The sequence below is a fragment of the Lepisosteus oculatus genome, chromosome 4 (genome assembly GCF_040954835.1).
Source record: "Lepisosteus oculatus isolate fLepOcu1 chromosome 4, fLepOcu1.hap2, whole genome shotgun sequence".
NCBI classification, from domain to species: Eukaryota; Metazoa; Chordata; class Actinopteri; order Semionotiformes; family Lepisosteidae; genus Lepisosteus; species Lepisosteus oculatus.
Window position 1 is genome coordinate 7,334,835 of NC_090699.1, and position 144,179 is coordinate 7,479,013.

Sequence of the window (144,179 nt, forward strand, 5' to 3'; positions counted from 1 at the left end):
CCCAAGCACCACCGCCGCTTCCACATCCAGACCTTCCAGTTCCTGGACAGCACCTCCTACTCCTACATCAATGAGGAGGTGAGGCTTTTTGTGGTTGCAGACTCTATAGATCCCTGTAAAACAACCATGACAACTTGGCATGTAATCCCTCTTCCAGATCTACTTCATGTGCTCCACAGAGCTGTGCCTACCGTCTGAGCGGCAGTGTGTGGAGGGCTGCTTTGATGGCCGCAGTGAGTCTCTATTTAAGCTCTTCTCCGTGTGTTCCTTCTGTCCATACACATCTGATGCTTTGCAATAGTATCTTTACCTCGGGAGCCCACTATCTGATCTTCTCTTGCAGAAATCCCAGTGCTGGAGAACCCAGATGCTGACAGGCGCTGTGTCAGGACCCCCTGCCCAGGAAAGGATGAGGGCCCTAGGGACTGAGGGGTAGGTTGGTGGGGTATGAGTGTCACTAAATTGCTATGGGACCCCTTTGCATGGAGGTATTTTTTTGTTTTCAGGGCTTCCAAGGCCTGATTCCTTTCTGTAATTTCTCTCCCATTGTACTCCAGAAAATCCTGTCTTTTTCCTGCACTTAATGGGGCTTCAACCATTTTTTTTTCAGGTTCTTGTCTGCTGCTTCAGGGACCAGCAACATGTGTCTGAAGAGCTGGTTCTGTTGGAGGAAGTTGGTCCTAATAAAGATGTTGAAAGTGACCCAGTGTTCTGTGTGCCCTAACTAGAGAGGGGGATGGTTGGGCTCTTGGGCAAGTAAAATGGGTGCAATTATCCATGGTCATGTTGCTAACCTGTAAGGGTCTAATGGTGTCCTTTGCCACTGAATTGTAGTTCCTGCAGGACTGGGTCTCTGTTGGTCAACTGAGGTTACTGCCATGGTCTCTGCCAGTCTGCTTCCATCATGAAGTGTCAACCTGACTTGGAAGTTGTTGTGGGGGGGGTTATAATTCACTTGGGTAATAGGTTTTGCAATTTTGTTTTATATACTGTATGTAGCATTACTTTCTCAAGCTTCACATCAGCTGAGGTTTTAGACCAGTTGCGTTAGAGAATGTTTGAAGCTCTACTCCATTGAGTGGGTTTTAGGCAGTGTAACCTTTTCAAATGGTGCTGCCTCTCTCCATCCAGATCTCATTCCTGCACCTGGAGCAGTTTTTATACCTAGGGCATTTAAAATATGCTGCTGTATACATGGGTGCAGTTGTACTATTATTAAGCATGAAAAGCTTCCCTGTTCAGAAATTTCGTTGCCATTTGGAATTGGTCTAGTTAAAGATTCACTCTCGGTTGAGTGAAAGATACTCAAACCCCTAATATTTAAGAATATATTTATGGGCTTTGCTACCCCAAAATAGTGACAGTAGCAGTTTTGTGGCGTTGGTATTTTCGTTTTTGAAACCCTCCAGTGGGAGGGTTGTGGGACTTTCTGGAAATTTGACCAGCACTACCCGTACTCCTCATGATGGCAGTTTCAAATAAGTGCAGGACACTATGTTCTAATGAACTTCAGATGGAACCTTTAAAAGTGGCTTCTCAAGTCACTTCACAGTAGTAAAAACCAAGCAAAGGAGGCAACAGAACTTGGGGAGGGGTTTGCAATAGAGTAGGACAATAAAATAGCATACACAGAACTAGTTCCATAAAAACCCTTCTAAAGAATGTTTGGATCACTTCCACAAGCCCTGGTCCTGATACTGGCTGCTGAGTTCTACACATACCCAGTTTTGTTCACTGTGAATGTAGGCACCCTGGTTAGCCAGGAGTTGTAGTCCTCAATTTCAAAGAGGATGAAAATGGTTACCAACTTTTTAGCTACTGTTAGGGGTAGTAGGTGATGGTCCTCTATTTGAGGAGGAAGAAGGATAATTTTATAACATTTGCACATCTAGTTGCCTGGATCTAATATGAGCGGTAGGTGCAGTGTCCTCCACAGTTAATGGGAGGAGCCCAGAAGCAAGACTTCAGTCCTGTTGCGGTTAAAAGAACATTTTTGTACTTGGCAATTGCTTTCATATAGAAAAGTGTCTAATTATGTATTGTCAGATCTCTGGTGCTAATCTACACATTTCTAGATTATTCCATCATATAATGCTAAAATATCCATAGACACCAGTGAAACAATCAATATTGTTTTATGAGTGTCTTGTCCTTCTATTCCTACTATACTGTATATGTATATTTGGTAACCATGTTGTGCCACTTTCTGGTCTCAATTCTTGCTCAGCTGTTTGTATTTTCCCCCTTATTAGCCTCCTCACCTACTGTATGCAATACCGATGAACCAGATCTCCACTGAAAACGCTAAAGTCATCAGTTTCTCATAGGGTCCTTCGTGTTTCGAGCCACATATTTTAAAAAAGTTAGGATTAGTAACTTCCCGTATTACAAGACCATTGTTTGCATACATTTAATTGTATTCGGCATACTGCACTACTTGGACATAATGTATTGCATACAGCCTGGACACATCGCAGCTCTATTTCTATTGAGCTCTGAGTTTATTTTATTCCATTTCTATTGCACTATTATCTATTATGTAACCTTATTTTGTAACTTGAATTTTGTGATTTTTAGCCCTGGTGAGCTCGCAGAAAAGACATTTCATTGCCAGCAACTACTGCTGCACGCTGTATTGTTGTGGATTTGATAAGTAAACTTTCAGCATTTACACACTACTTACAGAATTGTTAATTTCAGGATTGGATTTTTGGCCCAAGTCAAGTCATGCAGTAAACGTGTAACCTGAGTGTTACTCTAACCCAGGTCATGACTCTTAGTCATTACAGATCCCAGGACACTGACCGCGGTAAAGTTAGCTTGGAGTTTGAAAAGATTTTGGCATGTCTGCAACGTTTTCACGAAACCTATTAGGGTTACGAAAACACTTGCTTTGTGTAAAAAGTACATTTTGAATGTTTTCCCACCATTCATTTTGTCATTTTTCCTACATTTTTTTGACCACACACAAATATTTTCATGTCCATATCTTTGCAAGGGAAACACAGAAAGCCTTCAACCCAAACGCATTTTAAAGAGCTCGCCTTGTGAAAAGTTTCACAGCCTGTACATAGAACTATCAGTGAGCTAAGTCTCTTTTTGTAAACTTATCAATGCATAATTACGCACTAACTGGAACCCGGGGGGACCGCTGTGTACACACGTTCACAACACGAGAAATACTGCTCAATACGGCTTTGTGCGAAAAACCCGTATATCACCACAGGAAGCACAACAGTGCAGTCTCCAATTACCCAGACTGTAAGCACGGGAATAAAGCTTTGTCTGATTTCTGAAACTCTTTCTTTATGTCCTGTTTTCATTCAGATAAGGGTCAACTATATACACAATACTGCTGATAGCAGGAAAATTCATATTCTTTACTCAGCAGCTTATTAAAAACAGCACCCATGATGTTCAAACTGATTTTTTACACAGAAGGCTGACAGATTTGCATTCTGAATCTTTTTTTTCTCATGCTTTTATTTAACGTGGCACTATGCACTGGGATAGGGGGATGCTGTTCAAAAGCCATTAGCATTTAAACCACAGCACCCACAATGCTGCAAGTAAGCATTTTACACACTAAGCAGGTCCTCTGACCTTTTCAAGCCTTGCTTTGGGATGTGAAACCTCTTAGTTTTTTATGATTTTTTCAATATTTCAATATTCAATATGGGACCATTAGACATGCAATACACTGGGATAGTGGGGTCTTCTTCATGACTCAATAGCTTTTTGAACACAACACCCACAGTGCAGCAACCAAGTGTTTTACACTCTAGGCGGTCCCCCTCACCTTTCACAACCTTGCTTTGGGTCCATCAGGGCCATGTGGAAAGAGACACTACAGTGCAGACACACAGAGACACAGCACTTTCCTTTCAACACATTGATATCTGAAAGAGGGAGGCATGTAATAAGGCTAATCAAAAGTTCAAAAAGTCAAAGGAACCATAACCTATACAAATATGAATAAAAGCAATTAAAAGAATTTGATAAACCAGCCAAACAGCCATTTCATAAACAGCCAAACACTGAAATCAATGAACCCAGTACATGGAACACAATATGAAATTCAATGACTAAGAATATTCCGTTTGACATTTTTTTAAATATTCAAAAACTTAAAATATTCAAAAAAAGAAATATGAATGTACATATGTCTACATGTCTGAAATATTATTTTTCAAATGCAGTAATATAAATTAAGATATTTAATATATCAAGGCAGATCCACTAATCAAATCATGTCATGTATTAAATACTTATGCGGTTTCTTTAACCAGCTGCTTGTGGTTCCCGGAGTTCAGGCAGGACTAGCTTATCTAAACACAAAGGAATATAACTATTTTTTCAACCCCTAAATAGCAGCACCAAGTCAAAACTATCCCACCCCTTTGACACACACATGCAAATTGCTGGTGAGTCAAGACATATTTAACTTGATCAACTCAGAATTAATTCTAGCTTTTCCCCTTTAACTGAGGAACAGCAAGCTAAGTTGCAATGAAGATCTTACTCCTTCTTTCAACTGCAGTGGCCTGTTTAACATGTGAGTCTTTTCTTTTAATGCGATAATAACAAATGATCAAGCAAATTATAACAACTGGCCTCAATGTACGAAAGAGCTTAGGAACTTTAACGACTTTATTTTCTCCTTGTAGGTGTTCGATCACAAATCCTATTGACCGAGTCTGAGCCAGCAGTTAAAAAACCGGGAGAATCTCATATGCTGTCTTGTAAAACCTCGGGATTTACCTTTGGCGACTATTACATGCACTGGATTCGTCAGGCTCCTGGAAAGGGCTTGGAGTGGGTTGCACGCATCAGCTATTGGGCAGGCACCACTAAAAACTATGCCCAGTCTGTCCAGGGAAGATTCACCATCTCCAGAGACAATCCCAAAAGCACACTGAACCTACAGATGAACCAACTGAAGACTGAAGACACTGCTGTGTATTACTGCGCTAGAGACTCACAGTGAGAGAAGTGAAGCCAGAGCCCTGACAAAAACCCTTGAGTGCACAAACTGAAAGGGGACGTTAGAAAGAGGAATAATAAAACTCAACAGAAAGCACCGTGCATTCCTGCTTTAACCACTGAGTTGCAATAAAAATAATCCCATCAGGGAAGGGATTTACTGTACAGGAAACCTGAGAAAATAAGACCCTCAGATATAAAACACCTGTTAGGCAATCAGTGGTTCATAGTGTCTTATTAACACGGGATGTGTGTGTTTTTAATGGAGGTGTTACTGTACACATCTCTCCACTGGCAGGGTCTCCACACTAAGAACTAGAATGAATCTGAATTCAGTCAAGGGAGTTATTGAGCTTGAAAGAGATTGTTGCTTAATTTTAGTTTCACTGTTCTTCCTGCTGTATCCTCCTGAGGGCAGAAGAGACAATAAATGTACAGGGAATTTCTAGATGAAACACTGAGAATCTGTGTAGTTTTTAACAATGGTATTATATATATCATATATGAAATGCAGTAACGCATAACATAAGTTTTACTCTAACCCAGGTTCTGACTGTCTGATGGTCAGGACACTGTTCATACGAGTAGGGATGTACAGTCCAACCAGCCTCAAATTCCACTTTGATTTAATGGGTGAAGCAGATTCTGACTCTTCTCCCTTATGTGCAAGTCGGGCTGCTGGTGCAGAAAGGCTGTCACAGTGTCACCTTGATGAGGCTGGACATTTGTACTGGGTACAGCCAATCATTTCTAAAGCTTATTTTGTGACCAATACAAACACACAGACACAAACCTGGACCTGAAAACTGCTAATGGGTTTTTTGTTATGACATTGACCAGCAGGGGGAGCTGTGGGGGAGATGCCAGTTCATTACAGTGCACACACACTCACAGGGACACTGTTGAGACATGAGTTGACCAAGTCAGCAGGAAAGTGGTGCTCCCAGAGAAAACCCATGGGGAGAACATGGCAGGCTCCACAAAGACTGGCAGCCCAGTCCAAGGCATTATCTTAGACGTATCATAAGGTAGAAATAAAAACAAAACGCTCAATACAGCCATATCACACTGCAACTCACACCTGGCTGCCCACTGAAACTCAGTAGGTGTAAGCCTGGTCAGTACCTGGATGAGAGACTCCTGGGAAAAACTAAGGCTGCTGCTGGAAGAGGTGTTAGTGGGGCCAGCAGGGTGTGCTCACCCTGTTGTCTACATGGGTCCTGATGCCCCAGTATAGTGACGGAGACACTATAGTGTAAAAAGGTGGCGTCCTTCAAATGAGAAATAAAACCAATGTCCTAACTCTCTGTAGTCATTAACTGGCTTCATTACTCTTGTTTCTCATTTTTCTCCCCCCTTCCCTCTGGTAAGTGTTATAGGAGCATAAAGGCACGAACGTCCAGGTTCTGAGAAAGTTTCTTCCCACAAGCTGTCAGATTACTGAACTCTAACCCTACCACTGCCTCACACTGATGTGTTTTCATTTTCCCTGAGATGTACGTTAACTTATTGTTGTTGCTGCTGCTGTTCATGTCACGACCACCAACCAGCGGAGATCATCTCACAAAAGAACTAACCAGTACCAGCAGCGGTTTAATAATAATAACAAGCGCCACAGCACGTGTTAATCCATCAGCACACGCTCTACCGTGCGGCAGCACTATTTAAATCATCCTAACCTGCTTCTCTCTGCTCGGTATTGAGTCTATTCGGTGAGAGCTCTACCTGGCGTTTTCTGTACCTTATATTATTCTGGATTCTGGAATGCCCTTTAGCCTTTCGACTTTGGACCTCGCCTCTTGTCTCGCATTGTTTGCCACCAGAGTACTGGTATGTCGACCTACCTTACTCTTTTTGACCACGACCTCGCCTCTTGCTTCGGATTGTTTGCTTCAATCGTACCTCCTGGATACGTCCTTTGGATGAGACGTAAACCCAAGACCCTGACTCTCTGCAGTCATTAAAAAGTCAGGTTGTTCCTTGAAAAGAGTAAGGGTGTTACCCTAGTGTCCTGGCCAAGTTTCCTCCTAGCTTTTCCCAGTCCTGGCCTCCTAATAACCCCAATGTATGAACTGGCTTCATCTCTCTGTTCTCCTCCCCACTGAAAGCTGGTGTGTGGTGAGAGTACTAGAGCATCATCCAGGTGGGGCTGCACACTGGTGGTGAAGGGGATCCCCATTACCTGTAAAGTGCTTTGAGTGAACTGTCTAGAAAAGTGCTATATAAGTGTAAGCAATTATTATTATTATTATTTTAGTGCACACTGCAAGACCACAGGGGACGATGGGGGCACATTGGGTAGCACTGCTGCCTCACGTCGATGGCACCCTGGGTTCAATTCCAGGCTGGGAAACAATCTCTGAGGACTTTGAATGTTCTGTCCAAGTTTGTGTGGGTTTCCTCAAGTTTCCCATGTCCAAAGACATTAGGTTAACTAGTTAGTTAGGTTGACCATTAGGTTAGCTAGTTTCAGGGAAAAGTGGCCTAGGTTGTTGTGCGTGTTTGTGTCTGTGTGTGTCTGCAAACTGTGAGCATAAAAAAAACTCCAGCACTAGAAATAGCTACACACATTAGTTGGTTCTGGCAGGTGGCTGACAGCAGGTGCTGGTTTCTAAAATGTATGACAATCTCGGAGATCTTAGCCCTCTGTTAATTCATATCAGAGGGTTCGTCCATTTCAGCATTGCTCCATGTCAGCTATCTTTGCTGATTGTGGAATGCAAAACATAATTTGAGAATCTAAAATGTATGGTCAATGCTGTTACTTGAAACAAACCTCATAGTTTACAACTGGTGATCTCTGCTCTAAAAAATGATCAGTTATGAATGATATCACCTTTTCATCTGCCCAAACGGCAGCAGGAATATTGATCAATTTATGAATATTATTATGGTCATGTTCATACTGTACCTTTAGAGCTCTTGGTCAGATTGCCTCTCCTTTGAAATCAACAAATTAGTCAAATTTGTCATTATGAGTCTCAGATTGATGAAGGACTGCATAAGGTCATGCTGAATTGTAAGGTATTGAGAACAGAAGAAATGCAATATCAATGCTGAAAGAACTCCCATCTGATTATTTCAATGCTGTTAAATTAAACAGACATGAGATGTAATGAAGAATATTTCAACACTCTAGTTAACAATAAGAGCAGTATTAAATATTCAAACTTGTTTGCATTGCATGCAAATTCTTCACTTCTTCCTGTATATAAGAGACAGTCCTTTCACTGTCTGACAGTCAAGCTGCATCTCCTCAGCATAGTCAGTGAGCACCAGTACACCATGAATTATGTCAGCATGCTGGGATTTCTTCTGCTGGGACTTTCAGTTAAAATTGCTCCTTATTTGTGTCGCTTGCTGTATGAGCTTCGTTCACAATGGTTGAATCTGATCTGATGTCTGTTTGTTTCCACAGCTGTTACAGCCCAGTCCAGCATCACACTCACTCAGCCTGCCTCTGCAGAGGCGAAGAAGCCAGGAGAGTCTCTGAAACCGTCCTTCCAGGTGTCTGGATTCCAGATAGACAGCTATAGGAAAGGTTGGATCCGACAGGCTCCTGGGAAGGGGCTGGAGTGGTTGGCACTCTACTATGATGAGAGCAACACAAAGTACTATGCCTCTTCAGTCCAAGGACGTTTCACTGCCTCCATGGACACCTCCTCCAGCACCTTCTTCTTACAAATGAACAACCTGAGAGCTGAAGACACAGCCGTGTATTACTGTGCGAGAAACACAGTGACACGACTGAACCAAGAGGCCTTACAAAAACCTATCCTCAGCACTGAGCCCCTCTCCACACAACAGGAAACATCTGAGCCACATGTTAATGATCACGCTGTTAAAATAGAAGAAGCAGATAGCCTTTGGGTTCAAATATGTCTGAAGAAATTGATCAGATCACTATCTTTCTAAACATCTTCTTTATCACTGCTCTTACCTGTATACACACAACTTTTAACTAATCAAAATGTATGGACAGCCTAGATTAAGTATATAAATGCATGTGTGAAAGATTTGTCAGTGCTGCTGGAACATCAAAAGATTTTTACTACGTTTTTTGAGTAGAGAAACACTAGGTGGCAGCAGTCCACATGATTTTAAAGTATTTCAGTTGGATCCCTGGAGTTTACCTGGTACTTGAAAAAATCCAGTGTCCTCACAGGATGTACAGTTGTATAGCACTATTTGTTCTAGTATATAATATAGTAGTATTCATACTGTGATACTACCATATATTGAGATAATTGAAGGAAATACATTCAAACTGTATATCTGGTCTATATTAATTGCATTTAAACCTTGAAACAGCCCTTCTATTCCAAAGGATTATTTAAAATACATTCTATCACTTTGGCGAAAGTTCAGATCTTGTAGTAATCCAAATGTGCATCAATCTGAGACTCATATTCTACTATGAACAAAAGACACCCTCAGAAGCAACTTCTACTTCATCATGGAGTGTGGCCATTATTGCTATGAACTTGGAATCCTCTAGGGGGCGGCAAAAGCACAGGAAAATACCACTCTCTCCATCCATTTTCTGACCATGTTATACAACTCAGAGTCATGGAGGAGCCCGTCCTGGCACGCAACTGACGCAAGGCAGGATACACCATACATGTAACGCCAATCAATCTGCTGTGATACTAGTGCAGCGTCAAGGCAGGATACACCATACATGTAATGCCAATCAATCTGCTGTGATACTAGTGCAGCGTCAAGCCAGGATACACCATACATGTAACGCCAATCAATCTGCTGTGATACTAGTGCAGCGTCAAGGCAGGATACACCATACATGTAACGCCAATCAATCTGCTGTGATACTAGTGCAGCGTCAAGGCAGGATACACCATACATGTAACGTCAATCAATCTGCTGTGATACTAGTGCAGCGTCAAGGCAGGATACACCATACATGTAACGCCAATCAATCTGCTGTGATACTAGTGCAGCGTCAAGGCAGGATACACCATACATGTAACGCCAATCAATCTGCTGTGATACTAGTGCAGCGTCAAGGCAGGATACACCATACATGTAGCGTCAAACAATCTGCTGTGATATGAGTGCAGCGTTACCCAGCCTGCCTTTGCAGAGGTGAAGAAGCCAGGAGAGTCTCTGAAACTGTCCTGCCAGGTGTCTGGCTTTGCCACTGGTGACTGTTATAAAGGCTGGATCCATCAGACTCCTGGGAAGGGGCTGGAGTGGTTGGCACTCTACCATTATGAAGGCAACACTAAGTACTATGCCTCTTCAGTCCAAGGGCGTTTCACTGCCTCCATGGACACCTCCTCCAGCACCTTCTTCTTACAAATGAACAACCTAAAAGCTGAGGATACAGCTGTGTATTACTGTGCGAGAAACACAGTGACAAGACTGAGCTCAGGGGCCTAACAAAAACCAGCCCACAACACAAAGTCTCTCTGAAAGCAACAGGAAACATCTGAGTCGCATGTCAAAGGTGGTTCAGTTAATACAGAACAAACAGATATCCTTTGGGTTAAAAATGTCTAATGAAATTCATCAAATCATTGCTATCTTTCGGAAGATTTTCAAACTTACTGCATTTGTTTTACTTTAGCACTGAATTCTAATCAAAACTAATCAAAATGCATGTACAGCCTAGATGAACTATAATTATGTGCAAAATGATTTACAGTGCTGCTGGAACACCAACGTTGTTTTTATTGCTGTTTTTAAACAGAGAACCGCTAGGTGGCAGCAGATCACATGGTTTTAAGGTGTCGTTGTACGAACCCTGGAGTTTTACCCGCACTTGAGAGAAAATACACAGAACAGCTGCAGTACATCTGTTAAATGTGTTTATTCATTTTGAGACTTGGTTATTAAAGGGTACAGCCTGCCTAATCTCACCCACTTTTGGTGACTTACATATAAATTGTACACTTCTAGCTGACCCATTCCATTCTCATCCCTCCCTATGTCCCATCTTCGTCCTCATTGGGACCTCCATTACTGGAGGGGAGGATGGACAGTCCCGTGCTTTTCTCCAGGAAAGCACATTGCAAACACATTGGATTGACGATGGACCAGAACATAGAAACCACAAACTGGAGTGTGTACCTGCCATTGCACAAGAGACACACTGTGAGGGAGGTGAAGTCTGCACTTTGGGTGAAGTGTCAGGATTGCTCCACTGTGCTTGACCTGGTTTACTACTATTTAAGTGTAGAGACCAGCCCCTCCCACCAGCATATGCAAACTCACCAAGCTCAGACTCCACTTATTCTCTGTCAGTGAGGAGACCTGAGCAGAGAGACGGCTTTGACTGGTGAATTTGCTCAGTCTTGTTCTGATATAACAGAAGATATTACAATGATTTTGTTTTTTTCATCAGTATTCCTTTTAGGAGCTATAACAGGTGGGTCTTTAATATTCCATTGTGTGTAAAATTATTTTTGTTTACTGAATTAAAATGTGCATTAAAAATGTGTTAATTATATTTTACTTTTATTATTATTTCTTTTTTCTAAATGATTTACAATAACAATTCCTCAATTTGTGTCTGATTTACAGGTGTCCAGTCTCAAATAACATTGACTGAGTCTGAACCTGCAATCAAAAAGCCTGGAGAATCTCACAGACTCTCCTGTAAAGTGTCAGGATTCTCATTCAGCAGCTATGAGATGAGCTGGGTGAGACAGGCTCCTGGCAGGGGGCTGGAGTGGGTGGCTTACATTGGTACATATGGCACTCCAACCAGATATTCCCAGTCTGTTGAAGGCCGATTCACTATCTCTGAAGACAGTTCCAGCAGCACACTGTACTTACAGATGAACCAACTGAAGACTGAAGACACTGCTGTGTATTACTGTGCTAGACACTCACAGTGAAAGAAGAGAAGCCTGAGCCCTGACAAAAACCCACAAATCAGAAATCAGAAATCACTCAGTCATGACCAACAGTTAAATAGATTTAAGCTATAAAACAAGGATATTCTATAACACAGAAACAGATATCCCAACCATAATCAGTAGATAGAAGAAATTGTATTTCTTTTGCTAGGAATAAGATTAATATTTCTGCTTGCCACAATCTGAAGGTTAATTCTCTTCCTGCAACACAATTAAGAAATTAAGTATGGTACATCTGTGTCACATACACAGAAATTGTGTTACAAAGTACAAACCTGTAAAATATGCTGAAAAGAGAAGAAAGAAAACTCCATGGCCGAAACGGCCTGGAATAAACCTATTACTTGTTCCTTTGCAGCCTACGCATGCTGACACAGCTACCCACCTGGACTACTTGTAAAATATGTAACACAACTTATTAAATGACACAATACAAGTACACAAAAGAACATTTTGTTAGTCTGTATTTAGGGAGATGATATGTTTAAATTAATTTTAACAGTCATAATATTTACAAACGTTTTGAAAGCTTTTAAGATTCATAACATTGCATTCAGTAACAACGCCAAAGTAAAATAAATACAGGTATCACAAAGTCCTCTTACTAAACTTTCATGATTGTTTGGTGTTACGTCCCAGTGTGTGTTCTGTGTGTTTTATCTGTTATGTCCACACTGCTGACCCTTGATTGTTCTCCCTTCCCCATTGGCCAACCATCACACCACTGTTTCAATATGATGTCATCATTAATTAGCTCTCAGCCAATCAGAACAAATCTTATTCACTATTTAACATGGAGGCTTTCAGAAAGAAGAGGCCTTTTGTTTGACTTTGCTCCCGTTTGGTTTTGGTTATTGCTTCGCTCCTGGTTATTGCTTTGGCTTTGTTTGTTGGTTTGTTTTGCTTTGTGTTTGTGTATTTTCGTATAGCTTCGGCTTTGTTGTTTTGTTGGATTTACAGTAGTTTCTTTGTACTTTCGTTTGTTTGTGTGCTCATCCTTGTTTTGTCATTACCTTGCCCCAGTGTTACATGTTCAACTTTTGTGTTCTTTTGTACCCTGCTCCTGTTTATTACTCTTGTTTTCCCTTATTTGTCTTCCTGGTTCACTTGTGTTTTTGTGTGAACTTTTGTATCTAAGGTTAGTTTAGGTTGTTGGGTACACTTACACACTTAGTTGATTTTGTATTAGTACACTAGTTTAGAACGGGTGAGTGCCGTTTGTCTTGTATGGTTTTGGGTAGTCAGTGCAGGTTAGCTAGGGTGTTGAAGACGCCGAAGACCGTGTGTTTTGGGTTTTCTTTTGTAGTCAGATTAGCTTTCCCTCACTGTCCTAGCCAGCTCCATTTTGTTTATTTTCTTTTCTTTGGCACCACTCTAGTTCCTTACCCTTATCACGCTTCCTAGCCCCTCACCAAACCCCCCCTGCTTCCAAAAGAATTATCCTAAATGTTACACCCCTTTTCCCCTAGACACTTGGGGTCGTAACATTTGGTAATAGTTCTGCGCACTGTCCACACGAGGGCGAACTTGTACCCTGCATTGAGTAGAATCACTGTCAGCTTGTATGAGTGAGACCCACACACCTGGTCCAGGTAGTCCTGTTTCTGGTGGGATGGTGTTACTGTAGATTTACCAATTATCTTTAAAGCACCAGCAACTGAAGAACTATGAAAAGTTTGTCGATCGGTCTAATTAATCCAGTAACAAGGTAATTCAAATCATTAAAAACTCAACTGGACTGAAAACACACTGGCCTTCCAGGACCAGGATCACAGAGCTAAGCATTTGATATGGAAATTACTAATAGTTAATAATATCTCAAGATTTACTAACTCAAACTCAGCGGATCGTCGATGAACCGTGGGCTGACTCCAGTGTAATGTGGGCTAAGATCTCTGCTGACTGCTGTCAGTGCCTGTACTCATTTGGAGATGGTCTAAATCTCTAACACTGAGCTGCAGTTCTTCTGGCATTGTCCTGCTTGCAGCCAGTAGTAATGAAATTGATGGCTGGAATGGACACCATGTAAATCCTGCAAAGACAGGACTCTTGGATGTCGTGTGCTCTTACTGTAGCAGGGCATCTTTTCATGAGGCAAAGTGAACTGGAAAGGGCCATCAATGTAAGGATCTTCCAAAACGTCATCTTCCAGTGTTTATAGTTTAAAATCATTGGACATTTCAACAGTGCTCTTACCAATCATGAATGCCATTTAAAAAAACGGACTTTTGCCAGGGACTAAGGCGAAGTGGTATGGTCAATAGTAACTTAGAGGTGATAGACTGGAGAAGATAGAGAAAATGTGTGAGATGTCAAACTGAATACTGGATTAAAGATTCAATTCAGAAGATCCAATTCTGACTGCATTAGCAGACTCCCCCAGCTACAGCAATTATCTTTATAAGTGCTGTGGAAGAGGTCTTGCCCATGAAGAGGAGTCCATGCAAACACATCTCATCCTACTTCATTTAATGCCACTGCACTGGAAGACAACAGAGAGAGAGCAGGGCTGCGGTCACATTACAGACTGTAATCTCAGTATATTAACAATGTCTACTCTAGCTGGACTCCTTATAACAACTGTGTACTTAACAGGTGAGATACAGCCTTTGCTCATTGCAGTCTGTTGTCATGGAGAAAAGTTTAAATCCTGACTCTTGATTTTAAGGTATTACATTACAGGTTGGTGATTGGCTCAGATGCTATCAGTTTTAGTACTGGTACCAACCCTAGATGACTCATTAGTGGATCTTCCTTGAGGTGATGAATAGTGACCTTTGACCTGTGCTTTTTGGAATAAGGAAAGAAAATTATTAAAATCCAGTTATCTGAATTGAGGTGTTCAGTCCCCGACTGTGTTGACCAGCCTGAACCTGCAAATACAGAGCCTAGAGAATCCCTCATAATGACATTTACAGTCTCAGGGCTCACATTCAGTTCCAAGGAACTGGACTGGTTGGGTCATATTTGTAGTGTCAATAATCCTTTGAAATACTACAACCTGTCCAATGAAGATTCACCACCTCTAGACAGGATAACAGCACTGCACTGCTCTTCATATCTCCCACTGCTATCTTGAAGAAGGTATGTTTACTGTATATAATTGTTCCAACCATTTGAAGTTCTAAAGCTAAACTTTAAGATTGACAGAGTAGGATAGGAAAACTACATTTCTTAGAAAACAGTTTACAAATATTAAAGCAAAATCATTATTGGTGTCACAAAAAAGCACTTATCTAATATATAGTTCAGGTGGGTAGCTGCGTCAGCATGCGTAGGTTGGAAAAGAACAAGTAATAGGTTTATTCCATGCTGAAAAAAAGAAGAAAGAGAACACAACGTTTCGGCCGTGGAGCCTTCTTCAGGTGTTCTTCTTCACCTGAAGAAGGCTCCACGGCCGAAACGTTGTGTTCTCTTTCTTCTTTTTTTCAGCATGGAATAAACCTATTACTTGTTCCTATCTAATATATATGTAATTAAAGTATTGTTCCTAACCCTCGTGTTTTGTTGAGATTCCCTTTACTTCCTCATTGTTTGGGGTCCCAGAGACCCCCAGTGCTCTATGTGTAAAAATAATAATAATAATTTCGATTATTTTTCCCTTTTCCCTTCAAACATTTTTTCTTTCTTCTGACCTAATTAAAACCCAGTAGACAGAAAATGATTGAAGCCTTAACCCACCCTTTTGCCACAAAGTAGGCGTGCACATTTCAAAAAGGTGATGAAGTCTATAAATGACCAGAAAAGATTATTATTACACCAAATAATGAAATATTTAATGGCTTATATGTTATGTGGGCCATACATGAACAAATATATATTTCATTTGTTTGCCAAAAAGAAAAAATCACAGAAAAGTTTTCCAGGATAGTAACTGTCACAACCGCCAGCCAGCAGAGACCAATTCTAATCAAAGATCTAATCAGCACCAGCAGCGGGTTATTATTAACAAACACCGCGGCATGATTTAACCCACCTGCACACACTCTACCGTGCAGCACGCCGTGCTATTTATACCATCCTCACCTGCTTCCCGTTGCTCGGTATTGAGTCTACTCCTTGAGAGCTCTACCTGGTGTTTTTCCCCCGCACCTCGTTTATTCTGGATTCTGGACTCCCCTTCTGCCTTTACGACTTTGGACCTCTTGTCTCGGACGGTTTGCCTCCTGTGTTCTCTCCAGATTACAATTTACCCCTCCGGATGACGACTTACCCCTTTCGACCACGACCACGACCACGACCTTGCCTCTTGCTTCGGATTGTTCGCTTCTATCGTTCTTCCTGGTTACTGATACACCCTTTTCCTTTGGACCACGTACTCGCCTATCGTATTGAATTGTTCGCCTGCCTTGTCAACTACTCACTCCTGCGTCTGCACAGGATCCTCGTATCTATCCACCAGGGATTCCTAACAGTAACGCTATTTATGTTTGGGGTCAATTTGATGCCAGAGAGAACTCACTGTTAAAAAAGGCAACTAAATAAATCCAAATAGACAACTGATCTGTCTAAGGACTTGTCCAACAGGCAAACTAACTATGTACAAATTTGTATTATATAATACCCCCCCACCCCCCACCCCACCATCCCTCTGGTCAACAAGACTGCCAGGCACCAACCACTGTTCCCTAGAACCCAGGCATAAAACTCTACCAAAAGGTCCCTAGCCCTACAAGATGCTAAGGCAAACTAACTATGTACAAATGTACAATATATACACATCCCCAGGCCAACAGGACTGCCAGACACAGACCCCTTTTCCCTGGAACCCAGTCACAAGATGCTTCCAAAAAGTCCCTCGCCCTGCAAGACACGAAGGCTGGAGGGGAGGAGGCAAAAATGAAGCAAGACCCTACTTCAAGCAAGACGTGCTGTCGGTTTGTGTGTGTCACGATCGTCATCCCTCCTCTAGAGGGTGCTCCAACCCTTTTGTGTTAAGTTCATTATCGCATTCACCTGGCCCCTTGTTCTGTTCTTTATTTAAACCCGGTGCTCCGGAAGCTCGGGGCACTGCATTGGAAGACGGACGCCCGGAGGCCCGCCTAGCATCAAGTCGCCCTACAGCATAGGCCTCCAATCGGCATCCTGACCCTGCTGCGTCCGGGGTTCGAAGCGCCTGTCCTCGTCTCTCCATTTTAATCTCCTTGTTCCAAGTCCCTGTTCCTGTTTTTAATTGCTCTGTCTTGGCTGGATTCCCGGGTTTTGGATTTTGGTCTGCGTTCCAGATATTCTACATTGGACTTCTTTCTGGACTTGTTTGTCTGAGTTTCCCCCTTGCACTTGGATTCACTGTCGGCACCGTCCTCCGCTCGTCATCCCTTCCATTCCTGACTGTGTTTTCCCCGTAGCCCTTTTCCAGTCACTTCCAGGTTATACCGTCTGCACAGGGTCCTAAACTATGCATCGTTACAGCGTGTGTGCCCTACATATACTCGTGACATTTCGTACACGTTGTGCAAGTCTTGGAGTCATTTCTTTCTGTGCAGACCTGGCACCTGCCACGTTTCCTAGCTGCTGCTGGAGTGCTGGGGGGTTCGGGCTGATTTTGAATCTCCCTCACAGTGGATGCAGCTGGACGTGATCTGGGAAGGCGCTCCCTCCTCTCTATATGAGGCTTCACCAGGGCATGACCTAGCCGCTCCAAGAACACTCTCCTCCGGTTCAGTTTGCAACTGTACCAATCATTGTTGATTTCATTTCAAATGGCAAAAGCATTGTAAGTGCTAACATCAATGATGTTAAAAACTATGACCAAGGGCCGGTGGGCAGTCTCTCACCGGCTGCTATGTGTGGCAATGACTTGATACAAGCTGTCTACCCCACCTTTGGTTTCATTGTAGTCTAAAACCATTTCAGAGCTACTGGTGGGGGGGTTTTGCAAAGATTTGTGTTTGTGTGCATGCACATTTATCTGTGCACGTGAGCCAGTGTGTGTGTGTACAGATTTATTTGGGAGGGGTTGTATTGAACCAACTGTACCCTCAACACCAATTAGAGAATCAAAGCATATGAAAATTCCACTGCATTTAATCATGTTTTATAGCTGGGGTCTCTGAGACCCCAAACAGAACGTATATAGAATTTTACATAGAGGACTTGTGAAACATGTCATCAAGTCAAAATCATGTTCTCATAAAATTAGGAAAAGCCATGAAGTATCAAGCTGATAAAACAACGTTTGTATACTCAAAAGGATGTTTTCTGAGTTGTTAAAGACAGTCTGGGGTCTCCAGGACCCCAACAGAACAGAAGGGTTAATTGTCATTGCATGTCACAGTCCTAGTAGTTCTGGACTGAAGTGTCTCTACAGACCACGGTATCAACCAGCAACAATGGCCCTTCAACTCCACTGACTGTTGTATTAATCAAAGTGCTCCAGCAGGGGGCAGCTGCCACATGGAAATGTCTGAGGATACAGATTTCATGATCAGCTATGGCTTTACTGACTGTCAAACTCAGGAGACCGAAGCCAACTGCTCTATCAACCTGCCCAAGCCAAACAGACAATTTAATTCAGTTGATGACTGAAAATAAGTTATTACTTCATGTACTACAATAAAATAAGTATTTAAGAAACCATGCATACACAGACCAAAACCTAAATATTTATTAATATTTATAATAGTCATAACTTGGCTTTGTCCATCATGAAAACAGCAGGGCCTTTCATTGACTGATTTGTAGAAATACTGTAGGAGAGATGTTGTTTATTCATTGGTGTCAGTGGAGAAGTGACTGGACTGACCTGTACAAATTAAATATCCAGGACAAAGTAACTGTCACTCTCTACATCACTGAAGTTTATCACTCAGGTATGAAAGAAACAAAGTGATTCAATGATCTTTAAGAAAACAGGTCTCCTTCCCTAGTGTGTGATTTAAGCTGTGTGTCAAAGTGCCCATCCCATAAGGAGGAGTCCATGCAAACTCAGAGGGCTTCCTGCCTCATTTATCTCACTGCACTGGAGGACAAACAGCTGAGAGTGTTGACTGGACTTAAGTGTCTCTACAGATCACAGTCTCAACCAGCGACATGGCTTTTCTGACTGCAATACTCATAGCAAGCATGTATTTAACAGGTCAGAATTTTCACAAATGGTAGAAAGGATAGCAGTTTCTGCTAAGTTTTATAAAAGTCAAGCTAGTTTTTTCTTGCCACAGCTGTTCCTTTTTTATTCTCAGACACAAGTTAATATGAATTTACTATCCTGAACTAAACATCAAAGAAACATTTGGAATTACAGTTTGACTCTGGAAATTTCTAATGTGAATAAAGAAGTTTATACTAAAAAATTCCTTTGGCCAGACATCCCTGATGAGTTAAGCTATGTGCTGGCAAGACAGAGCAGGGCAGGATTGATTTGTGATCTGACGTAGGGTTTCCTGGTGCTTGGTGGGCCTCGTGACATCCTTACCCTAATGATGAGCCCCAAGGACTGGAGGAGCTTCTCTTTCCAGCAAGGAATAAACCTTTTCTTGTTCCTTTGCAGTCTACGCATGCTGACACAGCTACCTACTTGAAGATATTACCTCTGATTTGTCTCTTTCCAGGTGTCCAGTCTGACATTGTTCTGACCCAGTCCAGTCTTTGGGTTAAAAAGCCTGGAGAGTCTGTCAAACTGTCTTGTCAGGGATCTGGACAAGACAAGGATGGAGATATCAATACTGTTTATTATGTGAACTTGATCCAACAGATTCCTAGGACTGGACTGGTTAGGTGACATCAGTAATACTGTTGGAAGCACAGATTATATCCCATGTGCTTAGGACTAATCACCATCTCCAGAGACAATTCCAAAGATAGAGTGCATTTATAGAGAAAAGACAGAAGACACTGCAGTGTATTACTGTGCTATAGAGGCAGTAAAAGATGTTGATATACTGCTTGTACCAAAACTATTACTACAGTGTTCTAAGGTAGAATTTGAACAGTGTTAAGTTGAACTGATTCCAAAATTTTGTTTTGAAGGATTGTCCCATTGACACTGAATGTGAAGATGTAGATGTTACCCTTTGGGACATTGAAACAGTCATTTTAGTGTCCAAGAACATCACATATGCCAGTATGCAGATATTAACTGTTTTTTTTCTGATTTGTCTTAGAGGGTCTTTCTCATTTAGCAATATTTAAAGTGAAAGTTTTATCAATTAAGTTCAAATTTCAATACACTTCTCTCCATTCAAACTAGATTTTTAAAGATGTTTCCAAACAAGCAAGCGTACTCTGAGTGTGAACTGCTGCATTCCTGGCTACAGTGACTGTAGGCTTTGCTCTGCTTGTTGAAAGCAGTAATGCACATTAGTCAGTAGGGGGTACTGTGAGACAATGTAGTATATCTTTGTCAAATACATACATAATCACAGATACACAGAGAAATTAGAAATTCTTATTAACTTCCTTCACATGAAATTCAAGTCCTGTTCAGATGAGGATGGCAATTTTAAACACATTATAAAAACATAATAATAGATAATACTTCTTTTTATAATTTTATCCAGTGTCTCCTATATATTTGTCAATGACTCAAATTAAAAATCCAAGTTTTATAACCAACACCTTTAACCTTGTGATATACTCATGATTTAAAATTGAATGAATGAATCCAAAATATTTTTACTGAAAGAAATGCAATAAATCCTTCTTACATTACCACCCTGGGAATGAATAAAGTATTTTATTTTATAGTATAGTATTTGAGTTGAGTTGAACTGAATTGAATCAAATCAAGTTGAATCAAATTGAATCTAACTGAAATGGATCGAATCAAATCAACACTGTAAGAAAATCATCATATGCAATGAACAATATACAGCATTTACAAACCACTCTGATCCTCAGAGAGTCTGAACCTTCTTTGTCTATTTAAATTACTGACATACCAGAAGCAGCTGTATAAACTGTGCACAAATACACACAACAATACAGCATATTTCTATAAATATTTTGTCCTAGATGTTTATGCAAATCTACCAGTTCCTCTTGTTATTTAACCCTCTGACACAAGAGCCACACAAGAGAAGGAAGACAGCTAACACCGAAGTTCTCTTTCTTTGCATTGCTAACAGGTCACAATGCAGACATTGAGCTTTTTCCTCATGATAGTGTTGTGTTTGTCAGGTGAGTATCTGCTCGCAAGTAGAAAGACAGCCACTCCAGCAACAACCAGCAACTGTCTGACTTTGTTTTCTGTTTCCAGGTGTCCGATCTGACATTGTTCTGACCCAGTCAGATCCTCAGGTTAAAAAGCCAGGAGAGACTCACTGTCCTGTCAGGGCTCTGGGCAGGATGATGATGGAGATACGATTACCGATAAAACTTTGAGCTGGATCCGACAGCCTTCTGGGAAAGGACTGGAATGGTTGGCCTACATCAACTATGATGGTGATAGTACAATGTATGCTCAGTCTGTACAGGGACGATTCACCATCTCCAGAGACAATTCCAAAAGTACACTGTACTTACAGATGGGGAGCTTAAAGACTGAAGACTCTGCAGTGTATTACTGTGCTACAGACACAGTGATCAAGTCCAGTGAACAGATTGTCCAAAAACCACATACTGTACTGAATTCAAGGAACTACATGAAGTGATTATACTAGGGTGACTATGCAGTTTGTCTATTTCAGTATTTCTCTTTCATAATGATAATAAAAGCATCACATATAGAGATCTTTAAATATTTGGGTCCCAAAATCACATCAAATAAAGTTTTGATCCTCCGTGAACATCGTATACAACCTTTGCAATTGATGTTTAACTGTGCTCCCAAAGTATTCAAATGGTTGCAGGCCAAACTTATCCCAGTCTTCAGCAGGTTGGTTTCTAATTAAGGTCACGAACAGGGCCAAAGGAATTTGGGACTTCATTACAGGTTCCAATTGATTCCACTGATTTTTAATAACTTTGATAGCTGAGGATTGTTCACCCTACAAAATAAATAATGAGGTATTTAATTGAATTAGGATATGGAACATGAAAAGTCCATGACATGGGAAGTAGAGATTCAAATTCATTAGTGACACCAATAATTACTCCTAATTCGAGAATTTACTGTCAGTTTTGAACGGTTGCTACTGAGTCTATAACAGCTATAATAGAACTGATTCCTTATTTGAGTATTTGAGTTAATCAACGAAAAAACAACAAAACTATATGTGAATATATATGAATTTCTGAAAAAAAATCTGAAAAAAAATGTATAGGCTATCCTATTGCGTAATGTCTTCACACATTTTCACATGATGACCCTGTAATCAACATTCTCCAGCGACATCTAGAAATATGTTTTGTATTTTTACTTATTAAATTGTTAATAGAGATATCAATAAAATAAAATATTTAGACAAATCTATGTTTTTTAAGATGCAACATTCTAAGGTGTAAAAGAATTTATATAAGAAACCATACAGGATGTGTTGTGTAAAGCAATCAGTGTAAAATATTTCATTATGCTTTTCTATCAGGTATTAAACATTGAGATTCTTTCAAATGATGAAACGTGGAAAAGCAATCTGAAAAACATATCGCTTGTCACTGTGGGGAAGAAGTTCTTTCTAAAGGGAAATTGGTTCTGCAAATTGCAGAAAAGCCAGGTTTCATCTGGACTTGCAGTGCTCTGGTTCAGTATTGTCCTCCATTCCGATAATGTGCAGATATTGACCGACGATACTAATATAAATGTAGTATACATGAGGAATATGGTACTGGCAAAACAACTGACAGAACTTGTTAAAAAAACAGATGTTAGAAAAAATCTGTAATAAAATTTCTGTGCAGAAAGATCTTACACATATACACCCACCCATTCATGTACACATATCCAAACTTATACATTAAAGTGAGACATCGTAGATCATGTCTCTATAGCTCTGAATGATTTTATGGAAGAGAAAAGAGCTGAGCTTCCTGTTTCTCAAACTTCATGCAAATCCCTCATGCAAAGTGAGAGGCAGAGGCGTATTAAACACAGATGAACAGGGGATCCCTGAGGAAACCTGTACTGTCTGTCCAGGGTTCACAGTCACAGTCCTGAGACAAACATGAGTCTCTCAGCAGGAGTATTACTGGTCTTGATGTTTGTGCAACGTGAGTGTTTCCTGTTGGCTTTGTTTAAGTCTGCTGTATATATTGTGTCTCTGATGTCTAGTAAGAGATTGTTTTGTGTTTCCTGGTTTTGCAGATGCCAGTTGTGATGTGGTCTTGACCCAGTCCAGCTCGGAGATCGGAAAGCCAGGACAGAGCCTGCGGCTGTCCTGTGCAGTCAGTGGATATTCCCTGACGGATAGCAGCTATGCAACGGGCTGGATTCGTCAGCCCTCTGGAAAGGGACTGGAGTGGCTGGCACTCATTTACTACAATGCTAACACAAGATACGCAGACTCCATCAAGGGCCGGTTCACAATCTCCAAGTCTGGCAGCTCAGTCTACCTGCAGATGAACAGCCTGCAGTCTGACGACACAGCTGTGTATTACTGTGCCCGAGGACCACAGTGAGGAAGTTCCCTTCACTGCCTGTACAATAACTGTCACTGTTTACGAATACGCAGTAGTTACAAGACGTCACATACTCTAAGAACCACATATAAATCTATATTTCTCCTGCAATATCAAGAACTAGATTATTACTACAATTTTGCCCTTATTTACATTATACATTTCACCAATAACATGCAACAGTTTTACAAGAGCCAGAATTTTGAGCCGTATTTAATGGTACAAAGACAACAATTTATATTTCTCCAGCAATATCAATCGGCTCAGCACAGCAAATACATGTTTATAGATGCCCCCAAAAATCAGAAATTCTCTGGAAGTTTTAATGTTCACATTAGGATCTGAAAAGGTTCCTTTACAAGCTGTTTCAATTTAGGGCCTGACCTAAAAAATCCAAGATCAACTCTATCTTGTGACGTGATCATGGGTTAACGTTAAATACATTTTAACAAATACTCTACATCTCATCCATTAACCCCTTATCCACTGGGAAGCTCTATGAGAGAATTTGGAGGTATACTGTAGTTTGATTGTAACACATTATATGATCATGCAAACTCCAATTACTGGTTATTAATTACTTCAAATGCTAAATTCTTCCATAAGCAATGTATTTTCCAAAGTGTTATGCTAATGATTTAAAGATCAATTTACTCATTTTACAGATATTCAAAGATATCAAATAAATATTCCTCTTTATCAAATCACAACTTGTGCACACACCTCTCAATTTATCTTATAGGGGACAACAGTAGGGAGTGAATTAGAAGGCACTCAAATATGTCAAATGTACCGACCTGTGATCTCTTTAAGAATTTTAAATTTCCAACATGCAAAAACAAACTTTATAAATAGAGCCCAGACAGACAGTTCAAATTAGCATCAGGGGTCACTGCATCTTTAAATCTCCTCTCCTAGAGGTTTATGCCAATCTACCTGTTCCTCTTGATATCTAACCCTCTGACATAACAGCCACACAAGGGAAGAGAGACAGTTCACGCTGAAGTTCTCTTTCTGTGTCATTGCTAACAGGTGACAATGCAGACATTAAGCCTTTTCCTCATGATAGTCCTGTGTTTGATAAGTGAGTATTTTAATTACGTGTGAGAAATGCAGCTGCAGTAAAGTAGATAGAGTGTCACTCCAGCAACAATCAGTAACTTTATGACTTTGTTTTCTGTTTCCAGGTGTCCATTCTGACATGTTAATGACCCAGTCAGTTCCTCAGGTTAAGAAGCCAGGAGAGTCTTTCATACTGTCTTGTCAGGTCTTTCCTCCAGATGAGGATGGTAATACCATCCATCCTTGTATCTGGGTCCAACAGACTCCTGAGAAAGGTCTGGAATGATTGGCCTACATTGATTATGGTGGTGATAGAACTGTCACGGACGTCCAAAGGGACTAACCGTGGGGAGCAGGAGAGCGGAAAAAGACCCATATGCGTAGCGGCGGAACGGGAAAAAGGCCCGGGCTCAATAGTGCAAAGAGTTCAGGAGTGCCGTATAGAAACCAATGCCCTCAGGTAGCGGACGTGGGGTGACCTGGTGCTAGGCGGGTCTCAGGACATCGAACGTCAATCCTGAGCCCTGGCAGAGTGCAAGACCCGGAAATATATAGCCCAAGGGAAAGAGAGGGACAGGAAGGACAGCAGACTGGAAACTAGGGACAGGACAGAGAAGGAGCGCCCTCTGGCTACAGAGGGCGTGACAAGAACAAGCTATGCCCAGTCTGTTGAAAGAAGATTCACCATCCTCAGAGATTATCCCAACAATACAGTTTGTCTACAGATGAGCAGCCTGAAGATAGAAGACTCTCTGTGTAATACTGTGCAGCAGACACACTGATCAAGTTCAGCAAACAGATGATGCAAAAACGACAGAAGTAATACATTTAGGGAAATCCATAAACTTTTTAAGCCATGGGTTACTAGGCATTACATCCGTTCTTCTTTGCTTTGACATCACTTGAGCTGAAATGCAAAAAAAGTCACGACACCCGCTCTTCCAGCACTTGGTTCAGGCCCCTCGCTTAAAGTTACGGCGGGCTGTCCTAGAGAGAAGTCGGCGGAGCACGGAGATTTTTCACGAGAAGAAACAGAATTCCACAGTGAAACGATTGCAAGTACTGTACATTACGACATTAAGATGTCTTCTTCCTTTTGAGATTTAAACCACTTTGGGGGGAAATATCATTACGCTGAAGAGTGCGAAATGGGTCGCAAATGTGAATATATGAAGGCGACTTTCATCCTTTGGAAAACCGTGTTCACATCTGTCCCTCTCTCCTTTTTTTTTACAACGAGTACTGGCAAACAGCCAGCCCCACGTGTGCGAATGGCTCGTTGGTGTCGGGAAACCAAACCGGTCTCATTCGTTAGTGCTGCGTCTGTGTCGTTGAAAGTAAATTCCCAGCTCATGTCTTTTTACCGAGATATAGCGCCTTGTTTTTCGGGTGATCACGTGACCGTGCACGGGGACTTTGACCTCCAGTAACCCCGTCTGCCGAGTTGGTGTATTTTGCACTTAATTCCAGTATCCTCTGTGCGTTTGTGTGAACAGGAAAATTACATTTGTCACCAATATCATACCCTAAATCAGAAGAGTTGCGGATGTAGCCTTAAAAGGCGAGCATTAGCAAGCGACTGCATGTTCTTAAAATGAGGCTTTAACTAGCACGTCTTCGTAACTGTGTCCTTTTAAAAAAATCTAAAGAAGTCATCGGTTTCTCATTGTGTCCTTTTTAAATCAGTATGCAAATCAAGGGCCGTTTAAAAGATTTTTTTAAAAGTTAGGATTAGTAACTTCCTGTATCACAAGACCACTGTTTTCGTACATTTCATTGTATTCGGCATACTGCACTACTTGGACATACTGTATTGCATACACCCTGGACACATCGCAGCTCTATTTATATTGAGTTTATTTTATTCCATTTCGTTTGCACTATTATCTACTATTATGTAACCTTATTTTGTAACTTGGATTTTGTGATTTTTAGCCCCGGTGAGCTCGCAGAAAAGACATTTCATTGCCAGCAACTACTGCTGCACGCTGTATTGTTGTGGAATTGATATATCAATTTTAAATAAACTCTGTCCGTAGTAGGAATACAATTGAACGGAAATTAACTTATTAAATGTTCCCGTTATGAACACACTTCTCACCTTGAACAACACTTGTTGTCATCTGCCTTCGCTTTCAAACTTCCTGCCTAATATCAGCTCGTGAGAATGTATTGTAGTACGGAGGTGTTTTCTGGCGTTTCAATTTGCTCAGGTCATCAACACAGCGGGATCTTCGAACACAGTGAAAGTTACCGCGATCTGCATTACAGCTATAATGTTAATATCATGAAGAATCATTGTGCAATTCGATCAACGGCATTTCATCACGATGTAATACGATTGTTTACAAGTTCTATTTTTATTGTCTCAGTTTAGACTGATGATACAAGAACAAGCTGATCACGCAGCGTATCCGGGCAGTCAAGCTGTGTCACGTGATTTCACTCTCAACACCGCGTCCGAAACCTCAGCGCGTGGAAATGTTCTGGACTTCCTTACCTGCTCCTGATTGGCCCACAGGACAGCCCGCGCCTCACTGTGCGTGTATATAAACCCCAGCGGCAAGAGCGATAGCTATTCCTGCTCTTGAAGTGTTTTTGTATGAAAAAATGGGGAGACGAGTGGTTGTGATGGATTTCCTTTTGCCTGGATTGTTAGCATGGCTCTGTGTTGCAGTGGCCCAAGCCCAGCTCAAGGGTCCAGGTGCTGTTTTTGGTGAAGAGGAAGAGTATGATGGTTTTGAGCCCAATGTGGGTAGTCCTGTATTCCGGGAGACCCCACCAGATGGATATGATAGTTATTCTGCTGGAGAGATGAGAGGGGTACTAAATGGGGAAGAGCAGGACTTGATGGAAATGGACTCTGATGCTGAGGGGGAAGACCTGGATAAGGACTCTGGTGCTGATGTGCAGAGAGATGTGGCAGCAGTGACAACTGGTCCCTCTGAAGCAGATCCTCCCTCCTCTGACCCTGGTAGGGAGTTTCTGCAAGTCTGTGGACTGAATACAACTGCATGGTAGTAAAGTAGCTCTGCTGTATTTCCTCTAAAAGGAATTTTGGGTGCATAGGAATGGTCATGACCATTCCTATCTGCATGCGTGCTTTGCATAGGGCTGCTTCTTCTTTCCTTTCAGTAGGTTACAGCAGAAATTCCTTCTGAAGTAACTTTCATCTAGAGTGAAGTGCATTCTTACAGATCTTCACGGGGAACAAGTAAATCTACTTTCTGTACTGAAGAGAACAATTTTGGCTGTGGAGCCTTCACCTGAAGATGGCTCCACAGCTGGAACTGTTTTTCTTTTCTCTTCAGCATGGAATAAACCTTTACTTGTTCCTTTGCTGATGCAGCTACCAACTTGAAGGTTTTGTGCCCAGTAACATTTCCTCTCTTTCCTCCCAGAGTCTCAGGGTGACCCTGAGCAGCAGCAATCCCACAGCCGCCCCCTGCTGTCCTGTGGCAAGAGCAGCATGATGCTCAAGTTCTCTGTGAGGAGGTTCAGCCGAGTCTACCTGCTGAAGGGTGAGGTTCTACCCTGCATGTACCTGCACTAGCCCTATACATGGACAGGTTGTGCCACCCTCTGTTCAGGAGATCAAAACCCGTTCATGTGCCATCTGAGCTGTAAACCAAAGGATTGTGCTGCAGTGGTATCCCCCAATGTAGCAGGACAGCCTCTCTAAACAATTGTCCCTGTACCTCAGTGGGTAAATGCACCCCCAGAATGCTCTGCTCGTCTTTGAACATTGCACCATTTCATGGGAATGGATAGGGAGATCTTGTTCCATACAGTGTATGGGGTAAAGACTTCTGTGACTTTCCTAATTCTATGAAGTCTACAGTGTCTCCAAATGAATGTGCTTTTTTGCTCAATGGATTGTATCTCCCTAAATGGGTATGTCTCTGCATGAGATGCTTGAAACCACAGGGGGGATGTTCTTACCTCGCAGAGCACAATGCTTATTTGAGTTGTTGGGGGGGGGGTTTAAATGAAGATGCAGAGTGTGGACTATTGTGCCAAGCCTCCAGTTTCTATTGTAACCAAAGAGAACCTGCATGTATTCCAGTTCAGTACCCTTTGGTCAATTAAATTGAGAGAAGAGCAGGCAAGTGTGGAGGACCAGAATTAGGGGCATGATGCAGTAGATGTCCCTAGAAAGGGGAAGACCTCTTTCTTTTTTTTTTTTCTTGCTTTCTGGTGCTGTACAGAGCTGCTGTGAAAGCCCACTTACCTGTAAGCCTCTAACACTCCACCTTCTCCCAGGCAAAATGGCTCCTCTCTTGGTTACCAGACTCCCAGAGCACTGTGGGCACAAGGTGCGGACCACCAGGAGCTGGCTGGTGCTGGTGGCTTCCTACAAAGGGTGTTACATCAGGACCTGGGTAAGGGGAAGTTCTGGGTTTGGACTCCCTGGGAGCTTGTGCGAGAGCAATAGTGCCCTAGTTGCTCCAAATGGCTCTACATCAGTGCTTTTAACCTGCAACCCTGTTCCCCACCACAGAGGAAGAACCAGCGGCAACACTACTCCCTGACCGTGAGATACTATGACAAACAGCAGAGGAAATGGGTGACTGGCACGGTGTCCTGCCATGTTCCAGTTGCCCCTCCACCCCCACCTCCCAGAGGCCTGACCATCTCCTGCAGTGAGGTGTGCATGACTGTGACCCTGCCTGCTGGCCCCCTGGAGGAGATCAAGGTTCAGAGTGAGTGACTGGGGAAGGAGTTTTACTGCTGGTCCCTGGTAAGGCAGAAGGCTGTTGCCTAGCAAGACTGCTGCCGCTTGTTGGCCACTAATGGAACAGGGGGCTTACATGGCATTTTGAACAGTTCCAGTACCCCCTAAATGTGCCTTGACATTATGGGTTGCAGCATTACACTGTGCTGATTGCTGTTTGGAGATTCCCTATGATGCAAGATGCACCTTAAAATAATAGTTGCCTCTATCCAGTGTGCCATAATGGATACCATGTATGCATTCCTGATTGGCAGGATTTCATATTGCAGGTACAAAAAGAAACTTGGATTCTTGTGTACCCTGTACAGGTTCTTCTGGCAGTCTGGTGTCTGTGCTGGACACTCCATCCTGTGGATACTCTGTGACTGCAGGGCGGCACCTGAACACCCTGACCATCCTGTACACTGGCTGCCATGTCCGGCTTGTGGTGAGGCTGGGCTTGAGCTTTGTTTCCTGAGTATTATATACACTGGCCTGTACTATGAGCAATGAACATGCCTTCCATTTCCAATTCCACCATATGCCTGAAAGTAAGACCTTGTCTAAACAAATGGGTATTGGTCTAGAAGAAGTTGGTTCAGATGACCAGGGTTAATTTGGCCTATCAAGTCCCCAAGAGTCGGACTAAATTTAGAGGGTAACTAGAAAGTGACTGTTGAGCTCGATGTGCACTCATCTTCTTAGATGACTAAAAGTAAGGCTAGTTTTAGTCATTCTAGTCAAGCAGCTTAACTTGTGTAGCTGTTAAAAAGCACAAGCCTTTGTGTAATCCCCAGAAAGGGCAGATCAAATGCAAGACGTATGAACCCTTTGCTTCAGATATCTTCCTAATCTATTTTGTGACACATGTATGGAATTTTGTCAAGTTTCATTCCATTAGAAATTTGAGGCTCCTGGCAATCCAGAGTTTGCTAATAACTGTAGTAGAATGACTGCTTGAGTTGCTTAAACCTATTAAAAGTGGGCAGGTAACATCTGCATTCTTTACCTCACTGGGCTAGTTTTTCTGATGAATAACTAGCCCTTTTGACACCACCATAGTTTAGGTGTTAATGACTTTGTGCTCTTAATGGTGTCAGGGCTGAGCTTCAGGTGTCGCAGCTCTTTTTCTTAAATGGGTGAATGCCAGCATGCTCTGTAAAATGTTGGTGCCGTGATCCTATTTCTCGCATAGCTTCACACCCAGCCACACAAGTATGTTGACCTCTTTTCTAATGGTTATTTCATGCTGTGTGCACTCCACTTCTCTGAGCATATTATCAACTTGGTTAATCACTTCAAGATGAACAAAAACTGCTTTTTTGATGGTCCCATTACCAAGCTGAAATGCAGCACGTGTGGCATGTTCGACCAATATTCACTTTAAGCGGAGCTTCTTGCACTGATCTCCGGTCAAGACAAAAGAGTAATACTTGAACTGTAAAACTGTTTATTCTTGCTTAGTCTTCTGGTTTAACTTGTAGACTAGCTACAGTGCATAAAATGGATGTTTTAATACAAGTCTCTGCATGCTGTGACTCGACAAGCACTTCAGTATCTTACAGGAGCCTTTCCTGCTTGGCTTGTCCTATATAAAATACTGCCAGGCTCCAGATTGCTTCCTTCCTGCTGAAAGCATGGAGTGCCACGAGCATTGCTTCCTTCTGTGCCTTTTCATCTTGTAAAAAGACCAAGGTGCTCTAGTTCTTAATGCACAGCAATACAGCGTGAAATGTCTCCAGTGTACACGCCTATCTAGGTACCACTTAATTAAGAAACCATAAGAATTCATGACATGAGGTGTGAACGGTGAACTTGATGTGCCAAGACATTTCAGAAGGAGTTTTGGGTGGAATAACCTGTCAGATGAGTGTGGATTCACTCCAAGATGCTCATTGTGGAATATTTTTGTGGGTATTTAGTCCTTAAAATAGGATGGGGAGGGGGGAATTAACACTGCAGCTCATTCACCTTCAGGGTGTGGGCTGTAAACATGACTTCCACTGTTCTACAGAATAGCCCTTCTGGTGGTAGTTCCTGGGTACTTTCAGATCTGGAAGTGGGGTTGGCTATCTGCAGATGTCACCAGCACAACTGTCTTATCCCTTTTTTTTCTTCTTGCAGGATCTTCACTACACTGTGAAGGTGGTGTACATTCCCAATGTTGGCCCAAGAGGGGAGATTGTGGTGTCCTGTCCCTATCGCCCCTACAAACCAAGGGAGGGTGAGTGTATAGGTTGGAGAGCTGGTAACTGGCTACATAACTGTGTTGATGGATCCAATCTGGTCTCTCCAGGATGTCAACTACCCAGGAGCCATCGGGTGCCCTGTGGTCCAGGGAGGATTTCTCCAGCCCACTGCCTGGCCAAGGGATGCTGTGTGGACCCAGGAACATCCTCTTGCTACTATCCACTGGAGGGTAGACCTCTCCTTACTGATCCAGTCCCAGGCACCTTCCTGACCAGCATAATGAAGATCCTGACATGTTCCTCTCTCCCCAGAGTGCACTGCTGACAAGCACTTTGTCTTTGCTGTCCCTCGGACCATCTCTGTACCCCCTGTGGATCCTGCCAGCCTGGTGATTGCTGGCAACGCATCCTGCACCCCTGTCATCTGTACCTCGGAGTTTGCCATCTTCAAATTCCCTGTCACTGGCTGTGGGACCCATGCTTTTGTGAGTACACTGATCCCTTTAAAATCAGTTCTCCCAGTCATTTATATAGGAGTATAGAATTGCTTTATTAGAAGTAGAAGGAACCTGCTCAAGAGGCAGTTTTTGGTTACTGACCTTGCTCTCTGCTCAGGTGGTAGGACAGACCACCATCTACTTGGCTGAGGTGGAGACACGGGCAAGACGCAATATGCAGAGCTATGGAGTCATTACCAGGGACAGCCCCTTCAGGTGAGCAGGATTTTGATCTAGATCTATTGTGCTGGCCAGCTTACCACATGGAGGAATATGGCTTGCCTCCTGCTCTGCAGGCTGTTGGTGGAGTGCCGCTATGCTGAGGGGAACCTGGCCAGCACAGGCTACCTGGTGAAGAGCCCCTACCTGCCCTCTGCTGTCCTGTCCCAGGGAGTGTTTGGGGTGCAGCTCCGGATCGCCACAGGTGAGCGGTTGATTATCAAACGGCTCCTCACGAGGGGAGTATTCAATGCGACATGGCTTGAGGGGGGTAAGAGAAATGACTGGCTATACTAGACTCCACAATGCCGTGGCTTTATGATCTGGCCACAGCATACAGCTCCACCCATCCCTTCTCCATCTTCCTCTAGACGAGAGCTACTCCAGGTTCTACCCTCAGTACCACCGGCCTCTCCGGCTCCTGCTGGGGAACCCAGTCTACCTGGAGGTGCGACTGCTGAACTCTCCAGACCCCAACCTGGTGCTCCTGGTGCACTACTGTGTTGCCTACCCCCGCTCTGGCCAGGCTGTCTGGGTACTGCTCTATGATGGGTGAGGGGCTCCTGCTTGTGCAGCTCTAACCCTGGGCTGGTCAGTGGATTGCAGGCAGGGTACTGATCATGGTGCCTCTCTCTGCAGCTGCCCCAACCCTCTGGACTACGGCCACACGTCCACCCTGCACATCCACTCCAAGCTGCCTCTGCCCAAGCACCACCGCCGCTTCCACATCCAGACCTTCCAGTTCCTGGACAGCACCTCCTACTCCTACATCAATGAGGAGGTGAGGCTTTTTGTGGTTGTAGACTCTATAGATCCATGTAAAACAACCATGACAACTTGGCATGTAATCCCTCTTCCAGATCTACTTCATGTGCTCCACAGAGCTGTGCCTACCGTCTGAGCGGCAGTGTGTGGAGGGCTGCTTTGATGGCCGCAGTGAGTCTCTATTTAAGCTCTTCTCCGTGTGTTCCTTCTGTCCATGCACATCTGATGCTTTGCAATAGTATCTTTACCTCGGGAGCCCACTATGTGATCTTCTCTTGCAGAAATCCCAGTGCTGGCGAACCCAGATGCTGACAGGCGCTGTGTCAGGACCCCCTGCCCAGGAAAGGATGAGGGCCCTAGGGACTGAGGGGTAGGTTGGTGGGGTATGAGTGTCACTAAATTGCTATGGGACCCCTTTGCATGGAGGTATTTTTTTGTTTTCAGGGATTCCAAGGCCTGATTCCTTTCTGTAATTTCTCTCCCATTGTACTCCAGAAAATCCTGTCTTTTTCCTGCACTTAATGGGGCTTCAACCATTTTTTTTTTTTTCAGGTTCTTGCCTGCTGCTTCAGGGACCAGCAACCTGTCTGAAGAGATGGTTCTGTTGGAGGAAGTCTGTCCTAATAAAGATGTTGAAAGTGATTCTGTGTCCTGTGTACCCTAACTAGAGAGGGGGATGGTTGGGCTCTTGGGCAAGTAAAATGGGTGCAATTATCCATGGTCATGTTACCAACCTGTAAGGGTCTAATGGTGTCCTTTGCCACTGAATTGTAGTCCCTGCAGGACTGGGTCTTGCTGTTGGTCAATGGAGGTTACTGCCATGGTCTCTGCCAGTCTGCTTCCATAATGAAGTGTGAACCTGACTTGGATGTTGTTGTGGGGGGGGTTATAATTCACTTGGGTAATAACTTTTGCAATTTTGTTTTATATACTGTATGTAGCATTACTTTCTCAAGCTTCACATCAGCTGAGGTTTTAGACCAGTTGCGTTGGAGAATGTTTGAAGCTCTACTCCATTGAGTGGGTTTTAGGCAGTGTAACCTTTTCAAATGGTGCTGCCTCTCTCCATCCAGATCTACACATACCCAGTTTTGTTCACTGTGAATGTAGGCACCCTGGTTAGCAAGGAGTTGTCATCCTCAATTTCAAAGAGGATGAAAATGGTTACCAACTTTTTAGCTACTGTTAGGGGTAGTAGGCGATGGTCCTCTATTTGAGGAGGAGGAAGAAGGATAATTTTATAACATTTGCACATCTAGTTGCCTGGATCTAATACGAGCGGTAGGTGCAGTGTCCTCCACAGTTAATGGGAGGAGCCCAGAAGCAAGACTTCAGTCCTGTTGCGGTTAAAAGAACATTTTTGTACTTGGCAATTGACTTCATATAGAAAAGTGTCTAATTATGTATTGTCAGATCTCTGGTGCTAATCTACACATTTCTAGATTATTCTATCATACAATGCTAAACTATCCATAGACACCAGTGAAACAATCAATATTGTTTTATGAGTGTCTTGTCCTTCTATTCCTACTATACTGTATATGTATATTTGGTAACCATGTTGTGCCACTTTCTGGTCTCAATTCTTGCTCAGCTGTTTGTATTTTCCCCCTTATTAGCCTCCTCACCTACTGTATGCAATACCGATGAACCCGATCTCCACTGAAAACGCTAAAGTCATCAGTTTCTCATAGGGTCCTTCGTGTTTCGAGCCACATATTTTAAAAAAGTTAGTATTAGTAACTTCCCGTATTACAAGACCATTGTTTGCATACATTTAATTGTATTCGGCATACTGCACTACTTGGACATAATGTATTGCATACAGCCTGGACACATCGCAGCTCTATTTCTATTGAGCTCTGAGTTTATTTTATTCCATTTCTATTGCACTATTATCTATTATGTAACCTTATTTTGTAACTTGAATTTTGTGATTTTTAGCCCTGGTGAGCTCGCAGAAAAGACATTTCATTGCCAGCAACTACTGCTGCACGCTGTATTGTTGTGGATTTGATAAGTAAACTTTCAGCATTTATACACTACTTACAGAATTGTTAATTTCAGGATTGGATTTTTGGCCCAAGTCAAGTCATGCAGTAAACGTGTAACCTGAGTGTTACTCTAACCCAGGTCATGACTATTAGTCATTACAGATCCCAGAACACTGACCGCGGTAAAGTTAGCTTGCAGTTTGAAAAGATTTTGGCATGTCTGTAACGTTTTCACGAAACCTATTAGGGTTACGAAAACACTTGCTTTGTGTAAAAAGTACATTTTGAATGTTTTCCCACCATTCATTTTGTCATTTTTCCTACATTTTTTTTGACCACACACAAATATTTTCATGTCCATATCTTTGCAAGGTAAACACAGAAAGCCTTCAACCCAAACGCATTTTAAAGACCTCGACTTGTGAAAAGTTTCACAGCCTGTACATAGAACTATCAGTGAGCTAAGTCTCTTTTTGTAAACTTATCAATGCATAATTACGCACTAACTGGAACCCGGGGGGACCGCTGTGTACACACGTTCACAACACGAGAAATACTGCTCAATACGGCTTCATGCGAAAAACCCGTATATCACCACAGGAAGCACAACAGCGCAGTCTCCAATTACCCAGACTGTAAGCACGGGAATAAAGCTTTGTCTGATTTCTGAAACTCTTTCTTTATGTCCTGTTTTCATTCAGATAAGGGTCAACTATATACACAATACTGCTGACAGCAGGAAAATTCATATTCTTTACGCAGCAGCTTATTAAAAACAGCACCCATGATGTTCAAACTGATTTTTTACACAGAAGGCTGACAGATTTGCATTCTGAATCTTTTTTTTTCTCATGCTTTTATTTAACGTGGCACTATGCACTGGGATAGGGGGATGCTGTTCAAAAGCCATTAGCATTTAAACCACAGCACCCACAATGCTGCAAGTAAGCATTTTATACACTAAGCAGGTCCTCTGACCTTTTCAAGCCTTGCTTTGGGATGTGAAACCTCTTAGTTTTTTATGATTTTTTCAATATTTCTATATTCAATATGGGACCATTAGACATGCAATACACTGGGATAGTGGGGTCTTCTTCATGACTCAATAGCTTTTTGAGCACAACACCCACAGTGCAGCAACCAAGTGTTTTAAACTCTAGGCAGTCCCCCTCACCTTTCACAACCTTGCTTTGGGTCCATCAGGGCCATGTGGAAAGAGACACTACAGTGCAGACACACAGAGACACAGCACTTTCCTTTCAACACATTGATATCTGACAGAGGGAGGCATGTAATAAAGTTAATCAAAAGTTCAAAAAGTCAAAGGAACCATAACCTATACAAATATGAATAAAAGCAATCAAAAGAAGGCCTTTGATAAACCAGCCAAACAGCCATTTCATAAACAGCCAAACACTGAAATCAATGAACCCAGTACATGGAACACAATATGAAATTCAATGACTAAGAATATTCAGTTTGACATTTTTTTAAATATTCAAAAACTTAAAATATTCAAAAAAGAAATATGAATGTACATATGTCTACATGTCTGAAATATTATTTTTCAAATGCAGTAATATAAATTAAGATATTTAATATATCAAGGCAGATCCACTAATCAAATCATGTCATGTATTAAATACTTATGCGGTTTCTTTAACCAGCTGCTTGTGGTTCCCGGAGTTCAGGCAGGACTAGCTTATCTAAACACAAAGGAATATAACTATTTTTTCAACCCCTAAATAGCAGCACCAAGTCAAAACTATCCCACCCCTTTGACACACACATGCAAATTGCTGGTGAGTCAAGACATATTTAACTTGATCAACTCAGAATTAATTCTAGCTTTTCCCCTTTAACTGAGGAACAGCAAGCTAAGTTGCAATGAAGATCTTACTCCTTCTTTCAACTGCAGTGGCCTGTTTAACATGTGAGTCTTTTCTTTTAATGCGATAATAACAAATGATCAAGCAAATTATAACAACTGGCCTCAATGTACGAAAGAGCTTAGGAACTTTAACGACTTTATTTTCTCCTTGTAGGTGTTCGATCACAAATCCTATTGACCGAGTCTGAGCCAGCAGTTAAAAAACCGGGAGAATCTCATATGCTGTCTTGTAAAACCTCGGGATTTACCTTTGGCGACTATTACATGCACTGGATTCGTCAGGCTCCTGGAAAGGGCTTGGAGTGGGTTGCACGCATCAGCTATTGGGCAGGCACCACTAAAAACTATGCCCAGTCTGTCCAGGGAAGATTCACCATCTCCAGAGACAATCCCAAAAGCACACTGAACCTACAGATGAACCAACTGAAGACTGAAGACACTGCTGTGTATTACTGCGCTAGAGACTCACAGTGAGAGAAGTGAAGCCGGAGCCCTGACAAAAACCCTTGAGTGCACAAACTGAAAGGGGACGTTAGAAAGAGGAATAATAAAACTCAACAGAAAGCACCGTGCATTCCTGCTTTAACCACTGAGTTGCAATAAAAATAATCCCATCAGGGAAGGGATTTACTGTACAGGAAACCTGAGAAAATAAGACCCTCAGATATAAAACACCTGTTAGGCAATCAGTGGTTCATAGTGTCTTATTAACACGGGATGTGTGTGTTTTTAATGGAGGTGTTACTATACACATCTCTCCACTGGCAGGGTCTCCACACTAAGAACTAGAACGAATCTGAATTCAGTCAAGGGAGTTATTGAGCTTGAAAGAGATTGTTGCTTAATTTTAGTTTCACTGTTCTTCCTGCTGTATCCTTCTGAGGGCAGAAGAGACATTAAATGTACAGGGAATTTCTAGATGAAACACTGAGAATCTGTGTAGTTTTTAACAATGGTATTATATATATCATATATGAAATGCAGTAACGCATAACATAAGTTTTACTCTAACCCAGGTTCTGACTGTCTGATGGTCAGGACACTGTTCATACGAGTAGGGATGTACAGTCCAACCAGCCTCAAATTCCACTTTGATTTAATGGGTGAAGCAGATTCTGACTCTTCTCCCTTATGTGCAAGTCGGGCTGCTGGTGCAGAAAGGCTGTCACAGTGTCACCTTGATGAGGCTGGACATTTGTACTGGGTACAGCCAATCATCTCTAAAGCTTATTTTGTGACCAATACAAACACACAGACACAAACCTGGACCTGAAAACTGCTAATGGGTTTTTTGTTATGACATTGACCAGCAGGGGGAGCTGTGGGGGAGATGCCAGTTCATTACAGTGCACACACACTCACAGGGACACTGTTGAGACATGAGTTGACCAAGTCAGCAGGAAAGTGGTGCTCCCAGAGAAAACCCATGGGGAGAACATGGCAGGCTCCACAAAGACCGGCAGCCCAGTCCAAGGCATTATCTTAGACGTATCATAAGGTAGAAATAAAAACAAAACGCTCAATACAGCCATATCACACTGCAACTCACACCTGGCTGCCCACTGAAACTCAGTAGGTGTAAGCCTGGTCAGTACCTGGATGAGAGACTCCTGGGAAAAACTAAGGCTGCTGCTGGAAGAGGTGTTAGTGGGGCCAGCAGGGTGTGCTCACCCTGTTGTCTACATGGGTCCTGATGCCCCAGTATAGTGACGGAGACACTATAGTGTAAAAAGGTGGCGTCCTTCAAATGAGAAATAAAACCAATGTCCTAACTCTCTGTAGTCATTAACTGGCTTCATTACTCTTGTTTCTCATTTTTCTCCCCCCTTCCCTCTGGTAAGTGTTATAGGAGCATAAAGGCACGAACATCCAGGTTCTGAGAAAGTTTCTTCCCACAAGCTGTCAGATTACTGAACTCTAACCCTACCACTGCCTCACACTGATGTGTTTTCATTTTCCCTGAGATGTACGTTAACTTATTGTTGTTGCTGCTGCTGTTCATGTCACGACCACCAACCAGCGGAGATCATCTCACAAAAGAACTAACCAGTACCAGCAGCGGTTTAATAATAATAACAAGCGCCACCGCACGTGTTAATCCATCAGCACACGCTCTACCGTGCGGCAGCACTATTTAAATCATCCTAACCTGCTTCTCTCTGCTCGGTATTGAGTCTATTCGGTGAGAGCTCTACCTGGCGTTTTCTGTACCTTATATTATTCTGGATTCTGGAATGCCCTTTAGCCTTTCGACTTTGGACCTCGCCTCTTGTCTCGCATTGTTTGCCACCAGAGTACTGGTATGTCGACCTACCTTACTCTTTTTGACCACGACCTCGCCTCTTGCTTCGGATTGTTTGCTTCAATCGTACCTCCTGGATACGTCCTTTGGATGAGACGTAAACCCAAGACACTGACTCTCTGCAGTCATTAAAAAGTCAGGTTGTTCCTTGAAAAGAGTAAGGGTGTTACCCTAGTGTCCTGGCCAAGTTTCCTCCTAGCTTTTCCCAGTCCTGGCCTCCTAATAACCCCAATGTATGAACTGGCTTCATCTCTCTGTTCTCCTCCCCACTGAAAGCTGGTGTGTGGTGAGAGTACTGGAGCATCATCCAGGTGGGGCTGCACACTGGTGGTGGAGGGGATCCCCATTACCTGTAAAGTGCTTTGAGTGAACTGTCTAGAAAAGTGCTATATAAGTGTAAGCAATTATTATTATTATTATTTTAGTGCACACTGCAAGACCACAGGGGACGATGGGGGCACATTGGGTAGCACTGCTGCCTCACGTCGATGGCACCCTGGGTTCAATTCCAGGCTGGGAGACAATCTCTGAGGACTTTGAATGTTCTGTCCAAGTTTGTGTGGGTTTCCTCAAGTTTCCCATGTCCAAAGACATTAGGTTAACTAGTTAGTTAGGTTAACCATTAGGTTAGCTAGTTTCAGGGAAAAGTGGCCTAGGTTGTTGTGCGTGTTTGTGTCTGTGTGTGTCTGCAAACTGTGAGCATAAAAAAAACTCCAGCACTAGAAATAGCTACACACATTAGTTGGTTCTGGCAGGTGGCTGACAGCAGGTGCTGGTTTCTAAAATGTATGACAATCTCGGAGATCTTAGCCCTCTGTTAATTCATATCAGAGGGTTCGTCCATTTCAGCATTGCTCCATGTCAGCTATCTTTGCTGATTGTGGAATGCAAAACATAATTTGAGAATCTAAAATGTATGGTCAATGCTGTTACTTGAAACAAACCTCATAGTTTACAACTGGTGATCTCTGCTCTAAAAAATGATCAGTTATGAATGATATCACCTTTTCATCTGCCCAAACGGCAGCAGGAATATTGATCAATTTATGAATATTATTATGGTCATGTTCATACTGTACCTTTAGAGCTCTTGGTCAGATTGCCTCTCCTTTGAAATCAACAAATTAGTCAAATTTGTCATTATGAGTCTCAGATTGATGAAGGACTGCATAAGGTCATGCTGAATTGTAAGGTATTGAGAACAGAAGAAATGCAATATCAATGCTGAAAGAACTCCCATCTGATTATTTCAATGCTGTTAAATTAAACAGACATGAGATGTAATGAAGAATATTTCAACACTCTAGTTAACAATAAGAGCAGTATTAAATATTCAAACTTGTTTGCATTGCATGCAAATTCTTCACTTCTTCCTGTATATAAGAGACAGTCCTTTCACTGTCTGACAGTCAAGCTGCATCTCCTCAGCATAGTCAGTGAGCACCAGTACACCATGAATTATGTCAGCATGCTGGGATTTCTTCTGCTGGGACTTTCAGTTAAAATTGAAATAAAAATAAAGTTAAAATAAAATTGCTCCTTATTTGTGTCGCTTGCTGTATGAGCTTCGTTCACAATGGTTGAATCTGATCTGATGTCTGTTTGTTTCCACAGCTGTTACAGCCCAGTCCAGCATCACACTCACCCAGCCTGCCTCTGCAGAGGCGAAGAAGCCAGGAGAGTCTCTGAAACCGTCCTTCCAGGTGTCTGGATTCCAGATAGACAGCTATAGGAAAGGTTGGATCCGACAGGCTCCTGGGAAGGGGCTGGAGTGGTTGGCCAGCTACCTTAGTGAAAGTTACAGCAAGTACTATGCCTCTTCAGTCCAAGGACGTTTCACTGCCTCCATGGACACCTCCTCCAGCACCTTCTTCTTACAAATGAACAACCTGAGAGCTGAAGACACAGCCGTGTATTACTGTGCGAGAAACACAGTGACACGACTGAACCAAGAGGCCGTACAAAAACCTGTCCTCAGCACTGAGCCCCTCTCCACACAACAGGAAACATCTGAGCCACATGTTAATGATCACGCTGTTAAAATAGAAGAAGCAGATAGCCTTTGGGTTAAAATATGTCTGAAGAAATTGATCAAATCACTATCTTTCTAAACATCTTCTTTATCACTGCTCTTACCTGTATACACACAACTTTTAACTAATCAAAATGTATGGACAGCCTAGATTAAGTATATAAATGCATGTGTGAAAGATTTGTCAGTGCTGCTGGAACATCAAAAGATTTTTACTACGTTTTTTGAGTAGAGAAACACTAGGTGGCAGCAGTCCACATGATTTTAAAGTATTTCAGTTGGATCCCTGGAGTTTACCTGGTACTTGAAAAAATCCAGTGTCCTCACAGGATGTACAGTTGTATAGCACTATTTGTTCTAGTATATAATATAGTAGTATTCATACTGTGATACTACCATATATTGAGATAATTGAAGGAAATACATTCAAACTGTATATCTGGTCTATATTAATTGCATTTAAACCTTGAAACAGCCCTTCTATTCCAAAGGATTATTTAAAATACATTCTATCACTTTGGCGAAAGTTCAGATCTTGTAGTAATCCAAATGTGCATCAATCTGAGACTCATATTCTACTATGAACAAAAGACACCCTCAGAAGCAACTTCTACTTCATCATGGAGTGTGGCCATTATTGCTATGAACTTGGAATCCTCTAGGGGGCGGCAAAAGCACAGGAAAATACCACTCTCTCCATCCATTTTCTGACCATGTTATACAACTCAGAGTCATGGAGGAGCCCGTCCTGGCACGCAACTGACGCAAGGCAGGATACACCATACATGTAACGCCAATCAATCTGCTGTGATACTAGTGCAGCGTCAAGGCAGGATACACCATACATGTAATGCCAATCAATCTGCTGTGATACTAGTGCAGCGTCAAGCCAGGATACACCATACATGTAACGCCAATCAATCTGCTGTGATACTAGTGCAGCGTCAAGGCAGGATACACCATACATGTAACGCCAATCAATCTGCTGTGATACTAGTGCAGCGTCAAGGCAGGATACACCATACATGTAACGCCAATCAATCTGCTGTGATACTAGTGCAGCGTCAAGGCAGGATACACCATACATGTAACGCCAATCAATCTGCTGTGATACTAGTGCAGCGTCAAGGCAGGATACACCATACATGTAACGCCAATCAATCTGCTGTGATACTAGTGCAGCGTCAAGGCAGGATACACCATACATGTAGCGTCAAACAATCTGCTGTGATATGAGTGCAGCGTTACCCAGCCTGCCTTTGCAGAGGTGAAGAAGCCAGGAGAGTCTCTGAAACTGTCCTGCCAGGTGTCTGGCTTTGCCACTGGTGACTATTATAAAGGCTGGATCCATCAGACTCCTGGGAAGGGGCTGGAGTGGTTGGCACTCTACCATTATGAAGGCAACACTAAGTACTATGCCTCTTCAGTCCAAGGGCGTTTCACTGCCTCCATTGACACCTCCTCCAGCACCTTCTTCTTACAAATGAACAACCTAAAAGCTGAGGATACAGCTGTGTATTACTGTGCGAGAAACACAGTGACAAGACTGAGCTCAGGGGCCTAACAAAAACCAGCCCACAACACAAAGTCTCTCTGAAAGCAACAGGAAACATCTGAGTCGCATGTCAAAGGTGGTTCAGTTAATACAGAACAAACAGATATCCTTTGGGTTAAAAATGTCTAATGAAATTCATCAAATCATTGCTATCTTTCGGAAGATTTTCAAACTTACTGCATTTGTTTTACTTTAGCACTGAATTCTAATCAAAACTAATCAAAATGCATGTACAGCCTAGATGAACTATAATTATGTGCAAAATGATTTACAGTGCTGCTGGAACACCAACGTTGTTTTTTTTGCTGTTTTTAAACAGAGAACCGCTAGGTGGCAGCAGATCACATGGTTTTAAGGTGTCGTTGTACGAACCCTGGAGTTTAACCCGCACTTGAGAGAAAATACACAGAACAGCTGCAGTACATCTGTTAAATGTGTTTATTCATTTTGAGACTTGGTTATTAAAGGGTACAGCCTGCCTAATCTCACCCACTTTTGGTGACTTACATATAAATTGTACACTTCTAGCTGACCCATTCCATTCTCATCCCTCCCTATGTCCCATCTTCGTCCTCATTGGGACCTCCATTACTGGAGGGGAGGATGGACAGTCCCGTGCTTTTCTCCAGGAAAGCACATTGCAAACACATTGGATTGACGATGGACCAGAACATAGAAACCACAAACTGGAGTGTGTACCTGCCATTGCACAAGAGACACACTGTGAGGGAGGTGAAGTCTGCACTTTGGGTGAAGTGTCAGGATTGCTCCACTGTGCTTGACCTGGTTTACTACTATTTAAGTGTAGAGACCAGCCCCTCCCCTCCAGCATATGCAAACTCACCAAGCTCAGACTCCACTTATTCTCTGTCAGTGAGGAGACCTGAGCAGAGAGACGGCTTTGACTGGTGAATTTGCTCAGTCTTGTTCTGATATAACAGAAGATATTACAATGATTTTGTTTTTTTCATCAGTATTCCTTTTAGGAGCTATAACAGGTGGGTCTTTAATATTCCATTGTGTGTAAAATTATTTTTGTTTACTGAATTAAAATGTGCATTAAAAATGTGTTAATTATATTTTACTTTTATTATTATTTCTTTTTTCTAAATGATTTACAATAACAATTCCTCAATTTGTGTCTGATTTACAGGTGTCCAGTCTCAAATAACATTGACTGAGTCTGAACCTGCAATCAAAAAGCCTGGAGAATCTCACAGACTCTCCTGTAAAGTGTCAGGATTCTCATTCAGCAGCTATGAGATGAGCTGGGTGAGACAGGCTCCTGGCAGGGGGCTGGAGTGGGTGGCTTACATTGGTACATATGGCACTCCAACCAGATATTCCCAGTCTGTTGAAGGCCGATTCACTATCTCTGAAGACAGTTCCAGCAGCACACTGTACTTACAGATGAACCAACTGAAGACTGAAGACACTGCTGTGTATTACTGTGCTAGACACTCACAGTGAAAGAAGAGAAGCCTGAGCCCTGACAAAAACCCACAAATCAGAAATCAGAAATCACTCAGTCATGACCAACAGTTAAATAGATTTAAGCTATAAAACAAGGATATTCTATAACACAGAAACAGATATCCCAACCATAATCAGTAGATAGAAGAAATTGTATTTCTTTTGCTAGGAATAAGATTAATATTTCTGCTTGCCACAATCTGAAGGTTAATTCTCTTCCTGCAACACAATTAAGAAATTAAGTATGGTACATCTGTGTCACATACACAGAAATTGTGTTACAAAGTACAAACCTGTAAAATATGCTGAAAAGAGAAGAAAGAAAACTCCATGGCCGAAACGGCCTGGAATAAACCTATTACTTGTTCCTTTGCAGCCTACGCATGCTGACACAGCTACCCACCTGGACTACTTGTAAAATATGTAACACAACTTATTAAATGACACAATACAAGTACACAAAAGAACATTTTGTTAGTCTGTATTTAGGGAGATGATATGTTTAAATTAATTTTAACAGTCATAATATTTACAAACGTTTTGAAAGCTTTTAAGATTCATAACATTGCATTCAGTAACAACGCCAAAGTAAAATAAATACAGGTATCACAAAGTCCTCTTACTAAACTTTCATGATTGTTTGGTGTTACGTCCCAGTGTGTGTTCTGTGTGTTTTATCTGTTATGTCCACACTGCTGACCCTTGATTGTTCTCCCTTCCCCATTGGCCAACCATCACACCACTGTTTCAATATGATGTCATCATTAATTAGCTCTCAGCCAATCAGAACAAATCTTATTCACTATTTAACATGGAGGCTTTCAGAAAAAAGAGGCCTTTTGTTTGACTTTGCTCCCGTTTGGTTTTGGTTATTGCTTCGCTCCTGGTTATTGCTTTGGCTTTGTTTGTTGGTTTGTTTTGCTTTGTGTTTGTGTATTTTCGTATAGCTTCGGCTTTGTTGTTTTGTTGGATTTACAGTAGTTTCTTTGTACTTTCGTTTGTTTGTGTGCTCATCCTTGTTTTGTCATTACCTTGCCCCAGTGTTACATGTTCAACTTTTGTGTTCTTTTGTACCCTGCTCCTGTTTATTACTCTTGTTTTCCCTTATTTGTCTTCCTGGTTCACTTGTGTTTTTGTGTGAACTTTTGTATCTAAGGTTAGTTTAGGTTGTTGGGTACACTTACACACTTAGTTGATTTTGTATTAGTACACTAGTTTAGAACGGGTGAGTGCCGTTTGTCTTGTATGGTTTTGGGTAGTCAGTGCAGGTTAGCTAGGGTGTTGAAGACGCCGAAGACCGTGTGTTTTGGGTTTTCTTTTGTAGTCAGATTAGCTTTCCCTCACTGTCCTAGCCAGCTCCATTTTGTTTATTTTCTTTTCTTTGGCACCACTCTAGTTCCTTACCCTTATCACGCTTCCTAGCCCCTCACCAAACCCCCCCTGCTTCCAAAAGAATTATCCTAAATGTTACACCCCTTTTCCCCTAGACACTTGGGGTCGTAACATTTGGTAACAGTTCTGCGCACTGTCCACACGAGGGCGAACTTGTACCCTGCATTGAGTAGAATCACTGTCAGCTTGTATGAGTGAGACCCACACACCTGGTCCAGGTAGTCCTGTTTCTGGTGGGATGGTGTTACTGTAGATTTACCAATTATCTTTAAAGCACCAGCAACTGAAGAACTATGAAAAGTTTGTCGATCGGTCTAATTAATCCAGTAACAAGGTAATTCAAATCATTAAAAACTCAACTGGACTGAAAACACACTGGCCTTCCAGGACCAGGATCACAGAGCTAAGCATTTGATATGGAAATTACTAATAGTTAATAATATCTCAAGATTTACTAACTCAAACTCAGCGGATCGTCGATGAACCGTGGGCTGACTCCAGTGTAATGTGGGCTAAGATCTCTGCTGACTGCTGTCAGTGCCTGTACTCATTTGGAGATGGTCTAAATCTCTAACACTGAGCTGCAGTTCTTCTGGCATTGTCCTGCTTGCAGCCAGTAGTAATGAAATTGATGGCTGGAATGGACACCATGTAAATCCTGCAAAGACAGGACTCTTGGATGTCGTGTGCTCTTACTGTAGCAGGGCATCTTTTCATGAGGCAAAGTGAACTGGAAAGGGCCATCAATGTAAGGATCTTCCAAAACGTCATCTTCCAGTGTTTATAGTTTAAAATCATTGGACATTTCAACAGTGCTCTTACCAATCATGAATGCCATTTAAAAAAACGGACTTTTGCCAGGGACTAAGGCGAAGTGGTATGGTCAATAGTAACTTAGAGGTGATAGACTGGAGAAGATAGAGAAAATGTGTGAGATGTCAAACTGAATACTGGATTAAAGATTCAATTCAGAAGATCCAATTCTGACTGCATTAGCAGACTCCCCCAGCTACAGCAATTATCTTTATAAGTGCTGTGGAAGAGGTCTTGCCCATGAAGAGGAGTCCATGCAAACACATCTCATCCTACTTCATTTAATGCCACTGCACTGGAAGACAACAGAGAGAGAGCAGGGCTGCGGTCACATTACAGACTGTAATCTCAGTATATTAACAATGTCTACTCTAGCTGGACTCCTTATAACAACTGTGTACTTAACAGGTGAGATACAGCCTTTGCTCATTGCAGTCTGTTGTCATGGAGAAAAGTTTAAATCCTGACTCTTGATTTTAAGGTATTACATTACAGGTTGGTGATTGGCTCAGATGCTATCAGTTTTAGTACTGGTACCAACCCTAGATGACTCATTAGTGGATCTTCCTTGAGGTGATGAATAGTGACCTTTGACCTGTGCTTTTTGGAATAAGGAAAGAAAATTATTAAAATCCAGTTATCTGAATTGAGGTGTTCAGTCCCCGACTGTGTTGACCAGCCTGAACCTGCAAATACAGAGCCTAGAGAATCCCTCATAATGACATTTACAGTCTCAGGGCTCACATTCAGTTCCAAGGAACTGGACTGGTTGGGTCATATTTGTAGTGTCAATAATCCTTTGAAATACTACAACCTGTCCAATGAAGATTCACCACCTCTAGACAGGATAACAGCACTGCACTGCTCTTCATATCTCCCACTGCTATCTTGAAGAAGGTATGTTTACTGTATATAATTGTTCCAACCATTTGAAGTTCTAAAGCTAAACTTTAAGATTGACAGAGTAGGATAGGAAAACTACATTTCTTAGAAAACAGTTTACAAATATTAAAGCAAAATCATTATTGGTGTCACAAAAAAGCACTTATCTAATATATAGTTCAGGTGGGTAGCTGCGTCAGCATGCGTAGGTTGGAAAAGAACAAGTAATAGGTTTATTCCATGCTGAAAAAAAGAAGAAAGAGAACACAACGTTTCGGCCGTGGAGCCTTCTTCAGGTGTTCTTCTTCACCTGAAGAAGGCTCCACGGCCGAAACGTTGTGTTCTCTTTCTTCTTTTTTTCAGCATGGAATAAACCTATTACTTGTTCCTATCTAATATATATGTAATTAAAGTATTGTTCCTAACCCTCGTGTTTTGTTGAGATTCCCTTTACTTCCTCATTGTTTGGGGTCCCAGAGACCCCCAGTGCTCTATGTGTAAAAATAATAATAATAATTTCGATTATTTTTCCCTTTTCCCTTCAAACATTTTTTCTTTCTTCTGACCTAATTAAAACCCAGTAGACAGAAAATGATTGAAGCCTTAACCCACCCTTTTGCCACAAAGTAGGCGTGCACATTTCAAAAAGGTGATGAAGTCTATAAATGACCAGAAAAGATTATTATTACACCAAATAATGAAATATTTAATGGCTTATATGTTATGTGGGCCATACATGAACAAATATATATTTCATTTGTTTGCCAAAAAGAAAAAATCACAGAAAAGTTTTCCAGGATAGTAACTGTCACAACCGCCAGCCAGCAGAGACCAATTCTAATCAAAGATCTAATCAGCACCAGCAGCGGGTTATTATTAACAAACACCGCGGCATGATTTAACCCACCTGCACACACTCTACCGTGCAGCACGCCGTGCTATTTATACCATCCTCACCTGCTTCCCGTTGCTCGGTATTGAGTCTACTCCTTGAGAGCTCTACCTGGTGTTTTTCCCCCGCACCTCGTTTATTCTGGATTCTGGACTCCCCTTCTGCCTTTACGACTTTGGACCTCTTGTCTCGGACGGTTTGCCTCCTGTGTTCTCTCCAGATTACGATTTACCCCTCCGGATGACGACTTACCCCTTTCGACCACGACCACGACCACGACCTTGCCTCTTGCTTCGGATTGTTCGCTTCTATCGTTCTTCCTGGTTACTGATACACCCTTTTCCTTTGGACCACGTACTCGCCTATCGTATTGAATTGTTCGCCTGCCTTGTCAACTACTCACTCCTGCGTCTGCACAGGATCCTCGTATCTATCCACCAGGGATTCCTAACAGTAACGCTATTTATGTTTGGGGTCAATTTGATGCCAGAGAGAACTCACTGTTAAAAAAGGCAACTAAATAAATCCAAATAGACAACTGATCTGTCTAAGGACTTGTCCAACAGGCAAACTAACTATGTACAAATTTGTATTATATAATACCCCCCCACCCCCCACCCCACCATCCCTCTGGTCAACAAGACTGCCAGGCACCAACCACTGTTCCCTAGAACCCAGGCATAAAACTCTACCAAAAGGTCCCTAGCCCTACAAGATGCTAAGGCAAACTAACTATGTACAAATGTACAATATATACACATCCCCAGGCCAACAGGACTGCCAGACACAGACCCCTTTTCCCTGGAACCCAGTCACAAGATGCTTCCAAAAAGTCCCTCGCCCTGCAAGACACGAAGGCTGGAGGGGAGGAGGCAAAAATGAAGCAAGACCCTACTTCAAGCAAGACGTGCTGTCGGTTTGTGTGTGTCACGATCGTCATCCCTCCTCTAGAGGGTGCTCCAACCCTTTTGTGTTAAGTTCATTATCGCATTCACCTGGCCCCTTGTTCTGTTCTTTATTTAAACCCGGTGCTCCGGAAGCTCGGGGCACTGCATTGGAAGACGGACGCCCGGAGGCCCGCCTAGCATCAAGTCGCCCTACAGCATAGGCCTCCAATCGGCATCCTGACCCTGCTGCGTCCGGGGTTCGAAGCGCCTGTCCTCGTCTCTCCATTTTAATCTCCTTGTTCCAAGTCCCTGTTCCTGTTTTTAATTGCTCTGTCTTGGCTGGATTCCCGGGTTTTGGATTTTGGTCTGCGTTCCAGATATTCTACATTGGACTTCTTTCTGGACTTGTTTGTCTGAGTTTCCCCCTTGCACTTGGATTCACTGTCGGCACCGTCCTCCGCTCGTCATCCCTTCCATTCCTGACTGTGTTTTCCCCGTAGCCCTTTTCCAGTCACTTCCAGGTTATACCGTCTGCACAGGGTCCTAAACTATGCATCGTTACAGCGTGTGTGCCCTACATATACTCGTGACATTTCGTACACGTTGTGCAAGTCTTGGAGTCATTTCTTTCTGTGCAGACCTGGCACCTGCCACGTTTCCTAGCTGCTGCTGGAGTGCTGGGGGGTTCGGGCTGATTTTGAATCTCCCTCACAGTGGATGCAGCTGGACGTGATCTGGGAAGGCGCTCCCTCCTCTCTATATGAGGCTTCACCAGGGCATGACCTAGCCGCTCCAAGAACACTCTCCTCCGGTTCAGTTTGCAACTGTACCAATCATTGTTGATTTCATTTCAAATGGCAAAAGCATTGTAAGTGCTAACATCAATGATGTTAAAAACTATGACCAAGGGCCGGTGGGCAGTCTCTCACCGGCTGCTATGTGTGGCAATGACTTGATACAAGCTGTCTACCCCACCTTTGGTTTCATTGTAGTCTAAAACCATTTCAGAGCTACTGGTGGGGGGGTTTTGCAAAGATTTGTGTTTGTGTGCATGCACATTTATCTGTGCACGTGAGCCAGTGTGTGTGTGTACAGATTTATTTGGGAGGGGTTGTATTGAACCAACTGTACCCTCAACACCAATTAGAGAATCAAAGCATATGAAAATTCCACTGCATTTAATCATGTTTTATAGCTGGGGTCTCTGAGACCCCAAACAGAACGTATATAGAATTTTACATAGAGGACTTGTGAAACATGTCATCAAGTCAAAATCATGTTCTCATAAAATTAGGAAAAGCCATGAAGTATCAAGCTGATAAAACAACGTTTGTATACTCAAAAGGATGTTTTCTGAGTTGTTAAAGACAGTCTGGGGTCTCCAGGACCCCAACAGAACAGAAGGGTTAATTGTCATTGCATGTCACAGTCCTAGTAGTTCTGGACTGAAGTGTCTCTACAGACCACGGTATCAACCAGCAACAATGGCCCTTCAACTCCACTGACTGTTGTATTAATCAAAGTGCTCCAGCAGGGGGCAGCTGCCACATGGAAATGTCTGAGGATACAGATTTCATGATCAGCTATGGCTTTACTGACTGTCAAACTCAGGAGACCGAAGCCAACTGCTCTATCAACCTGCCCAAGCCAAACAGACAATTTAATTCAGTTGATGACTGAAAATAAGTTATTACTTCATGTACTACAATAAAATAAGTATTTAAGAAACCATGCATACACAGACCAAAACCTAAATATTTATTAATATTTATAATAGTCATAACTTGGCTTTGTCCATCATGAAAACAGCAGGGCCTTTCATTGACTGATTTGTAGAAATACTGTAGGAGAGATGTTGTTTATTCATTGGTGTCAGTGGAGAAGTGACTGGACTGACCTGTACAAATTAAATATCCAGGACAAAGTAACTGTCACTCTCTACATCACTGAAGTTTATCACTCAGGTATGAAAGAAACAAAGTGATTCAATGATCTTTAAGAAAACAGGTCTCCTTCCCTAGTGTGTGATTTAAGCTGTGTGTCAAAGTGCCCATCCCATAAGGAGGAGTCCATGCAAACTCAGAGGGCTTCCTGCCTCATTTATCTCACTGCACTGGAGGACAAACAGCTGAGAGTGTTGACTGGACTTAAGTGTCTCTACAGATCACAGTCTCAACCAGCGACATGGCTTTTCTGACTGCAATACTCATAGCAAGCATGTATTTAACAGGTCAGAATTTTCACAAATGGTAGAAAGGATAGCAGTTTCTGCTAAGTTTTATAAAAGTCAAGCTAGTTTTTTCTTGCCACAGCTGTTCCTTTTTTATTCTCAGACACAAGTTAATATGAATTTACTATCCTGAACTAAACATCAAAGAAACATTTGGAATTACAGTTTGACTCTGGAAATTTCTAATGTGAATAAAGAAGTTTATACTAAAAAATTCCTTTGGCCAGACATCCCTGATGAGTTAAGCTATGTGCTGGCAAGACAGAGCAGGGCAGGATTGATTTGTGATCTGACGTAGGGTTTCCTGGTGCTTGGTGGGCCTCGTGACATCCTTACCCTAATGATGAGCCCCAAGGACTGGAGGAGCTTCTCTTTCCAGCAAGGAATAAACCTTTTCTTGTTCCTTTGCAGTCTACGCATGCTGACACAGCTACCTACTTGAAGATATTACCTCTGATTTGTCTCTTTCCAGGTGTCCAGTCTGACATTGTTCTGACCCAGTCCAGTCTTTGGGTTAAAAAGCCTGGAGAGTCTGTCAAACTGTCTTGTCAGGGATCTGGACAAGACAAGGATGGAGATATCAATACTGTTTATTATGTGAACTTGATCCAACAGATTCCTAGGACTGGACTGGTTAGGTGACATCAGTAATACTGTTGGAAGCACAGATTATATCCCATGTGCTTAGGACTAATCACCATCTCCAGAGACAATTCCAAAGATAGAGTGCATTTATAGAGAAAAGACAGAAGACACTGCAGTGTATTACTGTGCTATAGAGGCAGTAAAAGATGTTGATATACTGCTTGTACCAAAACTATTACTACAGTGTTCTAAGGTAGAATTTGAACAGTGTTAAGTTGAACTGATTCCAAAATTTTGTTTTGAAGGATTGTCCCATTGACACTGAATGTGAAGATGTAGATGTTACCCTTTGGGACATTGAAACAGTCATTTTAGTGTCCAAGAACATCACATATGCCAGTATGCAGATATTAACTGTTTTTTTTCTGATTTGTCTTAGAGGGTCTTTCTCATTTAGCAATATTTAAAGTGAAAGTTTTATCAATTAAGTTCAAATTTCAATACACTTCTCTCCATTCAAACTAGATTTTTAAAGATGTTTCCAAACAAGCAAGCGTACTCTGAGTGTGAACTGCTGCATTCCTGGCTACAGTGACTGTAGGCTTTGCTCTGCTTGTTGAAAGCAGTAATGCACATTAGTCAGTAGGGGGTACTGTGAGACAATGTAGTATATCTTTGTCAAATACATACATAATCACAGATACACAGAGAAATTAGAAATTCTTATTAACTTCCTTCACATGAAATTCAAGTCCTGTTCAGATGAGGATGGCAATTTTAAACACATTATAAAAACATAATAATAGATAATACTTCTTTTTATAATTTTATCCAGTGTCTCCTATATATTTGTCAATGACTCAAATTAAAAATCCAAGTTTTATAACCAACACCTTTAACCTTGTGATATACTCATGATTTAAAATTGAATGAATGAATCCAAAATATTTTTACTGAAAGAAATGCAATAAATCCTTCTTACATTACCACCCTGGGAATGAATAAAGTATTTTATTTTATAGTATAGTATTTGAGTTGAGTTGAACTGAATTGAATCAAATCAAGTTGAATCAAATTGAATCTAACTGAAATGGATCGAATCAAATCAACACTGTAAGAAAATCATCATATGCAATGAACAATATACAGCATTTACAAACCACTCTGATCCTCAGAGAGTCTGAACCTTCTTTGTCTATTTAAATTACTGACATACCAGAAGCAGCTGTATAAACTGTGCACAAATACACACAACAATACAGCATATTTCTATAAATATTTTGTCCTAGATGTTTATGCAAATCTACCAGTTCCTCTTGTTATTTAACCCTCTGACACAAGAGCCACACAAGAGAAGGAAGACAGCTAACACCGAAGTTCTCTTTCTTTGCATTGCTAACAGGTCACAATGCAGACATTGAGCTTTTTCCTCATGATAGTGTTGTGTTTGTCAGGTGAGTATCTGCTCGCAAGTAGAAAGACAGCCACTCCAGCAACAACCAGCAACTGTCTGACTTTGTTTTCTGTTTCCAGGTGTCCGATCTGACATTGTTCTGACCCAGTCAGATCCTCAGGTTAAAAAGCCAGGAGAGACTCACTGTCCTGTCAGGGCTCTGGGCAGGATGATGATGGAGATACGATTACCGATAAAACTTTGAGCTGGATCCGACAGCCTTCTGGGAAAGGACTGGAATGGTTGGCCTACATCAACTATGATGGTGATAGTACAATGTATGCTCAGTCTGTACAGGGACGATTCACCATCTCCAGAGACAATTCCAAAAGTACACTGTACTTACAGATGGGGAGCTTAAAGACTGAAGACTCTGCAGTGTATTACTGTGCTACAGACACAGTGATCAAGTCCAGTGAACAGATTGTCCAAAAACCACATACTGTACTGAATTCAAGGAACTACATGAAGTGATTATACTAGGGTGACTATGCAGTTTGTCTATTTCAGTATTTCTCTTTCATAATGATAATAAAAGCATCACATATAGAGATCTTTAAATATTTGGGTCCCAAAATCACATCAAATAAAGTTTTGATCCTCCGTGAACATCGTATACAACCTTTGCAATTGATGTTTAACTGTGCTCCCAAAGTATTCAAATGGTTGCAGGCCAAACTTATCCCAGTCTTCAGCAGGTTGGTTTCTAATTAAGGTCACGAACAGGGCCAAAGGAATTTGGGACTTCATTACAGGTTCCAATTGATTCCACTGATTTTTAATAACTTTGATAGCTGAGGATTGTTCACCCTACAAAATAAATAATGAGGTATTTAATTGAATTAGGATATGGAACATGAAAAGTCCATGACATGGGAAGTAGAGATTCAAATTCATTAGTGACACCAATAATTACTCCTAATTCGAGAATTTACTGTCAGTTTTGAACGGTTGCTACTGAGTCTATAACAGCTATAATAGAACTGATTCCTTATTTGAGTATTTGAGTTAATCAACGAAAAAACAACAAAACTATATGTGAATATATATGAATTTCTGAAAAAAAATCTGAAAAAAAATGTATAGGCTATCCTATTGCGTAATGTCTTCACACATTTTCACATGATGACCCTGTAATCAACATTCTCCAGCGACATCTAGAAATATGTTTTGTATTTTTACTTATTAAATTGTTAATAGAGATATCAATAAAATAAAATATTTAGACAAATCTATGTTTTTTAAGATGCAACATTCTAAGGTGTAAAAGAATTTATATAAGAAACCATACAGGATGTGTTGTGTAAAGCAATCAGTGTAAAATATTTCATTATGCTTTTCTATCAGGTATTAAACATTGAGATTCTTTCAAATGATGAAACGTGGAAAAGCAATCTGAAAAACATATCGCTTGTCACTGTGGGGAAGAAGTTCTTTCTAAAGGGAAATTGGTTCTGCAAATTGCAGAAAAGCCAGGTTTCATCTGGACTTGCAGTGCTCTGGTTCAGTATTGTCCTCCATTCCGATAATGTGCAGATATTGACCGACGATACTAATATAAATGTAGTATACATGAGGAATATGGTACTGGCAAAACAACTGACAGAACTTGTTAAAAAAACAGATGTTAGAAAAAATCTGTAATAAAATTTCTGTGCAGAAAGATCTTACACATATACACCCACCCATTCATGTACACATATCCAAACTTATACATTAAAGTGAGACATCGTAGATCATGTCTCTATAGCTCTGAATGATTTTATGGAAGAGAAAAGAGCTGAGCTTCCTGTTTCTCAAACTTCATGCAAATCCCTCATGCAAAGTGAGAGGCAGAGGCGTATTAAACACAGATGAACAGGGGATCCCTGAGGAAACCTGTACTGTCTGTCCAGGGTTCACAGTCACAGTCCTGAGACAAACATGAGTCTCTCAGCAGGAGTATTACTGGTCTTGATGTTTGTGCAACGTGAGTGTTTCCTGTTGGCTTTGTTTAAGTCTGCTGTATATATTGTGTCTCTGATGTCTAGTAAGAGATTGTTTTGTGTTTCCTGGTTTTGCAGATGCCAGTTGTGATGTGGTCTTGACCCAGTCCAGCTCGGAGATCGGAAAGCCAGGACAGAGCCTGCGGCTGTCCTGTGCAGTCAGTGGATATTCCCTGACGGATAGCAGCTATGCAACGGGCTGGATTCGTCAGCCCTCTGGAAAGGGACTGGAGTGGCTGGCACTCATTTACTACAATGCTAACACAAGATACGCAGACTCCATCAAGGGCCGGTTCACAATCTCCAAGTCTGGCAGCTCAGTCTACCTGCAGATGAACAGCCTGCAGTCTGACGACACAGCTGTGTATTACTGTGCCCGAGGACCACAGTGAGGAAGTTCCCTTCACTGCCTGTACAATAACTGTCACTGTTTACGAATACGCAGTAGTTACAAGACGTCACATACTCTAAGAACCACATATAAATCTATATTTCTCCTGCAATATCAAGAACTAGATTATTACTACAATTTTGCCCTTATTTACATTATACATTTCACCAATAACATGCAACAGTTTTACAAGAGCCAGAATTTTGAGCTGTATTTAATGGTACAAAGACAACAATTTATATTTCTCCAGCAATATCAATCGGCTCAGCACAGCAAATACATGTTTATAGATGCCCCCAAAAATCAGAAATTCTCTGGAAGTTTTAATGTTCACATTAGGATCTGAAAAGGTTCCTTTACAAGCTGTTTCAATTTAGGGCCTGACCTAAAAAATCCAAGATCAACTCTATCTTGTGACGTGATCATGGGTTAACGTTAAATACATTTTAACAAATACTCTACATCTCATCCATTAACCCCTTATCCACTGGGAAGCTCTATGAGAGAATTTGGAGGTATACTGTAGTTTGATTGTAACACATTATATGATCATGCAAACTCCAATTACTGGTTATTAATTACTTCAAATGCTAAATTCTTCCATAAGCAATGTATTTTCCAAAGTGTTATGCTAATGATTTAAAGATCAATTTACTCATTTTACAGATATTCAAAGATATCAAATAAATATTCCTCTTTATCAAATCACAACTTGTGCACACGCCTCTCAATTTATCTTATAGGGGACAACAGTAGGGAGTGAATTAGAAGGCACTCAAATATGTCAAATGTACCGACCTGTGATCTCTTTAAGAATTTTAAATTTCCAACATGCAAAAACAAACTTTATAAATAGAGCCCAGACAGACAGTTCAAATTAGCATCAGGGGTCACTGCATCTTTAAATCTCCTCTCCTAGAGGTTTATGCCAATCTACCTGTTCCTCTTGATATCTAACCCTCTGACATAACAGCCACACAAGGGAAGAGAGACAGTTCACGCTGAAGTTCTCTTTCTGTGTCATTGCTAACAGGTGACAATGCAGACATTAAGCCTTTTCCTCATGATAGTCCTGTGTTTGATAAGTGAGTATTTTAATTACGTGTGAGAAATGCAGCTGCAGTAAAGTAGATAGAGTGTCACTCCAGCAACAATCAGTAACTTTATGACTTTGTTTTCTGTTTCCAGGTGTCCATTCTGACATGTTAATGACCCAGTCAGTTCCTCAGGTTAAGAAGCCAGGAGAGTCTTTCATACTGTCTTGTCAGGTCTTTCCTCCAGATGAGGATGGTAATACCATCCATCCTTGTATCTGGGTCCAACAGACTCCTGAGAAAGGTCTGGAATGATTGGCCTACATTGATTATGGTGGTGATAGAACTGTCACGGACGTCCAAAGGGACTAACCGTGGGGAGCAGGAGAGCGGAAAAAGACCCATATGCGTAGCGGCGGAACGGGAAAAAGGCCCGGGCTCAATAGTGCAAAGAGTTCAGGAGTGCCGTATAGAAACCAATGCCCTCAGGTAGCGGACGTGGGGTGACCTGGTGCTAGGCGGGTCTCAGGACATCGAACGTCAATCCTGAGCCCTGGCAGAGTGCAAGACCCGGAAATATATAGCCCAAGGGAAAGAGAGGGACAGGAAGGACAGCAGACTGGAAACTAGGGACAGGACAGAGAAGGAGCGCCCTCTGGCTACAGAGGGCGTGACAAGAACAAGCTATGCCCAGTCTGTTGAAAGAAGATTCACCATCCTCAGAGATTATCCCAACAATACAGTTTGTCTACAGATGAGCAGCCTGAAGATAGAAGACTCTCTGTGTAATACTGTGCAGCAGACACACTGATCAAGTTCAGCAAACAGATGATGCAAAAACGACAGAAGTAATACATTTAGGGAAATCCATAAACTTTTTAAGCCATGGGTTACTAGGCATTACATCCGTTCTTCTTTGCTTTGACATCACTTGAGCTGAAATGCAAAAAAAGTCACGACACCCGCTCTTCCAGCACTTGGTTCAGGCCCCTCGCTTAAAGTTACGGCGGGCTGTCCTAGAGAGAAGTCGGCGGAGCACGGAGATTTTTCACGAGAAGAAACAGAATTCCACAGTGAAACGATTGCAAGTACTGTACATTACGACATTAAGATGTCTTCTTCCTTTTGAGATTTAAACCACTTTGGGGGGAAATATCATTACGCTGAAGAGTGCGAAATGGGTCGCAAATGTGAATAAATGAAGGCGACTTCCATCCTTTGGAAAACCGTTCACATCTGTCCCTCTCTCCTTTTTTTTTACAACGAGTACTGGCAAACAGCCAGCACCCCCTCCGGGAATGGCTCGTTGGTCTAGGGGTATGATTCTCGCTTTGGGTGCGAGAGGTCCCGGGTTCAAATCCCGGACGAGCCCGTTTTGTGCTCTGACTCGTGCGTAAGAGAGAGGCTTTCCCACTTGTGCTCTGCCCACGCAAAGCGAACTGCTTCACCGCCGTTCTCGCGTTGCAAGACGCCAGGAAGGCAGGCATTTTACCCGTCCATCCTTGCTTTAACAACACTTGAGCGGATGTCATACAATTCAAAGACAATGTATTAAAGGGTTCAGAGCAGAAGAAAAAAACTACAAAGGAAAAACTAACGACCCACGCAAACAAAAGAAAATAATAGGGACTAAACAAAAGCAACAAACTTGACTGTAACACCCCGGACACAGATGAAGATTCCCTCCTTCCAAAGTTGTGGCAAAAGACCGCGTCCCACTCTGTTGCCCGGGCTGCACGACAGCTGCTGCTCACAGGAGCTGTCCCAGCACGCATCAGCACGGGGGCTTTCACCTGCTCCGTTTCCGACCTGGGTTGGTACACCCCTCTTTAGACAACCTGGTGAGCCCAAGCTCCCCCGGGACCACCATATTGGTGCCGAAGACGCTGCGGACCCCCGATCAACACAGCCCACTGCTGTGCAGAACTCCCGAGCGCAAGCGGTCCCTCGGTCTCAGCCTCCCGGCAGCTTGGATTACAGGCGTGCGCCACCACGCCCGGCGAAAAGCAGCCTCGCTCTTTTTCTCATCTTCGTGTGCTGTGAGCAAAGTCCAGGGGACAGCTCGGTGTTTGAAATGCTAGGATCTCAGGCTGGCAGGTGGCTGCCCCGAAAAATGCGGAAAAAACTGCTGAAAAATGCTTCGTCCTGTCCTGTTGTCGAGCTCGTCCAAAAAGCACCAGCTGGCGGTATTGCTCTCGTAGACTTTCTAGAACGCACGCATTACATCCGTTCTTCTTTGCTTTGACATCACTTGAGCTGAAATGCAAAAAAAGTCACGACACCCGCTCTTCCAGCACTTGGTTCAGGCCCCTCGCTTAAAGTTACGGCGGGCTGTCCTAGAGAGAAGTCGGCGGAGCACGGAGATTTTTCACGAGAAGAAACAGAATTCCACAGTGAAACGATTGCAAGTACTGTACATTACGACATTAAGTTGTCTTCTTCCTTTTGAGATTTAAACCACTTTTGGGGGAAATATCATTACGCTGAAGAGTGCGAAATGGGTCGCAAATGTGAATATATGAAGGCGACTTTCATCCTTTGGAAAACCGTTCACATCTGTCCCTCTCTCCTTTTTTTTTACAACGAGTACTGGCAAACAGCCAGCACCCCCTCTGCGAATGGCTCGTTGGTCTAGGGGTATGATTCTCGCTTAGGGTGCGAGAGGTCCCGGGTTCAAATCCCGGACGAGCCCGTTTTGTGCACTGACTCGTGCGTAAGAGAGAGGCTTTCCCACTTGTGCTCTGCCCACGCAAAGCGAACTACTTCACCTCCGTTCTCGTGTTGCAGGACGCCAGGAAGGCAGGCATTTTACCCGTCCATCCTTGCTTTGACAACACTTGAGCGGATGTCATACAATTCAATGACAATGTATAAAAGTGTTCAGAGCAGAAGAAAAAAACTACAAAGGAAAAACTGACGACCCACGCAAACGAAAGAAAATAATAGAGACTAAACAAAAGCAACAAACTTGACTGTAACACCCCGGACACAGATGAAGATTCCCTCCTTCCAAAGTTGTGGCAAAAGACCGCGTCCCACTCTGTTGCCCGGGCTGCACGACAGCTGCTGCTCACAGGAGCTGTCCCAGCACGCATCAGCACGGGGGCTTTCACCTGCTCCGTTTCCGACCTGGGTTGGTACACCCCTCTTTAGACAACCTGGTGAGCCCAAGCATCCTTTGGAAAACCGTTCACATCTGTCCCTCTCTCCTTTTTTTTACAACGAGTACTGGCAAACAGCCAGTGCCCCCTCTGCGAATGGCTCGTTGGTCTAGGGGTATGATTCTCGCTTCGGGTGCGAGAGGTCCCGGGTTCAAATCCCGGACGAGCCCTTTTTGTGCTCTGACTCGTGCGTAAGAGAGAGGCTTTCCCACTTGTGCTCTGCAAGTGCTTCACCGCCGTTCTCGTGTTGCAAGACGCCAGGAAGGCAGATGTTTTAGATAGATACTTTATTGATCCCCTGAGGGAATTTGCAGTGCAACAGCAGCTTAACACAGACAACACAGCCACAGTGTAACGAATTATCTAATAATAGTACAATACATACAATACAATACAAGAGTTACTCACAGTCCGGACACACAAAGAACAGACTAGAACAGAACAGTACACAGAAAAATCGTATCACACATATGAATATAAATATAGATGTAAATATAGATATACATATAAATATAGATGTAAATGTATTGAACAGGTCCCTGGCATATATTGCACAAAAAACGGATGTAATCGGGAAAAGAAAAAGAAAGAGAACAGATGTAGCAGTAGATGCGTTCAGTCCAGAAACAGGTCACTGTCAATGTTGCCTCTGCCCAGACACACAGTGGATGCATTGTACAGTCTTATGGCAGAAGGCAAGAATGACCTCCTGTAGCGCTCCCTGTCGCACCGTGGATGAATCAGTCTATTGCTGAACGTGCTCTTCATTTCTGCAAGCCTGTCATAGAGGGGATGGGAGATGTTGTCCATGATGGCCTCTAGTTTGGACACCATTCTCCTCTCAGCCACTACCTCCAAGGGGTCCAGGTCAGACCCAATGACAGAGCTTGCTCTCCTGATGAGCTTGTTCAGCCTTTTAGAATCCACTGCTCTAATCCCAGAGCCCCAGCACACCACTGCGTAGAAAATGGCACTCACTACCACCGACTGATAGAACATATGTAGCATCTTACTACACACATTGAAGGACCTGAGCCTCCTCAAGAAGTAAAGTCGGCTCTGTCCCTTCTTATAGATGGCTTCGATGTTCTTAGACCATTCCAGTCTATCGTCGATGTGCACTCCCAGGTACTTGTACGAGTCCACCATCTCCACGCCATTCCCATGGATGTAGACAGGAGTAGGTTTGACCTTTTTCACTTGAGCTGAAATGCAAAAAAAGTCACGACACCCGCTCTTCCAGCACTTGGTTCAGGCCCCTCGCTTAAAGTTACGGCGGGCTGTCCTAGAGAGAAGTCGGCGGAGCACGGAGATTTTTCACGAGAAGAAACAGAATTCCACAGTGAAACGATTGCAAGTACTGTACATTACGACATTAAGATGTCTTCTTCCTTTTGAGATTTAAACCACTTTGGGGGGAAATATCATTACGCTGAAGAGTGCGAAATGGGTCGCAAATGTGAATATATGAAGGCGACTTTCATCCTTTGGAAAACCGTGTTCACATCTGTCCCTCTCTCCTTTTTTTTTACAACGAGTACTGGCAAATAGCCAGCCCCACGTGTGCGAATGGCTCGTTGGTGTCGGGAAACCAAACCGGTCTCATTCGTTAGTGCTGCGTCTGTGTCGTTGAAAGTAAATTCCCAGCTCATGTCTTTTTACCGAGATATAGCGCCTTGTTTTTCGGGTGATCACGTGACCGTGCACGGGGACTTTGACCTCCAGTAACCCCGTCTGCCGAGTTGGTGTATTTTGCACTTAATTCCAGTATCCTCTGTGCGTTTGTGTGAACAGGAAAATTACATTTGTCACCAATATCATACCCTAAATCAGAAGAGTTGCGGATGTAGCCTTAAAAGGCGAGCATTAGCAAGCGACTGCATGTTCTTAAAATGAGGCTTTAACTAGCACGTCTTCGTAACTGTGTCCTTTTAAAAAAATCTAAAGAAGTCATCGGTTTCTCATTGTGTCCTTTTTAAATCAGTATGCAAATCAAGGGCCGTTTAAAAGATTTTTTTAAAAGTTAGGATTAGTAACTTCCTGTATCACAAGACCACTGTTTTCGTACATTTCATTGTATTCGGCATACTGCACTACTTGGACATACTGTATTGCATACACCCTGGACACATCGCAGCTCTATTTATATTGAGTTTATTTTATTCCATTTCGTTTGCACTATTATCTACTATTATGTAACCTTATTTTGTAACTTGGATTTTGTGATTTTTAGCCCCGGTGAGCTCGCAGAAAAGACATTTCATTGCCAGCAACTACTGCTGCACGCTGTATTGTTGTGGAATTGATATATCAATTTTAAATAAACTCTGTCCGTAGTAGGAATACAATTGAACGGAAATTAACTTATTAAATGTTCCCGTTATGAACACACTTCTCACCTTGAACAACACTTGTTGTCATCTGCCTTCGCTTTCAAACTTCCTGCCTAATATCAGCTCGTGAGAATGTATTGTAGTACGGAGGTGTTTTCTGGCGTTTCAATTTGCTCAGGTCATCAACACAGCGGGATCTTCGAACACAGTGAAAGTTACCGCGATCTGCATTACAGCTATAATGTTAATATCATGAAGAATCATTGTGCAATTCGATCAACGGCATTTCATCACGATGTAATACGATTGTTTACAAGTTCTATTTTTATTGTCTCAGTTTAGACTGATGATACAAGAACAAGCTGATCACGCAGCGTATCCGGGCAGTCAAGCTGTGTCACGTGATTTCACTCTCAACACCGCGTCCGAAACCTCAGCGCGTGGAAATGTTCTGGACTTCCTTACCTGCTCCTGATTGGCCCACAGGACAGCCCGCGCCTCACTGTGCGTGTATATAAACCCCAGCGGCAAGAGCGATAGCTATTCCTGCTCTTGAAGTGTTTTTGTATGAAAAAATGGGGAGACGAGTGGTTGTGATGGATTTCCTTTTGCCTGGATTGTTAGCATGGCTCTGTGTTGCAGTGGCCCAAGCCCAGCTCAAGGGTCCAGGTGCTGTTTTTGGTGAAGAGGAAGAGTATGATGGTTTTGAGCCCAATGTGGGTAGTCCTGTATTCCGGGAGACCCCACCAGATGGATATGATAGTTATTCTGCTGGAGAGATGAGAGGGGTACTAAATGGGGAAGAGCAGGACTTGATGGAAATGGACTCTGATGCTGAGGGGGAAGACCTGGATAAGGACTCTGGTGCTGATGTGCAGAGAGATGTGGCAGCAGTGACAACTGGTCCCTCTGAAGCAGATCCTCCCTCCTCTGACCCTGGTAGGGAGTTTCTGCAAGTCTGTGGACTGAATACAACTGCATGGTAGTAAAGTAGCTCTGCTGTATTTCCTCTAAAAGGAATTTTGGGTGCATAGGAATGGTCATGACCATTCCTATCTGCATGCATGCTTTGCATAGGGCTGCTTCTTCTTTCCTTTCAGTAGGTTACAGCAGAAATTCCTTCTGAAGTAACTTTCATCTAGAGTGAAGTGCATTCTTACAGATCTTCACGGGGAACAAGTAAATCTACTTTCTGTACTGAAGAGAACCATTTTGGCTGTGGAGCCTTCACCTGAAGATGGCTCCACAGCTGGAACTGTTTTTCTTTTCTCTTCAGCATGGAATAAACCTTTACTTGTTCCTTTGCTGATGCAGCTACCAACTTGAAGGTTTTGTGCCCAGTAACATTTCCTCTCTTTCCTCCCAGAGTCTCAGGGTGACCCTGAGCAGCAGCAATCCCACAGCCGCCCCCTGCTGTCCTGTGGCAAGAGCAGCATGATGCTCAAGTTCTCTGTGAGGAGGTTCAGCCGAGTCTACCTGCTGAAAGGTGAGGTTCTACCCTGCCTGTACCTGCACTAGCCCTATACATGGACAGGTTGTGCCACCCTCTGTTCAGGAGATCAAAACCCGTTCATGTGCCATCTGAGCTGTAAACCAAAGGATTGTGCTGCAGTGGTATCCCCCAATGTAGCAGGACAGCCTCTCTAAACAATTGTCCCTGTACCTCAGTGGGTAAATGCACCCCCAGAATGCTCTGCTCGTCTTTGAACATTGCACCATTTCATGGGAATGGATAGGGAGATCTTGTTCCATACAGTGTATGGGGTAAAGACTTCTGTGACTTTCCTAATTCTATGAAGTCTACAGTGTCTCCAAATGAATGTGCTTTTTTGCTCAATGGATTGTATCTCCCTAAATGGGTATGTCTCTGCATGAGATGCTTGAAACCACAGGGGGGATGTTCTTACCTCGCAGAGCACAATGCTTATTTGAGTTGTTGTTGGGGGGGGGGGGGGGGGGTTTAAATGAAGATGCAGAGTGTGGACTATTGTGCCAAGCCTCCAGTTTCTATTGTAACCAAAGAGAACCTGCATGTATTCCAGTTCAGTACCCTTTGGTCAATTAAATTGAGAGAAGAGCAGGCAAGTGTGGAGGACCAGAATTAGGGGCATGATGCAGTAGATGTCCCTAGAAAGGGGAAGACCTCTTTCTTTTTTTTTTTTCTTGCTTTCTGGTGCTGTACAGAGCTGCTGTGAAAGCCCACTTACCTGTAAGCCTCTAACACTCCACCTTCTCCCAGGCAAAATGGCTCCTCTCTTGGTTACCAGACTCCCAGAGCACTGTGGGCACAAGGTGCGGACCACCAGGAGCTGGCTGGTGCTGGTGGCTTCCTACAAAGGGTGTTACATCAGGACCTGGGTAAGGGGAAGTTCTGGGTTTGGACTCCCTGGGAGCTTGTGCGAGAGCAATAGTGCCCTAGTTGCTCCAAATGGCTCTACATCAGTGCTTTTAACCTGCAACCCTGTTCCCCACCACAGAGGAAGAACCAGCGGCAACACTACTCCCTGACCGTGAGATACTATGACAAACAGCAGAGGAAATGGGTGACTGGCACGGTGTCCTGCCATGTTCCAGTTGCCCCTCCACCCTCACCTCCCAGAGGCCTGACCATCTCCTGCAGTGAGGTGTGCATGACTGTGACCCTGCCTGCTGGCCCCCTGGAGGAGATCAAGGTTCAGAGTGAGTGACTGGGGAAGGAGTTTTACTGCTGGTCCCTGGTAAGGCAGAAGGCTGTTGCCTAGCAAGACTGCTGCTGCTTGTTGGCCACTAATGGAACAGGGGGCTTACATGGCATTTTGAACAGTTCCAGTACCCCCTAAATGTGCCTTGACATTATGGGTTGCAGCATTACACTGTGATGATTGCTGTTGGGGGGGGGATTCCCTATGACGCAAGATGCACCTTAAAATAATAGTTGCCTCTATCCAATATGCCATAATGCATACATGGTATCCATTACTGATTGACAGGATTTCATATTGCAGGTACAAGAAGAAACTTGGCTTCTTGTGTACCCTGTACAGGTTCTTCTGGCAGCCTGGTGTCTGTGCTGGACACTCCATCCTGTGGATACTCTGTGACTGCAGGGCGGCACCTGAACACCCTGACCATCCTGTACACTGGCTGCCATGTCCGGCTTGTGGTGAGGCTGGGCTTGAGCTTTGTTTCCTGAGTATTGTATACACTGGCCTGTACTATGAGCAATGAACATGCCTTCCATTTCCAATTCCACCATATGCCTGAAAGGAAGACCTTGTCTAAACAAATGGGTATTGGTCTAGAAGTTGGTTCAGATGACCAGGGTTAATTTGGCCTATCAAGTCCCCAAGAGTCGGACTAAATTTAGAGGGTAACTAGAAAGTGACTGTTGAGCTCAATGTGCACTCATCTTCTTAGATGACTAAAAGTAAGGCTAGTTTTAGTCATTCTAGTCAAGCAGCTTAACTTGTATAGCTGTTAAAAAGCACAAGCCTTTGTGTAATCCCCAGAAAGGGCAGATCAAATGCAAGACGTATGAACCCTTTGCTGCAGATATCTTCCTAATCTATTTTGGGACACATGTATGGAATTTTGTCAAGTTCCATTCCATTAGAAATTTGAGGCTCCTGGCAATCCAGGGTTTGCTAATAACTGTAGTAGAATGACTGCTTGAGTTGCTTAAACCTATTAAAAGTGGGCAGGTAACATCTGCATTCTTTACCTCACTGGGCTAGCTTTTCTGACGAATAACTAGCCCTTTTGACACTACCATAGTTTATGCGTTAATGACTTTGTGCTCTTAATGGTGTCAGGGCTGAGCTTCAGGTGTCGCAGCTCTTTTTCTTAAATGGGTAAAGGCCAGCACGCTCTGTAAAATGTTGGTGCCGTGATCCTATTTCTCGCATAGCTTCACACCCAGCCACACAAGTATGTTGACCTCTTTTCTAATGGTTATTTCATGCTGTGTGCACTCTACTTCTCTGAGCATATTATCAACTTGGTTAATCACTTCAAGATGAACAAAAACTGCTTTTTTTTGATGGTCCCATTACCAAGCTGAAATGCAGCATGTGTGGCATGTTCGACCAATATTCATTTTAAGCGGAGCTTCTTGCACTGATCTCCGGTCAAGACAAAAGAGTAATACTTGAACTGTAAAATTGTTTATTCTTGCTTAGTCTTCTGGTTTAACTTGTGGACTAGCTACAGTGCATAAAATGGATGTTTTAATACAAGTCTCTGCATGCTGTGACTCGACAAGCACTTCAGTATCTTACAGGAGCCTTTCCTGCTTGGCTTGTCCTATATAAAATACTGCCAGACTCCAGATCTTTTTCTTCCTGCTGAAAGCATGGAGTGCCACGAGCATTGCTTCCTTCTGTGCCTTTTCATCTTGTAAAAAGACCAAGGTGCTCTAGTTCTTAATGCACAGCAATACAGCGTGAAATGTCTCCAGTGTACACGCCTATCTAGGTACCATTTAATTAAGAAACCATAAGAATTCATGACATGAGGTGTGAACGGTGAACTTGATGTGCCAAGACATTTCAGAAGGAGTTTTGGGTGGAATAACCTGTCAGATGAGTGTGGATTCACTCCAAGATGCTCATTGTGGAATATTTTTGTGGGTATTTAGTCCTTAAAATAGGATGGGGAAGGGGGAATTAACACTGCAGCTCATTCACCTTCAGGGTGTGGGCTGTAAACATGACTTCCACTGTTCTACAAAATAGCCCTTCTGGTGGTAGTTCCTGGGTACTTTCAGATCTGGAAGTGGGGTTGGCTATCTGCAGATGTCGCCAGCACAACTGTCTTATCCCTTTTTTTTCTTCTTGCAGGATCTTCACTACACTGTGAAGGTGATGTACATTCCCAATGTTGGCCCAAGAGGGGAGATTGTGGTGTCCTGTCCCTATCGCCCCTACAAACCAAGGGAGGGTGAGTGTATAGGTTGGAGAGCTGGTAACTGGCTACACAACTGTGTTGATGGATCCAATCTGGTCTCTCCAGGATGTCAACTACCCAGGAGCCATCGGGTGCCTTGTGGTCCAGGGAGGATTTCTCCAGTCCACTGCCTGGCCAAGGGATGCTGTGTGGACCCAGAAACATCCTCTTGCTACTATCCACTGGAGGGTAGGCCTCTCCTTACTGATCCAGTCCCAGGCACCTTCCTGACCAGCATAATGAAGATCCTGACATGTTCCTCTCTCCCCAGAGTGCACTGCTGATAAGCACTTTGTCTTTGCTGTCCCTCGGACCATCTCTGTTCCCCCTGTGGATCCTGCCAGCCTGGTGATTGCTGGCAACGCATCCTGCATCCCTGTCATCTGTACCTCAGAGTTTGCCATCTTCAAATTCCCTGTCACTGGCTGCGGGACCCATGCTTTTGTGAGTACACTGATCCCTTTAAAATCAGTTCTCCCAGTCATTTATATAGGAGTATAGAATTGCTTTATTAGAAGTAGAAGGAACCTGCTCAAGAGGCAGTTTTTGGTTACTGACCTTGCTCTCTGCTCAGGTGGTAGGACAGACCACCATCTACTTGGCTGAGGTGGAGACACGGGCAAGACGCAATATGCAGAGCTATGGAGTCATTACCAGGGACAGCCCTTTCAGGTGAGCAGGATTTTGATCTAGATCTATTGTGCTGGCCAGCTTACCACATGGAGGAATATGGCTTGCCTCCTGCTCTGCAGGCTGTTGGTGGAGTGCCGCTATGCTGAGGGGAACCTGGCCAGCACAGGCTACCTGGTGAAGAGCCCCTACCTGCCCTCTGCTGTCCTGTCCCAGGGAGTGTTTGGGGTGCAGCTCCGGATCGCCACAGGTGAGCGGTTGATTATCAAACGGCTCCTCACGAGGGGAGTATTCAATGCGACGTGGCTTGAGGGGGGTAAGAGAAATGACTGGCTATACTAGACTCCACAATGCCAAGCTTTATGATCCGGCCACAGTATACAGCTCTACCCATACCTTCTCCATCTTCCTCTAGACGAGAGCTACTCCAGGTTCTACCCTCAGTACCACCGGCCTCTCCGGCTCCTGCTGGGGAACCCAGTCTACCTGGAGGTGCGACTGCTGAATGCTCCAGACCCCAACCTGGTGCTGCTGGTGCACTACTGTGTTGCCTACCCCCGGTCCGGCCAGGCTGTCTGGGTGCTGCTCTATGATGGGTGAGGGGCTACTGCGTGTGCAGCTCTAACCCTGGGCTGGTCAGTGGGTTGCAGGCAGGGTCCTGATCATGGTGCCTCTCTCTGCAGCTGCCCCAATCCACTGGACTACGGCCACACTTCCACCCTGCACATCCACTCCAAGCTGCCTCTGCCCAAGCACCACCGCCGCTTCCACATCCAGACCTTCCAGTTCCTGGACAGCACCTCCTACTCCTACATCAATGAGGAGGTGAGGCTTTTTGTGGTTGTAGACTCTATAGATCCATGTAAAACAACCATGACAACTTGGCATGTAATCCCTCTTCCAGATCTACTTCATGTGCTCCACAGAGCTGTGCCTACCGTCTGAGCGGCAGTGTGTGGAGGGCTGCTTTGATGGCCGCAGTGAGTCTCTATTTAAGCTCTTCTCCGTGTGTTCCTTCTGTCCATGCACATCTGATGCTTTGCAATAGTATTTGTACCTCAGGAGCCTACTACTGTATCTGATCTTCTCTTGCAGAAATCCCAGTGCTGGAGAACCCAGATGCTGACAGGCGCTGTGTCAGGACCCCCTGCCCAGGGAAGGATGAGGGCCCCAGGGACTGAGGGGTAGGTTGGTGGGGTATGAGTGTCACTAAATTGCTACGGGTCCCCTTTGCATGGAGGTATTTTTTTGTTTTCAGGGCTTCCAAGGCCTGATTCCTTTCTGTAATTTCTCTCCCATTGTACTCCAGAAAATCCTGTCTTTTTCCTGCACTTAATGGGGCTTCAACCATTTTTTTTTTTTCAGGTTCTTGCCTGCTGCTTCAGGGACTAGCAACCTGTGTCTGAAGAGATGGTTCTGTTGGAGGAAGTCTGTCCTAATAAAGATGTTGAAAGTGATCCAGTGTTCTGTGTGCCCTAACTAGAGAGGGGGATGGTTGGGCTCTTGGGCAAGTAAAATGGGTGCAATTATCCATGGTCATGTTGCCAACCTGTAAGGGTCTAATGGTGTCCTTTGCCACTGAATTGTAGTTCCTGCAGGACTGGGTCTTGCTGTTGGTCAATGGAGGTTACTGCCATGGTCTCTGCCAGTCTGCTTCCATAATGAAGTGTCAACCTGACTTGGATGTTGTCGGTGGGGGGGGTTATAATTCACTTGGGTAATAGGTTTTGCAATTTCTTTTTACATACTGTATGTAGCGTTACTTTTCTCAAACTTCATCAGCTGAGATTTTAGACCAGTTGTGTTGGAGAATGTTTGAAGCTCTACTCCATCGAGTGGGTTTTAGACAGTGTAACCTTTTCAAATGGTGCTGCCTCTCCATCCAGATCTCATTCCTGCACCTAAATGTGATGGTTTGGCCAGAAGTACTCAAGGGGCCTGGAGCAGTTCTTGTACCTAGGGCATTTAAAATATGCTTCTGTATACATGGGTGCAGTTGTACTATTATTAAGCATGAAAAGCTTCCCTGTTCAGAAATTTCGTTGCCATTTGGAATTGGTCTAGTTAAAGATTCACTCTCGGTTGAGTGAAAGATACTCAAACCCCTAATATTTAAGAATATATTTATGGGCTTTGCTGCCCCAAAATAGTGACAGTAGCAGTTTTGTGGTGTTGGTATTTTCGTTTTTGAAACCCTCCAGTGGGAGGGTTGTGGGACTTTCTGGAAATTTGACCAGCACTACCTGTACTCCTCATGATGGCAGTTTCAAATAAGTGCAGGACACTATGTTCTAATGAACTTCAGATGGAACCTTTAAAAGTGGCTTCTCAAGTCACTTCACAGTAGTAAAAACCAAGCAAAGGAGGCAACAGAACTTGGGGTGGGGAGGGGTTTGCAATAGAGTAGGACAATAAAATAGCATACACAGAACTTGTTCCATAAAAACCCTTCTAAAGAATGTTTGGATCACTTCCACAAGCCCTGGTCCTGATACTGGCTGCTGAGTTCTACACATACCCAGTTTTGTTCACTGTGAATGTAGGCACCCTGGTTAGCCAGGAGTTGTAGTCCTCAATTTCAAAGAGGATGAAAATGGTTACCAACTTTTTAGCTACTGTTAGGGGTAGTAGGCGATGGTCCTCTATTTGAGGAGGAGGAGGAAGAAGGATAATTTTATAACATTTGCACATCTAGTTGCCTGGATCTAATATGAGCGGTAGGTGCAGTGTCCTCCACAGTTAATGGGAGGAGCCCAGAAGCAAGACTTCAGTCCTGTTGCGGTTAAAAGAACATTTTTGTACTTGGCAATTGCTTTCATATAGAAAAGTGTCTAATTATGTATTGTCAGATCTCTGGTGCTAATCTACACATTTCTAGATTATTCCATCATATAATGCTAAAATATCCATAGACACCAGTGAAACAATCAATATTGTTTTATGAGTGTCTTGTCCTTCTATTCCTACTATACTGTATATGTATATTTGGTAACCATGTTGTGCCACTTTCTGGTCTCAATTCTTGCTCAGCTGTTTGTATTTTCCCCCTTATTAGCCTCCTCACCTACTGTATGCAATACCGATGAACCAGATCTCCACTGAAAACGCTAAAGTCATCAGTTTCTCATAGGGTCCTTCGTGTTTCGAGCCACATATTTTAAAAAAGTTAGGATTAGTAACTTCCCGTATTACAAGACCATTGTTTGCATACATTTAATTATATTCGGCATACTGCACTACTTGGATGTAATGTACTGCATACAGCCTGGACACATCGCAGCTCTATTTCTATTGAGCTCTGAGTTTATTTTATTCCATTTCTATTGCACTATTATCTATTATGTAACCTTATTTTGTAACTTGAATTTTGTGATTTTTAGCCCTGGTGAGCTCGCAGAAAAGACATTTCATTGCCAGCAACTACTGCTGCACGCTGTATTGTTGTGGATTTGATAAGTAAACTTTCAGCATTTACACACTACTTACAGAATTGTTAATTTCAGGATTGGATTTTTGGCCCAAGTCAAGTCATGCAGTAAACGTGTAACCTGAGTGTTACTCTAACCCAGGTCATGACTCTTAGTCATTACAGATCCCAGGACACTGACCGCGGTAAAGTTAGCTTGGAGTTTGAAAAGATTTTGGCATGTCTGCAACGTTTTCACGAAACCTATTAGGGTTACGAAAACACTTGCTTTGTGTAAAAAGTACATTTTGAATGTTTTCCCACCATTCATTTTGTCATTTTTCCTACATTTTTTTGACCACACACAAATATTTTCATGTCCATATCTTTGCAAGGGAAACACAGAAAGCCTTCAACCCAAACGCATTTTAAAGACCTCGCCTTGTTAAAAGTTTCACAGCCTGTACATAGAACTATCAGTGAGCTAAGTCTCTTTTTGTAAACTTATCAATGCATAATTACGCACTAACTGGAACCCGGGGGGACCGCTGTGTACACACGTTCACAACACGAGAAATACTGCTCAATACGGCTTTGTGCGAAAAACCCGTATATCACCACAGGAAGCACAACAGTGCAGTCTCCAATTACCCAGACTGTAAGCACGGGAATAAAGCTTTGTCTGATTTCTGAAACTCTTTCTTTATGTCCTGTTTTCATTCAGATAAGGGTCAACTATATACACAATACTGCTGATAGCAGGAAAATTCATATTCTTTACTCAGCAGCTTATTAAAAACAGCACCCATGATGTTCAAACTGATTTTTTACACAGAAGGCTGACAGATTTCCATTCTGAATCTTTTTTTTCTCATGCTTTTATTTAACGTGGCACTATGCACTGGGATAGGGGGATGCTGTTCAAAAGCCATTAGCATTTAAACCACAGCACCCACAATGCTGCAAGTAAGCATTTTACACACTAAGCAGGTCCTCTGACCTTTTCAAGCCTTGCTTTGGGATGTGAAACCTCTTAGTTTTTTATGATTTTTTCAATATTTCAGTATTCAATATGGGACCATTAGACATGCAATACACTGGGATAGTGGGGTCTTGTTCATGACTCAATAGCTTTTTGAGCACAACACCCACAGTGCAGCAACCAAGTGTTTTACACTCTAGGCGGTCCCCCTCACCTTTCACAACCTTGCTTTGGGTCCATCAGGGCCATGTGGAAAGAGACACTACAGTGCAGACACACAGAGACACAGCACTTTCCTTTCAACACATTGATATCTGACAGAGGGAGGCATGTAATAAGGCTAATCAAAAGTTCAAAAAGTCAAAGGAACCATAACCTATACAAATATGAATAAAAGCAATTAAAAGAATTTGATAAACCAGCCAAACAGCCATTTCATAAACAGCCAAACACTGAAAGCAATGAACCCAGTACATGGAACACAATATGAAATTCAATGACTAAGAATATTCCGTTTGACATTTTTTTAAATATTCAAAAACTTAAAATATTCAAAAAAAGAAATATGAATGTACATATGTCTACATGTCTGAAATATTATTTTTCAAATGCAGTAATATAAATTAAGATATTTCATATATCAAGGCAGATCCACTAATCCAATCATGTCATGTATTAAATACTTATGCGGTTTCTTTAACCAGCTGCTTGTGGTTCCCGGAGTTCAGGCAGGACTAGCTTATCTAAACACAAAGGAATATAACTATTTTTTCAACCCCTAAATAGCAGCACCAAGTCAAAACTATCCCACCCCTTTGACACACACATGCAAATTGCTGGTGAGTCAAGACATATTTAACTTGATCAACTCAGAATTAATTCTAGCTTTTCCCCTTTAACTGAGGAACAGCAAGCTAAGTTGCAATGAAGATCTTACTCCTTCTTACAACTGCAGTGGCCTGTTTAACATGTGAGTCTTTTCTTTTAATGCGATAATAACAAATGATCAAGCAAATTATAACAACTGGCCTCAATGTACGAAAGAGCTTAGGAACTTTAACGACTTTATTTTCTCCTTGTAGGTGTTCGATCACAAATCCTATTGACCGAGTCTGAGCCAGCAGTTAAAAAACCGGGAGAATCTCATATGCTGTCTTGTAAAACCTCGGGATTTACCTTTGGCGACTATTACATGCACTGGATTCGTCAGGCTCCTGGAAAGGGCTTGGAGTGGGTTGCACGCATCAGCTATTGGGCAGGCACCACTAAAAACTATGCCCAGTCTGTCCAGGGAAGATTCACCATCTCCAGAGACAATCCCAAAAGCACACTGAACCTACAGATGAACCAACTGAAGACTGAAGACACTGCTGTGTATTACTGCGCTAGAGACTCACAGTGAGAGAAGTGAAGCCAGAGCCCTGACAAAAACCCTTGAGTGCACAAACTGAAAGGGGACGTTAGAAAGAGGAATAATAAAACTCAACAGAAAGCACCGTGCATTCCTGCTTTAACCACTGAGTTGCAATAAAAATAATCCCATCAGGGAAGGGATTTACTGTACAGGAAACCTGAGAAAATAAGACCCTCAGATATAAAACACCTGTTAGGCAATCAGTGGTTCATAGTGTCTTATTAACACGGGGTGTGTGTGTTTTTAATGGAGGTGTTACTGTACACATCTCTCCACTGGCAGGGTCTCCACACTAAGAACTAAAACGAATCTGAATTCAGTCAAGGGAGTTATTGAGCTTGAAAGAGATTGTTGCTTAATTTTAGTTTCACTGTTCTTCCTGCTGTATCCTTCTGAGGGCAGAAGAGACAATAAATGTACAGGGAATTTCTAGATGAAACACTGAGAATCTGTTTAGTTTTTAACAATGGTATTATATATATCATATATGAAATGCAGTAACGCATAACATAAGTTTTACTCTAACCCAGGTTCTGACTGTCTGATGGTCAGGACACTGTTCATTAGAGTAGGGATGTACAGTCCAACCAGCCTCAAATTCCACTTTGATTTAATGGGTGAAGCAGATTCTGACTCTTCTCCCTTATGTGCAAGTCGGGCTGCTGGTGCAGAAAGGCTGTCACAGTGTCACCTTGATGAGGCTGGACATTTGTACTGGGTACAGCCAATCATCTCTAAAGGTTATTTTGTGACCAATACAAACACACAGACACAAACCTGGACCTGAAAACTGCTAATGGGTTTTCGTTATGACATTGACCACCAGGGGGAGCTGTGGAGGAGGTGCCAGTTCATTACAGTGCACACACACTCACAGGGACACTGTTGAGACATGAGTTGACCAAGTCAGCAGGAAAGTGGTGCTCCCAGAGAAAACCCATGGGGAGAACATGGCAGGCTCCACAAAGACTGGCAGCCCAGTCCAAGGCATTATCTTAGACGTATCATAAGGTAGAAATAAAAACAAAACGCTCAATACAGCCATATCACACTGCAACTCACACCTGGCTGCCCACTGAAACTCAGTAGGTGTAAGCCTGGTCAGTACCTGGATGAGAGACTCCTGGGAAAAACTAAGGCTGCTGCTGGAAGAGGTGTTAGTGGGGCCAGCAGGGTGTGCTCACCCTGTTGTCTACATGGGTCCTGATGCCCCAGTATAGTGACGGAGACACTATAGTGTAAAAAGGTGGCGTCCTTCAAATGAGAAATAAAACCAATGTCCTAACTCTCTGTAGTCATTAACTGGCTTCATTACTCTTGTTTCTCATTTTTCTCCCCCCTTCCCTCTGGTAAGTGTTATAGGAGCATAAAGGCACGAACGTCCAGGTTCTGAGAAAGTTTCTTCCCACAAGCTGTCAGATTACTGAACTCTAACCCTACCACTGCCTCACACTGATGTGTTTTCATTTTCCCTGAGATGTACGTTAACTTATTGTTGTTGCTGCTGCTGTTCATGTCACGACCACCAACCAGCGGAGATCATCTCACAAAAGAACTAACCAGTGCCAGCAGCGGTTTAATAATAATAACAAGCGCCACCGCACGTGTTAATCCATCAGCACACGCTCTACCGTGCGGCAGCACTATTTAAATCATCCTAACCTGCTTCTCTCTGCTCGGTATTGAGTCTATTCGGTGAGAGCTCTACCTGGCGTTTTCTGTACCTTATATTATTCTGGATTCTGGAATGCCCTTTAGCCTTTCGACTTTGGACCTCGCCTCTTGTCTCGCATTGTTTGCCACCAGAGTACTGGTATGTCGACCTACCTTACTCTTTTTGACCACGACCTCGCCTCTTGCTTCGGATTGTTTGCTTCAATCGTACCTCCTGGATACGTCCTTTGGATGAGACGTAAACCCAAGACCCTGACTCTCTGCAGTCATTAAAAAGTCAGGTTGTTCCTTGAAAAGAGTAAGGGTGTTACCCTAGTGTCCTGGCCAAGTTTCCTCCTAGCTTTTCCCAGTCCTGGCCTCCTAATAACCCCAATGTATGAACTGGCTTCATCTCTCTGTTCTCCTCCCCATTGAAAGCTGGTGTGTGGTGAGAGTACTGGAGCATCATCCAGGTGGGGCTGCACAATGGTGGTGGAGGGGATCCCCTTTACCTGTAAAGTGCTTTGAGTGAACTGTCTAGAAAAGTGCTATATAAGTGTAAGCAATTATTATTATTATTATTTTAGTGCACACTGCAAGACCACAGGGGACGATGGGGGCACATTGGGTAGCACTGCTGCCTCACGTCGATGGCACCCTGGGTTCAATTCCAGGCTGGGAAACAATCTCTGAGGACTTTGAATGTTCTGTCCAAGTTTGTGTGGGTTTCCTCAAGTTTCCCATGTCCAAAGACATTAGGTTAACTAGTTAGTTAGGTTAACCATTAGGTTAGCTAGTTTCAGGGAAAAGTGGCCTAGGTTGTTGTGCGTGTTTGTGTCTGTGTGTGTCTGCAAACTGTGAGCATAAAAAAAACTCCAGCACTAGAAATAGCTACACACATTAGTTGGTTCTGGCAGGTGGCTGACAGCAGGTGCTGGTTTCTAAAATGTATGACAATCTCGGAGATCTTAGTCCTCTGTTAATTCATATCAGAGGGTTCGCCCATTTCAGCAGTGTTCCATGTCAGCTATCTTTGCTGATTGTGGAATGCAAAACATAATTTGAGAATCTAAAATGTATGGTCAATGCTGTTACTTGAAACAAACCTCATAGTTTACAACTGGTGATCTCTGCACTAAAAAATGATCAGTTATGAATGATATCACCTTTTCATCTGCCCAAACGGCAGCAGGAATATTGATCAACTTATGAATATTATTATGGTCATGTTCATACTGTACCTTTAGAGCTCTTGGTCAGATTGCCTCTCCTTTGAAATCAACGACAAGTTAGTCAAATTTAGTCGTTATGAGTCTCAGATTGATGAAGGACTGCATAAGGTCATGCTGAATTACAAGGTAATGAGAACAGAAGAAATGCAATATCAATGCTGAAAGAACTCCCATCTGATCATTTCAATGCTGTTAAATTAAACAGACATGAGATGTAATGAAGAATATTTCAACACTCTGGTTAACAATAAGAGCAGTATTAAATATTCAAAATTGTTTGCATTGCATGCAAATTCTTCACTTCTTCCTGTACATAAGAGACAGTCCTTTCACTGTCTGACAGTCAAGCTGCAGCTCCTCAGCATAGTCAGTGAGCACCAGTACACCATGAATTATGTCAGCATGCTGGGATTTCTTCTGCTGGGACTTTCAGGTAAAATTGCTCCTGTTCTGTGTCGCTTGCTGTATGAGCTTCATTCACAATGCTTGAATCTGATCTGATGTCTGTTTGTTCCCACAGCTGTTACAGCCCAGTCCAGCATTACACTGACCCAGCCTGCCTCTGCAGATTTGAAGAAGCCAGGAGAGTCTCTGAAACTGTCCTGCCAGGTGTCTGGATTCCAGATAGACAGCTATTGGAAAGGCTGGATCCGACAGGCTCCTGGGAAGGGGCCTGAGTGGTTGGCCAGGTATGTTAATGAAGGCAACAGCAAGTATTATGCCTCTTCAGTCCAAGGACGTTTCACTGCCTCCATGGACACCTCCTCCAGCACCTTCTTCTTACAAATGAACAACCTGAGAGCTGAAGACACAGCCGTGTATTACTGTGCGAGAAACACAGTGACACGACTGAACCAAGAGGCCGTACAAAAACCTATCCTCAGCACTGAGCCCCTCTCCACACAACAGGAAACATCTGAACCACATGTTAATGATCATGGTGTTAAAATAGAAGAAGCAGATAGCCTTTGGGTTAAAATATGTCTGAAGAAATTGATCGAATCACTATCTTTCTAAACATCTTCTATATCACTGCTTTTACTTGTATACACACAACTTTTAACTAATCAAAATGTATGCACAGCCTAGATTAAGTATATAAACGCATGTGTGAAAGATTTTTCAGTGCTGCTGGAACATTAAAAGATTTTTACTACATTTTTGAGTAGAGAAACACTAGGCGGCAGCAGTCCACATGATTTTAAAGTATTTTAGTAGGATCCCAGGAGTTTACCTGGTACTTGAAAAAATCCAGTGTCCTCACAGGATGTACAGTTGTATAGCACTATTTGTTCTAGTATATAATATAGTTGTATTCATACTGTGATACTACCATATATTGAGATCATTGAAGGAGATACATTCAAACTGTATATCTGGTCTATTTTAATCACATATAAACCTTGAAACAGCCCTTCTATTCCAAAGGATTATTTAAAATACATTCTATCACTGTGGTGCAAATTCAGATCTTGTAGTAATCCAAATGTACATCAATTTGAGATTCATATTCTACTGTGAACAAAGAACACCCTCAGAAGCAACTTCTCCTTTATCATGGAGTGCGGCCATCATTACTATGAACTCGGAAACCTCTAGGGGGCGGCAAAAGCACAGGACAATATAACTCTCTCCATCCATTTTCTGACCACGTTATACAACTCAGAGTCATGGAGGAGCATCCTGGCACACAACTGACACAAGGCAGGATACACCATACATGTAATATCAATCTGCTGTGATACTAGTGCAGCGTCAAGGCAGGATACACCATACATGTAATATCAATCTGCTGTGATACTAGTGCAGCGTCATGGCAGGATACACCATACATATAACGCCAAGCAATCTGCTGTGATACTAGTGCAGCGTCAAGGCAGGATACACCATACATGTAACGTCAATCAATCTGCTGTGATACTAGTGCAGCGTCATGGCAGGATACACCATACATGTAATATCAATCTGCTGTGATACTAGTGCAGCGTCAAGGCAACCTGAGAGCTGAAGACACAGCTGTATGTATGACACTAGTATCACAGAAGATTGATTGACGTTACATGTAACGTTAAGATGACGTTACATGTAACGTCAATCAATCTGCTGTGATACTAGTGCAGCGTCATGGCAGGATACACCATACATGTAATATCAATCTGCTGTGATACTAGTGCAGCGTCAAGGCAACCTGAGAGCTGAAGACACAGCTGTATGTATGACACTAGTATCACAGAAGATTGATTGACGTTACATGTATGGTGTATCCTGCCTTGATGCTGCACTAGTATCACAGCAGATTGATTGACGTTACATGTATGGTGTATCCTGGTGTATCCTGCCTTGACGCTGCACTAGTGAGATGAAATTAATCAAATCATTGCTGTCAATTGGAAGATTTTCAAACTTACTGCATTTGTTTTACTTTAGCACTGAATTCTAATCAAAACTAATCAAAATGCATGTACAGCCTAGATGAACTATAATTATGTGCAAAATGATTTACAGTGCTGCTGGAACACCAAAGTTTTGTGCTGTTTTTTGCTGTTTTTAAACAGAGAACCGCTAGGTGGCAGCAGATCACATGGTTTTAAGGTGTCGTTGTACGAACCCTGGAGTTTAACCCGCACTTGAGAAATCATGCACAGAACAGCTGCAGTACATGTGTTAAGTGTGTTTATTCATTTTGAGACTTGGTTATTAAAGGGTATAGTCTGCCTAATCTCACCCACTTTTGGTGATTTACATATACGTTTTACACTTCTAGCTGACCCATTGCATTCTCATCCCTCCCTATGTCCCATCTTTGTCCTCATTGGGACCTCCATTACTGCAGGGGAGGATGGACAGTCCCATGCTTCCGGATGGGCTGTGTTTCTCCTCAGCCAGGCGAGGCACTCCAGTGAAGCTCACTATTCAATTTGCACCTCTCCCCCACTTTAAATGGAGTTTTTAATGAAAGTTCGGGAGGAATGAAAGCAGCCGAGCTCATTTGACACAGCTGCCACAGTTCTCACTAATCCTGACGTAAGCAACCGGTCTCCATATATATCAAACTTCACCCTCTCCTCTTCCTCGTTCGTTTTCTGCATCCCTCCTCCACCCCCTCTCCACCTTTGCAGCTACCCCATTGGTCGCATGGGGGTCCTATCCTCCCCGTCCAACGGCCGGGAGGTTGGCCCTCAGCCAAGCGGGTTACGCCAAATCTCCACATCTCAATAAATTATTCTAATTTCTCCCAAGCTTTCGGCTGCCGTCATTCCTCGTGAATTAGAGTTTGATCAGACTGCTGAAATTGCACTGCTGATTATGCAGGACTGTGAGAGCATTAAGATTCTCTGAGGTTCTAAAATCTGCTGAACTGTGAGAAATTCCAAGCTCGGATTCAGGAAAGCACATTGCAAACACATTGGATTGACGATGGACCAGAACATAGAAACCACGAACTGGAGTGTGTACCTGCCATTGCATAAGAGACACACTGTGAGGGAGGTGAAGTCTGCACTTTGGGTGAAGTGTCAGGATCGCACCACTGTGCTTGACCTGGTGTTTAAAGACAGATTTGGTCACGGTGATATCATGGTAGAAAGAAACGAGCTTGTTACGTGTCAACAGAAACGCTCTTAAAAAAAATAAAGTGCTTGACCTGGTTTACTACTATTTAAGTGTAGAGACCAGCCCCTCCCCTCCAGCATATGCAAACTCACCAAGCTCAGACTCCACTTATTCTCTGTCAGTGAGGAAACCTGAGCAGAGAGACGGCTTTGACTGGTGAATTTGCTCAGTCTTGTTCTGATATAACAGAAGATATTACAATGATTTAGTTTTTTTCATCAGTATTCCTTTTAGGAGCTATAACAGGTGGGTCTTTAATATTCCATTGTGTGTAAAATTAGTTTTGTTAACTGAATTAAAATGTGCATTAAAAAATGTCTTAATTATATTTTACTCTTATTCTGTTTCTTTAGTTCTGTATTCTAATTTCAATTTCTGTCTGATTTACAGGTGTCCAGTCTCAAATAACATTGACTGAGTCTGAACCTGCAATCAAAAGCCTGGAGAATCTCACAGACTCTCCTGTAAAGTGTCAGGATTCTCATTCAGCAGCTATGCTATGGGCTGGGTGAGACAGGCTCCTGGCAAGGGGCTGGAGTGGGTGGCGACAGTTGGCACACATGGGTATCCAGCTTACTATACCCAGTCTGCTGAAGGACGATTCACTATCTCTGAAGACAGTTCCAGCAGCACACTGTACTTACAGATGAACAGCCTGAAGACTGAAGACACTGCTGTGTATTACTGTGCTCGAGACTCACAGTGAGAGAAGTGAAGCCTGAGCCCTGACAAAATCCCTCAAGTGTAACAGGTTTCATTCACAAACAGGAAGCCTGCCATTACATGGAGGCTTTCACTTTTTAAAAAATAAACCAAACAGCTGAACTGAGAGTTTCCATAGGGTGAACATGTAAGTGATGTGACCACAAGTCAGCCAGCACATCAAGTTCTGAAACCTACATGAAATAAATATTTATATACATTTATGACCAATAAACAGTTATCTAGTTTCCTTAATTCTCAGTCATGATGTTATAAATTTCAAAACTAATTCAATCTGGGGTCACCATGTAGAATCTGACCTGGGTTACTTCCTGACTCTGGCCTGAGTACTTTTGAAGCAACAGACACCTGTTGTAGATGACATTTCAGTTTTCTAATCTCCTGAGAAAGTAAGCTCAGCCTCTCAGGGAACTTCTGGGAGGGAATCAGTGGTAGACATTGATATTGTGTGATTTGAATGAAAGTGTGTGGTTTCTACATCTGGTATGTAAAATGTTTCATCTAACTTAAGTGTTACTCTAATACAGGTCCTGACTATTGGTCCTTACAGATCCCACGACACTGTATATAAGAGTAGAGTTGGCCACCTTACAGACCCACTTTGATTTAGTAAGTAAAGCAGTTTCTCACTCCTCCCATTATCTCCTGTGAGTCTGCTTGCAGAATGGCACACTTTGTCACATTGATGAGGCTGCACTTGGGCACTGGGTGTAGTGGATCCCCTTTCTTTGTCTGAAGCTTACTTTGTAACCTGTATAAACACGCAGACACAAAACAGGACCTGAAATTCATTGATAAGTTCTATCAGTCTCATGTACTTAATTTCCTTTTTTATTCTCAGACACAAGTTAATACGTATGTACTATTGTGAACTAAACATCAAAGAAACATTTGGAATTACAGTTTTAATCTGGAAATTTCTAATGTGAATTAAGAATTTTATACTCAAAAATTCCTTTGGTCAGACATCCCTGATGAGTTAAGCTATGTGCTGGCAAGACAGAGCAGGGCAGGATTGATCTGTGATCTGACGTAGGGTTTCCTGGTGCTTGGTGGGCCTCGTGACATCCTTACCCTAATGATGAGCCCCAAGGACTGGAGGAGCTTCTCTTTCCAGCATGGAATAAACCTTTTCTTGTTCCTTTGCAGCCTACGCATGCTGACACAGCTACCTACTTGAAGATATTACCTCTGATTTGTCTCTTTCCAGGTGTCCAGTCTGACATTGTTCTGACCCAGTCCAGTCTTTGGGTTAAAAAGCCTGGAGAGTCTGTCAAACTGTCTTGTCAGGGATCTGGACAAGACAAGGATGGAGATATCAATACTGTTCAATACTGTTATGTGAACTTGATCCAACAGTTTCCTAGGACTGGACTGGTTAGGTGACATCAGTAATACTGTTGGAAGCACAGATTATATCCCATGTGCTTAGGACTAATCACCATCTCCAGAGACAATTCCAAATTGAAGAGTGCATTTATAGAGAAAAGACAGAAGACACTGCAGTGTATTACTGTGCTATAGAGGCAGTAAAAGATGTTGATATACTGCTTGTACCAAAACTATTTCTACAGTGTTCTAAGTTAGAAGTTGAACAGTGTTAAGTTGAACTGATTCCAAAATTGTGTTTTGAAGGATTGTCCCATTGACACTGAATGTGAAGATGTAGATGTTACCCTTTGGGACATTAAACAGTAATTTTAGTGTCCAAGAACATCACATATGCCAGTATGCAGATATTAACTGTTTTTTTTTTCTGATTTGTCTTAGAGGGTCTTTCTCATTTAGCAATATTTAAAGTGAATTTTTTATCAATTAAGTTCACATTTCAATACACTTCTCTCCATTCAAACTAGATTTTTAAAGATGTTTCCAAACAAGCAAGCGTACTCTGAGTGTGAACTGCTGCATTCCTGGCTACAGTGACTGTAGGCTTTGCTCTGCTTGTTGAAATCAGTAATGCACATTAGTCAGTAGGGGGTACTGTGAGACAATGTAGTATATCTTTGTCAAATACATACATAATCACAGATACACAGAGAAATTAGAAATTCTTATTAACTTCCTTCACATGAAATTCAAGTCCTGTTCAGATGTGGATGGCAATTTTAAACACATGATAAAAACATAATAATAGATAATACTTCTTTTTATAATTTTATCCAGTGTGTCTCCTATATATTTGTCAAGTGACTCAAATTAAAAATCCAAGTTCTATAACCAACACCTTTAACCTTGTGATATACTCATGATTTAAAATTGAATGAATGAATCCAAAATATTTTTACTGAAAGAAATGCAATAAATCCTTCTTACATTGCCACCCTGGGAATGAATAAAGTATTTTATTTTATAGTATAGTATTTGAGTTAAGTTGAACTGAATTGAATCGAATCAAGTTGAATCAAATTGAATCTAACTGAAATTAATCGAATCAAATCAACACTGTAAGAAAATCATCATATGCAATGAACAATATACAGCATTTACAAACCACTCTGATCCTCAGAGAGTCTGAACCTTCTTTGTCTATTTAAATTACTGACATACCAGAAGCAGCTATATAAACTGTGCACAAATACACACAACAATACAGCATATTTCTATAAATATTTTGTCCTAGATGTTTATGCAAATCTACCAGTTCCTCTTGTTATTTAACCCTCTGACACAAGAGCCACACAAGAGAAGGAAGACAGCTAACACCGAAGTTCTCTTTCTTTGCATTGCTAACAGGTCACAATGCAGACATTGAGCTTTTTCCTCATGATAGTGTTGTGTTTGTCAGGTGAGTATCTGCTCGCAAGTAGAAAGACAGCCACTCCAGCAACAACCAGCAACTGTCTGACTTTGTTTTCTGTTTCCAGGTGTCCGATCTGACATTGTTCTGACCCAGTCAGATCCTCAGGTTAAAAAGCCAGGAGAGTCTCTCACACTGTCTTGTCAGGGCTCTGGTCAGGATGATGATGGAGATACGATTACCGATAGAACTTTGAGCTGGATCAGACAGCCTTCTGGGAAAGGACTGGAATGGTTGGCCTACATCAATTATGATGGTGATAGTACAATGTATGCTCAGTCTGTACAGGGACGATTCACCATCTCCAGAGACAATTCCAAAAGTACACTGTACTTACAGATGGGGAGCTTAAAGACTGAAGACTCTGCAGTGTATTACTGTGCTACAGACACAGTGATCAAGTCCAGTGAACAGATGGTCCAAAAACCACATAATGTACTGAATTTGAAGGAACTACATGAAGTGATTATACTAGGGAGACTATGCAGTTTGTCTATTTCAGTATTTCTCTTTCATTACGATAATAAAAGCATCACATATAGAGATCTTTAAATATTTGGGTCCCAAAATCACATCAAATAAAGTTTTGATCCTCCGTGAACATCGTATACAACCTTTACAATTGATGTTTAACTGTGCTCCCAAAGTATTGAAATGGTTGCAGGCCAAACTTATCCCAGTCTTCAGCAGGTTGGTTTCTAATTAAGGTCACGAACAAGGTCAAAGGAATTTGGGACTTCATTACAGGTTCCAATTGATTCCACTGATTTTTAATAACTTTGATAGCTGAGGATTGTTCACCCTACAAAATAAATAATAAGGTATTTAATTGATTTAGGATTGGGAACATGAAAAGTCCACGACATGGGAAGTAGAGATTCAAATTCATTAGCGACACCAATAATAACTCCTAGCTCAAGAATTTACTGTCAGTTTTGAACAGTTGCTACTGAGTCTATAACAGCTATTACAGAACTGATTCCTTATTTGAGTATTTGAGTTAATCAACGAAAAAACAACAAAACTATATGTGAATATATATGAATTTCTGAAAAAAATCTGAAAACATTTTTTATAGGCTATCCTATTGCGCAATGTTTTCACACATTTTCACATGATGACCCTGCTATCAACATTCTCCAGCGACATCTAGAAATATGTTTTGTATTTTTACTTATTAAATTGTTAATAGAGATATCAATAAAATAAAATATTTAGACAAATCTATGTTTTTTAAGATGCAACATTCTAAGGTGTAAAATAATTTATATAAGAAACCATACAGGATGTGTTGTGTAAAGCAATCAGTGTAAAATATTTATTTATGCTTTTCTATCAGGTATTAAACATTGAGATTCTTTCAAATGATGAAATGTGGAAAAGCAATCTGAAAAACTTATCGCTTGTCACTGTGGGGAACAAGTTCTTTCTAAAGGGAAATTGGTTCTGCAAATTGCAGAAAAGCCAGGTTTCATCTGGACTTGCAGTGCTCTGGTTCAGTATTGTCCTCTATTCCGATAATGTGCAGATATTGACCGACGATACTAATATAAATGTAGTATACATGAGGAATATGGTACTGGCAAAAAAACTGACAGAACTTGTTAAAAAACAGATGTTACAAAAAAAAACATAACAACATTTCTGTGCAGAAAGATCTTATACAGGTACATATACACCCACCCATTCATGTACACATATCCAAACGTATACATTAAAGTGAGACATCGTAGATCATGTCTCTATAGCTCTGAATGATTTTATGGAAGAGAAAAGAGCTGAGCTTCCTGTTTCTCAAACTTCATGCAAATCCCTCATGCAAAGTGAGAGGCAGAGGCATATTAAACACAGATGAACAGGGGCTCCCTGAGGAAACCTGTACTGTCTGTCCAGGGTTCACAGTCACAGTCCTGAGACAAACATGAGTCTCTCAGCAGGAGTATTACTGGTCTTGATGTTTGTGCAACGTGAGTGTTTCCTGTTGGCTTTGTTTAAGTCTGCTGTATATATTGTGTCTCTGATGTCTAGTAAGAGGTTGTTTTGTGTTTCCTGGTTTTGCAGATGCCAGTTGTGATGTGGTCTTGACCCAGTCCAGCTCGGAGATCGGAAAGCCAGGACAGAGCCTGCGGCTGTCCTGTGCAGTCAGTGGATATTCCCTGACGGATAGCAGCTATGCAACGGGCTGGATTCGTCAGCCCTCTGGAAAGGGACTGGAGGGGCTGGCACTCATTTACAACAATGCTAACACAGAATACGAAGACTCCATCAAGGGCCGGTTCACAATCTCCAAGTCTGGCAGCTCAGTCTACCTGCAGATGAACAGCCTGCAGTCTGACGACACAGCTGTGTATTACTGTGCCCGAGGACCACAGTGAGGAAGTTCCCTTCACTGCCTGTACAATAACTGTCACTGTTTACGAATACGCAGTAGTTACAAGACGTCACATACTCTAAGAACCACATATAAATCTATATTTCTCCTGCAATATCAAGAACTAGATTATTACTACAATTTTGCCCTTATTTACATTATACATTTCACCAATAACATGCAACAGTTTTACAAGAGCCAGTATTCTGAGCCGTATTTACTGGTACAAAGACAACAATTTATATTTCTCCTGCAATATCAATCGGCTCAGCACAGCAAATACGTGTTTATAGATGCCCCCCAAAATCAGAAATTCTCTGGAAGTTTTAATGTTCACATTAGGATCTGAAAAGGTTCCTTTACAAGCTGTTTCAATTTAGGGCCTGACCTCAAAAATCCAAGATCAACTCTATCTTGTGACGTGATCATGGGTTAACGTTAAATACATTTTAACAAATACTCTACATCTCATCCATTAACCCATTATCCACTGGGAAGCTCTATGAGAGAATTTGGAGGTATACTGTCGTTAGATTGTAACACATTATATGATCATGCAAACTCCAATTACTGGTTATTAATTACTTCAAATGCTAAATTCTTCCATAAGCAATTTATTTTCCAAAGTGTTATGCTAATGATTTAAAGATCAATTTACTAATTTTACAGATATTCAAAGATATCAAATAAATATTCCTCTTTATCAAATCACAACTTGTGCACACGCCTCTCAATTTATCTTATAGGGGACAACAGTAGGGAGTGAATTAGAAGGCACTCAAATATGTCAAATGTACCGACCTGTGATCTCTTTAAGAATTTTAAATTTCCAACATGCAAAAACAAACTTTATAAATAGAGCCCAGACAGACAGTTCAAATTAGCATCAGGGGTCACTGCATCTTTAAATCTCCTCTCCTAGAGGTTTATGCCAATCTACCTGTTCCTCTTGATATTTAACCCTCTGACATAAGTAATGACTCTGAGTATTTTATTACATGTGAGAAATGCAGCTGCAGTAAAGTAGATAGAGTGTCACTCCAGCAACAATCAGTAACTTTCTGACTTTGTGTTCTGTTTCCAGGTGTCCATTCTGACATGTTAATGACCCAGTCAGATCCTCAGGTTAAGAAGCCAGGAGAGTCTTTCATACTGTCTTGTCAGGTCTTTCCTCCAGATGAGGATGGTAATATCATCCATCCTTGTATCTGGGTCCAACAGACTCCTGAGAAAGGTCTGGAATGATTGGCCTACATTGATTATGGTGGTCATAGAACTGTCACGGACGTCCAAAGGGACTAACCGTGGAGAGCAGGAGAGCGGAAAAAGACCCATATGCGTAGCGGTGGAACGGGAAAAAGGCCCGGGCTCGTAGTGCAAAGAGTTCAGGACTGCCGTATAGAAACCAAAGCCCCCAGGTAGCGGACGTGGAGCGACCTGGTGCTAGGCGGGTCTCAGGAATTCCGAACGTCAATCCTGAGCCCTGGCAGAGTGCAAGACCCGGAAATATATAGCCCAAGGGAAAGAGAGGGACAGGAAGGACAGCAGACTGGAAACTAGGGACAGGACAGAGAAGGAGCGCCCTCTGGCTACAGAGGGCGTGACAAGAACAAGCTATGCCCAGTCTGTTGAAAGAAGATTCACCATCCTCAGAGATTATCCCAACAATACAGTTTGTCTACAGATGAGCAGCCTGAAGATAGAAGACTCTCTGTGTAATACTGTGCAGCAGACACACTGATCAAGTTCAGCAAACAGATGATGCAAAAACGACAGAAGTAATACATTTAGGGAAATCCATAAACTGTTTAAGCCATGGGTTACTACGCATTCCATCCGTTCTTCTTTGCTTTGACATCACTTGAGCTGAAATGCAAAAAAAGTCACGACACCCGCTCTTCCAGCACTTGGTTCAGGCCCCTCGCTTAAAGTTACGGCGGGCTGTCCTAGAGAGAAGTCGGCGGAGCAATGAGATTTTTCACGAGAAGAAACAGAATTCCACAGTGAAACAATTGCAAGTACTGTACATTACGACATTAAGATGTCTTCTTCCTTCTGAGATTTAAACCACTTTTGGGGGAAATATCATTACGCTGAAGAGTGCGAAATGGGTCGCAAATGTGAATAAATGAAGGCGACTTTCATCCTTTGGAAAACCGTTCACATCTGTCCCTCTCTCCTTTTTTTTACAACGAGTACTGGCAAACAGCCAGCACCACCTCTGCGAATGGCTCGTTGGTCTAGGGGTATGATTCTCGCTTCGGGTGCGAGAGATCCCGGACGAGCCCGTTTTGTGCTCTGACTCGTGCGTAAGAGAGAGGCTTTCCCACTTGTGCTCTGCCCACGCAAAGCGAACTGCTTCACCGCCGTTCTCGTGTTGCAAGACGCCAGGAAGGCAGATGTTTTAGATAGATACTTTATTGATACCCTGAGGGAAATTGCAGTGCAACAGCAGCTTAACACAGACAACACAGCCACAGTGTAACGAATTATCTAATAATAGTACAATACATACAATACAATACAAGAGTTACTCACAGTCCGGACACACAAAGAACAGACTAGAACAGAACAGTACACAGAAAAATCGTATCACACATATGAATATAAATATAGATGTAAATATAGATATACATATAAATATAGATGTAAATGTATTGAACAGGTCCCTGGCATATATTGCACAAAAAACGGATGTAATCGGGAAAAGAAAAAGAAAGAGAACAGATGTAGCAGTAGATGCGTTCAGTCCAGAAACAGGTCACTGTCAATGTTGCCTCTGCCCAGACACACAGTGGATGCATTGTACAGTCTTATGGCAGAAGGCAAGAATGACCTCCTGTAGCGCTCCCTGTCGCACCGTGGATGAATCAGTCTATTGCTGAACGTGCTCTTCATTTCTGCAAGCCTGTCATAGAGGGGATGGGAGATGTTGTCCATGATGGCCTCTAGTTTGGACACCATTCTCCTCTTAGCCCCTACCTCCAAGGGGTCCAGGTCAGACCCAATGACAGAGCTTGCTCTCCTGATGAGCTTGTTCAGCCTTTTAGAATCCACTGCTCTAATCCCAGAGCCCCAGCACACCACTGCGTAGAAAATGGCACTCACTACCACCGACTGATAGAACATATGTAGCATCTTACTACACACATTGAAGGACCTGAGCCTCCTCAAGAAGTAAAGTCGGCTCTGTCCCTTCTTATAGATGGCCTCGATGTTCTTAGACCATTCCAGTCTATCGTCGATGTGCACTCCCAGGTACTTGTACGAGTCCACCATCTCCACGCCATTCCCATGGATGTAGACAGGAGTAGGTTTGACCTTTTTCACTTGAGCTGAAATGCAAAAAAAGTCACGACACCCGCTCTTCCAGCACTTGATTCAGGCCCCTCACTTAAAGTCACGGCGCGCTGTCCTAGAGAGAAGTCGACGGAGCACGGAGATTTTTCACGAGAAGAATCAGAATTCCACAGTAAAACGATTGCAAGTACTGTACATTACGAGATTAAGATGTCTTCTTCCTTTTGAGATTTTATCCACTTTTTGGGGGAAATATCATTACGCTGAAGAGTGCGAAATGGGTCGCAAATGTGAATATATGAAGGCGACTTTCATCCTTTGGAAAACCGTGTTCACATCTGTCCCTCTCTCCTTTTTTTTTACAACGAGTACTGGCAAACAGACAGCCCCACGTGTGCGAATGGCTCGTTGGTGTCGGGAAACCAAACCGGTCTCATTCGTTAGTGCTGCGTCTGTGTCGTTGAAAGTAAATTCCCAGCTCATGTCTTTTTACCGAGATATAGCGCCTTGTTTTTCGGGTGATCACGTGACCGTGCACGGGGACTTTGACCTCCAGTAACCCCGTCTGCCGAGTTGGTGTATTTTGCACTTAATTCCAGTATCCTCTGTGTGTTTGTGTGAACAGGAAAATTACATTTGTCACCAATATCATACCCTAAATCAGAAGAGTTGCGGATGTAGCCTTAAAAGGCGAGCATTAGCAAGCGACTGCATGTTCTTAAAATGAGGCTTTAACTAGCACGTCTTCGTAACTGTGTCCTTTTAAAAAAATCTAAAGAAGTCATCGGTTTCTCATTGTGTCCTTTTTAAATCAGTATGCAAATCAAGGGCCGTTTAAAAGATTTTTCGAGCCAAGTATTTTTTAAAAGTTAGGATTAGTAACTTCCTGTATCACAAGACCACTGTTTTCGTACATTTCATTGTATTCGGCATACTGCACTACTTGGACATACTGTATTGCATACACCCTGGACACATCGCAGCTCTATTTATATTGAGTTTATTTTATTCCATTTCGTTTGCACTATTATCTATTATTATGTAACCTTATTTTGTAACTTGGATTTTGTGATTTTTAGCCCCGGTGAGCTCGCAGAAAAGACATTTCATTGCCAGCAACTACTGCTGCACGCTGTATTGTTGTGGAATTGATATATCAATTTTAAATAAACTCTGTCCGTAGTAGGAATACAATTGAACGGAAATTAACTTATTAAATGTTCCCGTTATGAACACACTTCTCACCTTGAACAACACTTGTTGTCATCTGCCTTCGCTTTCAAACTTCCTGCCTAATATCAGCTCGTGAGAATGTATTGTAGTACGGAGGTGTTTTCTGGCGTTTCAATTTGCTCAGGTCATCAACACAGCGGGATCTTCGAACACAGTGAAAGTTACCGCGATCTGCATTACAGCTATAATGTTAATATCATGAAGAATCATTGTGCAATTCGATCAACGGCATTTCATCACGATGTAATACGATTGTTTACAAGTTCTATTTTTATTGTCTCAGTTTAGACTGATGATACAAGAACAAGCTGATCACGCAGCGTATCCGGGCAGTCAAGCTGTGTCACGTGATTTCACTCTCAACACCGCGTCCGAAACCTCAGCGCGTGGAAATGTTCTGGACTTCCTTACCTGCTCCTGATTGGCCGACAGGACAGCGCGCGCCTCACTGTGCGTGTATATAAACCCCAGCGGCAGGAGCGATAGCTATTCCTGCTCTTGAAGTGTTTTTGTATGAAAAAATGGGGAGACGAGTGGTTGTGATGGTTTTCCTTTTGCCTGTATTGTTAGCATGGCTCTGTGTTGCAGTGGCCCAAGCCCAGCTCAAGGGTCAAGATGCTGTTTTTGTTGAAGAGGAAGGTTATGATGGTTTTGAGCCAAATGTGGGTAGTCCTGCATTCCGGGAGACCCCACCAGATGGATATGATGGTTATTCTGCTGGAGAGATGAGAGGGGTACTAAATGGGGAAGAGCAGGACTTGATGGAAATGAACTCTGATGCTGAGGGGGAAGACCTGGATAAGGACTCTGGTGCTGATGTGCAGAGAGATGTGGCAGCAGTGACAACTGGTCCCTCTGGAGCAGATCCTCCCTCCTCTGACCCTGGTAGGGAGTTTCTGCAAGTCTGTGGACTGAATACAACTGCATGGTAGTAAAGTAGCTCTGCTGTATTTCCTCTAAAAGGAATTTTGGGTGCATAGGAATGGTCATGACCATTCCTATCTGCATGCATGCTTTGCATAGGGCTGCTTCTTCTTTCCTTTCAGTAGGTTACAGCAGAAATTCCTTCTGAAGTAACTTTCATCTAGAGTGAAGTGCATTCTTACAGATCTTCACGGGGAACAAGTAAATCTACTTTCTGTACTGAAGAGAACCATTTTGGCTGTGGAGCCTTCACCTGAAGATGGCTCCACAGCTGGAACTGTTTTTCTTTTCTCTTCAGCATGGAATAAAGCTTTACTTGTTCCTTTGCTGATGCAGCTACCAACTTGAAGGTTTTGTGCCCAGTAACATTTCCTCTCTTTCCTCCCAGAGTCTCAGGGTGACCCTGAGCAGCAGCAATCCCACAGCCGCCCCCTGCTGTCCTGTGGCAAGAGCAGCATGATGCTCAAGTTCTCTGTGAGGAGGTTCAGCCGAGTCTACCTGCTGAAAGGTGAGGTTCTACCCTGCCTGTACCTGCACTAGCCCTATACACGGACAGGTTGTGCCATCCTCTGTTCAGGAGATCAAAACCCGTTCATGTGCCATCTGAGCTGTAAACCAAAGGATTGTGCTGCAGTGGTATCCCCCAATGTAGCAGGACAGCCTCTCTAAACAATTGTCCCTGTACCTCAGTGGGTAAATGCACCCCCAGAATGCTCTGCTCGTCTTTGAACATTGCACCATTTCATGGGAATGGATAGGGAAATCTTGTTCCATACAGTGTATGGGGTAAAGACTTCTGTGACTTTCCTAATTCTATGAAGTCTACAGTGTCTCCAAATGAATGTGCTTTTTTGCTCAATGGATTGTATCTCCCTAAATGGGTATGTCTCTGCATGAGATGCTTGAAACCACCCTTACCAGGGGGGATGTTCTTGCCTCGCAGAGCACAATACTAATGCTTATTTGGGTTGTTGGTTTTTTTTTTTATGAAGATGCAGAGTGTGGACTATTGTGCCAAGCCTCCAGTTTCTATTGTAACCAAAGAGAACCTGCATGTATTCCAGTTCAGTACCCTTTGGTCAATTAAATTGAGAGAAGAGCAGGCAAGTGTGGAGGACCAGAATTAGGGGCATGATGCAGTATATGTCCCTAGAAAGGGGAAGACCTCTTTTTTTTTTTTCTTGCTTTCTGGTGCTGTACAGAGCTGCTGTGAAAGCCCACTTACCTGTAAGCCTCTAACACTCCACCTTCTCCCAGGCAAAATGGCTCCTCTCTTGGTCACCAGTCTCCCAGAGCACTGTGGGCACAAGGTGCGGACCACCAGGAGCTGGCTGGTGCTGGTGGCTTCCTACAAAGGGTGTTACATCAGGACCTGGGTAAGGGGAAGTTCTGGGTTTGGACTCCCTGGGAGCTTGTGCGAGAGCAATAGTGCCCTAGTTGCTCCAAATGGCTCTACATCAGTGCTTTTAACCTGCAACCCTGTTCCCCACCACAGAGGAAGAACCAGCGGCAACACTACTCCCTGACCGTGAGATACTATGACAAACAGCAGAGGAAATGGGTGACTGGCACGGTGTCCTGCCATGTTCCAGTTGTCCCTCCACCCCCACCTCCCAGAGGCCTGACCATCTCCTGCAGTGAGGTGTGCATGACTGTGACCCTGCCTGCTGGCCCCCTGGAGGAGATCAAGGTTCAGAGTGAGTGACTGGGGAAGGAGTTTTACTGCTGGTCCCTGGTAAGGCAGAAGGCTGTTGCCTAGCAAGACTGCTGCTGCTTGTTGGCCACTAATGGAACAGGGGGCTTACATGGCATTTTGAACAGTTCCAGTACCCCCTAAATGTGCCTTGACATTGTGGGTTGCAGCATTACACTGTGCTGATTGCTGTTTGGAGCTTCCCTATGATGCAAGATGCACCTTAAAATAATAGTTGCCTCTATCCAATATGCCATAATGCATACATGGTATCCATTACTGATTGACAGGATTTCATATTGCAGGTACAAGAAGAAACTTGGATTCTTGTGTACCCTGTACAGGTTCTTCTGGCAGCCTGGTGTCTGTGCTGGACACTCCATCCTGTGGATACTCTGTGACTGCAGGGCCGTACCTGAACACCCTGACCATCCTGTACACTGGCTGCCATGTCCAGCTTGTGGTGAGGCTGGGCTTGGGCTTTGTATTTCCTGAGTATTATGCATTTTTATATATATATATACTGGCCTGTACTATGAGCAATGAACATGCCTTCCATTTCCAATTCCACCATATGGCTGAAAGGAAGACCTTGTCTAAACAAATGGGTATTGTTCTAGAAGAAGCTGGTTCAGATGACCAGGGTTAATTTGGCCTATCGAGTCCCCAAGAGTCGGACTAAATTTAGAGGGTAACTAGAAAGTGACTGTTGAGCTCAATGTGCACTCATCTTCTTAAATGACTAAAAGTAAGGCTAGTTTTAGTCATTCTAGTCAAGCAGCTTAACTTGTATAGCTGTTAAAAAGCACAAGCCTTTGTGTAATCCCCAGAAAGGGCAGATCAAATGCAAGACGTATGAACCCTTTGCTGCAGATATCTTCCTAATCTATTTTGGGACACATGTATGGAATTTTGTCAAGTTCCATTCCATTAGAAATTTGAGGCTCCTGGCAATCCAGAGTTTGCTAATAACTGTAGTAGAATGACTGCTTGAGTTGCTTAAACCTATTAAAAGTGGGCAGGTAACATCTGTATTCTTTACCTCACTGGGCCAGTTTTTCTGATGAATAACTAGCCCTTTTAACACTACCATAGTTTAGGTGTTAATGACTTTGTGCTCTTAATGGTGTCAGGGCTGAACTTCAGGTGTCGCAGCTCTTTTTCTTAAATGGGTAAAGGCCAGCACGCTCTGTAAAATGTTGGTGCCGTGATCCTATTTCTTGCATAGCTTCACACCCAGCCACACAAGTATGTTGACCTCTTTTCTAATGGTTATTTCATGCTGTGTGCACTCTACTTCTCTGAGCATATTATCAACTTGGTTAATCACTTCAAGATGAACAAAAACTGCTTTTTTGATGGTCCCATTACCAAGCTGAAATGCAGCACGTGTGGCATGTTTGACCAATATTCATTTTAAGCGGAGCTTCTTGCACTGATCTCCGGTCAAGACAAAAGAGTAATACTTGAACTGTAAAATTGTTTATTCTTGCTTAGTCTTCTGGTTTAACTTGTGGACTAGCTACAGTGCATAAAATGGATGTTTTAATACAAGTCTCTGCATGCTGTGACTCGACAAGCACTTCAGTATCTTACAGGAGCCTTTCCTGCTTGGCTTGTCCTATATAAAATACTGCCAGGCTCCAGATTGCTTTCTTCCTGCTAAAAGCATGGAGTGCCACGAGCATTGCTTCCTTCTGTGCCTTTTCATCTTGTAAAAAGACCAAGGTGCTCTAGTTCTTAATGCACAGCAATACAGCGTGAAATGTCTCCAGTGTACACGCCTATCTAGGTACCATTTAATTAAGAAACCATAAGAATTCATGACATGAGGTGTGAACGGTGAACTTGATGTGCCAAGACATTTCAGAAGGAGTTTTGGATGGAATAACCGGTCAGATGAGTGTGGATTCACTCCAAGATGCTCATTGTGGAATATTTTTGTGGGTATTTAGTCCTTAAAATAGGATGGGGAGGGGGGAATTAACACTGCAGCTCATTCACCTTCAGGGTGTGGGCTGTAAACATGACTTCCACTGTTCTACAGAATAGCCCTTCTGGTGGTAGTTCCTGGGTACTTTCAGATCTGGAAGTGGGGTTGGCTATCTGCAGACGTCGCCAGCACAACTGTCTTATCCCTTTTTTTTCTTCTTGCAGGATCTTCACTACACTGTGAAGGTGGTGTACATTCCCAATGTTGGCCCAAGAGGGGAGATTGTGGTGTCCTGTCCCTATCGCCCCTACAAACCAAGGGAGGGTGAGTGTATAGGTTGGAGAGCTGGTAACTGGCTACACAACTGTGTTGATGGATCCAATCTGGTCTCTCCAGGATGTCAACTACCCAGGAGCCATCGAGTGCCCTGTGGTCCAGGGAGGATTTCTCCAGCCCACTGCCTGGCCAAGGGATGCTGTGTGGACCCAGGAACATCCTCTTGCTACTATCCACTGGAGGGTAGGCCTCTCCTTACTGACCCAGTCCTAGACACCTTCCTGACCAGGATAATGAAGATCCTGACATGCTCTTCTCTCCCCAGAGTGCACTGCCGACAAGCACTTTGTCTTTGCTGTCCCTCGGACCATCTCTGTACCCCCTGTGGATCCTGCCAGCCTGGTGATTGCTGGCAACGCATCCTGCATCCCTGTCATCTGTACCTCAGAGTTTGCCATCTTCAAATTCCCTGTCACTGGCTGCGGGACCCATGCCTTTGTGAGTACACCGATCCCTTTAAAATCAGTTCTCCCAGTCATTTATATAGGAGTATAGAATTCCTTTTATTAGAAGTAGAAGGAACCTGCTCAAGAGGCAGTTTTTGGTTACTGACCTTGCTCTCTGCTCAGGTGGTAGGACAGACCACCATCTACTTGGCTGAGGTGGAGACACGGGCAAGACGCAATATGCAGAGCTATGGAGTCATTACCAGGGACAGCCCCTTCAGGTGAGCAGGATTTTGATCTAGATCTATTGTGCTGGCCAGCTTACCACATGGAGGAATATGGCTTGCCTCCTGCTCTGCAGGCTGCTGGTGGAGTGCCGCTATGCTGAGGGGAACCTGGCCAGCACAGGCTACCTGGTGAAGAGCCCCTACCTGCCCTCTGCTGTCCTGTCCCAGGGAGTGTTTGGGGTGCAGCTCCGGATCGCCACAGGTGAGAGGTTGATTATCAAATGGCTCCTCACGAGGTGAGTATTCAATGCGACATGGCTTGAGGGGTAAGAGAAATGACTGGCTATACTAGACTCCACAATGCCAAGCTTTATGATCCGGCCACAGTATACAGCTCTACCCATACCTTCTCCATCTTCCTCTAGACGAGAGCTACTCCAGGTTCTACCCTCAGTACCACCGGCCCCTCCGGCTCCTGCTGGGGAACCCAGTCTACCTGGAGGTGCGACTGCTGAATGCTCCAGACCCGAACCTGGTGCTGCTGGTGCACTACTGCGTTGCCTACCCCCGCTCTGGCCAGGCTGTCTGGGTGCTGCTCTATGATGGGTGAGGGGCTACTGCGTGTGCAGCTCTAACCCTGGGCTGGTCAGTGGGTTGCAGGCAGGGTACTGATCATGGTGCCTCTCTCTGCAGCTGCCCCAACCCTCTGGACTACGGCCACACGTCCACCCTGCACATCCACTCCAAGCTGCCTCTGCCCAAGCACCACCGCCGCTTCCACATCCAGACCTTCCAGTTCCTGGACAGCACCTCCTACTCCTACATCAATGAGGAGGTGAGGCTTTTTGTGGTTGCAGACTCTATAGATCCCTGTAAAACAACCATGACAACTTGGCATGTAATCCCTCTTCCAGATCTACTTCATGTGCTCCACAGAGCTGTGCCTACCGTCTGAGCGGCAGTGTGTGGAGGGCTGCTTTGATGGCCGCAGTGAGTCTCTATTTAAGCTCTTCTCCGTGTGTTCCTTCTGTCCATGCACATCAGATGCTTTGCAATAGTATTTTGTACCTCAGGAGCCTACTACTGTATCTGATCTTCTCTTGCAGAAATCCCAGTGCTGGAGAACCCAGATGCTGACAGGCGCTGTGTCAGGACCCCCTGCCCAGGGAAGGATGAGGGCCCTAGGGACTGAGGGGTAGGTTGGTGGGGTATGAGTGTCACTAAATTGCTATGGGACCCCTTTGCATGGAGGTATTTTTTTGTTTTCAGGGATTCCAAGGTCTGATTTCTTTCTGTAATTTCTCTCCCATTGTACTCCAGAAAATCCTGTCTTTTTCCTGCACTAAATGGGGCTTCAACCACTTTTTCAGGTTCTTGCCTGCTGCTTGCTGCTTCAGGGACCAGCAACATGTGTCTGAAGAGCTGGTTCTGTTGGAGGAAGTTGGTCCTAATAAAGATGTTGAAAGTGACCCAGTGTTCTGTGTGCCCTAACTAGAGAGGGGGATGGTTGGGCTCTTGGGCAAGTAAAATGGGTGCAGTTATCCATGGTCATGTTACCAACCTGTAAGGGTCTAATGGTGTCCTTTGCCACTGAATTGTAGTTCCTGCAGGACTGGGTCTTGCTGTTGGGCAACTGAGGTTACTGCCATGGTTTCTGGCAGTCTGCTTCCATCATGAAGTGTCAACCTGACTTGGATGTTGTCGGTGGGGGGGGGGGGGGTTATAATTCACTTGGGTAATAGGTTTTGCAATTTCTTTTTACATACTGTATGTAGCGTTACTTTTCTCAAGCTTCATCAGCTGAGATTTTAGACCAGTTGTGTTGGAGAATGTTTGAAGCTCTACTCCATCGAGTGGGTTTTAGACAGTGTAACCTTTTCAAATGGTGCTGCCTCTCCATCCAGATCTCATTCCTGCACCTAAATGTGATGGTTTGGCCAGAAGTACTCAAGGGGCCTGGAGCAGTTCTTGTACCTAGGGCATTTAAAATATGCTGCTGTATACATGGGTGCAGTTGTACTATTATTAAGCATGAAAAGCTTCCCTGTTCAGAAATTTCGTTGCCATTTGGAATTGGTCTAGTTAAAGATTCACTCTCGGTTGAGTGAAAGATACTCAAACCCCTAATATTTAAGAATATATTTATGGGCTTTGCTGCCCCAAAATAGTGACAGTAGCAGTTTTGCGTTGTTGGCATTTTCATTTTTGAAACCCTCCAGTGGGAGGGTTGTGGGACTTTCTGGAAATTTGACCAGCACTACCCGTACTCCTCATGATGGCAGTTTCAAATAAGTGCAGGACACTATGTTCTAATGAACTTCAGATGGAACCTTTAAAAGTGGCTTCTTACTACACTTCTGAGTAGTAAAAACCAAGCAAAGGAGGCAACAGAACTTGGGTGGGGAGGGGTTTGCAATAGAGTAGGACAATTAAATAGCATACACAGAACTAGTTCCATAAAAACCCTTCTAAAGAATGTTTGGATCACTTCCACAAGCCCTGGTCCTGATACTGGCTCTGTTCTGCACGTACCATAGACACCAGTGAAACAATCAATAGTTTTATCAGTGTCTTGTCCTAATATTCCTACTATACTGTATATGTATATCTGGTAACCATGTTGTGCCACTTTCTGGTCTCAATTCTTGCTCAGCTGTTTGTATTTTCCCCCTTATTAGCCGATGAACCCGACCTCCACTGAAAACACCGAAGTCATTGGTTTCTCATTGGGTCCTTTCTAAATCAGTATGGAAATCAAGGGCTGTTTAAAGATTCATGTTTCGAGCCACGTATTTTAAAAAAGTTAGGATTAGTAACTTCCCATATCACAAGATCATTGTTTGCATACATTTAATTGTATTCGGCATACTGCACTACTGGGACAATGTATTGCTCTATTTCTATTGAGCTCTTTCTGAGTTTATTTTATTCCATTTTGATTGCACTATTATCTATTATGTAACCTTATTTTGTAACTTGAATTGTGATTTTTAGCCCTGGTGAGCTCGCAGAAAAGACATTTCATTGCCAGCAACTACTGCTGCATGGTGTATTGTTGTGGATTTTATAAACTTTCATTGATTGATTAAGCAAAAAGAAAAAAATCGTAAATGTGAAAAAGAATCAGAATTTTTTAAAGGGGGCACTATGCACCAAGATAACCCAGGTAGTTCGTAATTCGACTGCAAAACAACATTGGAAACTCTACCGTCTCACATGCAGACCAGAGGAATCTTGGAAAGTATTTTTATTTTCAGATAAAACAACCGAACATATAACCAACACACTCGGTACTTTTAATTATTTGATGTGTTGAAATCAACAGGTTTGCATTTTGTGCAATTTGAGTTCGGTGGGGTGGATGGTTTGCATTTGAAAATAGCGCCTCCCTTTTTGAAGTACAGCAAGTTCTTCTATCCGTTGTCTTGGTTGTTTCCCACTCATTCCTTTTGTTTTGGGGAATACAGTACGTGAAATGCAGTAAACGTGTAACCTGAGTGTTACTCCAACCCAGGTCATGACTATTAGTCATTACAGATCCCAGGACACTGACCGCGGTAAAGTTAGCTTGGAGTTTGAAAAGATTTTGGCATGTCTGTAATGTTTTCACGAAACCTATTAGGGTTGCGAAAACACTTGCTTTGTGTAAAAAGTACATTTTGAATGTTTTCCCACCATTCGTTTTCTCATTTTTCCTACATTTTTTTGACCCCACACAAATATTTTTATGTCCATATCTTTGCAAGAAAAACACAGAAAGCCTTCAACCCAAACGCATTTTAAATACCTCGACTTGTGAAAAGTTTCACAGCCTGTACATAGAACTATCAGTGAGCTAAGTCTCTTTTTGTAAACTCATCAATGCATAATTACGCACTAACTTGAACCCGGGGGGACCGCTGTGTACACACGCTCACAACACGAGAAATACTGCTCAATACGGCTTCGTGCGGAAAAACCCGTATATCACCATAGGAAGCACAACAGCGCAGTCTCCAATTACCCAGAGTGTAAGCACGGGAATAAAGCTTTGTCTGATTTCTGAAACCCTTTCTTTATGTCCTGTTTTCATTCAGATAAGGGTCAACTATATACACAATACTGCTGACAGCAGGAAAATTCATATTCTTTACTCAGCAGCTTATTAAAAACAGCACCCATGATGTTCAAACCGATTTTTTACACAGACAGCTGACACAGATTTGCATTCTGAATCTTTTTTTTCCTCCTGCTTTTATTTAACGTTGCACTATGCACTGGGATAGGGGGATGCTGTTCACAAGCCATTAGCAATTAAACCACAGCACTCACAATGCTGCAAGTAAGCGTTTTACACACTAAGCAGGTCCTCTGACCTTTCCAAGCCTTGCTTTTAGTCTTTTAGTTTTTTACGATTTTTTCAATATTTCAATATTCAATATGGGACCATTAGACATGCAATACACTGGGATAGTGGGGTCTTCTTCACAACTCAATAGCTTTTTAAGCACAACACTCACAGTGCAGCAACCAAGTGTTTTAAGCTCTAGGCAGTCCCCCTCACCTTTCACAACCTTGCTTTGGGTCCATCAGGGCCATGTTGAAAGAGACACTACAGTGCAGACACACAGACACACAGACACACAGCACTTTCCTTTCAACACATTGATATCTGACAGAGGGAGGCATGTAATAAAGTTAATCAAAAGTTCAAAGAGTCAAAGGAACCATGACCCATACAAATATGAATAAAAGCAATTAAAAGAAGGCCTTTGATAAACCAGCCAAATAGCCAAACACTTAAACAAAGCAATTAGCTCTCTGTACATGGAACACAATGTGAAATTCAATGACTAAGAATGTTCCGTTTGACATTTTTTATTCTTAAATATTCAAAAACTTAGAAAAAAAGAAATATTAATGTACATATGTCTGCATGTCTGAAATATTATTTTTCAAAGCAGTAGTATAACTTAAGATATTTGATATATCAAGGCAGATCCACTAATCCAATCATGTAATATATTAAATACTTATGTGGTTTCTTTAACCAGCTGCTTATGGTTCCCGGAGTTCAGGCAGGACTAGCTTATCTAAACACAAAGGAGAATAATTATTTTTTCAACCCCTAAATAGTAGCACCAAGTCAAAACTATCCCACCCCTTTGACACACATGGAAATAGCTCGTGTGTCAAGACATATTTAACTTGATCAACTCAGAATTAATTCTAGCTTTTTCCCTTTAACTGAGGAACAGCAAACTAAGTTGCAAGGAAGATCTTACTCCTTCTTACAACTGCTGTGGCCTGTTTAACATGTGAGCCTTTTCTTTTAATGCAATAATAACAAATGATCAAGCAAATGATAACAATTGGCCTCAATGTACGAAAGAGCTTAGCATCTGACACGACACAAATTTATTTTCTCCTTGTAGGTGTTCGATCACAAATCCGATTGACTGAGTCCGAGCCAGCAGTTAAAAAACCAGGAGAATCTCATACGCTGTCTTGTAAAACCTCAGGATTTACCTTTGGCAACTATTACATGCACTGGATTCGTCAGACTCCTGGGAAGGGCTTGGAGTGGGTTGCATGCATCAGTTATTGGGCAGGTAGCACTATAAACTATGCCCAGTCTGTCCAGGGAAGATTCACCATCTCCAGAGACAATCCCAAAAGCACACTGAACCTACAGATGAACTGAAGACTGAAGACACTGCTGTGTATTACTGCACTAGAGACTCACAGTGAGAGAAGTGAAGCCTGAGCCCTGACAAAAACCCTTGAGTGCACAAACTGAAAAGGGATGTTAGAAAGAGGAATAATAAAACTCAACAGAAAGCACCGTGCATTCCTGCTTTAACCACTGACTTACAATAAAAATAATCCCATCAGGGAAGGCATTCAGAGGAAACCTGAGAAAATAAGACCCTCAGATATAAAACACCTGTTAGGGAATTAGTGGTTCATAGTTTCTTATTAACACGGGATGTGTGTGTTTTTAATGGAGGTGTTACTGTACACATCTCTCCACTGGCAGGGTCTCCACACTAAGAACTAGAACGAATCTGAATTCAGTCAAGGGAGTTATTGAGCTTGAAAGAGATTTTTGCTTAATTTTAGTTTCACTGTTCTTCCTGCTGTATCCTCCTGAGGGCAGAAGAGACAATACATGTACAGGAAATTTCTACATGAAACACTGGGAATCTGTGTAGTTTTTAACAATGGTATTATATATCATATATAAAATGCAGTAACGCATAACATAACGGAGCCAGACGCGGCAGGACCCAGGGCTCTCACGAAACGGAATTCAATGAGAAGCGTCGGGGTGACGCCTGTGTCTGGCTTTTAAGGTGGGGCGAGAACTAAAAGAGGTGCAGGTAATGGGGCAGAACAAGGAAGGGCTGGAGTGCCCTTAAGAGGGGGAGTAGCGATCGTGACAAAATGTCTGCTCTAGCTGGACTCCTTATAACAACCGTGTACTTAACAGGTGAGATACAGACTTTGCTTTAGTGTTATCATTGCAGTCTGTTGTCTTGGAGAAAAGTTTAAATCCTGACTCGGACTGCTTGAAGTCACCATTTTTGGAAAAATCAGAGACAGTTCAGTTGCAGTGATTAGTAGCCAATGCTTAGCCACAAAATGAGATGGGGTCTTGATTTTAAGGTATTGCATTACAAGTTGGTGATTGGCTCAGATGCTATCAGGTTTAGTACTGGTACCAACCCTAGATGACTCATTAGTGGATCTTCCTTGAGGTGATGAATAGTGACCTTTGACCTGTGCTTTTTGGAATAAGGAAAAGCCTGGTTAGAGCCCCTCTACTCTATATTAATAGATCTTTCAGCTTTTATATAGCTTTAAAATGTTTCTAATCAGTGAGGCCTCTTTAGACACATTTCTCTGCATTTAGAGTGACACCTATGCTGACTTGGTCAGGGCACACAAAGATTATTAGAATACTTTAATTATATTTTGTTCTAATTGAACAAGAGGCTTTGTCTCTACAGTTGTACTGTAACTGATTGACTGTCTGTCCAAAGAATACTCTTATAAGCAGGGGATCTTGTATGATTGCTTATTGACTGCCAAGCATAGAAATGACATTTTGAGGTCATAATGTAACACACTAAAATGAGGATTATACTGTTGCTACTCACAATAAACAATTTGAGCTCTAAGTACATTAATTTCCTATTGGATTCAGTATTGTTTTACCTCCAGATGAGCTTGAAAGAAAATCATTAAAATCTGAGGTCAATAAAAATTGAGGTGTTCAGTCCCCGATTGTGTTGACCAGTCTGAACCTGCAATTATAGAGCCTAGAGAATCCCTCATAATGACATGTACAGTCTCAGGATTCAATTCAGTTCCAAGGAACTGGACTGGTTGGGTCATATTTGTAGTGTCAATAATCCTTTGAAATACTACAACCTGTCCAATGAAGATTCACCACCTCTAGACAGGATAACAGCACTGCACTGCTCTTCATATCTCTCACTGCTATCTTGAAGGTATGTTTATTATATATAATCGTTCCTACCCTTTGAAGTTCTAAAGCTAAACTTTATGATTAACGGAGTAGTATAGGAAAACTACATTTCTTAGAAAATAACATTTTACAAATATTAAAGCAAAATCATTATTAGTGTCACAAAAAAGCACTTCTCTAATATATATATATAATTAAAGTATTGTAAAGTATTGAAAATAAGTTTAAGAAACCATGCATACACAGACTAAAACCTTAATATTTATAATAATAGTCATAACTTGTCCATCATGAGTACAGCAGGGCCTTTCATTGCCTGATTTGTAGAAATACTGTAGGAGAGTAAAGTTGTTTATTCATTGGTGTCAGTGGAGAAGTGACTGGACTGACCTGTACGAATAAAATATCCAGGACAAAGTAACTGTCATTCTCTACGTTGCTGAGGTTTATCATTTAGGTATGAAAGAAGCAGAATGATTCAATGATCTTTAAGAAAACAGGTTTCCTTCCCCTCTGTGTGATTTAAGCTGTGTATCATTCTGCTCATCCCATGAGGAGGAGCACATGCAAACTCAGAGGGCTTCCTGGCTCATTTATCTCACTGTGCTGAGGAGAAACAGCTGAGAGTGTCGACTGTCTGGACTGAAGAGTCTCTAAAGGACCACAGTCTCAACCAGCAACAATGGCTTTTCTGACTGCAATACTCCTAGCAAGCATGTATTTAACAGGTCAGACTTTTCACAAATGGTAGAAAGGATAGCAGTGTCTGCTGATTTTAATAAAAATCAAGCTAATTTTTTCTTGCCACAGCTGTTTAGCTACCTGACATTCGTTTACAAGGGTTTTGAAAATTATTTTTTTCCCCACAGGTGTTCAAACCCAAGTCTTGACTGAGTCTGAACCTGCTGTTGTCCAGCCTGGAGGATCTCACAGACTGACCTGTACAGCCTCAGGATTCACATTCAGCAGCCACTACATGGGCTGGGTCAGACAGGCTCCTGGGAAGGGGCTGGAGTGGTTGGCTTACATTGACCGCAGTGGGGGCAGCACATACTATGCCCAGTCTGTCCAGGGAAGATTCACCACCTCCAGAGACAATTCCAAAAATCAGCTGTACTTACAGATGAGCAGCCTGAAGACTGAAGACACTGCTGTGTATTACTGTGCTCGAGACTCACAGTGAGAGAAGTGAAGCCTGAGCCCTGACAAAATCCCTCAAGTGTAACAGGTTTCATTCACAAACAGGAAGCCTGACAGTACATGGAGACTTTCACTGGTTAACAATTGAACCAAACAGCTGAACTGAGAGTTTCCATAGGGTGAACATGTAAGTGATGTGACCTCAAGTGAACCAGCACCTCAAGTTCTAAAACCTATATATAATAAATATGTATATACATTTATGACCAATAAACAGTCATCTAGTTTTCTTAATGCACAGTCATGATGTTATGAATGTCAACACGAATGCTATCCAGGGTCACAATGTAGAATCTGACCTGGGTTACTTCCTGACTCTGGCCTGAGTGCATATGAAGTAACAGACACCTGTTGTAGATGACATTTCAGTTTTCTGATCTACCAAGAATGCAAGCCCAGTCTCTCTGGGAGTTCCTGGCAGGGAATCAGTGGAGGATAGTGGTTTATTAACTGTGGCTGTGTGTGTTTTGAATGAAAGCTTGTGGTTTCCACATTTATATTTAAAAGGGAGTAACATATAACTTAAATGTTACTCTAACACAGGTCCTGAATCCTAGCTAAAACACCTCTCAGGACACTGTACATTTGAGTAGAGTTGGCCATCTTCTAGTCCCTCTTTAATTCAGTGGGTAAAGCAATTTCTCGCTCATCCCCTTGTATCCTGCTGGGGCTGCTTGTGCAGAAAGGCACAGGGTGTCACATTAATGAGGCTGCACTTCAACACTGGGTGCAGTGGCCTTGTCTAAAGCTTACTCTGTGACCTGTAAAAACACATGGTCACAAAACAGGACCTCAAAGTTGTAATGGTTTTTTTGTTATGAAATAATCCACCAGGAGGAGCTATGGGGAGATCTCAGCTCATTACAGTGCACACACACTCACAGGGATGCTGTTGAGACATGTGTTAACCTAGTCAGCAGGAAAGTGGTACTCCCAGAGCAAACCAATGGGGAGAAGATGTCAGCCTGCATGAAGACTGGTAGCCCAGTCCAGCTGTAATCCTAGATCTACCATAAAGTTGTAAAAAAAAAACAGGATAATGCATGCATCACAGTTAATAAAGTTTGAGAGTACTTGAGGACTTTAAGGAACAAATCAAGCATAATAATTTACAGTCTCTCACACAGATTCTATATATTGAGTGTATAATTTATTTTTATCAAACCAAAAACAAGTATTACAAACAAAAGAGATTACAAACAGGCAGCCTTGTTAATACATGTAATAGAGCTGCTTCATGTCACTGAAAGTTTGTTTGCCTCTTTCTGAATTGCAGAATATGGCGCCGCACGTATCTGGAAAATTATTATTTTTTGTTATGCAAATTAGATTTTTTACACCATACTGCGTACATTTAACTTTCATTGTGGTTTGAAATTTACTCATAAATGCCAATTCTTTCTAATCCTGAAAAAAAATACTGTTGTAGTTCCCTTTTAATTCTGTAATTAGACACCCAATGTGAATCTATTAATGAGACTTGAGAGATCTCCTGTCTCTGTAATTCAAGTTTAATAAATTGTTAACATAACAATTACTGTACTTGCATGGGATATTAGTATACCCAGCAGCCATATAACTCTGCAACTCACAACTGGCAACCCACTGGAGCTCAGCAGGTGTGAGTCTTGTCAGTACCTGGGAAAAACCAAGGTTGCTGCTAGAAGAGGTGTTAGTGGGGCCAGCAGGGGGCTCTTACTGACACTATACTGTAAATAGGCGCCGTCCTTCGGATGAGATGTAAAACAGAGGTCCTGACTCTCTGTGGACATTAAAAATCCCAGGGTGTTTCTTGAAAAGAGTAGGGGTGTAACCCAATTTCCCCTTGGCCCTTACCCATCATGGCCATCTAATACTCCCCCTCTATGAATTGGCTTCATTACTCTGCTCTCCTCCCCACTGACAGCTGATGTGTGGTGAGTGTTCTGGCGCACTATGGCTGGATGCTGCACATTGGTGGTGGTGGAGGGGAGTCCCCATTACCTGTAAAGTGCTTTGAGTGGAGTGTCCACTCCATTCAAAGCTTACACTTGCTTAAGTGTAAGCAATTATTATTTGTTGAACTCTTACAATTAAAGACATACAGTACAATACAAATATACAACATAAAACCAATACCAATATGCATCCTCCCAACACATTCACACACCATGACAAAGATATAACAAAACATGAAGAGATGAAAATGTGTATCTACTAAGATGTATACTTTATTGCGAAAAAACCCCACAAAAAATCTTGATTTCCCACAGTCCTGTAGTGTGGCCATTATTACCATGAACTTATGAACCACTAGGGTGTAGCAGTTACACAATACAGCACAACTGCTTCTATAGAACAGCACTACAGAATTTCCACATGCAGCATCTTCATTAACTCACATAATAAAGAGGGCACTGATTGTCAAGCACATGGATATTTCACAGGAGGTGAAATATATTGTAGCTAGAGTAAGTGCAGGTTGTATAACTACACATATCTTGCATAGTTAAATAATACATACACACACATACTATATATTTATAGTATTTCACAGCATTGGAGAGTCCAGAACAGCAGTAAAGTGTTGTTCTCAAAATTATCTCAAAAAATTAATATACATATTGTAATCAATCATTCCTATAATCTAGACAAAAAATGAAAAACAAACATACCCTTACAAATAGATTGAAGAAGTCAATAATACAGTAAATCAACTTTTATGTCAATTTCCCAGACAAAATAAAATCATGTAGCCCCTGAATCCCTATTTTGTGAGATCCTCACCCTTCATCAATGTATCTAATGGGAAGCCACAGTCAGCAATGAGATACATTTTGAGTTGAATATTTTCAATCTGAATGCACTGAGTATGAACAAAATTGGTCTATTTTATAACAGATGAAGAGGACAAGAATTTAGGAGCATAATAAGTAGTAGTAAGCATCAGCTGAAGGAGTATAACAGTTTCATGATTATTTGCATTTCATGCAAATCACCATCTGTTTCCTGTATATAATTGACTGCATCCTCACTCTCCAACAGTGAAGCTGCAGTTCCTCAGGAGAGAGACTGTGTCCAGTTTTACAGCATGAATCACCTCAGTGTCCTGGGTTTTCTTCTGCTGGGACTTTCAGGTAAAATCCCTCCTGTTCTGTGTATCTTGGTTTATGAGCCTCATTCAGAATAGTGAGCCCTGAGCTGATGTCTGTATGTTTCCACAGCTGTTACAGCCCAGTCCAGCATCACACTGACCCAACCTGCCTCTGCAGAGGTGAAGAAGCCAGGAGAGTCTCTGAAACTGTCCTGCCAGGTGTCTGGATTCCAGATAGACAGCTATTGGAAAGGCTGGATCCGACAGGTTCCTGGGAAGGGGCCTGAGTGGTTGGCCAGGTATGCTAATGAAGGCAACAGCAAGTATTATGCCTCTTCAGTCCAAGGACGTTTCACTGCCTCCATGGACACCTCCTCCAGCACCTTCTTCTTACAAATGAACAACCTGAGAGCTGAAGACACAGCTGTGTATTACTGTTCGAGAGACACAGTGACACGACTGAACCAAGAGGCCTTACAAAAACCTGCTCTCAGCATTAAGCCTCTATTGGCACCACAGTAATCAAAATCAAATCAAATCAAAGTTTATTTATCAAATGCACAGCAATACGGCGAGCAGCAGTAGTTGCTGGCAATGAAATGTCTTTTCTGTGAGCTCACAAAAATCACAAAAATGCAAAAATCACAAATCACAAATAAACATCTGTAAACATCTTATAAACATCTGAACAACAATATTTTTGAAAGCCAAGCAACGAATATGAGATTGTATAGCATTAAATGAGTTTTTAAACTGGACTTTGGGAGGAGGTCAATCCCTAATCTCACCCACTTCCTCCAACTTCCATATAAATATGATGATGTTGAACAGAAGTTTGAGAGGAGGTCAAATTATGATTTTGGAACTTCCTCTTTCCTGTGTGTAAGACCTCACAGACAGAACACTGCGCTGCTCACATCTTTTCTAAAACCCATCCCTCTACCTCAACATCGCCATTGCAGCAGTTATCCCTTGTTCATACAGTACCTCAGTGACATAGTGAGTATCTTTTTCCTCTGGACCCCACTATCAACGCGGCTTTTCTTTTCTTTTTTAGTTTGGCCTGGACCTCGCTGTAAAGTGGTGTTTCTCTTTCGTCTTCTCTCCAGGCTGACCTCAGGCCAGCATCTCTGCTCCCTCAAACAGGAGCAACGGGTTTTACTGGTGTTCACCGCGGCTCTTCCAATCCTGCACTGTTATCCTTTTATACCCATCAGCTTGTTTCATCATTAGAATATTTTGATCAAACAACTGAAATCATGGGTCTTGCAGATTTAATGCACATTTCATTTCTTTATCCCTCTGTCCACTCCATCTTTTTCCTTCCAGATGGTTCCTAGATGATTCTCATTAAAGGTTGGGGGCAGGGCACACAGCCCTGTCCTTCCTGATGGGTTATTGTTCTCCTCTGTCAGGCAAGTTATACCTGCAAAACCTACCAATTTAATCAAACCTCTCCACCAACTTACACTAGGCTTGATCACGCTATGGGCATGATGGTGCTGTTTATGCAGGACTGGAAGAGCAATGAGATTCCCTGAGGTTCTTCAGCTCACAGAGCAGTGAGAAATTCCAAATGCAGATCCAGGGCAGCAAAAGGCAAACACATGGTATTGACCAAGGACAGGATCACAAACCCAGGAAACTGGATAGGATGTCTGTCTGAAGCTAAGCTAATCAGTCATGACAGAGCTCTCCATTGCTGCACAAAGGGCCCTTGTATTAATAAAGGATGATGTGGTTCATGCTGACAGTGTGTTTCCAGTCTAAGTACTTTCTAAAGATCAGCTTCAAAATATTTGATTGTTTTTTTCCGCTGTTATTCTCTAAATACCAACAAAAATGTGCAATTCTATAATTTCATTATAATTCTATAATTTCATTGTATTCACCCTCACAGTTCTTGTTCTGTACTTCTGTACAGCTTGGTGGACACAGCAATTACCTACACTACTAAGAGGAAGTTAGGAAAATACTGCTCAGCTGTGTAAATATGCATTCATGTCAACCTTTGAAGATTGTTGTGATTTCATTTTCTTCCCCCCATCTTTCCTCATGTTTTCCATTGATGCCAGCAGAGACACAGAGAAAACCACAGAAAATATTTTTCCCTCAGACAATCAGGGGTGATGACCAGTCTATAGCAGCGCGCCCGTGTTGGCACAACTTTCCACTTCTGCTGCTATAGCACAGATAGAGAAATGTGAAATCCCAGGAAGTCATTATATTTGTACTTATTTATACCTCCCCCTCACAGTTCTTGTTCTGTACTTTGGTACTTAGAGAACTTAGAGCTATTACTTACTCTTCCCTGGCTAGAGATCCCTTTATGTGATCAAAGCTGTGATCTCAGCCATCATCTCATTGTTATGCCACGCCCGTAGATGAAAATTGGGAGGTTATTACCGGAGTCGGTTCAGCAGTGACGTTTTAATGAATTTATTGAACAATAAATGGAATAATAGGGGAAATCAGAATGGGAGGAGTTCTGGGAGAGTCCTGGGTGTGTCCTGGAGAGTCCTGGAGAAATCCTGGGGAAGAAACCAGCAGCAACACACACCACTGAGACTCAATGTCTGAACCCTGAGGACTGATTCCTCAGGGCTTTAATAGTCTGTGATGTCCCCTTAACGCGGTTGATAGGCTCGGCCTGATCTCGTGTGAGATGGCCCTGACGAGCTCCTTCCACATGTGGAGTGTGGAATGGAATTTTGCGCTGGAGCTCATCAGGGCATCACACTCAGCTTAGAGTCTGCCCTACCATGCTTTCATGCTGTTTGGATCCATATCAATATAACTGTAATTTTTAATGCTTTCAGAATGATTGAACCGATATGCCAGATTGTCAGCACCTTGACAGACAGACCTTTTAGGATCAGAAATGTGAAATCCCAGGAAGTCATTATATTTGTACTTATTTATACCTCCCCCTCACAGTTCTTGTTCTGTACTTTGGTACTTAGAGAACTTAGAGCTATTACTTACTCTTCCCTGGCTAGAGATCCCTTTATGTGATCAAAGCTGTGATCTCAGCCATCATCTCATTGTTATGCCACGCCCGTAGATGAAAATTGGGAGGTTATTACCGGAGTCGGTTCAGCAGTGACGTTTTAATGAATTTATTGAACAATAAATGGAATAATAGGGGAAATCAGAATGGGAGGAGTTCTGGGAGAGTCCTGGGTGTGTCCTGGAGAGTCCTGGAGAAATCCTGGGGAAGAAACCAGCAGCAACACACACCACTGAGACTCAATGTCTGAACCCTGAGGACTGATTCCTCAGGGCTTTAATAGTCTGTGATGTCCCCTTAACGCGGTTGATAGGCTCGGCCTGATCTCGTGTGAGATGGCCCTGACGAGCTCCTTCCACATGTGGAGTGTGGAATGGAATTTTGCGCTGGAGCTCATCAGGGCATCACACTCAGCTTAGAGTCTGCCCTACCATGCTTTCATGCTGTTTGGATCCATATCAATATAACTGTAATTTTTAATGCTTTCAGAATGATTGAACCAATATGCCAGATTGTCAGCACCTTGACAGACAGACCTTTTAGGATCAGGGTTGCTCCACTGTGTTTCACACTTGGTCGAACACTATATATGTGTATAGACCAGCGCCAACCCCTTCAGCGTATGCAAGCTCACAGAGCTCAGGGTCCATTTATCCCATCAGTCTTGATCGGCTTTCTCATATACCTGAACAGGTTACAATGATTTTATCACTTATAGCAGTGTTCCTTGTAGGACCTATAAAAGGGTGGTGAAACAAATACAATTTTCACAATATAAAAAACAATTAAATCCACATTTTATGGCAGTACTGGACTTACCCTAATTCAATTCAAGCTTTATCGTCCCCTAGGGGAAGTTTGTTTTACGGCACAGTCAAACACAACTCAATGACAGATAAACAGCACCAAAAGGGAAGAGAATACAGTAGTATTACAGGAGATGAAAAACAAGAGAGAAGAGACAAGGTAGATACTTTGCATTGTTTAAGAGTGTACTTGCAGTGAGAATTAAATATTTCCTGGGTCTGTTGCTTTTACACCTGGGGGCACAGAGGCGTCTCCCAGATGGGAGACGTGTGAATTCACAATCGAGTGGGTGAGACACGCACATTCCGTGATTCTTTTGGCTTTCTTAGTCACCCTCTGTTTGTAACGGATGCTTAAGTTGATTTAAGATTTAAGTACTCAGAACGCAGTTTGTGTGTTATTTGCAGGCATCCAGTCTCAAGTAAACTGACTTAGTCTGAACCTGCAATCAAGAAGCCTGGAGAAACTCACAGACTCTCCTGTAAAGTGTCAGGATTCTCATTCAGCAGCTATGAGATGAGCTGGTTGAGACAAGCTCCTGGCAAGGATATCCAGGATATCCAGCTTACTATGCCCAGTCTCTTGAAGGATGATTCACTATCTCTAAAGGGAGGTCCAGCAGCACACTGTACTTACAGTTGAGCAGCCTGAAGACTGAAGTCATGATCAACAGCAAATAGATCAGTAAAACAAGAATATTCTCCAAACACCAACTTAAATCAATAGCAAACAGAATTTGTTTTAGCTGGGGATACCTCCTGCGGAAACTTAGCACAACACAACCAATTCAGAATTTTAATTCTATCCTTGCAGAACCTGAATGATGAGACTATGAATTATGCAACTTCATTCCATGAAGAGAAAGCTACAAAGTAAACTGTAATATACTGTATCATGTTTTGCAATGTAACTAATGAAATTTTTAACATATTTGAAGTACATTACAGAACATCAAGTTAACTTTGGGTATACGGAGATAACAATCAAACACATTTTAATAGTTATAAAAGTTATAAGACTTATGAAAGTCTTTCTATTATATTACATTTAATTGAACATTTATTAAGAAAGGAAATACATTTATCACTGACATTTTTGCATAAACCTAGATTTATTTGACGTAGTCAGGCAGTTCTTGGCATTGTCCACCTGAGGGCGATCTAATCCACTTTATTGACTATGAAAGAGTTATGTAGGAGTGATACAAATGCTCCAGGTCCAGCAGCTAATTATCAGTCTACGTCTTTCATTCAGTCAACCACATTTTAAGATCTCTTCTTCTTTTGTTCTGCTTTTTTGAAGCAGTCCTGTTTTCTTCTATTTTGATTTTAGGATAGATTATGGGCAGCATGGTGATGGAATGGCTAGCGCAGTTGACTCACAGCACTGGGGCCCTGGGTTCAGTTCTGGACATTGGATGCTAGCCGCACAGAGTTTGTATGCTCTCCCCATGTTTGCATGGGTTACCTAGGGCTGCTCTGGTTTCCTCCCTCAGTACAAAGACAGTCTGATAAGGTTGATTAACGTCTGGGGAAAATCTAGCCCTGGTGTGAGTGTGTGTCTGCCCTGTGATGGACAGGTGTCCCATCCAGAGTGTACCCCTGCCTTGTGCTTGTCCCTTGCAGGGAGAGTCTCTGGCTCCTCTGTGGCCCTGATTTGGAAGAAGCAGTTAGAAATTGGATGAATATGAAAAAGTAGGGCAGGGGTCTCCAGTTCTAGTTCTGGAGAGGTGGTCTGCAGGTGTGTTTCAGGATGTCTTCAAGGCAACAGCATCAGAAGAGGTGGGGAAAATTGGTTAATTTGTCTAATAAAAACAATCACGAGCTGATTCAAATCATTAAGGACATGGACTGAAAGCTGAGGCTAAATTGACTCTGGTCTGTCCCTGCACTAATCAGGAACTGATCTGAAATAACCCTGAGATGCAGATAATCTGGTCTTGTTTAGTATACAGTCAGTCGTAATGAAGTTAATGACTGGAAATATAATGCAATTATATTAAATCTTGATAACAATTAATAATTCCTTACATTTATATAGCACTTTTCTGGACACTCCACTCAAAGTTATTTACAGGTAATGGGGATTCTTCTCCACCACCAATGTGTAGCCCCACCATAGTGTGCCAGTACAATCACCACACATCAGCTCTGAATGGGGAGAAGAGCAGAGTGATAATGGCAATTCATAGACGGGGATTATTAAGTAGCCATGATTGGTAAAGGCAAGAGGGAAATGGCCAGGACACTGGGGTAACACCCTTACTTTTTTTGAGAAACGTCCTGGGATTTTTAATGAACACAGAGATTCAGGACCTTGGTTTTACATCTCATCCAAAGAATGGCACCTTTTTAGAGTATAGTGTCCCCATGACATTAGGACCCACACAGACCGCAGGGTGAGTTCCCCCAACTGCTCCCACTAACACCTCATCCAGCAGCCACCTAAGCTTTCCCAGGAGTGTCCCATCCAGATACTGGCCAGGCTCACACCTGCTGAGCTCCAGTGGGGCTGCCAGCTGGGAGCTCCAGGGTGATAGACCTGCTGGTACTCCTGCAAAGACGGGACTCTTGCATGTCGTGTGCTCATACTGTAGCAGAAAATCATTTCATGAGGCAAAGTCATTCAAAAAGGGCCATCAAGATGTTGATCTTCTGAAACCTTTGTTATCTTACTAGAGTTTTTTATTTAAAGTACCATTTTAAAAGTTTGTTTCTTTTCTTTTTTTGTTTCAAGCCCAAATGGCAATGTCAGAAGTACCTTAGAAATTAGAAGATTGTTTTTTGAGTAAACAGACTGGAGAAGATATAGAAAATGCTTTGTATACTGGAGATGAATGCTGGTGAATTAAGGATTCAATTAACATGAGGCCGTCCTGACTGCTTGCATTGAAGACAAATGGAATAGTCACCCAGCTACAGCAAGAATCTTTATAAGTGCTGTGGAAGAGGTCCTGCCCATGAGGAGGAGTCCATGCAAAACTCATGTCTTCCTACTTCATTTAACCCCACTGCACTGGAAGACAGAGAGCAGGGCTGTGATAACAGTAACATTACAGGCTATAATCTCAGTATTTTTACCATGTCTGTTCTAACTGGACTCTTTATAACAATCATCTACTTATCAGGTAAAAACATGACTTTACTGTAGTTTTATCTTTGCAATCCTTTTTGTGAATTATAAAGAATTTTCCTTTTCTTTTCACAGGTGTTCAGTCCCAGATTGTGTTGACTGAGTCTGAACCTGCAGTTGTCCAGCCTGGAGGATCTCACAGACTGACCTGTACAGCCTCAGGATTCACATTCAGCAGCTATGCTATGAGCTGGATTAGACAGGCTCCTGGGAAGGGGCTGGAGTGGGTGGCTTTTATTCATACAGCCAGTACTCCAATCTATTATTCTCAGTCAGTCCAGGGAAGATTCACCATTTCCAGACAAGATTCCAGCAGCACAATGTACTTACAGATGAACAGCCTGAAGACTGAAGACTCTGCTGTATATTACTGTGCTCGGAGACCACAGTGAGAGAAGTGAAGCCTGAGCCCTGACAAAAACCCTCAAGTGTAACAGGTGTCCTTCACAAACAGAAAGCCAGAAAAGAGTGCAAACTACTCACATATCTAAAAGAAGAAGTCAGAACAATATTGCTCAGCAGTGTGAAAAGACACGCATGTGAACCTTTTGAAGATGTCAGTATGTCTTCCCATTATCCCACTGTTTCTTCCCATTATCTTTCCTGTTGTTTCCCATGGAGGCCAGAAGAGACACGGGGTATAAGGACCAGATCCAGTTACACATTTGTACACATTTTCTTTTTTTTCCCTAATATTTTTAAGGTGACGATTGACCTTGCTACTAAGACTAAACAACATACTGTATGTGTGACATATCAAATAGAAATACTGGATTATTAAAATAAGGATTCAATTAACATAAGTGCATGTGCTGAGAACAAACTGAATATAGTCTCTCACCTACAGCAATGTTTTTTGCTGTAGAAGAGGTCCAGCCCATGAGGAGGATTCCATGCAAACTCAACTCTTCCTACTTAATTTAACCCCACTGCACTGGAAGTCAACAGAGAGAAAACAGGGCTATGGTCAAAGTAACATTACAGGCTGTAATCTCAGCATCTCGCCATCAGAGGGCAGCCTAACCTCTAGTGCCTTCTCATCTGCACAACAGAGGTGCAGATCAAGCAGACGGCAATAGTCAATCCCTGCTTGCCCAGTGTCCCTTCCTCACCACACCTCCCCTCCCCAAACCTCTTTAAACCCTGTTCTTTTTGTTCAAGCTGTGCTCAGTGTTGTTTTTACTTCTTTGAGCTCTTCATCTCACCTATGATGTATTCTTCCAATTTTTCTGCTTTTGTCACTTGCTTTGTCGTTCTTCCTGAGTTTTTGTTTGTTGGTTGGTTTCTGGTTTGGCTTTCCATTTTTTGGTGTTCTCAGTTCCTGGTCTTTTATTTTCTTTACGTACTCCTTATCTGGTTTTTGGATTTTGGCCTGTTTCCTGACTTTGAACCTGGCCTTTGATAATACATTTTTCTTTCTGGCTTTGAGCGTTTGTTCACCTACAGACCCTAGCCTTGAATTTCTCTTATTCACTATTGAAGAAGTTTTGTGACCTTGGAACCCGCATAGGGTCCATTCCTGACTTTCTGAGCTGTGGACCAACCTTACAGTTTTAGACTCAGGTGCAAGCTGAGAAAACAGACAGGCAGAATGGGAATCCAAAATCATAACCAGCAACAGGCAGATGTCAAAACCAGGCAAAACTTGGATTAAAGTACCACAGGGGAACATGGAAGTGAAGTTGAAACAGCTATCTTTCAAGTCTATCCTAGGAAAACAGTAAAAAAGCATATTCAAAATACAAAATATAAGACAGGACTATGACTAAACACTGTAGAATGCAAAGGTAGATCTTAAGAAACAGAGGATGTTATCATCTGATAGTTAGCACTGATTGTCATTCACAGCACTTTGTCATGGTGTAGGTAGTGGGGATTTAATTTATTGTAGCAATTAGAAATTTTGATGAATTGTGAGACTGCTTGAGGAACCAATCAAGCATAATAATTTACAGTCTCTCAAACACAGATACTATATATTCAGTATACAATTTACTGATATCAAAATAAAAACATGCATAACAAACAAAAAATGTAACAGAATGCATCTGTGAAATGATCTGCTGTGATAAAAAATGGCTGATCTTTAAAAATGTCAATCTTTCGGGGATTTCAAAGTTAGTAACTTTGAATTTCAGAGTTAATAACTTCGGAGTTAATACACATTGACTATAAAAATCTAGCTCATCAGTTCTATCTGTCTCATATACATAAATTCAATTTGTATTCTCAGACACAAGTTAAAATAAATGTACTATCCTGAACTAAACATTAAAGAAACTTGTGGAATTACAGTTCAACTCTGGAGAATTCTAATTCAAATAAAGAAGTTTATACTCAAAAAATACTTTGGCCACACTTCCTTGATGAGTTAAGCTTTGCAGAGGTAAGACAGTGCAGGACTGCACTGATTCGTCACCCCACTTGCAGTTTCTTAATGTTGGAAGGACTTCCATCCACCAGAAGGCACCTACATGGTTATGGCCTACTTCATCCATTGAGAGGCATAGGTTAACTGGGCCTCGTTGACCTCCCCTTCAGCCTATTTAAACCACCAGAAGGCTCCTACACGGTTATGGCCTACTTCATCCACTGAGAGGCATAGGTTAACTGGGCCTCATTAACCTCCCCTTCAGCCTATTTAAACCCTGCTGTCTGTTTCCTCCTTGCTACTTGTAACTGGACTGCTTCCTTGTTTATGGACCTTTGGATTGTCTGCTTGACCACGACTCCTGGAACTTGTTTTGGATATTGAAGATATGCCGTTTTCCTAGCTTTTGGATCTTTTCACTTTCTCTTTTGACTAGGATTACTGATCAACCTGTTTTCGGCTTACGTGTTATCTGGTCACCCACATCGGGCCCATTGCTGGTACCCAATGTAACACGCCACATTAGAGACAGAGGAGAGAAGGGAAGTTTTATCTTGCCCTGGGGCTTAGCCATAGTTAGTGTGCTGGTGACTTAAGTCTGTAAAATCAGTTAGAGCACGGTTTGTCTTTTTGATGTTTTGCAGCAAAGGAGACAAAAGGGGTAACTCGGTTCATCTCAGCTATAGCTTTTCTAAGAATATGCTTTATATTTTGGATCTTGACAAAAAGAAAGACTCCAAATGTCTTATATTGTTGGTCAGGAGAAAATAAAAGTGGGTTCCCAAGCACAAGGCTTGTTTGTTTTTTTCAAAGAGAGTATCTTGGGAAGAATGCTGTACTTTACTGACTCACTATGTCATACTGGCATTTTTGAGAATGAATTAAATTCTTACTCAGACTGCTGGAAGTGACGTAGTTGTAAAAGTCAGACAGCCAGTTCAGTATTGAAATTAGAATCCAGTGGTTAACCAAAGCAGGTATGGCATTACAAGTTGGTGACTGGCTTAGATGATATCAGGTTTACTTACTCATTAATGAACCTTCCTTTAGGTGGTGAATAGTGACCTTTGAAGTGCTTTTGGGGAGAAAAAGCCTATAGCATGATTGGAGCCCATCAGTTCTATATATCATTGCATCTTTCGGCTTTGATACAGCTTTATGATGTTTCTTATCAGAAAGTCCTTTTTAGCCACATTCCTCTCCATTTAGTGAGATGCCTATGCTGACTGGATAAGGCCTTAAGGCACACAAAGATTGTTAGAAAACTTTAATAACACTTTGGTCTAAGGAATAAGAGACCTGGTCCCTACAGTGGTACTGTAATTGATTGATTAACAGTCTTTCCAAGGATTAACCTGGTACGATTGCTCATTGTCTGGAGAGCAAACAAAATGACATTAGGAAATCACAATTTAATACATTGAAATGAGGATTCTACTGTTGCTGCTCACCTCACAATTTGAGCTCTAAGTACATTAATTGCCTGTTGGATTCAACATTGTTTTATCTCCAGATGAGCTTGAATGAAAATTATTAAAATCTGATTTTCAGAATTCAGGTGTTCGCTTCGAGATTGTGTTGACCCAGTGTGAACCTGCAGAGCCTAGACAATCCCTCACACTGACAAGCACAGCCTCAGGATTCATATTCAATAGCTACTATGTGCACCGGGTTAGACAGGATCCTGGGAAGGAACTGGAGTGGCTGGCTCACATTTGTAGTGTCATTAATCCTTTGAAGTACCACAGACAATTTGTCCAATGAAGATTCAACTTCTCAAGACAGGACTAGAGGATTACACTTCTCTTCATATCTCACTGACATCTTTGTGAAGTTATGTTTTTTTATCATCTTTGCTATCATTCAAATTTCTGAGCTAATCTTTATGACTGATAAAGTAGTATAGAAAACTACATTCCTTAGAAAATATCATTTTATAAATATTAAATAATTATTGGTATCACAAAAGGCTCTTCTCTAAAATGCATAAATAATTAAAGTATTGCTCTTAATTGTTATTGCATGTCTCAGTCCTAGTAGTTGAGTGTTCAGACCTTCATTTCGCGTTACTGCTGTATTAATCAAAGTGCTCCAAGAGGGGGCAGTCACTGCATTGGAATGTCTGAGGACGCAGAATGCATGATAAGCTACAGCACAGCTGTGAATAAACATGAGATGGTTTTAGCAATTGTCAAACTCAGGAGACTGAAACCATCTGCTCTACCAATCTGCCCAAGCCAAACAGACACTTGGATTCAGTTGGCAACAGTAAAAATAAGGTTATACTGCATGTAGTACAACAAAATAAATATTATAGAGACCATGAATACACAGAACTTTGATATTTATAATAACCATGACTTGGTTTTTGGTTGGAAAGAGGTGTGTCCATCGTGAGTGTCATTGAGGAACTGTCATTGAGTGAGAAATAGGAGCTTAAAACTGTTGATTCATTGGTGTCATTGGTGAAGTAATTGTACTGACCTCTGATACAAATTAAATTATCCAGCACAAGGAAGCTGCGGTGAATCTCTGAATTTTATCACTCAGGAGAGAAAGATGCAGAGAGTTATTCAATGATCTTTAAGAAAGCATGTCTCCTTTCCCAGTGTGTGATTCAGTATTTAAGCTGTGTGTCACACTGCCCATCCCATGAGGAGGAGTCCATGCAAACTCAGAGGGCTTCCTGCCTCATTTATCTCACTGCGCTGGAGGAGAAACAGCTGAGAGTGTCGACTGTCTGGACAGACCACAGTCTCTACCAGCAACAATGGCTTTTCTGACTGCAATACTCCTAGCAAGCATGTATTTAACAGGTCAGCATTTTCAAAAATGGCAGAAAGGATAGTAGTTTCTGCTAATTTGGATTAAATTCAAACTGTTTTTTCTTCCCATGGGTGTTAAAATGGTTATCATTAGTTTACAATAATTTTTTTCAAATAAATTATTTATTTTTCTTCCCACAGGTGTTCAATCCCAGGTGTTGACAGTCTGAACCTGCAGTTGCCCAGCCTGGAGGATCTCACAAACTGACCTGTACAGCCTCAGGATTCACATTCAGCAGCTATGCAATGCACTGGGTCAGACAGGCACCTGGGAAGGGGCTGGAGTGGGTGGCTGCTATTAGCAGTGGTGGTAGCACATACTATTCCCCGTCTGTCCAGGGAAGATTCACCATCTCCAGAGACAATTCCAACAACAAGCTGTACTTACAGATGAACAGCCTGAAGACTGAAGACACTGCTGTGTATTATTGCGCTAAAGACCCACAGTGAGAGAAGTGAAGCCTGAGCCCTGACAAAAACTCTCAAGTGTAACAGGTTTCATTCACAAACAGGAAGCCTGCCAGTACATGGAGGCTTTCACTTTTTAAAAAATAAACCAAACAGCTGAACTGAGAGTTTCCATAGGGTGAACATGTAAGTGATGTGACCACAAGTCAGCCAGCACACCAAGTTCTGAAACCTACATGAAATAAATATTTATATACATTTATGACCAATAAACAGTTATTCCTTAATTCTCAGTCATGATGTTATAAATTTCAAAACTAAATTCAATCCGGGGTCACCATCTAGAATCTGACCTGGGTTACTTCCTGACTCTGGCCTGAGTACATTTGAAGTAACAGACACCTGTTGTAGATTACATTTTAGTTTTTTAATCTACTGGGAAAGTAAGCTCAGCCTCTCAGGGAACTTCTGGGAGGGAATCAGTGGTAGACATTGATATTGTGTGATTTGAATGAAAGTGTGTGGTTTCTACATCTTGTATGTAAAACGTTTAATCTAACTTAAGTGTTACTCTAACACAGGTCCTGACTATTGGTCCTTACAGATCCCACGACACTGCATATAAGAGTAGAGTTGGCCACCTTACAGGCCCACTTTGATTTAGTGAGTTATGCAGTTTCTCACTCTTCCTCTTATCTCCTGTGAGTCTGCTTGCAGAATGGCACACTTTGTCACATTGATGAGGCTGCACTTGAGCACTGGGTGTAGTGGATCCCCCTTCTTTGTCTGAAGCTTACTTTGTAACCTGTAGAAACACGCAGACACAAAACAGGACCTGAAATTCATTGATAAGTTCTATCAGTCTCATGTACTTAATTTCCTTTTTTATTCTCAGACACAAGTTAATATGAATTTACTATCCTGAACTAAACATCAAAGAAACATTTGGAATTACAGTTTGACTCTGGAAATTTCTAATGTGAATAAAGAAGTTTATACTAAAAAATTCCTTTGGCCAGACATCCCTGATGAGTTAAGCTATGTGCTGGCAAGACAGAGCAGGGCAGGATTGATTTGTGATCTGACGTAGGGTTTCCTGGTGCTTGGTGGGCCTCGTGACATCCTTACCCTAATGATGAGCCCCAAGGACTGGAGGAGCTTCTCTTTCCAGCATGGAATAAACCTTTTCTTGTTCCTTTGCAGCCTACGCATGCTGACACAGCTACCTACTTGAAGATATTACCTCTGATTTGTCTCTTTCCAGGTGTCCAGTCTGACATTGTTCTGACCCAGTCCAGTCTTTGGGTTAAAAAGCCTGGAGAGTCTGTCAAACTGTCTTGTCAGGGATCTGGACAAGACAAGGATGGAGATATCAATACTGTTTATTATGTGAACTTGATCCAACAGTTTCCTAGGACTGGACTGGTTAGGTGACATCAGTAATACTGTTGGAAGCACAGATTATATCCCATGTGCTTAGGACTAATCACCATCTCCAGAGACAATTCCAAATTGAAGAGTGCATTTATAGAGAAAAGACAGAAGACACTGCAGTGTATTACTGTGCTATAGAGGCAGTAAAAGATGTTGATATACTGCTTGTACCAAAACTATTACTACAGTGTTCTAAGTTAGAAGTTGAACAGTGTTAAGTTGAACTGATTCCAAAATTGTGTTTTGAAGGATTGTCCCATTGACACTGAATGTGAAGATGTAGATGTTACCCTTTGGGACATTAAACAGTAATTTTAGTGTCCAAGAACATCACATATGCCAGTATGCAGATATTAACTGTTTTTTTTTTCTGATTTGTCTTAGAGGGTCTTTCTCATTTAGCAATATTTAAAGTGAAAGTTTTATCAATTAAGTTCAAATTTCAATACACTTCTCTCCATTCAAACTAGATTTTTAAAGATGTTTCCAAACAAGCAAGCGTACTCTTGAGTGTGAACTGCTGCATTCCTGGCTACAGTGACTGTAGGCTTTGCTCTGCTTGTTGAAAGCAGTAATGCACATTAGTCAGTAGAGGGTACTGTGAGACAATGTAGTATATCTTTGTCAAATACATACATAATCACAGATACACAGAGAAATTAGAAATTCTTATTAACTTCCTTCACATGAAATTCAAGTCCTGTTCAGATGTGTATGGCAATTTTAAACACATGATAAAAACATAATAATAGATAATACTTCTTTTTATAATTTTATCCAGTGTGTCTCCTATATATTTGTCAAGTGACTCAAATTAAAAATCCAAGTTCTATAACCAACACCTTTAACCTTGTGATATACTCATGATTTAAAATTGAATGAATGAATCCAAAATATTTTTACTGAAATAAATGCAATAAATCCTTCTTACATTGCCACCCTGGGAAGGAATAAAGTATTTTATTTTATAGTATAGTATTTGAGTTGAGTTGAACTGAATTGAATTGAATCAAGTTGAATCAAATTGAATCTAACCGAAATGAATCGAATCAAATCAACACTGTAAGAAAATCAGCATATGCAATGAACAATATACAGCATTTACAAACCACTCTGATCCTCAGAGAGTCTGAACCTTCTTTGTCTATTTAAATTACTGACATACCAGAAGCAGCTGTATAAACTGTGCACAAATACACACAACAATACAGCATATTTCTATAAATATTTTGTCCTAGATGTTTATGCAAATCTATATGGTTTCCTTGTTATTTAACCCACTGACACAAGAGCCACACAAGAGAAGGAAGACAGCTGACACCGAAGTTCTCTTTCTTTGCACTGCTAACAGGTCACAATGCAGACATTGAGCTTTTTCCTCATGATAGTGTCAGGTGAGTTTCTGCTCGCAAGTAGAAAGACAGCCACTCCAGCAACCATCAGCAACTTTCTGACTTTGTTTTCTGTTTCCAGGTGTCCGATCTGACATTGTTCTGACCCAGTCAGATCCTCAGGTTAAAAAGCCAGGAGAGTCTCTCACACTGTCCTGTCAGGGCTCTGGGCAGGATGATGATGGAGATACGATTACCGATAAAACTTTGAGCTGGATCCGACAGCCTTCTGGGAAAGGACTGGAATGGTTGGCCTACATCAACTATGATGGTGATAGTACAATGTATGCTCAGTCTGTACAGGGACGATTCACCATCTCCAGAGACAATTCCAAAAGTACACTGTACTTACAGATGGGGAGCTTAAAGACTGAAGACTCTGCAGTGTATTACTGTGCTACAGACACAGTGATCAAGTCCAGTGAACAGATGGTCCAAAAACCACATACTGTACTGAATTCAAGGAACTACATGAAGTGATTATACTAGGGTGACTATGCAGTTTGTCTATTTCAGTATTTCTCTTTCATAACGATAATAAAAGCATCACATATAGAGATCTTTAAATATTTGGGTCCCAAAATCACATCAAATAAAGTTTTGATCCTCCGTGAACATCGTATACAACCTTTACAATTGATGTTTAACTGTGCTTCCAAAGTATTGAAATGGTTGCAGGCCAAACTTATCCCAGTCTTCAGCAGGTTGATTTCTAATTAAGGTCACGAACAGGGTCAAAGGAATTTGGGACTTCATTACAGGTTCCAATTGATTCCACTGATTTTTAATAACTTTGATAGCTGAGGATTGTTCACCCTACAAAATAAATAATAAGGTATTTAATTGATTTAGGATTGGGAACATGAAAAGTTCATGACATGGGAAGTAGAGATTCAAATTCATTAGTGACACCAATAATAACTCCTAATTCGAGAATTTACTGTCAGTTTTGAACGGTTGCTACTGAGTCTATAACAGCTATTACAGAACTGATTCCTTATTTGAGTATTTGAGTTAATCAATGAAAAAACAACAAAACTATATGTGAATATATATGAATTTCTGAAAAAAAATCTGAAAAAAAAATTTATAGGCTATCCTGTTGTGCAATGTCTTCACACATTTTCACATGATGACCCTGTAATCAACATTCTCCAGCGACATCTAGAAATATGTTTTGTATTTTTATTTATTAAATTGTTAATAGAGATATCAATAAAATAAAATATTTAGACAAATCTATGTTTTTTAAGATGCAACATTCTAAGGTGTAAAATAATTTATATAAGAAACCATACAGGATGTGTTGTGTAAAGCAATCAGTGTAAAATATTTATTTATGCTTTTCTATCAGGTATTAAACATAGAGATTCTTTCAAATGATGAAATGTGGAAAAGCAATCTGAAAAACATATCGCTTGTCACTGTGGGGAAGAAGTTCTTTCTAAAGGGAAATTGGTTCTGCAAATTGCAGAAAAGCCAGGTTTCATCTGGACTTGCAGTGCTCTGGTTCAGTATTGTCCTCTATTCCGATAATGTGCAGATATTGACCGACGATACTAATATAAATGTAGTATACATGAGGAATATGGTACTGGCAAAACAACTGACAGAACTTGTTAAAAAAAGATGTTACAAAAAAACATAACAACATTTCTGTGCAGAAAGATCTTATACATATACACCCACCCATTCATGTACACATATCCAAACTTATACATTAAAGTGAGACATCATAGATCATGTCTCTATAGCTCTGAATGATTTTATGGAAGAGAAAAGAGCTGAGCTTCCTGTTTCTCAAACTTCATGCAAATCCCTCATGCAAAGTGAGAGGCAGAGGCGTATTAAACACAGATGAACAGGGGATCCCTGAGGAAACCTGTACTGTCTGTCCAGGGTTCACAGTCACAGTCCTGAGACAAACATGAGTCTCTCAGCAGGAGTATTACTGGTCTTGATGTTTGTGCAACGTGAGTGTTTCCTGTTGGCTTTGTTTAAGTCTGCTGTATATATTGTGTCTCTGATGTCTAGTAAGAGGTTGTTTTGTGTTTCCTGGTTTTGCAGATGCCAGTTGTGATGTGGTCTTGACCCAGTCCAGCTCGGAGATCGGAAAGCCAGGACAGAGCCTGCGGCTGTCCTGTGCAGTCAGTGGATATTCCCTGACGGATAGCAGCTATGCAACGGGCTGGATTCGTCAGCCCTCTGGAAAGGGACTGGAGTGGCTGGCACTCATTTACTATGATGCTGACACAAGCTATGCAGACTCCATCAAGGGCCGGTTCACAATCTCCAAGTCTGGCAGCTCAGTCTACCTGCAGATGAACAGCCTGCAGTCTGACGACACAGCTGTGTATTACTGTCCCCGAAGACCACAGTGAGGAAGTTCCCTTCACTGCCTGTTCAATAACTGTCACTGTTTACGAATACGCAGTAGTTACAAGACGTCACATACTCTAAGAACCACATATAAATCTATATTTCTCCTGCAATATCAAGAACTAGATTATTACTACAATTTTGCCCTTATTTATATTATACATTTCACCAATAACATGCAACAGTTTTACAAGAGCCAGTATTCTGAGCCGTATTTACTGGTACAAAGACAACAATTTATATTTCTCCTGCAATATCAATCGGCTCAGCACAGCAAATACGTGTTTATAGATGCCCCCAAAAATCAGAAATTCTCCGGAAGTTTTAATGTTCACATTAGGATCTGAAAAGGTTCCCTTACAAGCTGTTTCAATTTAGGGCCTGACCTCAAAAATCCAAGTTCAACTCTATCTTGGGACGTGATCATGGGTTAACGTTAAATACATTTGAACAAATACTCTACATCTCATCCATTAACCCATTATCCACTGGGAAGCTCTATGAGAGAATTTGGAGGTATACTGTAGTTTGATTGTAACACATTATATGATCATGCAAACTCCAATTACTTGTTATTAATTACTTCAAATGCTAAATTCTTCCATAAGCAATTTATTTTCCAAAGTGTTATGCTAATGATTTAAAGATCAATTTACTCATTTTACAGATATTCAAAGATATCAAATAAATATTCCTCTTTTTCAAATCACAACTTGTGCACACGCCTCTCAATTTATCTTATAGGGGACAACAGTAGGGAGTGAATTAGAAGGCACTCAAATATGTCAAATGTACCGACCTGTGATCTCTTTAAGAATTTTAAATTTCCAACATGCAAAAACAAACTTTATAAATAGAGCACAGACAGACAGTTCAAATTAACATCAGGAGTCACTGCATCTTTAAATCTCCTCTCCTAGAGGTTTATGCCAATCTACCTGCTCCTCTTGATATCTAACCCTCTGACATAACAGCCACACAAGGGAAGAGAGACAGTTCACGCTGAAGTTCTCTTTCTGTGTCATTGCTAACAGGTGACAATGCAGACATTAAGCCTTTTCCTCATGATAGTCCTGTGTTTGATAAGTGAGTATTTTATTACGTGTGAGAAATGCAGCTGCAGTAAAGTAGATAGAGTGTCACTCCAGCAACAATCAGTAACTTTCTGACTTTGTTTTCTGTTTCCAGGTGTCCATTCTGACATGTTAATGACCCAGTCAGTTCCTCAGGTTAAGAAGCCAGGAGAGTCTTTCATACTGTCTTGTCAGGTCTTTCCTCCAGATGAGGATGGTAATACCATCCATCCTTGTATCTGGGTCCAACAGACTCCTGAGAAAGGTCTGGAATGATTGGCCTACATTGATTATGGTGGTGATAGAACTGTCACGGACGTCCAAAGGGACTAACTGTGGGGAGCAGGAGAGCGGAAAAAGACCCATATGCGTAGCGGCGGAACGGGAAAAAGGCCCGGGCTCAATAGTGCAAAGAGTTCAGGAGTGCCGTATAGAAACCAATGCCCTCAGGTAGCGGACGTGGGGTGACCTGGTGCTAGGCGGGTCTCAGGACATCGAACGTCAATCCTGAGCCCTGGCAGAGTGCAAGACCCGGAAATATATAGCCCAAGGGAAAGAGAGGGACAGGAAGGACAGCAGACTGGAAACTAGGGACAGGACAGAGAAGGAGCGCCCTCTGGCTACAGAGGGCGTGACAAGAACAAGCTATGCCCAGTCTGTTGAAAGAAGATTCACCATCCTCAGAGACTATCCCAACAATACAGTTTGTCTACAGATGAGCAGCCTGAAGATAGAAGACTCTGCTGTGTAATACTGTGCAGCAGACACACTGATCAAGTTCAGCAAACAGATGATGCAAAACAGATGTATTACGACAGAAGTAATACATTTAGGGAAATCCATAAACTGTTTAAGCCATGGGTTACTATGCAGTACACAATTGTATTACAGAGAATACATCATTAAGATGTATGGAAGGAGCAATCCCAAATCCTACAAGAATTCTACAACATGAATTATAAAATGATAATATCCCTTTTGTCACTTTCTGGAAAATAATACAGTATAGCAGATAGATAATTTCCAGACAACGGATGGAAAAGGAACTGAGTTAGCAGGTTGATCTCTAAACGCTGATGACTGTCTCCAGCTAGTTTAATACTAAGCTGCTTTTGTCCACGGGGAAAGTGCTGGCAAAATGAATTGCTGCACTTCTACGGCCAGTGCGTGTTCCTTGTAATTCGGTTGCGCATTCGAACTGCACACGTACTGTACACAGATTGTCATCATGGGTATTCGTAGAGGTTTTCTACTTTGCAAAGACGGAGATGTTGAAGTGATTTCTGGGATGTTAGACAACCAGCTGTGGTAAACGCTTTGCCTAGTTACCGAATGAAAGGGCATTGTATGGTGTTGTTGTTGTATTCTATGGTCATATGCATGTCATTTAGTGGTTTTTGTTATGTAAAGCCTTACTTCTCCACTTCCTGAGAGTGTTTGTCTTCATCCTGGATTCAATTAGTTTCAGGAAACTGATGGGATCTCCAGTGACTCAGACGGTTTCCTGCTTTTTCTCTCTTGAAACGTTCAGTGAGCAGCCCACCTTCCCAGGAGATCGACTGGAGGAGGGTTTGTGACAGAAATATCGTTCACAGTAAAAACACCTGTTTGATGCATCCTGATTCTGGGTGGTGTAACTCTCCCCACTTCTCTCAATGTTCAACAGTCCTCATCACTGTGGTTTGAAGTATTTGAATTTTATATCTGGATTTCAGAAGATATTACCATTGACTGTTTCATGTTTCTTAAGGATTATTGGGGCAATCACACTTTCATACTCAGTGTCCATTCAGCTCATATTTGTAGTGATTTCAAATCTTAAATACCTCAGGTTTCACAAATCTGTAAAATATAATGACTTTAAAACAAAACATTGTTATGTTTCCTAAATATTTTTACATACCTATGGCATATTGCTATATTATGTTGTGCTATTCAAATGTAATCCATGTAATTAATAAAAGATACAAAGTGTGTACCATTTGAAGGTCTAATTAATTAATAATTAATGTGTTTAAAGGGATACAACTCACAGGCCTCAAATGGACAAGAAGGCAGGTTCACAAAGTTCTCCTGGCTTTGAAAGCTAGAATCTAGTCGAACCACAATTCTGAAACCCTGGATTTAATTTACAGATGCATTAATAGAATTGGTGTCTGCTTATGGAAGAAATAGAGCCTTGACTGGAGTAGATATATTCAACGTAGATAAACATAGTTGCTTCCATGTGATGTGACTAATACTCATTTTACTGACTTCTGATTCTGATTGAAAATGGAGCAGCTGTAATTGAGACATTCACTCTGATGGACTGATAATAGCTCATTCCCCCAGGAGTCAGTGCTATTTAAATGAGACCTCCTGAATGGCTATGCAAATCTGCCTGTGTCACGTCTTATTTAACCCTCTGCTGCTGCCCAGATCAGAAGTAAGTAAGGCACTGACAGACTCATTGTGTCAGACTTGACAAGTCACAATGCAGATGCTTATTGTGTTCTTCATGATGGCACTGTGTACAGGTGCATATTTCACTCAACCGGGGACCAGCAGGTACATTTTCAATATTAATTACTGTGGAAGCAATTAAGGTATTAACTCTGTTTTGTCTCTTTCCAGGTGTCCAGGCTGACATTGTTCTTACCCAGTCCAGTCCTCAGGTTAAAAAGCCAGGAGAGTCTGTCACACTGTCTTGTCAGGGCTCTGGGCAGGACACTGATGGAGATACAATTACTGCTTATGCTGTGAATTGGATCCGACAGGCTCCTGGGAAAGGACTGGAGTGGTTGGGCTACATCAATGCTGATGGTGATAGCACAAATTATATCCCATCTGTCAAGGGAAGATTCACCATCTCCAGAGACAATTCCAAAAGCACAGTGAACTTACAGATGAGCAGCCTGAAGACTGAAGACACTGCAGTGTATTACTGTGCTCTAGACACAGTGAGAGAAGTCAGTGTGCTGCTTGTACAAAAACTATTTTCATTGTGCTCTATAGAAGACGTTGAAGAGTATAAAGTTAGAAGTGGTTTATCAGTTTTGTTTCTAACGAATATTCTTCTGACACAGAAAGTGAAGACATGGATGTTACCATTTGTGGTATGAAAAAAATTATTAATTCATTTTGGTTTCCTAGGATGTCAGCATATACCAATATGTAGACATTAAGTTCTCAATTAATTAAGACTTAGAGGGATTTTCAGATTTAGGCTTAGAGGTTCTTTCTAATTTAGCAGGTATTAAAAGTGAAAGGTTTATCACTTTTTATACACATCCCATTATTTAACATGGAGTTTTCAGATTTTTCCAGAAATAAACATTGTTTACTGGTGTGGGATGAAAACATTGATGCACACTAATTACTGGGGTGTGCTGTGAGACAATGAGGTATATCCTTTTTTTTTTCAAATAAATACACAATCACAGATACACCGTGAACTTAAAAATGTCTTACCAAAGTCCTTCATTTGAAACCTCCTCACATTGTTCTTCTGATATTTTAAGATCAAATTCAAATCAAATTTGATTGAGGATGTCTATTCTAAACACATTATGAGATTATGAAAGAAGAATAATACTTCTCATATAATTTAATCCAGTATTTCTCATATATAGTATAAGTATATATATTTGGTGTCTCAAATAGAAAAAAAAACAAGATCTAAGGGCAACACCTTCAACCTCATGATATACTCATGGTTTAAAATTGAATGTATTCATCCAAAATATTTTATTTTACAGAAAGAGATGCAATAATACTTTTCAAAAGGGATCACATACAATGAAAGAGCAATGTACAGTATGTACAGTACAGACTTCTCTGATTCTCACACTGTCTGGCGTGATGAACCCTCATTGTCTGTTTCCTCTTACAGACACACCAGAAGCAGCTGTAATACTTGTGTAGAGACAGGCAGCACGATATATCACCAGGGTCACCACCTCTTTACAGTAAATCTCCTCTCCTTGGGGTTTACTTACATCTCCCTGTTCCTCTTGTTATTTAACCCTCTCACACAAGAGCCACACAAAAGAAGGGAGAGAGAGTTCTCCTTCTTTATCATTGCTAACAGATGACAATGCAGACATTAGTCCTTTTCCTCATGGTAGTCTTGTGTTTGTCAGGTGATTGAGTATCTCGTTACCTGTGAGAACAAACAGCAACTTTCTGACTTTGTTTTCTGTTTCCAGGTGTGCTTTCAGACATTGCTTGACCCAGAATGGTCCTTTGGTTTAAAAGTCAAAAGAGTCTCTTTCACTGTCATGTTAGAGATCTGGTCAACATAGTTATTGTAATGGCTTTTCTTATTATCATATGAGCTGGATACCTCAGACACACGGCAAAGAACTGGAATGGAATGGAGTGGCTACATCAGTGATGATGGTCTTGTCAGGGCTCTGGTCAAGATAAGGACAGATATACGATTACTGAAAAAAAATTAAGCTGGATGCAAGAGGCTCCTTAGAAAGAACTAGAATGGTTGACCTACATCAGATTGCACAATCTAAGCCCATTGTCTTCAGGAAACATTCACCATCTCCAGAAACAATTCCAAAAGCACACTGTAGTCACAGGCGAGCAGCCTAAAGACTGTAGAATGTGCTGTGTGTTACTGCCCAGACACGTTACTTTTGTGTTCTGTAACACAAAAGATGATAACAGTATCATTCAAAGAGAAATAATCTTTTATTTCAGAATGTGTCATTCTACTTTCTGGCTAAAATGTTCATAACATCCCTTCTAATAAATTTGTAATCCTCTGTGAAAACTGTGTACAGCCACAGAAGATGTGTATGGGTGTGCTGCCCCTGTATTGAAATAGCTGTAGCCCAAACCCATCCCAATCTTCTTGCCTTTAATTCAGACCATGATCAGGGTCAATAAAGATTCCAAGAGATTCTACTGGTTTTCAAAAGGATTGAGAGCTGAGAAAGGTTTAGCCGACATAATAACTAATAAGGTTGTAATATTTAATTGATTTATGATCGTGGGCTTGAAATCCATAATTCTGCTGCCTTCTCTACAGCCATGCAGTGTATTTCCCAGGCAGTGGAGCACATCCGGAAAAGAAACCCTTCCTGACTCCTACTGTAAGTTTTCAATGGATATCCCCCTGCACCCTCTTCCAGGGAAGTCCACTTCTGGCCCAGTGGGATTAAAGTCAAACTACAACTCTAAACATTGTCAACTAATGATGAATATTCCCAAAGATCTTGCATATATTCCCTGAAAAAGTAGGGGTCATTAAGTGTTTTTTTTCCTAGTTTTCAATTTTTTCTTTGAATTCTAAAGTTTTACTAGGAAGGTTGTGTGAGGTATGAAAGAACCAACCATTTACAAGATTAGATTACAACAGTGCTGGGCTATGACTGATTGAAAAAGTAACACACATTGTCCGCTAGGGTGCGCTGTTGGATAATGTGATGAAGAATTGTGTTGTTACAGTTTCTGATCATGCAATCTTGGTATCTTGCAAAATACTGACGTCTTTCCTATCCGAGTAAGTCCATAAGCAAATCATGTCAATCAACACAGCACAGCAAATAGAGATTTACAGATACAAATCCAACGAGTCATTAATTCTCAGCACATTCTAGTCACATTCACATCTATCAAGGTGCCTTCAGAAGCTGTTTCAGTTTAGGTCCTCAACCAAAAAGTTGAAGTTCATCTCCATTTATCTTGTAACTTAACAGCAAATACATTTAAGCAAATAATTTACATTTTATGTAAAAACATATTATCCACAGCTGTGTGCTGTGAGATAATGCAGTGTAACAGATCATAATGTGTGATCATGAAGAGTGCAGTTTCTGGTTGTGACCTACTGTACCTTAATTGAACTTCCATTCATTGGAAGTTTCATTTCACACCTCTCTGCACCCATTCTGACTTCACATCTCTTGATTGGCCTCTCTTTCTGTCCCCTGCTCCCGCCTCTCACTCCTCCTCCCTCCCAACCTTTGTTCTCCCGCTACTTTACCTTTGCCTACTGCCCTGTCTCTCTCACACCTGAATAAGGCTCCACGGCCGAAACGTTGTGTTCTCTTTCTTCTTTTTTCACCATGGAATAAACTGTACTCTACGCTGTACTCTAAAAAGTACAAAACCTGATGTTCAGAAAAGTGAACAGAGGCAACTCGAACAGCAGGTCTTCACTGACGCTGAACAACCTGAAGGCAAAAGACACGGCTGTGTATTACTGTGCTTGACGGTCACAGTGATTCAAACTGACACAGATGTCATATAGATACTGTATTCTGCTCTGGAGGCCAACAGATCATATACGGTATACAGTATTAAATATACGGTAAACAAATAAAGCCACTGAAAAGTCATGAAACGACACTGTCCTCTCTGCACCAAAATTAAAAACACCCAATCCCCAATTAGAAATTTACTTTTAGACATTGCAGCTGCAGTTTTGTTCACAGCCAGCTAATTCTTGAATAACCTAAGGTTAAATTAGTACTTATTAGGGTCAACGTGCCTATTGGTTTATGCCAAGCTGTGTTGCAGCACCAAGGACAGCTCCACAGCTAAGATGGTGCTAAGAAGGGGGCTTCACATATGTTACGGTGTTTTTTATAGATTACAACTCAGCCTTTACCCCAGTTGTTCCCACCAAACTGGTCCCCAAACTCAGGAATCTGAGCTTATGCAACTCCATCTGAAACTCAAAACTGGATTTCCTGACAGATAGACTTCAGGTGGTGAAAACTGGCAAGAATATCTCTTCTACAGTGATCCCAAACCGGAGCTCCCGAAGTCTGCTGTCTCTGCCGTAGGCTGTACTGCTTGTCCGCCTATGACTGTGCAGCCATATACTGTAGGCCATAGGCTGGAGACTGATCAGCAACAATGATGAGTTCTCATATGGAAGTGAGGTGGAGTTTCTTTCAAGATGGTGACTTGACAGCAATCTGTGGCTGAATGTCCAGAAGAGAGAAGACTTCATTGTGGCTTTCAAGAGACCCAGAAGAAACCAATCGATATTGTGGGCACAACAGTGAAAACTGTCAGCTGCTTCAGATTCCTTGGTCTGCAGATCTCCACCGACTTGACTTGGTCTCACAACAATGTAGTCAGTCTGAAAAAGGCACAACAGTGCCTTGCCTATTGACATGTAGGACGGGGAAGCAGCTATCAGCTATCAGCAGCAAAGCAAACATTGTTTTGATCGATTCTGAAATCATCGACATGTGCTCATGAACAAAAACGGATATATTCAGCTTTTTTCTTATGTCTGCAGGAATTGTTATCCTATGTGTCTTAAAATATCAATATAAAGACTAAAAAATTAATGGTTGTTGTCATTATAGCTTTCACTTACTTCTGAATAAACAACAGTGTTCTGATCTAAAGAAGAAACATTAACAGGAAGGCATTCACAGTGTAACACCTTTCTCAGATCTCACAGTTCAAGATGGATACATTAAAACTGTTCACGATAGAAAGAAGGGTGTCTGAGCAGCTCATCGTGATCCTACAGTCATCCTCTCTTACATTCCAATTAAGGGAGGTTTTCTGGTCTCTCTCTAAATTTCTCTCAGCTCAGCTTTTAAACCTTTTCTTTCTATCAGTCTCACCAGGTCTTTTCTGACATGTGGCATCGCATTGGATTTAAAGGAGTGCCCTCTGAGAACACGCCCCCTCTGAGAATCCTAGTCAAATCACAGGGCAAGGGCTGTATAAATGATCGCAAGAAAAGAAGTGGTCATTCGCTTTCCTTGCTACTGTCTGACTCGAGCATCTTTGCAGGTCATCTTTCGCCCCGTCTGAGGAGATGGAGGCACTGGCGTGAGAATGGTGAAAATCCAAAAAAACACTAAAAGGGAAAAACCAAACAGAAAAAGAAAAATGTGCTGCCTCAAACAGCGGAGTCCAGGCTGGTCTGTCCTTATTTAGTGGGGTCTAGCCTGGGGAAGAAGAACTGCTTGGGACAGCGGGATCCAGTCTGGGTTATCCCTACTTAGTGGCATCCAGGCTGGAAGAAAAGGAGCGTGCAGCCAAAACAGAGAAAACTCAGCCTGTCCTGGTGGAGATACAGTCCATGGTGGGACAGGGGAGGAAAGGTTCTGCCTGCCCCAGTGGGAAATATATGGTGTGACAGGAGAAAAGAAAAAGAAACGAAAATGAAGGGATAAGAAGGCTTTAATACTCTCTCCACAATCCCCTCTGGGACTGTCGCTGGAAGGTTATCCCCTTGCGGGGGTCTGTTCGTCCCTCCGGGGAGGTGCTCAGTTTGCTCTTAAAGGGTCTCAGAGCTGCAGCTCGTACTTAATTAGCCAGGGCAACAGTGGTTGCTAAGGCAATGCGTCGCTCTCAATTCAGGGCTCCGCCACCACACTGAACACACCACCGCATCAGGCCACAAAAGAAATACTGGTAAGTGGGAACTGGCTTTTGGGATAATTGGGCCAATTTGTGTCTGTGCACTGCAATGAACTGGCATCACATCCAGATTGTATCCTGCCTTATGAACTTGGCTCCGACTTCCCTCGCAACTCTGTACAGGATGAAGCAGTTAGAAAATGGACAGATTGATGAATGTATTTAGGTCAGTATCACTGTACAATCAGAAGTAAAACACAGTGCACGACATTACATTATAGTACATACATACAGTGAAAAAAGATGAATACTCTGCGCTCCTCAAGGACCACTCTGGACACAAATACACAATTTGCTCAGTACATTGAAATTTTCCATTTGTTTTCCCTGATTCGAATTGCCTACTTTGAGGAGAAGATACTCTAGCCCTGAGCAGATTATTTGGGGGGGTGTGTTACATGTAGATGAATGAAGTTGCTTTAACGGAATGTGACTGATAATCATACTAGTCAAATCAAACTCTGATTGAACATGACCTGCTCTAATTGAGACGTTCACTCTGATGAGCTGATGATAGCTCAGTTTAAATGTGTCCTCCTGCAGGTTCATGCAAATCTGCCCGTGTCTTCTGTTATTTAACCCTCTGCTGCTGCCCTGATCGCAAGAGTGGCACTGGCAGCAGGTCTTCTTTCTTTGTGTCAGAATTGACAGGTCACAATGCAAATACTGATTGTATAGCATTGTGTACAGGTGAGCAATTCATTCAGCTGGAGACCCGCAGATCAGACCAATAGGTCATTGCTATATCAATTACTCTGGAAACAGTATTTATATTGTATTGTCTCTTTTTAGGTGTCCATTCTGACATTGAGTTGACCCCGTCCAGTCCTCATGTTAAAAAGCCATGACAGTCTCTCACATTGTCCTGTCAGGGCACTGGACAGGATGAAGATGGAGATACCATTTCTGCTAATGGTCTGAACTGGATCCGACAGGCTCCTGGGAAAGGCCTGGAATGGGTGGCCTATATAAGAAGCAATGGTGGTACAATAGGCTATCTAGAGTCCAGCAGAGGTTGATTCACCAATTGCCTATGGAAGGTGCCACCAATTGATTCTCCTGAGACAATTCCAAAAGCACCCTGTACTTAAAGATGCGCAGCCTGAAGACTGAAGACACTACAGTGTATTACTGTGCTATAGACACAGTGAGTGAAGTCAGTGTACTGCTTATTCAAAACCTATTTCCACAGTGGTCAATGGAAGTTTTTGGAGGGTACAAAGTTAAAAGATAGAAGTTAGTTTCATTTCTTCCTCTGACACAGAATGAGAAGACATGATATTTATTACCTGTTGTGAAAAAAATGTGTTTATGTACATATCCCTGCCGGCCAGAATTTATCACTATGCAGAGTTCATTCTCACATTCACTATTCATGTGTTTGGACTTTTATCCCCAAGGTCTTCTGCTCCCGATTTTCTTCCATAGATAAAAAATAACTAACACATTATAAAACAATTTGGCAGACTGTATAAATCAGTATTTGTTCCATTATTATGTTAGATGCTTGAAAATGCAAGAGAACAATATAACTGTTATGAAAGCATTTGTTGTTTACAGTAAGAACTGATATTTTTTTTTTATTCCTGGCTAGCTTAAAAGGACATCTCAAGATTGATTTACCAATTAGTCGATTACTACCAATGTCCACATGGGGGAGATCTTGGCCTATTAGTTAAGTAATATACTTTTATGAACTCATCATTGACTATATTTTAGCCTTGGACAGAAGACCTGAGATGCATGATTCTGCGACACCGGTTACCCTGGATAACCAGGATGCCTATGGAAGGTGCCAACACACATGGTGCAAACCCATCTGAGCACATGGGGATCATGCACAGTCCACACACACTAGGCCAGCAATTTGGAAACTAAACCAGGATACAAGAGTTGTGAGACAATAGCATTCATCACCATCTTTTGGTTTGGAGACACCTGTTCTACAGCAGCTACACATGCACACAACAGTAAGTCAGCTGACCCAAGAGAACATAATTACCCAGAGGAAATGACTCCAGAGCAGTTTATACACATGATCACATGCTGTACTGCAGTTTCTCAAGATTTGATCTCACAGCAGGTGACTTGTGGGGCTTGAACAAATGGAAAATCGCAATGGACCATGAAATATTTGCACACAGAGACTTTATTTTACCAAACCTTTTCACTCTATACAAGAGGAACTACTCTAATCCAACTCGACACCAATTATCACCTTGAGTTCTTTAATGTACCAAACCAGTCTAAAATAAATCGTTTGGGTAGGGAGCTGTGTCAGCATGTTTCGGATGCAAAGGAACAGGTAAAGGTTTATTCCATGCTGAAATGTGAAGAAAAGAAACAACGTTTTGGCTGTGGAACCTTCTTCAGTTGACACCTGAAGAAGGCTTCACAGCGGAAACCTTGTAGTCTAAAAGAACACCATTGAAGAATGTGGTTTCAGCCATTATGTTTAGAGTTTTGATTCTCCATGAAGACCATATAAAAGCTTAAAATGAGGTGTTTTGGTATGTTTCCAATGTCTTGAAATAGTTGCAGCCCAAAGTCATCTCAGTCTTGAACTGGTTTTCAATAACTTTAAGTGCTAAGGGGTGTTTATCTTACAGAATAACTAATAACCACAGAATAACTACAGTAATAATAATATTTTATTGATTTAGGATCTTGGGCACAGCATCAATAATTCCAATGTCTTCTCCACAGCCTTGTAGTTGGCTTCCTAGGCAGCAAGACCAGTGTAGGAAAAGAACCCTTCCTGAATCCTGAAAGAGTTTACAATGCAAATTCACTAGCTCCCTCTTCCATATCTACATGAGATATCTGGTTTTCCTTCCCGACATTCTCTGCTCCTCAATCCTCCACCCACTTCATCTTCATCCCCGCTGTTGCCACACCTTGGCCACATCCCCTCAGGAGGAATTGGGTGGGTTGGAAGGGGACAGAACCCCCACCTTTCACCTGATCAGGTTGTCACCACTCTAGAGAAGAGGGTAAAGCCAAAGTAAAACTCTAAACATCCTCATCCATTAACTCCATAGGTCTTGCACTGTATATATTATTTCTCCAGAAATAGAGTGTAGCGGCGAGGCTTAATAATAAGAAAGAATTAAGTGTTCTGGGCTTTCCCAAATGAGGCCCCATCTCTCTGTTCATCTCTGTGGTGCAGCCACAGAGAAACTATTCATGCAGGCTGATTTAAGGTTCCTTTGATAAGGTTTCCTAGGACAGCTCCCAAAGGGGGATGCACTTAGCTAAGCCTGGCTATCATGATCAATGGTCATCCATTGGCGCCTATCTGTCTAGGGATTGCCAGATGGACATCTGGACTGCATTCCTAAGTGTCAGGAGTAAGTGACTCATATCTCACCTTGATCAACCAATCAGGGACTGGTAGGGCCGAGTAACCCACGTGGGACTCTGATGCCCATGGAACTTTCAGCCAATCAATGAGCTGAAGTTCCTCCAGGTAAAAACAGGCAACATAGAGAGCCTGTAAGATTCAGTAAGATTCAGGAGAATTCTGTGGACTTTTCTAAAGGGAATTCAAAGGAGAATTCCAGGGCAGGACGGCCCAGGAGCAGAAGGCTCCCAAGGGCAGGACATTCTCGCAGCGCGCCTCCTGACCATCCTGAGACTTAGCCCGGACAACTACGGAACGGCCAGTGTGTCTGAGTGCCAGAACTTTCCTTTGTTCTAAGTGTCTAGAGCGGGGGTAACCAGAGAGTAACCAGAGGATCCACCCGAGGTTAGCACCAGCAGCAGGCCTCGTGAACAGGTCAGAACTGTGGACAGCTGAATCACTATTCAGAACTAGCTCTTCATCAGGAACGAACCGGTCCTCTTCCTGACTTGCTGGGACCCACAGTCATCTTTTCTCCTGTGCACAAACTTTGCTAGTTAAAGCCAACACTAACTAGCCGGTCAGTGAACATCAGCAGCGCACCGTCGCAAGCCGCACAGCACAGCCTGGCACCTAGCCAGAGAGCGCGGATTGGACAGCAACAGCCTGCAACTGTTTCTTTGTGCCCGCAGGAGATCTGAATCCCCAGAGATTAGATGAGTATTCAACTTCAATGCATTACAGCTCGAGAATTCAATTGTTATCCCAACCAGTTGATATCAATTTAATTCCTAAGAGTTATGTACTTGTTTCGAGTATCTAATGTAGAAGTTATAACCAAGTTCATTTATGAAACGGTCTAAATGAATGATATACTGAACGTATGTCCTCTTTATATATGTAACACTTTGTAACTGACTGAATATATACCTTTTGTATTCTGATAACCCTCTCGATAAGATCTGTTAGTTTTACATGCATATTCTATGTATTAATAAATGTATCCTCGTTTATTAGTACCTGTGTGTGTGCGTTGTTTGAGTTATGTCGCATGGTTGGATTCTAAAGCCATCAAAAGAATCAATTTTGTGATTTACTGCTACAATTAATAATTGTCCCAGTAAATGCCCAAACCCTACAGAACTGGTGCCTTCTGAGAGCCACTACAGTACATTTTGGCTATGGCAACATTACAAGAGTGTAAGTGGGGGGTAAAATTATTAGAGATTCAAACACCATCATTTCTGTTTCTTTATTATCAGATCCTGGACACATTTTTTTTTCATTTTGTTCATCTTACAATGTTTGAAGATGTGGAGGACTTTGAAATGTCAATCTGTAAGTAAGTCTCAGGAATTAAATAATTAAGGTTCTCTCCAGGTTAAGAGAATTAAAGGAGTGAACATTATTTTATTTCTGTCCCAGATGCCTATTACTTAGTCTGAGGAGTTAACTAAAAGGTTCTCTTCAGGATAAGCTGCAATTTTGTATTAAACAGTTAGCTGTCCGAACATTACACAAGGGTTACAGAATTCTTCAAGAATCCAGAAAATAAATCCAAACCACTTTTCAATTGTTATTGCAGTTTTATAAAGAAGCTCTTCTTAGAGGCACTGCCCCTTTCAGAAAGATATTCAAATTCCTTGAGACAAGCTGCCTGTTAAAGTCAGGGGGATCCTGACTGCTATCATTGTCTGTCTGTTAGATCCAGTGCAGATCAGCATGACTGGTATTGCTGTGTTGTTCTTTGTGTCCTGTGCTCTTCCAAGTTAGTTGAATTTAACAATCATACTGGATATTAATTTTATTATAACTCTTAAACTAACAATCAGTGTCCTTGATTGTTCTGCTTTCTGTTTCCAGGTGTCCAGTCTGCTGTGGTCCTGACCCAGCCAGGTCCTCAGCTGGTCGCTCCAGGAGGGAAGCTCAACTTGACTTGCACAGGGTCTGGGTATGAGTTTAAAGATTATTCAATGAGCTGGATACGGCAGGCTCCTCAGAAAGGTCTGGAATGGGTGGCCTCTATCAGCAGCCCAAGTGGAAGCAACAAGTATTATTCCAATTCTGTCCAGGGAAGATTCACCATCTCCAGAGACAATTCTAAAAGCACTGTTTACTTAGAGATGAGCAGCCTGAAGACTGAAGACACAGCTGTGTACTACTGTGCTCGACAGCCACAGTGATGCACAGAGTGAGTGAGGTCCATCAAAAACCTTTCTATCAGGCTGCACTGTATACTTAAAATAACGATTAGTGTCTTATGGGTTGAAATGTGATTTTTTCCTGCCAATAACATAAATGATTTTGTAGAAATAGAATGAAATATATCACCTTTTCCATGCAAATATTTTGAAATGTGCAATTTCTAGTCCAAACTGACCTCCAGAAACACTATTTATTATCAATTATATTTTACAAACATCAAAATATAGAACACATTAGGTGAACATAATGCATCAAAGGATACAAGAACTTCCTGAAATAATTTTTAATAAAAAAAACAGAAATCATTAAAACTTAAAAAAGAATTACAAATTGGAGGAGTAATTATGACTGAGAAGAAGCCATTTAGGCCATCTTATTGAACCGAGGATCAGGTGCAGACATAATTCTCTTATTCTCCTCAGCCATGCAGTGGATTTCCTTACAGGATAAATATACAGTATACAGTACATCTTTCTGTAAAAAGTGCCTTCTGTTCTCTGTTTTAAAAACTCTTCATTGTAGTATCCTCCTGTTGTCACACCCGACATCCCTCCCTAGAGGGCGCTCCACTGCTCCCATTATTGTTCGTGTGATTTAGTTCTCCAGGTGTACCCTCTTATGTGTATTATTTAAAGAGCAGCTCCTCCAGTCCTCTGGGCACATCATTAGGGTAAGATGTCGCAAGGCCCGCCTAGCACCAGGAAACCCTACGTCGGTCTCCTGAGGGCATAGGCCTCATCCCCGACACCTCCCGCTTCCTGAGCCCGGGGTCTGGAGGATCTCGCCCCGCCACCCTTGGACCTCCATGTTTCGTCTGTCCGTGTGCTCCCCCCTCCCGGGGATTTTAACTTTGTCGCGTCCCAGGATGGATTTCTCGCTGATGGACTCTCAGACTGTGCTTTGTCCTGCCCTTGGACCCGTTTGGATTTGGATGCTGTTTTGTCTTCCCCGTACACTGTCTCACGGACTGTCACTATTATTTTGTGCACTATTAAACCCCTGTGTGTTCCTTTTTACCACGCCTCCCGTTTTCTCCAGCTCCTACCGCATCACATACGGTCTTCTACAAGATCTGACACGGATTTTAGTCCGTGTTCATGACACCTCTGTCCTGTATAGGATGTGCAGTGAAAACTGAGACAGGCTATAACACTGTAGCTTTTATTCATGATGCCTGTGGCCAGTGAGACTCATACAGTATGCAAAGAAGGGTTACCTTTTCAAGTTTGTTTGTATTTATTTGTCATTCCAGCCATATACAAGTAATATAAAATATTGTTCCTCCTGGTCCACAGTGCAAATACAGACAGGACAGACAGGACACTGACATAGACATTGTAGACAGGATACACATAGTGCAAAGTGCAGATGGTGTAAATTACAATACTAATAAAAAATACTATTACATAGTACAATATACACAACACATTGGGGGGATTTAAACCCTGTTTCTGGAATTGGGGTGGGTGCAAGAAGATTCCAGGGTGTTGAGGAGCCTGACAGCCTGCAGTGAGAAGCTGTTCCAGAGTCTGGTGGAGCTGGCCCCTACACTGCGATATCTTTTCCCAGATGGTAGGAGGGCAAAGAGTTTATGGGAGGGGTCATCTACTATACTGCAGGCCCTGTGTATGCAGCGTTTGTGATAGGTGACAGAAATGGAAGGGAGGGAGGCTCCAATGATCATTTCAGCATATGCATTTACCTTTTGTCTTGCATTTAAAAGTCTAACCAAGGTGAAAAAACAAGAAAAGACAGAGGGTGAGACCTGTCTTTCTGAAACAGACATGGAAACTATCGTGTACGGTATGTCTGGTTGTTAATGCATTTCTTAAACGGTATGTGCTTAAGAAGATGCAACACAGTCTTCAATTCTTAATGACACTGATTCTTTTACAGGGGCTCTGTCTCCTTGACTCCATCAACTTTTTCCAAAGTGAAGCAACCTGGACAGTCTCTGAGCATCACCTGTCAGACCTCTGGGTACTCATTTTCCTGCTGTAACATTCACTGGGTTTGCCAGGCTCCGGGAAAGGGCTTGGAGTGGCTACGACGGCAGCACAAATTACGCAGACAGTGTGAAAGGACGACTGACTCTGAACAGAGACACCTCAAACAGCAGGTCTTCACTGACTCTGAACAACCTGAAGGCAGAAGACATGGCTTTGTATTACTGTGCTCGATGGTCACAGTGATACAAACTGACACAGATGTCACACAAATACTGTTTCCTCTTTCCACTGCTGATTCCCTCTCTGCAGAATAGTAGAGAAATTGATTAAATACAGTAAATGAAGAAAAAAAGATTTAGACCTAAAAAATGGAAATCTAATAAAGCAAAACTGTCCTCTTTTCAACCAGAATTGAAAATCCCAACCCCTGATACACCACCTATACAGTATGTCACCCACTTAGAAACAACAAGTTAGAAAGCCAGGAAGGTCTCCTTCTTTGGTAGACAAGCATAAAATGCAAATTTACTTCAGACAAGTTAGGTTGTTAGGTTCACACTCTCATCAGTAGAAAATACAATTACATTAACGAAGTGAAATGTATCAACATGTCCATTGATTTATGTCTAACAGTGTTGCAGCTCAGTGGTCAGACCAGTGGCCCTATACGGAACTGAATGCTGGCCAATGACAAAGAAACATGAACAGGCACTCCATACGATGGAAATGAAGATGCTGCGATGGACCCTCGGCTTGACAAGACTAGACCATGTCATGAATGAAGACTTAACTGGGGAGGGCATAAAAGAAGGATGAAGAGACACTGATTCTTCTCTTGATGGGACCTTCTTAAACTCTCACAGTCTGAGCTCGTTTAAAGCTGACCTGGTACTTAAAGCCAAAAGAAGGGAGCTCCTGGAAGTGAGGTTTACCTTAAAATTAGTGATAGTGAATTCACGATTTGTCAAGTTACAAAGAGAACAAGGTGGCTGTTCACAAGCCTTACATGCAAAGCAATCAACATTTTGATTTATTTTGAAAACATCAACAGGGTAGGTACAGGTAAACTAAAACTGAGCTTTCTTCAATGTCACATTATAATAAAATTAGCTTTACATTTTTTCCTTACTGCTACAATAACTGAGACTATACAGGCTAATGTGATCTGTATCTGACAAAATACTGACAGAAGTGGTCAATATTAACAGGTACTATCATTAGTTCTTTCACTTATCTTGAAATCTAGTCATTTGAATGTGAATTTGAATGTTCCCTGTCAGAAAAGATCATGCAAAGACCTTTTAGAATTATCTCAAATAAATGGGAGTATTTTAATTCCAGTCTAGGGAAAAATTAGATGTCCTAACATTTAAAATATTGTGGATACAATTTTAATTTTACATTCCTTACATACTGTACTGTATATTCAAGAAAATGCCAAATAAAACAAACATTTTCACCAAACAACAAAAATAAAATGTATTTCTTTCTCGAAAATATTTTTTCTTTGTCCAAAAGTAAAATAAATGATAAATAAACAACATGATAAACCGAATCCACTTACATAACATCTCTTTTTTCTGTTCAGCTTTCATTTTGACCAACTGTACTTACTTGTCTTATATCTTTGAAGTTAATTATACAGTGGTGACCAACACTCCATGTGACTGCGGAAGTCTGTGACATCTCTACAATGAACAAGTGAGAATAGTACAGGTAACTGAAAGCAAAGAGTTGTACCTCAGATGAATAATTTACTAGATGAGGCATATCTTGCCTGCCAAGAAGTCAAGTGTTATACTTGACTTTATATTAGAATTATATTAGAATTCATATGCAATGTAT

The 144,179-nt window shown here is 42.0% G+C and overlaps 4 protein-coding genes, 3 non-coding genes and 4 gene segments (V, D, J or C); all 11 read left to right on the top strand.

Annotated features, from left to right (window-relative positions):
• Nucleotides 1–702, top strand: part of LOC138238296 (zona pellucida sperm-binding protein 4-like) — a 6,439-nt gene extending 5,737 nt beyond the window's left edge. Inside the window, exons 12-15 of the mRNA XM_069188481.1 lie at nucleotides 1–78; nucleotides 158–233; nucleotides 344–432; nucleotides 611–702. The exon at nucleotides 1–78 is cut by the window's left edge and continues 64 nt beyond it. Of these exons, the coding sequence (XP_069044582.1) occupies nucleotides 1–78; nucleotides 158–233; nucleotides 344–429 (240 nt within the window). The 3' untranslated portion in view covers nucleotides 430–432; nucleotides 611–702. The remainder of the gene's footprint in view (nucleotides 79–157; nucleotides 234–343; nucleotides 433–610) is intronic.
• A 22,201-nt stretch (nucleotides 703–22,903) lies between these two features.
• Nucleotides 22,904–23,357, top strand: LOC138238200 (immunoglobulin heavy variable 3-30-3-like). The segment is given in 2 exon segments: nucleotides 22,904–22,949; nucleotides 23,044–23,357. Coding segments are annotated over 2 exon segments (360 nt in total).
• A 3,654-nt stretch (nucleotides 23,358–27,011) lies between these two features.
• On the top strand, nucleotides 27,012–33,445 carry LOC138238299 (zona pellucida sperm-binding protein 4-like). Its single transcript, XM_069188484.1, has 15 exons — nucleotides 27,012–27,393; nucleotides 27,821–27,940; nucleotides 28,683–28,801; nucleotides 28,921–29,122; nucleotides 29,463–29,581; nucleotides 31,258–31,357; nucleotides 31,430–31,552; nucleotides 31,635–31,807; nucleotides 31,938–32,035; nucleotides 32,116–32,243; nucleotides 32,410–32,590; nucleotides 32,678–32,819; nucleotides 32,899–32,974; nucleotides 33,085–33,173; nucleotides 33,356–33,445. Exons 1-14 carry the CDS (start codon nucleotides 27,030–27,032, stop codon nucleotides 33,168–33,170), a joined length of 2,031 nt encoding a protein of 676 aa, XP_069044585.1. The 5' UTR covers nucleotides 27,012–27,029; the 3' UTR covers nucleotides 33,171–33,173; nucleotides 33,356–33,445.
• Nucleotides 33,446–55,107: 21,662 nt separating this feature from the next.
• Nucleotides 55,108–55,561, top strand: LOC138238201 (immunoglobulin heavy variable 3-30-3-like). The segment is given in 2 exon segments: nucleotides 55,108–55,153; nucleotides 55,248–55,561. Coding segments are annotated over 2 exon segments (360 nt in total).
• A 2,333-nt stretch (nucleotides 55,562–57,894) lies between these two features.
• Nucleotides 57,895–57,966, top strand: trnap-ugg (transfer RNA proline (anticodon UGG)). The gene has a single exon. It is a non-coding gene; the product is annotated as a tRNA-Pro (tRNA).
• Nucleotides 57,967–59,214: 1,248 nt separating this feature from the next.
• Nucleotides 59,215–59,286, top strand: trnap-agg (transfer RNA proline (anticodon AGG)). The gene has a single exon. It is a non-coding gene; the product is annotated as a tRNA-Pro (tRNA).
• Nucleotides 59,287–59,853: 567 nt separating this feature from the next.
• trnap-cgg (transfer RNA proline (anticodon CGG)) lies at nucleotides 59,854–59,925 on the top strand. The gene has a single exon. It is a non-coding gene; the product is annotated as a tRNA-Pro (tRNA).
• Nucleotides 59,926–62,645: 2,720 nt separating this feature from the next.
• LOC138238300 (zona pellucida sperm-binding protein 4-like) lies at nucleotides 62,646–69,098 on the top strand. Its single transcript, XM_069188485.1, has 15 exons — nucleotides 62,646–63,027; nucleotides 63,455–63,574; nucleotides 64,328–64,446; nucleotides 64,566–64,767; nucleotides 65,112–65,230; nucleotides 66,906–67,005; nucleotides 67,078–67,200; nucleotides 67,283–67,455; nucleotides 67,586–67,683; nucleotides 67,764–67,891; nucleotides 68,057–68,237; nucleotides 68,325–68,466; nucleotides 68,546–68,621; nucleotides 68,737–68,825; nucleotides 69,007–69,098. The coding sequence occupies exons 1-14, from the start codon at nucleotides 62,664–62,666 to the stop codon at nucleotides 68,820–68,822; spliced, it is 2,031 nt and encodes a 676-aa protein (XP_069044586.1). The 5' UTR covers nucleotides 62,646–62,663; the 3' UTR covers nucleotides 68,823–68,825; nucleotides 69,007–69,098.
• A 16,286-nt stretch (nucleotides 69,099–85,384) lies between these two features.
• LOC138238202 (Ig heavy chain V region 5A-like) lies at nucleotides 85,385–85,838 on the top strand. The segment is given in 2 exon segments: nucleotides 85,385–85,430; nucleotides 85,525–85,838. Coding segments are annotated over 2 exon segments (360 nt in total).
• A 5,026-nt stretch (nucleotides 85,839–90,864) lies between these two features.
• LOC107075933 (zona pellucida sperm-binding protein 4-like) lies at nucleotides 90,865–97,335 on the top strand. Its single transcript, XM_069188486.1, has 15 exons — nucleotides 90,865–91,252; nucleotides 91,680–91,799; nucleotides 92,549–92,667; nucleotides 92,787–92,988; nucleotides 93,329–93,447; nucleotides 95,142–95,241; nucleotides 95,314–95,436; nucleotides 95,519–95,691; nucleotides 95,823–95,920; nucleotides 96,001–96,128; nucleotides 96,292–96,472; nucleotides 96,560–96,701; nucleotides 96,781–96,856; nucleotides 96,973–97,061; nucleotides 97,237–97,335. Exons 1-14 carry the CDS (start codon nucleotides 90,889–90,891, stop codon nucleotides 97,056–97,058), a joined length of 2,031 nt encoding a protein of 676 aa, XP_069044587.1. The 5' UTR covers nucleotides 90,865–90,888; the 3' UTR covers nucleotides 97,059–97,061; nucleotides 97,237–97,335.
• A 27,583-nt stretch (nucleotides 97,336–124,918) lies between these two features.
• Nucleotides 124,919–125,372, top strand: LOC102684498 (immunoglobulin heavy variable 3-30-3-like). The segment is given in 2 exon segments: nucleotides 124,919–124,964; nucleotides 125,059–125,372. Coding segments are annotated over 2 exon segments (360 nt in total).
• The last annotated feature ends 18,807 nt before the right edge of the window (nucleotides 125,373–144,179 follow it).

Bases quoted from the DNA above. Each gene is read 5' to 3' on its own strand.
- LOC138238299 (XM_069188484.1), top strand. From the start codon at position 27,030: ATGGGGAGACGAGTGGTTGTGATGGATTTCCTTTTGCCTGGATTGTTA. The intron at 27,941-28,682 runs GTGAGGTTCTAC...ACCTTCTCCCAG, and splicing joins CCGAGTCTACCTGCTGAAGG to GCAAAATGGCTCCTCTCTTG. The intron at 32,036-32,115 runs GTGAGCAGGATT...CCTGCTCTGCAG, and splicing joins ACCAGGGACAGCCCCTTCAG to GCTGTTGGTGGAGTGCCGCT.
- LOC138238300 (XM_069188485.1), top strand. From the start codon at position 62,664: ATGGGGAGACGAGTGGTTGTGATGGATTTCCTTTTGCCTGGATTGTTA. The intron at 67,006-67,077 runs GTGAGTGTATAG...TGGTCTCTCCAG, and splicing joins CCCCTACAAACCAAGGGAGG to GATGTCAACTACCCAGGAGC. The intron at 68,467-68,545 runs GTGAGGCTTTTT...TCCCTCTTCCAG, and splicing joins ACTCCTACATCAATGAGGAG to ATCTACTTCATGTGCTCCAC.
- LOC107075933 (XM_069188486.1), top strand. From the start codon at position 90,889: ATGGGGAGACGAGTGGTTGTGATGGTTTTCCTTTTGCCTGTATTGTTA. The intron at 92,989-93,328 runs GTGAGTGACTGG...TACCCTGTACAG, and splicing joins GGAGGAGATCAAGGTTCAGA to GTTCTTCTGGCAGCCTGGTG. The intron at 93,448-95,141 runs GTGAGGCTGGGC...TTCTTCTTGCAG, and splicing joins GCTGCCATGTCCAGCTTGTG to GATCTTCACTACACTGTGAA.